Raw genomic sequence first — 144,179 nt, 5'->3', positions numbered from 1 at the left:
CGCCTGGAGGAAAAACGACACCTACTAAAAATGGAGGTTACTTTCTGTTGATGAGAACGAGAGTAAAAGAATGAAAGTAAAAGTATACACTTACACGGTATTATGGACGTCTTATACACACGTGCAGTAGCCGTGCAAATACCCATGTGCACACAACGGTTTAAGCACCGGTAATTTAAATGTGCTTCATCCACGCAAATGCACATGTGCACATGCACGGCTCACGCATGGGTTATGTACATGCGGTGCATCCACGCAAAAGCACATGTATACATAACGGCTACAGCACGGGTTATATAAATGTGTGCTTTATCCATGCAAATGCACATGTGCACATAACGGCTTAAGCACGTGTTACGTACGTGCGCTGCATCCATGCAAATGCACATGCGTATATAACGGCTTAAGCACGGGCTATATAAATATGTGCTTCATCCATGCAAATGCACATGTGTACATAACGACTTAAGCACGGGTTACGTACGTGCGCTGCATCCACACAAATGCACATGTGTATATAACGGCTACAGCACGGGTTATATAAATGTGTACTTCATCCATGCAAATGCACATGTGCACATATCGGCTTAAGCACGTGTTACGTACGTGCGCTGCATCCATGCAAATGCACATGCGTATATAACGGCTTAAGCACGGGTTATATAAGTATGTGCTTCATCCATGCAAATGCATATGTGCACATATCGGCTTAAGCACGTGTTACGTACGTGCGCTGCATCCATGCAAATGCACATGCGTATATAACGGCTTAAGCACGGGTTATATAAATATGTGCTTCATCCATGCAAATGCATATGTGCACATATCGGCTTAAGCACGTGTTACGTACGTGCGCTGCATCCATGCAAATGCACATGTGTACATAACGGCTACAGCACGGGTTATATAAATGTGTGCTTCATCCATGCAAATGCACATGTGCACATAGCGGCTTTAAGCACGGGTTCTGTACTTGTGCTTCATCCACGCAAATGCACGTGTGCACATACACGGGTTATGTATGTGTGCTTCATCCACGCAAATTCACGTGTACGGCTTATGCACGGGTTATGTATGTGTTCATCATCCACACAAATGCACATGTGCAAATGTACGGCTTATGCATGGATAGTGCACATGTGTCGTACACGTACGTGTTGTCTGGGTATGTGAAAATAGAATGCAGATAAGATACAGTTTGAAGATATAGGCTATTGATTTTGTGATTTAAGATTACGTAGAAGATTATAAATGGTGAGAAATATGATCACGATTGGAAGATTTGTTAAGAGAAGCAGGGATATGGTATACATGAAGCTGCATCAGTTCCCAAAGGAGCAGGACGCTCATACTTTTAGGGATTATTCAATGAGTATGTACGAACTAACAAAGGGGATAACAAAGCGACTTTTATTTACTTGTCGACTGATATGAAAATAAAAAAGAACGTACCTGTACTTTATATCTGCATGTGTATTGTACTTTATCTATGACTATGTGTGTCTGGGGGGGGGGGGGGGATTTAACGCATATCGCATGTCTTGTGCACATGGATACTTCTTACTATTGCACTACTTAGAAAATTTATGGTATTTCATGTAAAAGTGGTAATAGAACACAGAAGAAACGCAGATCAGGGGGGTTCTCATGTATACTATTACCAGAAGCAGTTTATGTATAACATAGATTTAAGAGATTTAGGAAGTAGTCACGGCACAGATTAACAATAAAGGATAAAAGAAGAATTTCAGGCTTGTGTATTTGTAACAGATTTTCACACGTACCAGAGCGAAAACCATAAGATGCAGCATGATTCAAACCATGGTGATTGGAACGAAGTGGTCGGTGTCAAATTTAGAAGTAAGAGAGGATAAAATAGAACAGGTGAATAGTTTTCGGCACCGAGGCAACATTATTACTGCTTGCATGAAATGTGAACGTGAAATAAAAGCAAGGATAAGAATGGCGAAAGAAGCCTTTAGAAGAAAGAAAAGAATATTTTGTAGGACTTTGCATAAAGAGTTGAGAAAAAGACTCATAAAATGCTTCGTGTGTAGTATTGTACCGTATGGGGAAGAAACACGGATATTACGCAAAAGTGATGAAAAATGAGAGGAAGCTTTCGAAATGTGGGTGTGGAGAAGAATGGAGAGAATTAACTGGGCCAAGCGGAAAAACAATGACAGGGTATTATAAATGGTGGGGGAGAAAAAAAGAAGTTTATATATCACTGAGAAGAGGAAGAGAAACTTTTGAGAAACTGGCTAAGATATTACTGAGAAGAGGAAGAGAAACTTTTGAGAAACTGGCTAAGATATTACTGAGAAGAGGAAGAGAAACTTTTGAGAAACTGGCTAAGATATTACTGAGAAGAGGAAGAGAAACTTTTGAGAAACTGGCTAAGATATTACTGAGAAGAGGAAGAGAAACTTTTGAGAAACTGGCTTACTGAGAAGAGGAAGAGAAACTTTTGAGAAACTGGCTAAGATATTACTGAGAAGAGGAAGAGAAACTTTTGAGAAACTGGCTAAGATATTACTGAGAAGAGAAAGAGAAACTTTTGAGAAACTGGCTTACTGAGAAGAGGAAGAGAAACTTTTGAGAAACTGGCTAAGATATTACTGAGAAGAGAAAGAGAAACTTTTGAGAAACTGGCTAAGATATTACTGAGAAGAGGAAGAGAAACTTTTGAGACACTGGCTAAGATATTACTGAGAAGAGGAAAAGAAACTTTTGAGAAACTGGCAAAGATATTACTGACAAGAGGAAAAGAAACTTTTGAGAAAGTGGCTAAGAAGAAAGTGTATCATGAGGGAGTGCTAGAGGGTATGGTAGCAGAAAAAAAGGGAGAGGGAGAACGACACTAAAATTAATGGACATTAAAACAGGAAAAATCTACGTGACGACAAAGGGCATTTTGAAGAGTCGTTCTGACGCGTGATTCGTGCCATACTAAAGAGTAAGACGAACAAATGTTTTCTGCAGTAGTCAGGCATTTAGTATGATCCTTATCAGACATCAAAACGACTCTGCATAAGGCCCAAAGAATTTAACTGAAGATCATGGAGCATGGAAGATTTTTAGTTGCAGCAGGTGACCATCCAATAATACCAGAATATATATGATTACAGTACCCCAAGTCTCAGTTTCATTTCGATCCTGAAGTGCTAGAAATATACCACTTCCGGTTCCAATATTATTTCCAATTGAGCAAAAACGAGAAATGGATTGGGAGAAACTTCTTTTTTTTTTTTTTTTTTTTACTTATTTTGTATTTAGCAGCCAATGAATAAGTTGTATATGCTAGCTTATCTCCCTACTAAAACTGAAAAGGGTCGAAATTACTGTAACTTCCTGTTTCAATATTGAATTTTGTATAGAACAAAGACAACATAAGAGAGCAGAAAATAGTCTTCGAGCATGTATTCACTTTGCAGTCGTAGCTGCACTACTTCCCGTTTCAATATGGAACTCCATAATTTGAAAAGTTTATCATACTTTCACAGACTGAAACAAGAACCACTTTTTCCCATGCATAATTAATCACCTATAATCTTAATGTGTGAAAGGTGACCAGAATTTTCACTTGTGAAAACGGGACGCATGCGAATCGGCTACGGAGGAGGGGGGGGGGGTATATCTGACTTCCAGATTGCATTTTGGGACTCAGCAGTGTTCTCAATTTACAAAATACACAAGTAAGAGTGATAACACACCGTTTCTAACTTTGCGTGTACCACACAACAAATAATGGTTCCCGATTGCAAGTTCTACCCAACAATTCTTTTAACTAGTTGAACATTCAGAATTCCCACTCAATTCCCACTTGAACCACGAACACTCAATTCCCATTTGAAAATTCAGAAGTTCACGGCTGAACCTTGGCAACGAGTGTTGATATGGAAGAGAGAATTTGCATTGACGATTTATATTTTGAATAATAATTACGGGACACCTAGGTCATTCTTACTTAAAAAAGGGACATTTAGGCGTCCCGTTCAAGAATCAGAAAAAAACGGGACAACGGTTGGAAAAAAGGGACTGTCCCGGCTAAAACTGGTCACCTCGAATGTGTGTGATATCAACTGTTTCTGTATGTCATTTTGAATTCACCCTCTACTTTTAAAATGTAACGGTATATACTATGAAATCAATAAACCAAGAAGGTAATAAACAAAACAAATACGTATGCAATAGATTTCTGTAAATCGTTAATGCTATAAAAGGAAACGAACAAACAAGGAAACACTGTTCAATATTTAATTATGTAGACTTCATAAAGCAACGGAAATTTATGGCCAACAGTAAAATGTCGGACAGTATGATAAGCACGCAAAGCTGCCAATAACCGTAATAAGAAGGCTCATATTAATCAATAGCGCGAACGGTAATGTATAATTTTTCAGAAAATTATTTTCCATGAATGTTGCACTATTAGAAAGAAAATCTGTTACAGCCATTTGAGTTTTGCTTTATAGGAAACGAGTTTAAACATTTTCTTCCCGAGTACTTCAAAATATGTTTTTTTTTTTATAATTGAATATATTGTTTCAGATTTTCTAAAAAGAAAGAAATTGGTTGGTAGTTGGATTGAAATTTAGCATCCCTTTCAGCATCGAGACCATATGAAACATGAACCTACAGCTTAATGTGAGACCCGAATCATCATGCTGCAAGAAGTTTCGCCATGGCATCCCACACGTACTCAATGAGACTCGAGTCCGGAAACGTGCAGACCTGTCCATTCACTGAATATCCTCTTGTTCCAAGAGCTCCCTCTACTTGCGCTGTTCGATACGCTCGCGCATCGTCATCCATAAACTTGCAATCGAAGCTGACTGTATGTCTTAAAAAGACAAATGTGAGAATGGAATACAGCTCACAATAACATTGCTCATTGAGTGCATCACGTTCAAAAAGTTGGATATTGGTATGGCCATGCACCTTTCTGCCTCTATACACAGGAATACATGGACCACCAAAACAACTATGTTCGACAATGTTCCAATCCCTTGCCAGATCACCGTGAATGCACAACTACAGCTCAGGTTGATTTTGTTCTCATCTGAGAAGAGAACATAACCCCATTTCTCGTCTGTCTAGTCCTGATGTACTTGGCAGCACTGCAAACGGTGCCGCCGATGTGCGAGTTTCAACGTAATAGCCGTCAGACAGAGAGCACCCTCATTAGTCGACGTGTCTCTGTGGGGCGTGGGATTGAGTCAGTGGCTTCCAATGACTTCTTTTTTATTTGTTTCCAATTGCAACCGCTGTTTGACGTTGATCTCTTATTGCTCTTTGCGTCAATACAGCGGTTGTTCATTGCAGTTGATTGTGATCAACCCTCACCTCTCCATTACATAGCACTGCCTATGGTTCGAAACACTACCCATGTACGTGAGACAATGCTGTGAGCACATTCAATTGTCACACTTTGTCTATCCAATTTCTGAATGATTCTTTCCTGTGTGAAGTTATCTGAATGCTGTCTCCGGGGCATGCACCTTAATAGTTCTGTGACTGACAAACACTATCTCACCCCTTTCATTAATATGTTTCAGTTGGGAAGGAGGCCCATTCGGCGCTACGGTCACGCTAACGTCACATTATGCCACGTGTGGAAGATCTGTCTCAACACGCTGCCGGGCTTTTATTCATTTCCAGCAATGCGATATTTTATGTTATTTTATCTCTCTCGTCGTTAAGTTTTGCCCACCATGTATGTATATCTACACACAACATGACTTCCTTTGTTATAATACTCACGAATGTACTTAATTACGTTTATTAGTCGACCAGTCCATTATGTGTGTCAAATAACGAGAAAATTAACTTAACTGATAAACTATGATAAAGATATGATACCTCATTCCGTAGTGGTGTGCATCCATGCAACACAAAGTTTGTGTTTTTGTTTGCGTGAAAAGAGATGTTATCTGTAATTGTTATAATGTTTGAATTGCATTGCGATCCCCAAATTATGAGTAGCCTGATACGAGTTGAGCCCTGAGGTAAACGGTCGCCTCACTCGATATAGACCAAGATAAACCCACTGATAATGCAAAAAGTTATGCTCCTCATTTACTACAAGTTCGATGAGTTACTGGATATATATATGTTCAATGCTCGAAATAGTGAATTTCGTCTCTCAACTCCCAAAACCTTCTGAGAACCTTGCAGCAGGACACTCACCATACTTCTATCTAATAGGGAAGCGAAGAATAAAATAGACGCCCACCAGATCCGAATCCACTTCCCAAAATTTTCTAAGTCAATAAATGTACATTTGTATATTTTCTTAATAAAACTTCATGATCCTTATGCAGAGTCATTTTGACGCGTGATTAGTGTCAAACTAAAGAGTTCGACTAACATATGTTTCGTGCAGTAGTCAGGCCTTTAGTATGACACTAATCATACGTCTAAACGTCTCTGCATAAGGCGGCATATGTTTAGCAAAGAAACGATTGATGTAACATGAAGATTTGAACTTACTTCAACTGTAGTATTTCTCTTCTTATAAAACCAATCTAGTTCTATCATTTTCGCCCCTGAAAATGTAGGTGGAAGTATTTTACAATTACCTATCAAATTTCCGAGTGCAGAATAATACCTGTTCAGTGCTACATAGATGTAGTGGTTTGTAGTATTAGACCCCGCTCCCCCAAACCTTGGAACACTCCTAAAAAGAATTCTGGCTGCGCGCCTGGTCTAAAATATATATGTTCTAAATATTTCAAGAAATGAAATAATTGTCGCTGCTTTAAGAGATCGTATGACGTAAATCTACATATTCGAGGTAAAAATTGTTTGAGGGTGAACTCCTACATCGCTCAACTGATTTTGATAATGTTTGGTACATAAGTAGGCTTTGGTCAAACTTCGGTTTCTCTCATATTAGTTTTTTTTTTTTTCGAAAGTCTTTGCCTAAGATGCGGTTGAGGAGTTCAAAAATTTACACCAAAATACTGTATCTCACTAGCCTGTCACGCTAGAAAAATTAAACTCGGTATACAAACTCCTCATTAAAATTAAGGAGACACATATTCCCGTGTATTTGAAAATTTTCGTTTTAACCCCTTGAATCCCAGTCCAGTAAATAGAGTACAAGCACCTCACGACTACGCTAAGCGGAGAACATTAGGCAACAAATAGCGCAAATAAATAATCTATTGTAAGTCTAGCAACACAAATATTTTACAACATGTGAATAAAAAGCCTCAAAAGACTTGCCAGGTGTGGAGAGCTTTTTTTAGCTACTATGGCTGAATGAAAATCACAATCATTTTCAAGTTTGTGACACGGATTCTCACGTACATCATTGAATTGAACGTTTACATACGTCCAATCTGCTACAGACTTAGCTTAGTCTTCGATATCAGATACATCAGGATATTCAGAGTCACTTCATTCACTCTCTTCTTCATCCGAAACATAATCTGACGAACTATAATTCTCCTCTTCCTCCATATTCTATTGCTTTTGTGATACAAAGTACACAAGAAAGCACACGTCTCACAAATAGCAGAGGTTCGTACTCTCATAACGATCGTGCTTTGCTCGTTGCTTGCAAAGGTCAAGTGCTCTAATGATGACACAGGAACACGTTAAATTCGGTCCTGCCCAACTAGAATCGTTCGCACCACAGACAATAATATACAAACCGTGAACTCCGCGCAGAACTGGAAACAAGGCGAACAGTAGCGCCTCTAACATACGACGACGGAACTAGCCAGTCGATCTGTCGTCAGCAGCGTAGAAAGTTCGAAAATAACCGTCTCTATTGACACATGGTGGGTGAAAGCGTCGTGAGCACACGTGTGCATTGTCACCGTGTACTTTTCCATTTGTTTTGTATTTGACAGCTAGTTTGTGAAAATTATTTTAACATAATATTCGATAAGGATGTACGAAAATGTCAACAAAGTAATCCAGGCACAATACAAGATAGCTTTTACAAAAGGTACAAAAAAATATGATAGTTATTTAGTACGGATAATTGCTAATCTCATCTTCTCGCACTGTACATCACGCTGACATGCGAAGCTGACTGAAAGAATACACTGGTTACGAGGACAACCTATGACATCACGTTCGAAACCCGAAGGCAGCGCGAACTTACTTATCACGAAACATCGTTCTCCACCAAACATTGATTGGCTCTTTCGCCGTGCAGACTATAAGGAGAGAGTTACTCGTCTGTTTATTCTTGACTGTGATTCGTACGTTTTCGTGGCCATTACCATGCAAGAATATTTCCCCTTCAGCCGTTGAAACCTGCTACGTACGGGCCGTACGTAGTGGTAGGGGAGAATGCAGGCTTGACTAGTACGGGCCGTACTTAGTGGTAGTCAAGCTGTTAAGAAGGACAACAGAGTTTATGAATAAAAAGAAATATAACGATGTTTAACGGCAGGCTCCTCCTGGACTGCTACACCAAATTTGATGATTTTTGATAAATGCATGGACCATGGTCTAACTTAAGTTTTTATCCCATTATGGGCATGGGGTATGAGAAGGGATAAGAGATGAGTATGGAAAGGGTGTGACATGTAAAAATAATGGAAAACGACCGATATTAGTGTCTGATCCTCTGTTTTCGAGGTCGTTCAAATAAATAGTAATACTCTCACTTGTCCGCATTGATCACTTACTTCCATAGGCGGAGAGGATAAGATGAAAGGTTGACATTTAAAAATAGTAAAAATCTGCCGACAGTAGTATCTAATACATAGTTTTCAGAGTCGTTGAGTTGTGCATCTCCCGTAGGCGAGATGAGAGTGGAGTGGGAAATCTGAGATTACGAATATTTATCAGTAATGAAAAGACAGAAATTTTATTTTAAGTATTCTAGATTTCCACTTTGAGTGCTTAGATGGAAGTAAACCAGCACTTTACTTACTGTAATATGTAAGATTGTTACCTACTGCTAATATTTCTTTCCAAAGTTAGGTAAAAGGGTAACAAAAACGTTGTAAATACTTAAAGTTTGAACTGGTAAATTATCGTATAATAAAACACAAAATTAGTGACATCTTTAAGTGGTTAAAATTAAAATAAATGCTTTCTTTTTCTAAAGATTTTCACCTATGAAATTAATGTGCAGCATGGATTTTAGTCTGTACCCGCTAGATGTCCAGGACTGTACATGGATTATAATTTCATGTAAGTATTCTTCGTACGTATATTAAGTCTTTATGAATTTGATTTGCAATTTGGTACGCACCTCCATTTCTTCTTCTTCTAAACCCCTGAAACAACGTGGAAAGGTTGCCATGTCTTGAACAAGACCTACCGGTAATTGTCTAAGGTAACAACAAAAATGAAGGAAGATCAAATCAGGTAGGAGAAAAATCCAAAACAATTAAGAGAAAAGCGTCATACAAGGGGGAGAAAACTATGCATTGTAGGAGAACATACGATTTGTAGAAAGATAAAAAAAAATTGAAAAAGAAATAGGAAAGAAATCAGGGTGGTGAGAGAATGGTATCCAAGTTGAAAGAGGCAGGGCTGTAACTTGCATACAAGAGATAGTAAAACTGTGGTCGACAGAGAGAGTAAGGCCACATTGCCACGTTAAATGAATCTTGTAGCTGTCATAGAAAAAAACCTTGCAACCCGATTTTCCTTTTTACTCTTTACATACTACAACTTATTGAAAGCATGAAAGGTTTCTCCACATATGCAGCACTGCACTCTAGTGGACAAATAGTGAACCTCCTCATTAAAAACGTGTATTTTGGCGCACTCCCCGTCCCTGTCCAAAAGAATCCGTTGTTTCGGAAGTGGCGAAACTGGTTTATCTTTTATGTCAGCGGCAAGGCGATAGCAGGTAACAAGCAAGACGTCCCAGAAAGTTGCGCATCGTTCAACTCCTTGCAAGATGGAAAAAATGTTCATGGTCCTTTCAAGACTATGTGTACATGGTGAAATATGGTAGGGTTTGAAGATATTTTTTTTATGACAGCTACAAGTTCTTCTAACGTGACAATGTGGCTTAAGGAGGACAAGCAAAATCTAAAAGGGAGTTGCCACGTTAGAAGAAATTGGATCGAAAATATTTCAACTCATATTATTTTCTGTTTAAAATTATTTTACAATTTCACCTTAAATTAAAAAATAAGTAATTTGAACTACTTCATATTTCCTTTAATGCGTGATTACAAGGAGCGTCGCGTTCACGGATAGGTGTTTTTTTTTATTAGTTGCAATATGATGATGAAATTTTAGTTGAACATACTTTGACCCGTTGGCTACAAGACTATGTCACTGAATATAGCCTTCATCTGCTGTGACGCATCTTTCCAACAGGGGCAGATCCAGGACGAATTTCTGGGGGGCGGTGGGTTGTAATAGTGCTACTTAGAGCTACTTTTAAGAGCCCCAAACTCTGGGATGAATTTTATTTATATATAAAATAAGAAAGTTTCCTCCTCTGGGGGGGGGGCGATCGCACTGGATCCGCCCCTGCTCTCCAACGATCTTTCCATGCCTTGAATACACTTCGGTAGAGTTCAAGTGGCTGACTTTTCCACCATTTACGAAGAAATTAGGGCGTTGTCAATGAATGTTTCTCCTCGCAGGTGGCCTTCAGACGATTAAACAGGAAGAAATCCGAAGGAGCCAATTCCACACTATAGAGAGGCTGAGAAGCTACTTCCTATTCCATTTTCATGATTTTCTCCTGTGTCATAATGGCTGTGTGACGTTTGGCATTGTCATGGTGGAGTTTGATGATCTTACCTTGCAGCTCCAGTCTCTTGGTCTGGAAAGCACGTCGTACGTTATCCAGTGACAAACAATAACGTTCCTTGTTAATTGTTGAGCCATATTCCAAGAAGTCTATGAAAATAACACCGCGCTGAACTCAAGAAAAAGGTGGTCAAAATTTTCCGGCTTGATCTGGAAAGTCTAAGTTTATTAAACCGCTGCAGCCAACGTTAGATACTGGAGCGGTCCAACGTGTGTCGACCGATGTCGAGTCCTAATGTCTACTGCGGTGTCCATTGTGGTTTACCTGTAAACAATAGGAAACAACAATTATTATCACATTAAAGCTAAAAGAGTAAAGTATGTTTAGCTGAAATTTCATAATCCTATCGTAAATAATAAAAATATTATACCCATTTTTCCATGACTTATTGAATGTTTTCTGTATATCTATGCACGGGAGATAGCGTTTGATTGGGGGAAGGGTAGTTATGATCCGGTTTGGGCGGTTTCTAATTACAATGTATCATTTGAGACCTTATATCCACAGCGGTTCCATCCACCGCGTCTACCACTCGCAGTGCTGCCAATGGAGACTTCAATGGAGAATCCACTGCGTAGATCGGTAACGTTGTATTTGAAGTACTGGCTCCCCATCATTGCCATAGCGTCCGAAGACACAACCGTAAGTGCAAATGCACAAGAAAATCCGCGGAGGTTCGAGCAACACCCGCTAGATAAAAGGATCCTAATAGAATACCTGATGATTCATACTAAGGATGGTTGCTCCCCCTGGATTTTCGAAGAGTATTTTATTTAATTGGCTTACTCACATACTAAAGCTCATAATATATTTATAATAAATATTATATTACTATAGTAGAAAATTGGCTTACTCACATACTAAAGCTCATAATATATTTATAATAAATATTATATTACTATAGTAGAAAAATATATTTAGTGTACTTAATAAGGATAAATATAGATAGTCGTTGTTTAATGATAGGGTGTTATGTAAAACGATAATCATGCCTGTTGTTCTGTATGGTTGCGAAACATGGTCACTTACTCAGAGGGAAGAAAGTATTTGAGACTAAGAGAGTATTTGAGGACTGAAAGTATTTGAGAACAGGATCCTGAGAAGAATATTCGGACCCAAGAGGAACGAGAATGGGGAATGGCGGAAACTTCATAACGAAGAACTACATAGTTTATACGGTTTACCCAACATTGTTAGGGTCGTCAAGTCTAGGAGGCTTAGGTGGGCAGGTCATGTAGCTAGAATGGAAGAAAGTAGAAATGCTTTCAAAGCCTTGACTGGAAGACCCATAGGAAAACGACCATTAGGAAGACCTAGGCGCAGATGGGAGGATAATATTAAGATGGATCTCGCAGAGATAGGAATACAAAGTAGAAACTGGATGCAATTAGCTAAGGATAGAAGTCAGTGGAGAGCTTTTGTGAACGCGGCACTGAACCTGCGGGTTCCATAGGCCATAGAGTTAGTTAGTTAGTTAGTTATGTAAAGGGCTGCTTTAAAGTCAACAGTTATTGGTGAGTGCGCTTTTTATAGGTGTTTTGCCCCTCCCTCGCTGATTTAAAACATTTCTTCCTGTAGTTGACATAATGCTTGCAGAAATAAATACACGCTTCACGGAAAACACAGGTATGTTGAATAAGTAGCCTACATCCAAGAAAGTGAGTACGTTCTTTCGTTTGAGAAAATGGAGCCACTTGTACGTCATTATAGATTTTGACGTCAATAGTGTAGAAATTGAACTAAATTTTTTATATTTAAAATTGTAAACCTTATGAGTAGGAGGAAAAATGCAAAATTAGCTCAGTTTCTCAGTTAACTGAAGGGATGGATCGTTCCACGGAATTCATAAATTGACAATCATAGTCTTCATCGTTCCTGTTTCTAGTCCACGATGTGAGTGTTATTTCTCGTGGCTTAGATGCGTTAAAACATATGATATAAGAAGTTGAATGGCAAGAAGTTTCCTAAGCAATCTTCATTTCCTTTTACTAGGAGGAAAAATTTTGAAGAATATTGCCTCATGTAGAGAGGATGTGAGAAATCCATTCAATGCCAGATGGGACCTAAAACTCAAAGATTTCATTTCATTTCGTTTAAAAATTAACGCATTGGACTTCATTAAAATGAAATTGTAAAAGTTGATTGCAAGTTAATTCGTGTTATTTCACATATGATCAGAACTTAATATTCTAACTTATATGTTGTAGTTTCTATGAACAAATGATCTAACTCCCTGTTTGATGTATGATTTTTAGTTCAATTTTTAAGTTCTTTTTTCTCTCTTATAGCTAACTTGAGTATCAGTTTCATAGGTTTCTGTGTATGTACAGTGTTAAAGTCTTAACGCTTACACATTTATGTTGAAATTCCCTATTCTTTTAGTAGCGTAGGTCTTCGTTGCAAGTAGAAATTACTTCTACCCCGTAATATCGCAGTAGGCCTAACTGCAAATAAGAATATGAAACGGTGCATATATATATATATATAGTGGCCCAAAAGTAAGTATACACCCTATATAAATTAAGTATAACATTCTAGTTTATGGGTTTATTTGCTTCGGCTCTTCCGAGCTTAAGATATAAGTAAAAACGCATTAAGGACAAATAATAAAGAAACTAATTCTACCTGATGGATAACAATAAGAAATGATATAAAATGCAATACTGTACTGTATACTTACTTTCGGGGCACCCTGTATATATAATGCTTATTGTCTTTTTTCTTTTTGTAATAATATAGCTCAAAGATAAAAATGTTTGCAGTAGCCTATTTTCTTTATTATAGTTTTAATTTACTCGCTTATTGATTATTTCGTGTTATTAACGAAAGATAGAACATCATCTGTCAGGCTATGTTGTTTGAATCTTATTTCTATAGGGCTTTATCCATGTACATAAATGTAATAATAAAACTCCTTGGAGGGAGGTAATATAGCAATTTAAAGAATTAGCCCTCTTGGTCTCTTTTCCATTCTGTATTATTGTCCAAAAATGTATACATAATTCAGCTTTCAATTCCGCCCACCCAGAAAATAGCCCCGCTATCCTTTGTCCACCCTATCACGCGATGCTAGAGCAGTGATGGATGTACAGAAAGAACACTATCCACAAACTAGGGAAAATCTAGTTTAAGAAAGGGAAAATCTGGTTGATTTGGTAGAAAATTTGTCTCACATCAGAAAGTCTACGAATAATGCACCAAGAGGTACTTATGATCGCGTGTTTAATTATATATATATATAAAAACCTGTTCTGCATAGTAATATACTAATAAAATACTGGTGCATGGGGTCCTTGGTTCGATCCCAGCTCGCGCTAAGTGAGCTTTGTGGTGGACAAAGACCATGTGTGTGGGTTTTCTCGGGTTCTTCCGTTTCCTCCCACTTTCTTCATTCCACAATTTCATTCATTTCTCACCATCACCGTTTCCTTTAGCCTAACCGGCATAACCATGGGACGTAAAACTTAAAGATTTCATTTCATTTTTTCTACTTTCATATGTGAAGAATCGAAACGTATAGACACACCAAGAAAAAACGGGAAAAAATATGTTTAGTTCTCTCGTGACTAAATACATGGTTAGATTACACGTCTTCGGCGACAAAATCAAAGAATTTTGTTAAAGAAGGAATATACCATAACGTATATTAATATACTGAACTTGTAATTACCTAAAATTAATTCAATAACTAATGGAAATCCACAAATATTCTAACACAACAAAATTTCATATATTCATACATTTCCTCTGTCGGGGAATTTGAAGCTTAATATATATAAAACGATAATCATTCCTGTCGTCCTGTATGATTGCGAAACATAATCGCTCATTCTGAGGGAAGAACGTAGACTGAAAGTATTTGAGATCAAGATCCTGAGACGAATATTCAGACACAAGAGACCAAGCCCGTAGCCAGTCCAAAAATTTAGGGGGGGCGGTAGAAGTTAGGAGGGGCCGACCCAATCATATTACACTTCATCACCATATTATAATTCATTTGCAAGCCTACCATGAAATTTTATGGGGGCCAGCCAAAATTTATGGGGGGCCCGGCCCCTTCTTGCCCCCCGTGGATACGGGCCTGCAAGAGACACGGGAATGGTGGAAACTTTATAACAAGGAACTACATAATTTATACCGCTTATCAAACATTGTTAGTGTTATCAAGTCTAATAGGTTCAGGTGAACAGGTCACGTAGCTAGGATCGAAGAAAGTAGGAATGTTTTCAAAGTCATAACTGAACGACCAATCGGAAAACTAGCATTGGGAAGACCTAGGCGTAGATGGAGGGACAATATTAGGATAGATCTCGCAGAAATTGAAATACAAAGTAGAAACTGGATTCTATTGGCTAAGGATAGAAGTCAATGGAGAACTTTTGTGAACGTTGCATTGAACCTCTGAGTTCCATAGGCCATAGAGTTAATTAGTTCGTAGGTTACACTAAAATAATGACTAAAAAGAAAGAGAGAAGAAAAACGAAAATACCTAAAGGAAATTGACTAAGCCAATTTTCCTACTTTTTATATTTGATAATTATTTAAGGAGAAATCGGTAACTTCCACATTTCTCACATTTTATTTATTTATTTTACAAAGAGAATTGACTGATCCAAAATTCCTATATGATATATTGACAGGTATTGGAGATATAAAAGGTAAAGAATAAGAAATAGACTGTTCCAATGAGTACTAACTCACATTTAGTAACTATGTATATTTATCTTGTAATGTTTTCCGTATTGGTGTGTTCATACATCTTCATCTCAGGTTTTTCGCTTTTATAACTTTTTTTTTTTTTTTTTTTTTACATATTTATTCCAAAATATTTTTAAATTTCTTTACTAACCCTTTCCGGATCCGGGCTTTTTGGGCTATTTTTTAGACTTTCAGTCAAGCAGCTACTGTATCGTCACTATTTATCCTAGGATCATGGTTCATACCTCCTTCTCTTCAGAATAGAGCTGGCTTTCAAATGGTACCACTTGCATGCTCATACCATATACCAGAAGCGGGGGAAAAATGTCAAAGTGAAAATTTCGGAGGGAAAAAAAATTCTCGAACTTTGGCCCCCCCTTGGACCCCCCTGTGTGAACGTAGCCATCTAAAAAAAATCTGATAAATAGTACTTGGTATACTGAATGTGTGTGCCAAAGTTCAAGTTTCTATCTTGAATAGTAAGGGCGGGAGAAATTTTATCAAAAATTCCCACAATCCCCAAATTACCACAAAACACTATGATCTCACGGAAAAAAATTCCTGGGACATCTCTAATTACCCTAGGGACATGTGTCCACCATATTCTCTTCTGAATAGAACTGCCTTTCAGGCGGTACCATTCACATGTCTCCATCATGTATCTAAGGCGGGAAATCCCAGAAAAAAGGGATTTTGTGGTCTAAATTTCCCTTTTTTCAACTTTTAGACACTCTGGACCCTCCTGTTTTAACGCAGAAATCTGAAACAAAATCTGTTAAATACTACTCGGTGGACTGAATATTTGTGCACAATTTCAATCTTCTAGGTGCAAAAATAAGCCCGGCAGAAAAAAATTCAGAAATTTCCCCATGTTACCCTATACAGAAGTATATTTTGAAAAAAAATTCACTGAGACGTCCCTAATTACCCTAGAATAATAATTCGACCGTTATTCTCTTCAGAATAGAACTGCCTTTCAGATGGTATGACTCGCGTGTCTCCATCATGTATGTGAGGCGGGAAAATGACGAAAAACGGGATTTGGGGGGTAAAAATATCCCTTTTTCAACCGTTTGCCCCTCTCGTTTCCCCCCTGTTTTAGCACTGACTTCGGAACAAAAAATCTGGTAAATACTACTCGGTGGACTGAATGTTTGTGCAAAATTTCAATCTTCTACGTGAAAAAATAAGCCCGCCAAAAAATATTGAACATAGGCTTAGTAAATGAGAAAAGAAATTTTTGATTTATGACGTCATCATCTCCTATGTCTGGACGCAGGACGGTCTGAACCCATACGTAATGTCTTCTACAAGGCCTCTGGACTTGGAAAACAAAAAAAGCCCGGACGAAAAAGCTCAAATAGAAGAGAAATAACGCAATGTACCATGAAAAACGCGTATGGTACAAATTGTACCATAGGATCCCGAAGGGGCTAAACAATAGGATTGATTTTACATATCCTTCACATTTTTGAGTAGTTTATTGTAAATTTTAGTCCTATTATAATTAACTTTATTTATACCGTAAGTTGTTGAATTAACACTGTCTATTTCAATTTAATTTTTATTCCTCGTATTATAAATATGGACATATGTTCTCTTCACTAAAATAAATTACTGTATATAGTTTATGTAAGTAGATTAAGCCCATACGTAGAAGAATTAATTATCTCAGTAAATCGAATTGTGGTATGTTGATTCCATAAACAGACTCTTAGCTGGATAATGCGTAAGACTACCATCTTATGGCTTCTTTCTGTTATATTTAGTGTTTGTTTTTATTTATTAGTAAATGAAAAAAAATGAAATGAAATCTGTAAGTTTTACGTCCCACAGTATTCCAGCAAGACTAAAGAAAGTGAGAGGAAATAGGAAAACCGTGAGAAAACCCACTCACATGGTGTCTGTCCACCACAAACTCACTTGGCACGAACTGGGATCGAACCAGGAACCCCATGCACCAGAGGTGAACGCTCTACTGCTGAGCCACAGCGACCCTTTGATTTATTAATGTATTCCCAAATAACATACATAACTTATATAATATTCCCTTGCATGTACACATTGTAGAGATCTGCATGGGCTCGGTCCTACAAAGCATATATAACTTCGGGCCGGGCTCAGGTAGTGAATTTTTAAATATAAAACCATATTTCTAGGGCCTTTTGGGGTCTAACTTCATAAATACTGTACAACGATACAGTACAACCCCTCAAATCCGAACCCCGGAAATCCAAAAACCCGGCAAATCCGAACACGTTCACAGGAGAAAAAAAATAACTACAGCTAGAAAATTAAAAAAAAAATAGATTTAATCACACAAATTTAGTTTTTTTTAAGGTTTTAACATTTTTAGACTTAATGCTTATTCTAAATCATTATCTAATTATATTCTTACAAGAAGACAGTTATAGATATGTAACAATCATTTTGGACATGAGTGTACACCCGCCAGTCAAGGTCACTGCCCTTTCGACCACTGGGCCACCCTGTCTAACCTCAGTCGTTGTTTTACCGCCAATTCAGTGACGAAATAAGTACGTAATATTATTTCCCGGGTAATCCGAACCCCCCCGAAATCCGAACAAGCTTGAGCCCCAATTAGTTCGGATTTGAGGGGTTGTACTGTATATATATATTGCACCGTTCTTTCTGGAGAACTTCTAAAGCACAACTGCAAAATTAAACCTTTAATTGCTGTAAATAAAAATATAATTTACATCTTATATTATTAAGTTTCTGTAATTCGGGCTTATTTCGGGCTCATTTGATTATTACACGAGCTCGGGCCGGGTTTGGGCTTAAATGCTAAAACTTATATGGGACTCGGGTCGGGCCTTACACTGTAAATTCACGGGCCGGGCCGGGCTCGGGCTAAAAATTCCGGCCCGTGCAGACCTCTAACTCATTGTACACGATTCTTTTTTAAAATTGTTGTTAGGACTGTCAAAGCGATGCATATAATACCTACAATTGCACTATAAGAGTTGAGAAGTTTTCTCTCTAAATTTTAATGTGTAATTCTCACGTCAGATTATGATCTATTACTAGTATCCGTAAATATGTTGTCCATTCGAAACTTTTCACCAGGGGGAGCTCTTAACGCAAAGCGCAGATCCATTTTAATTTTCTGATATGCGCATGACGTCATGATACGAACACGAGTATTCTATAACAGGAATTTTAAAAGGACGCTGTGTGTCACCTTTTCACGAGAAAATAGATGAACCGATTGAAATGAATGTTTGAACATTTTTCACTTGACTCGAGCCGGATTTATGGCATGTCATTTTTATTCAAATGTGTATCCTATCCTATCTTAATGCGGGACAAAGAGGGTTCAAATTGTATCCCCGAAATAAAGTATCTCACCAGCACTCCAAGTTAGTGAGTACACAAACTGTTAGTTAGCAGCAAGTTGATTATGTCACAGCGTTTGCGAAAATACTATGTACTGCTAAAGAGGGAAGAAGTAATTTCTATACGATTTGGCTTTCTGATTTTTGATTATAAAATGTGAGGAAAACGGTTGAACCACTTCAAACGAAACTTTGAAAATATTATAAAAGCTGTTGGTTTGGTTATCATTTTTCTTTGATTAAATTGCATACCCAAAGCGGTTGAAAGGGCTTCTAAATACTTTCCCTAAATATTAACCTTACCAAACTAAGAACTAAATTATTAATACGAAAGCTTTTAAGTACGAGCGAGGAAATTTTATTTCCACAATTCGCACTGGCTATGAGGTAGTTCGTATTGTTTGATATAGTTAGTTAGTTAGTTAGTTAGTTAGTTAGTTAGTTAGTTAGTTAGATAGATAGATAGATAGATAGATAGATAGATAGATAGATAGATAGATAGATAGATATAGATATATAATATTGTATATAGGCTTCTTTCGGAGATTTAGTGCTACTGATTATTTTAGTTTTCTGATTGATGTTCTATTGTGTAAATATATATGTGAGTAGGTCAAATTTAAGTAGAAAATGTGTGTGTTATTTTTAAGAGTACATTATTTACAAAAGTAAACATGAAAAGAATTTCTTGCTGCAGCTTTCAATTATGCTTAGTAGAAAAACTAAAAGTGCAAAGCAATTGTTCTTTTCATGTGAGAGTTTAGCGTACCCTTCAGCACCGAGACTATGAGACGTGGACCTACTGCTTAACTTGAAATCCGAACCATATGAGCTCCCACTGCGAATCGAACCCCGATCTCCCACGCCAAAGGTATGTACGCTAACCATTTAGCCACGAGGGAGCTCCGGTGCAAATATACTATTTTTTTTAACAAAAGGTGACATTTTTACAAACAAAAAATGAAATAGTTCACGTTCATGACATTAATAATGAAAATAAATGGTTGTGAAATAATTGTTGAATGAAAGTGTGGGAGGAAAAGGGAGAACCCAAGGGAAAACCACAGACACCTTGTTGTCTACCACAAGCGTACGTAGCCTAGTATCGGATCAAGAGTCCCTCGCACTAGAAGTGAGAGCTGAATTATCTAGTGCCGAAAGAATGACCACTTCAATGTTTCAAACTTCCACTGTGTGTTTCCAACGAAACAAACCAATGAAAATGTTTCCATATCCTGCTGGATACATCGCTCATTGAGGAAGAAAATATGACACATTAATGGATGGATACCATCTAGAAGAGAAGTATTTTCTTCTAATTAGGTAAAGTATCTGAGAGTTGGGCAGAGTTTCTGTGTGCCTTGAGGTGGTCTCCATGAGCGCTGATCCTGGGGCTTGCTGGAGCGCGCCCCCTCCAAAGTTTGATTGCACCTCCACAAATTGAATACTGTAGGATATTTGTTTGAATCTTCGCCTGTTTACATGATAATGATACACAGATATCTGAACTCCCCTACCCCAGGAGTTATACAGAAATTAACGCTGCTGGTGGTATCCACGTTCGATCAGAGAAATGAGCAACAAAATCAAAATGACTCGAGCCGATTTTCAATTATGTAAATGGCAGCAACTTAAATGTTTAGTAAAAATGTTCAAATAAAATGATCGCAAATATAAATGAAAATGTCCTAATGTGCATGAATCACTAATTAACTTATTATGAGAACTAGGGTGTTTGAAAAATGAAATGAAATCTTTGAGTTTTACGTTCCACGGTTATGCCGGTTAGGCTAAAGGAGACGGTGATTATGAGAAATGAATGAAATGGTGGAATGAAGAAAGTGGGAGGAAACGGGAGAACCCCGAGAAAACCCACGCACACGGTGTTTGTCCACCACAAAGTTCACTTGGCGGGAGCAGGGTTTGAACCCAGAACAACCCCAAGCACCAGAGGTGAACGCTCAACCACTGAGCCAACTAGGGTGTTTATTCAAATGAAGTACATGAATAGGAACAATAACGTTCAGAAAAATCAACTTCAACCTAGAAAAGAAAGTCTCTTCAACTAAAATAAAGCCCAAAGACAAACAGTTAACTAGTAAAAAAGATATGCAGCAATTAACATCGTTTCTTCTGTAAACGCCAAATATCGTCTGTCTGTGGCTGGGTTCTTCCCTCGGCCTGCTCCTATAGTCACGTAATATTTGGTCTAGGAATTAATTCGTGCGGGTGGACAAGAGATGGCGCAACGAACTGAGCGTCCCACAGTTCCGTGTATCCACACATGTGTTGCACATGTGTAGTTAAGTGAACATGGCGCAATTTGTGCCTGATAAAGTGTTTTTGCGGGGTGTCCTGCTGCATTACTTTAACATGCAGAAAAGTGCGACTGAAAGTCATCGTATTTTGGTGGAAGTGTATGGTGACCATGCTCTAGCTGAGCGAACGGGTCAGAAGTGGTTTGCACGGTTTAGAAGTGGTGATTTCGGCTTGGCAGACCAAGAGCGAGCTGGACAGCCAAAAAAATTTCAAGCCGAAGAATTGACAGCATTGCTCGAGCAGGATTCGTGTCAAACGCAGGAACTACTTGCAGCAGCATTAGGCGTTGATCAAACAACAGTCTCCAAACGCTTGAAAGCCATGGGAATGATTCAAAAGATGTCACATTGGGTTCCACATGAATTGAAAGACAGAGACGTTGAAAGACGAAAAACCATTTGCGAATTGCTGCTTCAACGACAGAGCAGAATGGGGTTTCTGCATCGAATTATTACGGGTGATGAGAAGTGGATCCATTACGAGAACCCTAAACGAAAAAAGGCCCTGGTGAAACCAGGTGAACCAGGTCCATCACAACCAAAACGAGATATTCACTGTGCAAAGGTTATGCTGTGCATATGGTGGGATATGAAAGGTGTGGTGTACTATGAGCTGCTGCAACCGGGTGAAACTATGAATGGAGAACGTTATCGACGACAATTAATGCGTTTGAAGCAAGCTCTGGCCAGAACACGACCAGAATGGGAGAACAGACATGATAAACTTATTGTTCAACATGATAACGCTCGCCCACATGTCGCAAAACCGGTCAAAACCTATTTAGAAAATGTCGGATGGGAAGTTTTACCCCACCCGCCGTATTCACCAGACGTTGCTCCTTCGGACTACTACTTGTTCGATTGCATGAACAACGATTTGATTGGACAGCGGTTTACTTCTTCAGAAGATATCGAAACATGGGTCTCTGACTGGATCGCTTCCAAGGATGAGGACTTCTTTCGCCACGGAATCCGTACATTGCCTGACAGATGGGCGAAAGTGGTGGCTAGCGATGGACAATATTTTTCTTAAGGTATTTATGTATTTTGTGTTTGTACTACAGTTTCAATGTGTGCGTACCAACCGCACGAATTAATTCCTAGACCAAATAACATCAGTCAAACAGCGTCTATTTTCTGATATGACCAGCCTTATTATTTTACAAACCTTGCTTACCACCATACAATTCTTAATTCCAATATTATTGAATAAAGTTACTGTAAATATTTTAAATGTGAATGGTAAAACTATTTGATTTGCGAATATTAAGAAGGATATTATTGTAAGTCTTAAGTTACTACACTAAAGTTAGGATATAGTTTGTTTATTTTATTACTTAAATTTTATTAACTATAAATTTAGTTATAATATAGCCACTTTTTTTGCTAGATTACATGTATAATTAACCTACTCTCTGAAGACATCTATTGCCAACTCCATTCGTGCAACAGTTTATGGTCTGTTATTGAAGATATCAGACATTAATGTAAGTGTGTACACAGAATAGAATGTGATAATGAAGTTTTTAGTAAAGGATGGCATAAAACCAGCTGAGACTTACAGAATAGTTCAGCCATACTTCAGTGATGAGACACTCAACCGCAGAAAGATATTTGAATTGTATAACCGCTTGAAAGGTTGCCGTAGGTTTGTTACTGAGGACCCCAATCGTAATGGATCCCAACCCACGGCAGTCACTCCTGGGAAAATTCAGCTCATTGATCAGCTTATCACTGAAAAAACGTGGCATAATCTGTCTTGAAATTCCAAAGGTATGTAATCTTTCGATAGAGACAGGAAACAGTAATTCATTACTGTTTGCTGTTCCGAAAATTGAATGCACACTTTGTTCCGAAAGAGTTTCCTGGTTTCAACAAGCATAGAAGAATTGAATTAAAATCTGCACTGAATTGAAGAACCGCTATGACAAGGAAGGCGAGTTTGGATCCTTAAAAGAATTCCTCGGATGTCAACATTTTCACAGTGACGAACTAAAGCAGGTTGTCAGGCATATTAACAAACTTTTCTATGCCGAAACCTTCCAGATAAATAATTAAATGCTACGATAATGTGTAACTGTACCGAATTTTAAGTAGAGAACAGTTTCCACTCCTTGAAACTTATCTCTCTATCTTTCTATATCCCTCACATATGTGCAGGCACAAAATTTTTATGTCTGTACCCAATAGCCGGATCAGAGTTTGGTAGCATTTTTTTTCTCGCACTGATCTAGTTTATACAAATTCGTATTGTCAAAGTAATACATTTGGTTGCTAATGTTAACCTGGGTGATAATAATAATTTCACTATATATATATATATATATATATATATATATATATATATATATATATATATATATATATATATATATTTGTATATGTGATCCCCTTTTGACGAGTTTCAGGCTACGCCACTGCCGTATATAGAAAGTGTTTCAATACTTCGGTTTAAAATAACAATACTATAGTACGGAAGGTATAACTTCGTTGGCTTCCCGCGAAAAAAGTTGTAGTGACGTTTATGGGGAGTGGCCAGCTTGGTTACTCGTGGCTCGCTGAGCGCAGTAGACGGTTGGTGGTGATTGGCTACTCTCTTACTACACCCCATATTGACGAGCTGGTCCAAGTGCGGGAAGCGATCGACGTTATACGTTCTGGAGAATTCATCGGAAAATAGAATTTTAGTTGTCTGATTGATTGTTCCACCAACGGTTAAGAACACTAGGCGTTTCAAATAAGCTTTGTTTTTGAGCAAGACTTTACATATTCTGAAGTATGTATTGTTTAGAAATGTTGGCTCTATAATCTATAAAGTAGTAAAAACTCCATATTCTTTTTCCAGTTCGTTATTCTAAAGAAGAAGTGCTACTTCAATGGTATGGCCAGAATTCACTGCTGTATAAACTGAAGCCTACTACCAAAGTTGAACTTCCCGATTATACTATGGTGTTGAAGAAATCCGATGACGCAAGTTTTGGAGCATTTTGGGGTAAGTGTTCACTATAGTGACCGCAAGGAGTCGTGAAGCTTGACCTGGATCTAGTGATTTCACCACCCAATAGAACGCGAGTGTGTATTCCGGTCGTCAACCTCTGTTCATGAAATTTTCTCAGTGTTATCTCTCGCGCTTTATGCAGAGTATTTTCTAACGGTGCTGTGTTGTCAGATTCCCGCTAAGTTTCGTTTTGTTTATTTTTTGTTGTTGTTGCTTTTGTATTTTGCTGTTTTTATTATTACCGTTTAACTCGAATAATTGTTACCGTCTGTGTTATAGTTCTTTAATTGCAGTTTTTTTTTCCTTTTTGTCATACGTTCGTCATGTCTTCCAAATTTGGCAACATTCTTGGTGTACTAATGATGTTTGACGTTTTGTCAAGTGTGCATTCGGAAGATAATTCCACGAACCTTACCGAAATCTTTCAATGTGTCACACGCGAAGTAAACCTTATGTACGATTGGAATAGAGCCCAGGCTTCATGGGTCGTTGCTGTCACTATAGTTTATTTCCAGATGTGACTATTCAGATAATTATATCATTTTTCCTTCTCTCTCTCTCTTCCAACCCAATCCGCGAGAAAAGAGCAAAATAAGTTACTAAGATGTACGTCTACTGTTCAGTACTCAGTAATATCGTACTTTAAGATTCCCCATCACACCGAAATTAAAATATCGCTAATTTTACAGTAATTATGTGATATCTTCAAATAGCTAAAAATATAATCGAAAAGTGAAACAAGAGCTCGCTAGACAATATTATTTTACATGAGATATCGTTATCACGACTCACTTACCTGCTTTCGATTTCCAGTCATTTAGAAAATCGGCATTTATTTTCGCGTTTCTGAATAGCTGCAAACGGAAAGCTACTAGGTGACTCGTGGTAACGGTATCTCATGCAAAATAATATTGGCTAGCGTGCTCTTGTTCCACATTTCGATTATCTTTTATCTATTTGAAGATATCACATAATTACTGTAAAATTAGCTGTATTTTAATTTCACAGTGATTAGGCCTTCTGAAAGGAGGTTTCGGGTTTCAACCTCCTTCCTTTAACAAGATATTATGGAAAATTAAGTATTTATCATTATTAAAATATATACACAAAAACTATGAGAGTCCAGAAATGGCATGGGCTTGGCTGCTTCTGTTCTCTTTAATGGAATTCTGTGTGAGTCACTGCACACTAATATTATTACGGTCTGGCAGATTTTCTACATTGCCCAGGACTAAAATCAGCAGAAACTGCGCAAATTTTAATGTGAAATTCCATTTAACAGGCTCATTCGGAAACCATCCAATTTGATTCATTTAAGGACAAAGTAACGTTTTCACTACCAGATCCTATTTCTAGACTGCGAAGAAATATATACAAAGTGAACTTCTCATTACTATCCATTTCATAAAGATAGGCCCCTGACTTCGCGGTGCTGCCGTGACGTCCAGTCAAAACTTATACTGCATTGTCGTACCTCGTTGGAATTGTTGGAATGTTGTCTTTTCAATACTTAAGACATACAAATTTTCTTTGTACTGTGTAGTGAGAAAAAAATAGAAATTAATGAAAAAGTGCGTATTTTTTCGTACTTTTTTGGTAAATCAATGTTTATAGGACTATATCTCGGAAATGAGATAACATGAAATAATTTCCTGTGCACGATATGTAGGTGCATCTATTACCTGTAAGTTCTGAAAATTTCATTACTCAACACGTAGTACTTTTCTTGTTATTCAGTAAAAAGTGAGACATCATTATCTCTGAATTGCTGCGGTGTATTAACAATCTGAAAAAACTTTTAGAAAGATCTTAAAATAGCTTTTTCAACCAAACTGTTTTGACTTGTTTTAAAAGATAAACAATCACAAATATGACATTATGATTATTTCTGCTTTGCGCCCTTCGCTATCGCAGTTTATACGGAGTGCTACGTTGCCACATTTTCCTGGCGCGTATAGACTCTCAGCCGGACGGGTATTTAAACTTATCACGCACACTGTCCGGCACTTTTTAGAGATATTTTTAAAATGCAATGTCTCCACAGATTTTAAACCAATTTCTTAGAAATTAACAGGATATACAGTAAATGTACCAAGTGTTCAAAATTAGAAAAGCAAACTCTTACCTTGTTTGGATTTGGATGTGATGGGCCTCGAAAATTTGTTGCTTTTTGTCAGTTTTTCACTTATTGCACGCAGTACAAACTACACTTGCACAGAAACAAGAACATGCACAAAGTTTATTATATGATACAACCTTAGTTGATATGTAATATTGAGTTTACACTTCACAGAAAATCTGTTTTCAGATCTAAGAGCTCCAAGCTACATTAGAATCTGCCTTTGAATAGGAATGACGCGTTTTTTTTTTTTTTTTTTCGGCACAGCTTCAGGTTTACTTGAAACAGAGTTACTATCTTGTTCACTCCCGGATACGCCACTGAGCACAGAATAATCAATGTCCTTACTATTAATTACTAACTCATAACCGTCTGAGTCGGAGTCATTCATCAGTTCTGCAATTTCATTATCGCTAAACATTTTGCCTCTTCTTTTAGTAACATCACCGCTCGTGAAGGAATATCCATTTTTTTTTTTCAATCAAAAAGCACAAGATATACTCACAAAAATATAAATGCCCATTCGTCCGTTTCATTGCAATGAAGCCATATGATGTGAGTGTGTGTGGAAGTTTTTGACGCCTACGAACCGAAGGGAAGTGTTTAAGATTTAATCAGTGCGACGTGATTAGACGCAAATACAGCCCTCGTCACCTACTCATTGCATTGTTTACTTTCGTTGAAAGAAAACAAAGGACTCATTCTATGTTACATTCGGCAGGGGAATTGATCGCAGAACTTGGGTGAACACATGATTGCCAACTAGTGTTGTAAATAGAAAAAAAACCGTTCGTATTTTTTCAGAAATGTACGTTTTTTTAGAAAAAAACATTGCCTCTCGTTTTTTTTCTAAATTTCGTTTTTTTTTTTCAAATAGTCATTTCTAATGTATCTTACGTCTATTTAAGTATTAAATATTTTTATGTAGGTATAATCACCATAAAATGCAACATAAATTAAACGCTAGATACTGATACGCTACAAATATTTTACAATTTACATGAATACCATACCTATTAACAATTCGGGTTTCAGCAATTTTCATCAATATGAACTAAGAAATAAAAGTAGAAATGAAATTTTCTTTTTTCGTAAAAGCAAGCTTTAATAAGTACGAAAATAATTTCAAGAACAGTATAAAATTCAAATAACTTATCTACAGGTAAAAACTAATACTAATTTGCCTAATAGTATTTTTCTAAATGTCATATATAAATAATTTGTCGACTAAATATATATGATATGCAGAGCCGGCTCTACCATATATGCAACACATGCATTTGCGTGGAGGGGCAAGTTTGGATGGTCCGGCAAAATCTGCCATAAGTATATTATTTAAATTAAATATTTCTTGTGGGAAACAGACTTCATGATGATGGTAGTTACATTTACTAAGCTGACCTATTTGAATACTACATTCATAAATTATGTTTAGGTTGCATTAGTTTAAGGCCACATGGACAATGCTAAAGCAAATGGTCGAATAAATCCGAGCACAAATTGCTTGATTGTTGCCAAATGCAAGAATTCAGTTCTCGAATAGCAGTGAATATCTGTTCCATTTAGTAAGTTGTCACAGTTTTGATATGGCAACTAGTCTTGTTTTTGTCAGAAACAAGTTCCTTATCATTGAAGATAGAAACAAGTTTTTTTTAAATGTTAACAGATATAGAAGAGAAATCAAGAAATAAAGATAAAAGAGCTAGTTGCACTGGAATTGCAAACTGATACATTGAGATTGAAGCTCGATAGTGAGTTCTATAAAAAGGATTACCATCTTTCCTCTGTAGGTGTGTTTGCTTTATCTTTCACTAAGATAATAGATTAATATTTTAAAAAAAAGACAAAACGGGATTGTATTATTAGTAAGTATTTAAGCCTTTCAGAGTGCAACTGCTCTTACCCTCACCTTTGTTGTTCATGCTGGAGTAGCATACTTAAAATCATGACTTTTAAGATTTGTTCTTTCTGGAGAAACGGGAAGCCGGCAAATTATGCCATTGTATGGGGCGACAAATTGACTAGGATCGGCCCTGATGACATGTATATAAAAGACATGAATATAGGATGACACAATTTGAAGTAATACAGGGTGTTTCAAAATTAATATTAGGGTTTTGAAACTTTGTAGTATCTATTACAATTAACTTACAATTATAAATATTATATGAAATGAAAGAGCAACTCAAAACAGTTTTGTACGCACGCATGTACTACATGCATTGTTTCTTCTGTCTGCCGTTAGAAAGAGCAAGCAGCAAAGATGTAGACTAGAGAGCACAAAGTTTTTTTGTGTTTTAATGAAGACTGAATCTGTACAGTGCAACGGTCTGTGTAAAGAATATTAAGGAGACGCTTGCAACTACGTCCTTATCGTTTGCAATTGCTACAGGTCTAAAGCCTACAGATTACAGTTTACGTGCCAATTTCGCAAGTGAAATATTGCTGCATAACAAGGAAGATTTTCTGGATCGTGTCGTCTTCAGTGATAAATCGACATTTCACCTAAGAGCTAATGTGAACACTCATAATGTTTGTATCTGGCAGTCAGCATATCCTCAGGAGATGGTACACTTGAAACGAGACTCCACTAAATTGAATGTGTTTTGTGCCATATGGCGGAAAGTTTATGGGCCTTTCTCGCCTATCGACTAGATGTGTGCCGTGTGACGAATGAATCTCACATTGAACAATTGTAGCAAAGACTGTTTGAGGTGCTCTTTTACTTGATGCATTGCTTATAAATGTACGTAAAATGTAATAAGTACTATAAAGACTTAAAACCCCAAAATTCATTTTGAAACACCCTGCATTTCTTACCAACAGTGTTGGAACTAAGATGTAAAAAAAAAAGAGAGAATTTTCCTTATAAAGTTATTGTTTACAACAACGATATTATTATTAGTCGAGACTATAACTACAACAACAACACGAGTTAGTAGTCAAAAAATTGTAATCAAATGTATACTCGGTGGCCAAGATGACCAAAGTGGCACGCACGGGTGTGTTATTTGTTTAATCCACTCCTGTGTGGACACTAATTAAGATATCGGGATATTATTCTTGCAAAATATGGTTGGACTATAGTTTATCAAACTATTTTTTTTTCTTCTGGTGTCGAATATCCTTCTCAAATTTCACCCCAGTCAAAAAGTCGAGAAGTTTCTAATTTCGAATTTCCTTTACTTCTTTTCTCCCTGTAGCTTCCTTCGTTGTAGAAAGACCTCCTTATATTTGCCAGGTAGATACCTCGGATGAATACCTAACTGTTGACATCAATTGGACGCGCATGCGCGCAGTGTTGCCAATTAAGGAAATTAAAATTTTCCTATATTCTGGGCAAAAAATTAGAAATTTTTGTTTATAAATCCGTACCTATACATCCGAGTGCAAGTCAACTTACGCCAATCGAACATTTGTCCTTACTTAACAAACGCAAGTACAGATCGTTACAATGGGGTAATCAGGGAACGCACGAAAAATTCGTATTTAGGTTCTAACCCTTGATTTTTCTACTTTTTCCCTACTTTTCTGTTTACCGTAATATATTTTTGGTAATTAGAAGTTTTGTTCCTTAAATATCGTCATAATACTTGTAGGATACATTAGTGGTTGTACCAATGTTTAATTTAAGATAGTTTTCGTCTGTCTGGTAGCAGTGTTACCAGATACAGAAAATTTTAATTCCAGATTTTAGGGGGAAATTTTGGAAAAATTATCTGTTTTGTCTCTATTATATCCCTCTTGTTGGCTATATCGGAACAAATGTACCAGTATCTGGAAGTCTCGTCTTTGCTCTACACAACGCACATAGAAAGTTTCAATAGGATAATTAGGGGAAGTACAGTTGAGGTTTACAGCAGACCTTGTTCTCTAATTGGGAAGATAACTGTGATTTTTTTTAAAGGTAGAATGAGATAGTTTTTATTGACATGCTTACTTTATTAGATATCGTCACAATACTTATAGGATATATTAGAGGGATATCAAAGCTTATTTTAAGATAGCTTGTGTGTGTGTGATAGTAGTGTTGACAGAAAATTTTAATTACAGATTTTAGGGCAAATTTTGGAAAAAAATCCCTTTTTTTATTTCTATTATTTCCTTCTTGTTGGCTACATTCGAACAAACGTACCAGTGTCTAACAGCCTCATTTTTAGCCTACACAGCGCACCATAAAAAGTTTCACTAGAATAATTAGGGGAAGTACAGTTGAGGTTTATAATAAACCATGTTCTGTAAATGGTAAGAAAATGGTGAATTTCTGAGGTAGAATGAGATTTCTTTTTAATTTCATGCTTACTTTGTTATATATCGCCATGATACTTGCAGGATTTATTCTTGGAATACTAAGGGTTATTTTCAGATAGTTTTCGTCTGTCTGATGGCAGTGTTTCCTGCCAAAACAATTAATTCACGCTTTTAGGTGAAAAATTCGGAAAATTTCCCTTTTCCCCTCTATTATTACCCTCTTACTGGCTACATTGAAACAAACGTACCACTACCTGAAAGCTTCCTCTTTGCCCTACAGAACGCACCATACAAAGTTTCAATAGGATAATTAGAGAAGCTGTAGCCCAGGCATATTTGATTTTTGCTTGTGAGGCGTAAAAAGTGTCAAAATTTCATGTGTATGACAGAATTTTTTCTTTCCCTCTTTGGATAGAAGCAAGCGACTTCAGGATTTCACTGTACCTTGTAAACACACCAAAGATTTTTTTTAGGTGACTTGAACCCATATAGCAGCAGTGGTACGAGATACAAAAAATTTTGAAATTCGGTTAGGGAATTTTTTGTAAATTTTCACCCCTACATTTCCCTCAATAATTTCCCACCCATTGGCAACATTGCAATGCAACTTACATCAAAAAATAGCCACATCCATTTTCTAGAAAACAAGGCCTTAACCACATCAATCGAATGGATAGTTTTTGAGCAATAAGTCACTAACTGGAAATGTAGGAAAACGCCAAAAATGACCTGGGGCCAACAGGAATAATCACACAATTTTGCTAGTATATAGGTACAAAGAAACAAAAGATTTGTAAGTTACGAGGGCTTTGACTCAAGTTCTGTTGATTATTTCAATAATCTGCAACGTAAATCAATAAATAATAGTTGCCAGAAAAAAAAACAGACATTTGAAAAAAAACATGAAAAAGAACGATGTTTTTTATTGAAAAAAAAAACTTCACAGAAAAAAAACCGTTTTTTTACAACACTATTGCCAACATTTCTTTTTAACCTTTAACATGTTCGTAAGCTGTAGAGTGTGTATGCTGATAAATCTTGAGGTAGAAATGGAGCCATTGTTTATAAATATTAGGGAAGATAGCAGGAGCAGCGATGAGTCAACAAAGCCATGACGAAAGTGAATGAAGTAGATTAAGAGATGAGTTTTTGGATGTGTTTCTTCAACGTTTTATTTCGATTACATTGAGATGTGTACACTCATGTCCAAAATTATTGTCGCATATCTATAACTGTCTTCTTGTAAGAATATAATTTGATAATGATTTTGCAGGGTACTTTTAATACTGATACTATATGTAGAGTCGGGAAATGTATATTTGTAATAAATTTCATAGGAAAAGAATACGAAAATTAGCATGAGTAAAACAAAATGTTCCTAAATGGATAAGAAAATTTTAGTTTCGTTTTATTGTTCTTATTTACTGATCTTTTGACATGAAATTTGCCACCTACATGTCTTTGCCGATTATACACATACTAACATTATAAGAAATACCAGGCGAATTCGTTATCAAATTATATTCCTACAATAACATATTTATAGACATGCGACAATAATTTTGGACATAAGTGTGCATGCATTAATATTTTTATTATGTTGTGAAAGGTTATAATAAATACTTTTCCTATTACATTCGTATGAAGTAGGCTTCACGCTACAAGCTTCCTGAACGCGACAACAGTGCACGACAGCGTTGCCACACTTCCATTTACTGTATGCTGTTTCTTCATATAAGCGCGGGGAATTTAAAGATTGGGTTGCAACATGGCTCACCGCTTAACGCAGAGAACATGTTGAAGTAAACATTTTTTTTTTAAAAAAATAAATACTCTATCAACTAAACCCTTTTTTGTTTATAGTTCCAAATATTTGGAACACTAGACTTCCAAATTTTCGAACAGTGTTTTGTACGTTTCTCTACCTACCATGGTAAAGGAGATCAGAGCGTCGTACATTTGTTTTAATTACACAAAAAATATCAAGTGATGAAAACTGAACTTTTCACATCTTACAGTTAATGGATGCATCTACATACTGTACACAGGAAATTATTTCACGTGATCTCTTTTCTGAGATATAGCTCTATAAACATTGATCTACCAAAAAAGTACGAAAAAATACGCACTTTTTCATTAATTTTTATTTTTTTTCTCACTACATAGTACAAAGAAAATTTTTATATCTTAAGTACTGAAAAGACAACATTCCAACAATTCCAACGAGGTATGACAATGAAATATAAGTTTTGACTGGACGTCACGGCAGCACCGCGAAGTCAGGGGTCTATCTTTATGAAATGGATAGTAGTCAGGGTGTTTCGTATCTTTGTACAAAGCAGGGGCGGATCCAGGACGGACTTCTGGGGGGGGGCGGTCTGTAGTAATACTGCTACTTTTAAGAGCTCCAAACTTTCTATGGATGGGTTTATTTATATATAAAATAAGAAAGTTACCTCCCCCGATCGCCCCCCCCCCTGGACCCGCCCCTGGTTCAGAGTGGCCTAGAACCTACCTATCAAGATTAAAGTTGTATTGTATAGAAATAAAGAAGCATAGACTCTTCGAGCTAGGACGATTGACAATACAATGGAACTGGCATTTATAGTACAAACCCGTTCAATTAGTTTGTCACCCACTCAACGATTTTATGCAATCAGCTTTCGAAACTGAACACCAACTGCATGTGAATGTCAGGGAATATCGACAAAGTTTCAGGCTTCATACATGTTTCCGGCTCGCCCAAGATCTTAGGATTCCTGTGACAAACGTGATCATTTAAGTGACCCCATTAAACGAAATCTAATGGATTTAAGTTGGATTCTTGCGAGGACCAGTCGATACCACAGCCTTGAATAATCTAATATGGTGAAATTTTGTCCGTAGTGTTTATACAGAAGTTGTGAGATCGGAGTATGCACTATGTTGCGTAAATGAACGATTTGTGAGCCCCGCATAATCTTTGAATGTTAGAAATCAACCCGTTCTTAAGGGTCTTCACTACAGCGAAATTAAACTACTGCTAATTTTAGAGTTTTTCTGCAATATCTTCAAAACAAATAAAAATATTCGAAAAACAGAAATGTAGTGAACTAGACAATACAATTTTATATGTGGTACCGTTACCACAGCTCATCTATCTGCTTTCGATTTGCAACTGTAGATAGATAGATTTAGCATTTTTTGCGGGTTCTGTAAATAGCGGCATAACAAAAGCAGATAGGTGAATTGTGGTAAAGTATCACTTGCAAAATCGTATTGTCTAGTTCACTACGTTTCTGCTTTTCGCATATTTTTATTTGTTTTGAAGATATTACAAAAGAAAATTCTTAAAGTAGCGGTAGTTTAATTTCGCTGTAGTGAAGACCCTTAAGCATTTGTCTGCACTTCTGGAATTACATATTTCCTGGTCCTACAATCTCAATCGGAACAGGATATACCGTATAGTCACATGTTATGGGCAGTGACTTAAGTTAGAGCAATTGCAACCTAAGGATTTTTTGACCCTCATATTCACCAATTCTGCCGGTTCATAAAATTATTAACCCAAAAATATGCCTTATCTGAAAACCAAATGACACAAAGTTCTTTCCTCTGGAGTTTGGTGAGCATTATCTATGTAAATTGTAGTCACTGTTAGTGTTGTAGAGAAGCAAATGAAATTTTATACGTTGCACACTGTGTGAAAGCCCTATCGTCTCAGACGCACTTTGTTAGACTTCTTACAAGGGTCTCACAAGAATTTTAGCAATGTTTTCTTTGAATTTAAATGTAGGTGGCCATCCTTACTGTCAGTGCAGGTAAGTATCCAGAATGGAACTTGTTCACAAGGTTTATTATACCCGTGATTGTCTGCATCAACTTGTACCCTAAATTTAACTTGGAATATGCGTCACATTCATTTCGAACTTCCGGTTCTCCGAATGTACTTTTCGATTATGAATATCCGCTGCACAGTGGCGCAGGCGGCAGACGTTTTAAAATCTGCTAAATGAAACAAGTGTACTCTTATCAAAATGCTTTGATGTATCAAACATATCACACATATTTCGTACCATTATATTTTGTATTCACTAACATATTTTTACTTTGTAGGTACAGCGTGCAAGAAACTGAAGGCACAAGAAAGATCTATTGAAAGTTTTTGAAAATTTATAATTTTGTTCGCAGTCAAATATCAAAGTTGAAATTTTTGCTATAATTTTGTCTTATATAGAAACGTATTATGTGAAAACAAAACACCATTTAATTCCGTGTTCCAACCAGAGATATCATACTTTCAACTTTGCAAAAGAAATTGCAAATTCCAAATTTTAAGAATTATAAAAAAATGCAGGAAGTGTGTGTGTCAGTGTCATTACTCTAACTATAGTAGTATAATATCATGAGTAATTATAATTAAATAACTTTGATATTACATCCCCTTCATTATAAGCTTCAAAAATAAAAGTAGGAACTTGTTACATTTCGATACTAATCTTAGGATAGGAAGTAACTTAATAACCCTTGAACCACAAGACCGATCTCGATCAAATTTTCAACGTAGATCAGGTTCGGGCCTGTGATGTTTTCCACCATTTCACTTTGACGATACAACGTAAGGGATGGGGAAGGGTGATATATATACAGTATATACAGGGTGTAACATAAATGCATGGCCAAAAGTGACGAGGTGACTGCGGACATCCAAATAAGTAAAAATGTTCCTTTAAACATGGGTCCGATGCTGCTTCGTTTCCGAGATACAGGGTGTTCAAATGTCGAGTCCCTTCAATGGCTCACTTTGGGAAAGTGAATGGAAATGTTCAATATTACAGGAATAATATTCAGTACTACAGGAATAATACAATCAAGTGGAATTATGCCTGTGCGAATACATTTATACTAACATAGAGAATGAAAACTAATCTACATTTAAGGTTATTGGGTTGTCAGTGTTGCCAACCTGGTACAAAGTGTTATGTTTTCAAATAGCACTAGAGGTCCACATGTTAGCATATGATTGCTGACATCATCACGTTCTTAAACATGGGTCAGATTTCGCTTCGTTTTCGAAATACAAGGCATCCAAGTGTGAAGTTAATTAACGGCTCACAATAGTATACAACGGTTCATAGATCACAACTATTACATGATTCCAAAGATAAGTAATTGAGAAAGGTATTCGATTGAGACCACAGCGTTCGTTTATACCATACAAACTTCGAAAAAAGTGCCCCATATTTAGGAACGTCCATCAATGAAAACAGGTCCAATAAATTTTTCGTCCCATATTCCACACCACACCATTGCCTTACCTGCATCTTGCATCATTGGTGCATCTATCAAATTAAGATTTTTATTAACCCAGTACCGGACATTTTGGTTGTTACTCTCACCTTTTACATCGAAATTTGCCACATCAATAAAAGTAATGTTATGAGGAAACAGTGGGTCACGAGCTATCTAGGTCAACGCCTACTCACGAAGCTCCATTGGTCTACCAGACCAATCCTCTGGCAGTTTTTGTTTCAAATGTAATTTTTAAGGGTGCCGCTTTTCCCGTTTTAATATTCTTTGAACATTTTTGACACTAACATTATGTTCACTTGATAGACGTCGCACACTCTTCGTAGGACTTTTCACCAATACGCCCAACACAGCTGTTGATGTGTCTGGATCAGTTGCATTTTGTGGTCGTCCTGATTGAGGTAAATCATTAACATTTCCCGTTGCCCTGAATTTACGGATTAGTTTTCGTACAGTACTGTCTGTCACAAGCTCGTGATTTGGACGTCGCTCCTTGAAGGCGGCTGTTATTACTGAACTGTGGCCTCCAACCAAAAGGATAATTTCGATTCTTTCCTCTCGAGTTAGCATCCTATCCTACCTACAAGAAAAAGTAAAGAGAAAGTCGCTTCCCGTCTATACAATGTTGCACACATAACAAAATTTAAGTCTAAATGGTAACATAATCTATCCTAAATCCATTCACAACTTCAAAACTGTTGCAGATTTTTTTTTTCTAAAATGCTTTACCGTAGAATTTCTCGGTGCTGGGCAGAATGTCCGGTACTGTATTAATAAAAATCTTAATTAGATAGATGCATCAAAGATGCAAGGTGCAGGTAAGGTAATGATAAGGTAAGGTGTGCAGGTAAGGTGTGGTGTGGAATATGGGACGAAAAACTTATTGGACCTGTTATCATTGATGAGACCTCGGATGCTGTACAATATGGAGATATGTTTGAAAAAACTGTTAAGTCACTTCTGTTGAACGAGGAAGGGTGATTTCATCAGTATTGGCAACAAGATGGGGCACCGCCGAATTATGGTCGTAATGTAATAGGTGGCTCAGTGAAAGTTTTCCCGGCTGTTGGATATGTCAACATGAACCAGCTGAGTGACCAGCAAGCTACCCCGACCTAACTCTGTTGGATTTCTATCTTCGGGGGACTTTAAAGCTATTGCCTACCAGTGTAAAATTAATGACAGTGGCTACTTGAAAAGGAGAATCATTACAGCCTGTGAACAAATGTCACCAACTATGCTTCGCAGAGTATACAAATACTGGGTCGTAAAGTTAAGGATATGCAGAGAACAGAACGGTGGGCATATTGAAGATGTCATGTGATCGTACTTGTCTTATGTCTGTTAGCTCTCTCTTTTCCTGGTTATTAAAGAATACGTAATGTGAGATGTTACAAAGCTTTTTTTTTTTTTTTATCTTTGTAATTCAATTCGAAACTTCGCACAGCACATTGCACAGCATTTCACACATAACATATCCTAAATCTATACACAACTTCAAAACTGTTGCAAGGTTTGAAAAAATAACCTTACCGTTGGGTTTCTTTTCGAACTAGGATGTTGTTTAATGTGTCACATGACCATGTTGCCATTTAAAATAAACAAATTGATTCCAATATGACGGCCATCAAGATGGCGCACGAAAACCTTAAACACGTCATAATGTTTCCCCCTCGCACCAGCATTGATCCCAATTGATTCCGGATCGACTACATTTACAGTTTCTTAAATATTTAGCCCGGTCCAGATTTTGTATTTCACTTAACAAAATATCATCTTTCAATTGCTTTCGATAATTTGGACACTTTCCAATATGACGAATGAGGAAGTTGTGGAATTTTAGTATGTCATTTAAATAATCTTTACCAACATCTATGTCAAATTTTAATTTATTAATAATTACTTCCTAAGTTCAATAAAATTTTAAATGTTTGACAGTAGTTTTCGGAATTTTAGAATTTAGAGATAAATATTTCTAAAAGAATGCGTTTTATGAAAAATTGTTTCTCCATAAAAAAAATATTGTATTATCTATGTTCTATAAAACGACATTATGTTTATCTCCTTATGTTCAACCTTAGCGAAGATATTGCTATTTTTACCTGGGTATTGTTCATTTGACATACCAGCGGGCATTTTCCAATATGGCGGCGAAGGTCGCTTGGGATTTCAGGGGACTTTCAGTATGTTCTTTAGAACATCATTCCCAACATATGTACCAATTTTCAGCTTGTTACTAATTTGTTCCTTACTTTTTGGTAATTTGACTGCACTACTGAATGCTTTTTATCTTTTCACTTAGATGGTTGAACTTAGGGGAGGAAAGGGGGAAAATATATAAAAATAAATGAAACTTAATAACTCTTGAACCACTGATCGATCTTGATCAAAATTTCAACATAGATGATGTTCGGGACTGGGATGGTTTGTATCATTTCACTTTGACGGTGCTACTTAGAAGAGGGGAAGGGGTAGATATTTACAAATGATCGTGAGTGACCGATATTAGTGCGGAATCCACAGTTTTCGGATTCGCTGCAATGAACAGTGACATTTCCGATGCCGTTTAAATCCAAAATCAAATGTATTGCACCCGTGCAAAGAACGAGCATTTTGCAAGTAGTATGTATTTATTTAAAAAAGAATAAATGGCCAAGTGACTCTCATTGGATCATTACACATGGATTGTCCCATCACTTTCAATATGACGAAAAGAATTATAGAAAATGACCCCTTACATCTTAAAACGGGAGTTTTTAAAAACTGTTGGGACTTATCTCCACTTATATTTAATGATAAATTTATATATTGAATCTTTCTAACTTGAAGGACTCGTGAGACGGTATTTTTCGCTTAAATTTTTAACTTCTCTACCTCCTTACAGAGTACCATTTTATCAAAGAGACACAATAAAATTCAGGTTTGAGGTAGGTAGTAATTACATTCTAAAATTCATTTCAAACTTTCCAATACTTTTCCCGCCATGCGACCACAAACAACTGACAACTTCGTTTTCAATCTGATGAAAATAATTAAAGAAAAGACATGTTTTCACCCCTTTTGAACATTTAAAAAAAAAAACTAGGACACATTTCAACTTAGTTTTAATGAGGAATTTATATACCAAGTTTCATCTTCCAAACTTGACTGGCACATGAGATACACTTTTGCGCGTAAATTTCTACCCCATCTCCTTATAATGATGTATTTTAATCAAAGTGAAGTGTCAAAAAACCAAGTTCAAGATAGGCAGTAACTAATGGGTGACCCAAAATTCACGTAACAATTAATTTTGATAGAAAATACTGGTTTATAATTAAAAATTATAAATTTTTATTGCTTCATACACAGCAAAAAATGAGGTGTTGAAATAACACAAAATGACTACCACTTTAGCGTGTTACTTGTGTGTTAATTCAGCACAAAGAGTCGTCGTCGTCGTCTGTTTATAGCTAGTCATAATGACTAGCACCCTTCTAGAGGGTTACGCCCTCTCTTAGGGAAGAGTGTTGCGTAAATGAGAGATTTAATTGATTTTGTGATGGTCTCTGAGAAGTTTTTATTATAATAATTGCTAAGGACTTAAGGATCTTTCGGAACCTGAACTGGAGCAACTGATATATCAAAGTAATATGGGTACCTGGTGAGAAGGCATACCATAGATAGATAGATTGTGAATGATGAGAATGAAGGATGAGGCGAGGCGTGCTATCACATCACAACACTAAAAGTGTTAGTCCTACAGATGAAGTCATATTCTCGCCTAGGGGCTGCTCTAGGCTTCAAAGTAGACAATGGGAATTCTGTTAGTAGCAGATGGATTCAGCGTGTAAATGATGGAAATATGAGTGGAAGATGGTCATGAACTTGATAGTCTATGAGGAGTTCCTGGTCTAAGGCGTCAGGAGATAGAGTGTAGCAGTAGAGAGTATAGAGTAACGATAGCGGTGTTGGGTAATATCGAGATGGAGAAGGATGGAGAGCTAAGTGGTGCATAGTATTCAGAAGTAAAGGGTGTTGGGTGTTATAACGAGAGCATATGTATGTGAGACGTAAAGTTTCAAGATGAAACTGAAGTGTAGGAAACTGAATTCGGTTGTACAAGTCTGCTGTGGGACTAGGCAGTTTGACTCGATATGCAATGCGGAAAGCATGTCGTTCTAACACTAATAACTTTTCATAAATAGCACAAAGATTTTTTTTTTATTTTTTTTATTTTTTTTTATTTTTTTTTTATTTACGTTTACCCGTTCAAAGGGTTGCGCCCTTTCTTCGGTAAGAGAGAGAAAAGCATAAGAGGTCAGAGGTATCATTAGAGGGTCTAGGTGCTATTTAATAATCAATTCATTCGGAACTTTATTCATATTTCATATTGCATTGGGAGGGTCATCAATTGTGTGAGGACAAGCCTCAGTTACGATGGGTGCTGGTCCAGACTGGCTGGCTGGCATACAAGTTATGATCTTGCTGGAACTGCGGTGCCTGAAATGAATAGATACAGCAAACATATAGTGGTTAGTTGAATACATGAAGAGCTATGAGAGCATGATTTTTAACAGCTAAGTATATGACAATCATTAGATCTGTAATGATGGATGATATGAGGGTGAAGTGCTACGACGCCACAACACATGGGTGATGTTAGTTAGACAAATGCTGTTATCTTCTGTTCCTGGGGCGACGCAGGAACTGATGGAGACAAAGGCAGCCCTGTTAGTGGATGGTTTTACTGTGCATGAGATGGATAGATGAGTGGTGAAACTGTGCCAGGATGATAAATGTCATAAACTTCTGGATCAATGTTGTCTTGGCCGATGTTGAGATGATAAAGAGTCATCAGATGCTGAAGAGGTGTGGGATAATATACAGCGGGAGTGTCATGGTCTCGGTCATTGCGGAGAATGCTCAGGAATATGGGATGAGCAGCTTCAATGCGTTTCTGAACGTAGTTTGAGCGGAGGGCCTCAAGATGTGATAATAGTGGAGGAAAATTGATGCGTTCATAAAGAAGGCGTGTCGGATGCGGAAGGCTAAACGAAACGCATGGCGTTCAAGAATGGCTAACTTAAGATAATATTTAGAGGGAGCTGATATCCAGGCTGTGTGACCATAGGTTAGAATTGGGCGCATGAAAACCTTGTATGTATTGAGAAGGAGAGAAGAGTTTAGACCCCACGTGGTACCTGTTAGGCGCTTTAGTAAATTGAGTCGGTTTTTGGCTTTCTCGATGACAGTAAGAAGATGAGGCATCCAAGTGAGCTTGGAGTCAAATACAACGCCAAGATATTTAAGAGTACTATGGATTGTAACCGGGCTGTTATCAACATGAAGACGTAGCAGTTGGGGATTTCGATTGACCCGTGATCGTCGTCCAGATGGTAAGAAAACGATCGCTTGCGTTTTCGTAGCATTGATTGCCAAGCGCCAGATGTCGCACCAATCGACAAAAGCATCAATGGCCAGTTGAAGGCTATATTGAATAGAAGTAATTGTCCGACCGATAGCCAGAAATGCTGTATCGTCAGCAAATTGGAAAAGTTGTACGTTAGGAGTAGTGGGCAAGTCGGATACGTACAGCAAATATAATAGGGGTGAAAGAGAAGATCCCTGTGGTACGCCAGAATTCAAAAAGATTGGAAAGGACAGAGCATCATTGATGGAGATGTAGGCAAGTCGGGCTGTAAGGAAGGAATGTATAACTCTGATGTAAGAGCGGGGAAGTTGAAAAGAGTATAACTTGTATATAAGACCCTGGTGCCAAACTTTATCGAACGTCTTTTCTAGATCGAAGGTAACCAGGCTAGATGGATTGCCTCGATTGAATTGGTTATATATAGAAGTACTGAGACGTAACAGGGGATCTAGAATGCTAAAGTTAGGTCGAAACCCAGCTTGGTGCAACGGAAGTAACTCGTGATTCTGCAAATGGTCATGGAGGCGGCGAACTAATATGCGTTCCAAAATTTTGCTTAGGGTAGATGTTAATTGTATCGGCCGATAAGACGTGAGGTCAGATGGAGGCTTATTAGGCTTTGGAAAAAGTAAGACTTTTGAGTACTTCCAAGTTATGGGGAAAAAACCAGTTCGAAGTGTGAATGTATAAATGATACTTAGTATGGTGAAGACAACAGGAGGGGCGTTCTTAATCAGTGTATAGGTAATAGCGTCAAAGCCTGGAGCGGAATTTCGTTTGTTGAGGAGTGTGGCCTGGATATCAGCAGGTTGAATCGGTACTGCAAGTGGATGATCTAACTCCAGGGCGTGATTGAGATTAGGTTGTAAATGTGGTAAGTTTGGGTCAGATCGACTATCGACAGCTTCGTTTAGATGTAATGGAGTATGCCAACCAGGTAGAGGAGTGAAGATATGTTGAAAGTGTTGGGCAAATGTGTTAGCTTTGTCTTGATCAGAAGATAGTGCTTGTTGATTAACAACTAATGGGTAGGGCGTCCGTTGAAATTTTCCGATGAGCTGATTGAACTGTCGCCAATATTTGGTAGGATGTGAGTTTTCGTTGAGTTTGTTACACGTTCTGGTCCAGAGAAGGCGTTTGTATGCAACGATATAATTGTGAGTGATGCGCAGATACTGTCTATGGAGGCGAAGTGCTTCTAAGTTACGACTGCGTGTGTATTCTCTGTAAGCACGCCGAGCTGCAGTAATGAGAGGTAGGTATCGTGGAGGAAGTTTAGGTTTATGCGGAGTAATATAGGTAGTTGGAATATGCTGTTCGGCTGCTGTTTGTAAAGTCTGAGTGAGTCGGGTAACGGCGTTGTCAAGGTCATCTTGTGACGTTAAGTCACAGTTATCTGAGAGTGAGTGTGTAATGGTCTCATGATAGGCTGGCCAGTTAGCCTGATGATATAGATACACTTTCTTCTTGGATATAGTATTGTGTGGAGAAGTATTGGTAGTTATTGATAGCTTGATGGGAACATGATCGCTCCCCAAAGAATCTAAAACGTCAATAGTGATGTGAGAGTTGATCGATGTGGAATAAATTACGATATCTGGTGTGGAGTTGCTAGAGGGGCGAGTTGGCTGTGGTAGAACATGAAAGGTGCCGGTGGTATGAAGACTGATAAAATCCAAAAATCGCTGTTTCTCATATTGAGGCCTACTATGAAAATTGATGTCTGCCATGATAATGAATTTACGGTAGGTATCGGAGAGGTGTTGAAAGAATTGGTAAGGTATATCGTGTCTCGGCCTGACATAGATGGTTGTGAAGGCTATTGTATGACCCTTGAGATATAATAATACAACATTATATTCTGGCAGCTGCAATGTGTGTGGTAAGGTAATAGTGCGATGTGGTATGCGATATTTTAAACCAATGGCTGTTCCACCGTGCAGACGTGCGCCGCTGGGTCCATCGTGTCTGTGGAGAGTATATTTGGGAACAAAGCAGGTAATGTAAGGAGCTAGAAAGGTTTCATTAAGTGCAAAAGCGGCGATATTCTCCTCCAAAAGAAGTTGCTGAAACAGCACTTGATGTGTGAGGAGAGACCGTATGTTAAGAAATAACAGGTTGTATGCCATAATGTATAGAACAAGAAGAATGGTAGTACTATAGAGATGACAAGCCATGTTCAAACAGTTGTTTCAGTAGGTTGTATTTGGAAATGGACATTAGATCCGCTGTATGTGGCGTGTAGTTATAGCACAAAGACATCGTTTTCCGAGCATATCAAAAATAACTAGTCACTACCTGGGAGAATTTGCATTGGTATTTATCGTTTAATATGAGCAAAGCTTTGCGAAATATCTTTGGCACTTCTGCCAAGTAACGAATAATGTTCTATGTTTTCAGTAATCGGTCACAATAATATTATTGTAAACATGTGTATCATCTGACAACAGTACACAGATAGATGTGCTTCCATCTGTTTTCTTTATCTGTTATTCTTGTGTCTTAGCGTATATGAACATAAGATGGCAGAACTATTGCCTATGTTATTGTTGTCAGACGATTCACAGGTTTACAACAATATTATTGTGACCGATTACTGAAAACAGAGAACATTATTCGTTACTTGGCAGAAGTGCCAAAGATATTTCGCAAAGCTTTGGTCATATTAAACGATAAATACCGATGCAAATTCTCTCAGGTAGTAGCTAGTTACTTTTGATATGCTCGGAAGGCGATGTCTTTGTGCTGTCGCTGATCTTGTTATTCCTAATAACACCACAATATTTCAGTTTGCTGACGACACTGCTTTTTTCACATCTGGCCGCACCGTACAATCACTTAATAAAACCATGCAAGTAGCCATTGATTCATTTGTGCGATGGTGTCATGTTTGGAGGTTAAATATTAACTCTTCCAAAACACAAACCATAGTTTTCTTACCACGTCGACGCCGTTCACGAGTGCATCGAAACCCGAATCTACTTCGCCTTCAGGTTGATCTTACGCCTATTCCAGTTTCAAGTACTATTACGTATCTCGGTGTCATTTTTGACACTCATCTTACCTGGACTCCACACCTCACCAAACTCATAGGTCAAGCGCAAAATCGACTTAATCTTCTCAAAAGATTAGTGGGCACAACCTGGGGATTAAGGGCACGTACCGTTCTCAATACCTATAAAACCTTCATGCGGAGTACATTAACCTACGGACATACAGCCTGGGCATCTGCGCCATTAAAATTCTATCAAAAACTTGCTATACTAGAACGCCATGCTATACGCCTAGCATACCGCATAAGCCTACCGCATCCAACACGTTTACTTTATGAGATGATCGATTTTCCGCCATTATTAACGCATCTTGAACAACTTCGTATACGTTACATCAGCAAACGTATGGCACAGCCCCATCCTATGATACTTGATATACTCCGCTACGACCGTGACAACGATGCACCAACAACTTTCATTGACACCCCTCTCCAACACTTCATGACATTATATCATTTATAGTTAGATGATGACATCTTGGACCCCGAAATCTATACAATCTACCGACCGCACGGACTTTCATCTCACATCTATCCATCATATGCACAGTAATACCTATTAACAAGGGCCTCCTTCGTCTTCATCAGTTCCTGAATCGCCCCAGGAACAGAAGATAACTTCATTCGTCTGAACTAACATAACCTTGTGATGTGACGTCCAAAGCACTGCTTTTCATCCATTCATTACAGTTGTTCATTTTATTACTGCAGCCCTGAACTTTCTTTTCCTCTCATAGTTTGTGTTTATGTAATAATAACTGCCAATATTCTCTTCTAACCATTAACCTATTAGTGTTTGTGTTATATATATATATATTTTTTCTCTCCTGGAATCATTTCAATCCATGTATGTTTCATATTAATGTGATGAATAAAGAAATAATAAACCTGGCAACCCTTAGACCACCTGCATTTCCATAGAGACACTTGATCTACAGTACAACACTTACCCGAAGAAAGGGCACAACCCTTTAAACGGGACGACGAACAAAAAAAAAATCTTTGTGCTGAATTAACATACAAGTAACACGCTAAAGTGGTAGTCATTTTGTGTTGTTTCAACATCTCACTTTGTACAGTGTAAAGTATACCGTATAGGTACGGTTATGTATGGAATAGCATATCGGGTAAATGGCCTCCACGGCTTCACTAGCACATTCGCACTCTATATATGTGGCTGAATATCGTTGATTCAGCGCTCAATTTAATCCTTCAAGGCGTGAATAGTCGTGGGCTTGTTGGCATAAATCTTACACTTCAAACCCCCGCTTCCCCCCAAAAAAAAAGTCTAACGGCGTTAAATTGCATGCTCTGGGCTGCCAATTGTGATCACCAAAACGCGTTGTTCTTTCGTGTAGAGCTCCATTTTTAATAACTCTGAACTGTCAGCTGTTATGCACTCTTTTCTTCCTTTTCTTTCTTTCTTTCTTTTTTTTTTCATTGGCAACACCTTACAGCACGAATAGCGCAAATCCCGCGTGAATTTTGGGACATCCTTTACATACAACAATTCATTTCAAATTGTTCAGTTATTTTCGATATAATTCAATTCCATATAACTACACTTCATATATATCAGATTTTAATTGAATATTTAATTTTCCACTTGCAAAAAATTGTGGCATTGCTCTTGGTTAAAACTCAAAATACGTATCTTTATTATTTTAGATGTTAATTTCTTATTAATAAAACATATTATGTAATCTTACATTTTAGGTAAATATTTACATAAATCTTCGGTTCTCCGTTTTAATTATAACAGGAAATTCATCCGCTATCACGTTGCGAATGGTGCTATATCGCTCTTTAGGAAGCCATTTCTTCAAAGCCTACTTTCCGAGCACCATCTTTGTTATGATGTCGTGGGGTAGCTTCATTGTCCAACCAGAAGTCGTCCCTGGAAGAATGGTTCTCTTGGTCACCAACTTACTAACTTTAGTAACGAGTTTTGAGTCTGCCAGGTAAGAAACATTATAAACATGAACATAAATTATAAACATACATTTATGTTTATAAACACTATAAACATAAATTTATAAGGATTCTATTTGAAGAAATTATTATAGCTAGTTCAAATACATTTGCTCTTATATAAAACTAGCCTTTGGCTAGCTGGGGGCTTCACCCCCAGACCCCCGAGTTTGCTCGGCCTTTGCAACAACAGTGAATTTCGTGAACTTGCTCTTCATATTTCCTGAATCTGCTTATCTAGGGGCTTCGTCCCCCACGCACTGTCTTTGCTCGGCCTACGGCCAGGCACCTCTTGAACCCGCAATTCTATCGTTTCTTTTCTTGTTTCAACTATCCAAAAGATAAGATTTTGTATCCAAAGAAAACGTCCATTTAAATAAGATGGGAATTTCTTCATCCTCCTTTAGACCCCTAAAAATTAAAAATATTCACTTTTGGCAATTTTCCAGTCGATTAGTCTTGGAAGGGTAGAATGATGCCAAATTTTATCATCCTAATCTTGCCGGAAGTACCTAAACATTTTGGGGTCTAAAAGATGTCCCATATAAATAACATGGGAAAGATTTTTCAGTTCCCCATAAAACCACTCCACGATTGGAATTTTTATTTCTGATTATTTATTTAGGTAAGGCTAACGAAAACATACAAGCATACCGAACTTCAAGTTTTTATTCCAATTCTAAGTACCTAAAACATGAGATTATAGGTCCAAATAAAGGCCCATTCAAATAACATGGGGTAATTCTTCATCCCCTCTTTAGACCCCCTAAAAATTAAAATATTCACTTTTGGCAATTTTTCTGTGGGTTTGTCCCGAAAAGTTACAATCATGTCAAACTTAATCATTGAAGCCTTACATGAAGTGCTCAATAATTTGGGGTTGTAAAAGGAGTCCCATATAAATAACATGGGAAAGATTTTTCAGTTCCCTATAAAACCACTTTAAATTTGGATTTTTTTAATTTTTACTGATTTACTTAGGTAGTGCTAACGAAAATGTACAAGCATTCCGAATTTTAAGTTTTCATTCCAATTCTAAGTACCTAAAACATGAGATTATAGGTAAAAAAAAAAAAGCCCATTTAAATAACATGGGGAAATTCTTTATCGCCTCTTTAGACTAGTGGTGGGCACAAAAACCGTTTTTTTCGGTTTTTCACCGAAACCGGTTTCGGTTTTCTCCAAAACCGGTTCGGTTTTTCACCAGATCCGGTTTCGGTTTTCTTCAAAACCGATTACTTTTTTTTTTCAAAATTTGTTCTATTTTTGACCAGAATGGTGTTTCGTTGTTCTTCGGAAACCGAATCCATTTCCACAGAAATAGTTTTATTTGTTTTCGAAAAGTTTTCACCGAAACCACTTTCGGTGAAAACCGAACCGGTTTCGGAGAAAACCAAATTGTTTCTATAAAAACCGGTTTTTCGGGTTTCGGTTTTTATAGAAACCAGTTTTCGGTTTTTATAAAAACCGGTTTTGCCCATCCCTACTTTAGAGCCCCTAAAAATTAAAAATATTCACTTTTGGCAATTTTCCTGTCGGTTAGTTCCGAAAAGCTACAATCATGCCAAATGTAATCATTGTAGCCCTACAGTAAGTGCTCAATAATTTATGTCAGTTCATGTAGTTTTATATATAGTTAGGATAGGATTAGGAGAACACAGATCCAAAACGAATTACCCAAAAATGAGGAACACCTCCACAATGCTCAACGAACTTTTGCTATTGAAAAGACTTCATATACTCATACGTTAAAGGTGAAATCAGGAAATAAGTTTCCCTAATGCAGTGGTTTTCAACCTGATACCTATCACGACCCCCACTATATCACTTTCTCTTGTCAGCGACCCCCTTATAATTTCTGGTTTGTAATAAGCTTGTCTGGGATTTTTAACACATTGATCGCCAGTGTATATTTTGTAAATTTTACTGTCAGCGCCAAGTTGACGTGTATCAGAAATGATATACGAAGCGCGGGCGGAATACACTTAAAGAAAAGTATTCAACTGACATCAGAATTCTTGCTGCAATATGATTTTCCGGCGCCCTGACTACAGGTAAGATGTGTTAAATAAACCAGCATGTGCATCAGATCATATACACGTGGTGATTCAAAGAACGTTCGTTGTGTATCAGAAATGATACACGAAACGTAGGCGGAAGACGCCGTGTGTATCGCCTGTGATACACATGGCGATCATTAATATACCTATTGCGAAGCTCTCACGATATACCATCTATTTCTATAATTGTAGAATCCATTTCTCGTATATAGTGGATACAGTAGCTTCTTTAAAAGCGTATGGATTCAGACCAAACTTTGTCAGTTCATTCATATTAGAAATGTCGAATCCGATTCGTCATACTGTTTCGAACTGGAGGACGTTTGAAAATTTTAAAACTTCATAACTCGCTTAATTTTGGGTCATGTGATAAAAAAGTAAAGTGATTTCTAATTGTTTTTTTTTTTTTAAACTTGACAGTTGTTAATAAGGTTCTTGAGAATTTTAATTTTCGAGAGGCCGCCATTTTGAGCTACCTCATATTGTTATGAATTTGATGCATTGTTGTGTATTTGTTTAGTATCAGCAAAAACTTAAAACTGATTTTTAAACAACTCAGCACCTGTTGAAAATGTTTAGTAGGCATACTTTTGTTGTTCTTAACAATATTATAAAAATGAAAATATGTTTATCAGAACAAAATTCAAAATAATATTTAAAAGTATTATTCGGTATTAGATTCTAATTATATTTATCTTTTCCACTTATCTTCGCGACCCCTAGGTTGAGAATCCATGCCCTAATGTATATTTTTGTACGATTTGTTCTCGATGACCTGATATTAAATAAAAATCAACATAACGCTGTAGTAAGTTTATTACTTCCTGTAATTTCAACGTCTACCTTCAAATCTTTGTTGTTGAGCTATAGCAATGATATTGTGAATATATGTTACATTTTTACATTTTAACGTTTAACAGAAAATTTTTTTCAAAGATTAGATATAGGTCATTGAGCTCAACAAAATGAAACGGATGATTATAAATCCTTATGCGTAGTTTTCAAGAAATCGATAAAAAAATATTTTGTAATAAACGTAAAAATTAGTGCTGTACACGAATCATACCGCATACTAAGATGAAATTGATACTGAAACAGACACTAATCAAGCTTTTCATTATGTCATGAGCAAGACGAAATTTTTGTAGTATGGTTACTAAGATATAGCCCTAAATTATGATAAATGTTTGAACCAAAACGACAGTATATAGTATGGTTAATGAAATATAGCCCTAATTTATAATAAATTTTTGAACCAAAATCATAATATATAGTATGGTTAATGAGATGTAGCTCAAATTATGATAATGTATGAGTCAAAACGATAGTGTATAGTATGATTAATGAGATAGAGCCCTAAATTATGATAAATGTTTGAACTAAAACGATAGTATATACATAGTTAGTGATATATAGCCCTAATTTATGATAAATTTTTAAACTAAAACGACAATATATAGTATGGTTAATGAGATATAGCCCTAAATTATATTTTTTAATCAAAACGACAGCATATTTAGGATGGTTAATGAGATGTAACCCTAATTTATGATAAAGTTTTGACCTAAGACGATAGTATATAGCATGGTTAATGATATATAGCCCTAAATTATAATAAATTTTTGAACCAAGATGACAGTATATAGTATGGTTAATGAGATAATTATAGCCCTAAATTAAATTCCAATTGGGAGTCTGGGGTAGAATGTTGTATAAATGATGCCAAAATGTTATCTTGTCAACTTACAGTATATTTTAAGCTACGTTAGCCGAACTTAGTTTTCAACTTCATTTTTGGCTGCCTTTAAAGTATGCAGAGCCTACCAAGTATCATACTAGGTGATACTTAGCCATTTTAGTTTTTAAGTTGATCATCCACTTTGTTGGCAACTGTACACGGTATATACTAGAGTCTGTACACTCCATACCAGTCTTGCATAATATACTAGTCATTTTTTCATATGTATGTTTTTTTTTTTTTATCTCACGTGACAGAGCTGAGTCTCCAACCGCCAGGGGAATTAATCCCTTGGAAGTATGGAACATTGTGTGCATCATATTTGTGGCTGCAGCACTTTGTGAATACATCATCGTCCTTTTTGGTCTCCGCTATGAGAAAGTGTGGAAAAACCTTTGGGAAGAGAGAAAGAAGCAGAAATATGTAGCAGATGAATATGAGTGTAATACAGAACAAAAGGATAAGAACACCAAGCAGACTCCAAAATATGGAAGACCCGAGCGGCTGTTCTCTACAAGAGGTTTCGCCATCTCTAACAACAAAGATCTTATAATACGCAGCGCAAGTTCTCCAACAATGAAAGAGGTAAGTATAGACAATTTTCTTTTATTTTAGAAAGCGGCAATGCCGTATACGAAAACAGATAATGCGCCATTTTCAACTGATCGATGTATGGTGACAGATAGTGGCATACCCACGAACATATCTATTGAAAGCGAATAATTGCAGTACATCGCACTAATTAATGATCATGTAGAACTATATAGCATCACTGGCACAAATCCCTCGGGGTTGAGGGGGACATGTCCACCAATTTTGGAACTAGGGAACTGTTTCTCCCCAATAATCCGATTCGAAATGTGTTTCTTGGGGAAAGAAATGTCATGGTTTGTGTCCGACTGCTACAAAGAAAGTGGGATGAAATTGTCCTTTGGTTTCTTTTATTTTCATTACTTCATTTACATCGCCTGACATATAATAAACAACAGGTTCACCTCAGAATCAGATTCATCTACCGTAATATGAGTCTCATCTCTCCCTCTCCCCCAATAAACATCAATTATGTTCGCCTCCCAATGTTGAAGACAACTTTGCTCCCTTGATCCTCTACAGCATTGTTTTTCAACTTCATAAGTATTTTGAACATCGCTTTCCAAAAAAAAAAAAAAAAAAAAAAGCGATTATGGGAACGGTCTTACCCTCCTCCTCCCCAAATGTTGAAGACCCGCTGTATAACATCACTCGTATACTGATTGGTCTCGGAAGGTCAGAAGTACGACATGTTAGGCATAGAGCTTCTGGAAAGTAAGCAGTTTTCTTAAACGTGAATGACAATACTTGTTTTCTTTGTGATAAATTACAAAAAAGCATTGTTAACACTGGAGATCACACATCAAACATACTAGACGTATATATAATCCCGTTTTTATTTCACTGTATTAGGGGGATGGACTTACGTTAAATTAGCCCCTTCCCCTGGCTACACCACTGACGTCGGATCATGGCTTTAAGCTTCACCAGCGTTCATTTACTCTTCCCGCTGAAAGATGAGAGCGTCTAGTATAGTGCAATTTTGTCCATTGAGTTTCTTTCAGTTTAATTGTATCTTAAGGAAGAACTTACACCATGAGAGAGGTTCAAGTTGACAAATTTCGGAGGATGGGGATGTTCTACTCCCCGAAATCACTCTAGCTAAGTTTAGCAAAAAACTGAATTGAAAAATTTGCTTATGTTCAAGAGATATCGTGTGGAGTAACGGCTGGATGTACTAATATTGCAATATTATAAAACCCGCTATCGTGATAAGAATAAAATTACAATCTGATAAGGCCCAATAACGTAATCTGATAAGACCAACTAGCGTAATCCTAATAACGCTACAATCTGATAAGTTCCGCTAGTGATATCTTAATAATATTGTTATCTTATAAGAATCACTAGCATGATCATAATACATACAATCTGATAAGGCCTATACAATTTTATAAAGACCTCTAGCGTGATCCTAATAACATTACAGTGTGATAAGGTCCGCTAGCATAATCCTAATAATTACAATCTTATATGGTCTACTAACGTGATTCGAACAACATTACAATCTAGTAAAGCCCACTAGCGTGGTCCTAATAACATTACAATTTCATATGGCCCGCTAGCGTGATGCTAGTAACATTACAATTTTGTAAGGCCCACTAGTGTGATTCGAATAACATTATAATCTTATAAAGCCCACTAGCGTGATCCTAATAACATTACAATTTCATATGGCCCGCTAGCGTAATGCTAGTAACATTACAGTTTTATAAGGCCCACTAGTGTGATTCTAATAGCATCATAATCTTATAAAGCCCACTAGCGTGATCCTAATATCATTATAATTCCATATGGCTCGCTAGCGTGATGCTAATAACATTACAATTTTATAAGGCCCACAAGTGTGAATCTAATATCATTATAATCTTGTAAAACCCACTAGCGTGATCCTAATAACATTACAATTTTATAAGGCCCGCTAGCGTGATTCTAATAACGTTACAACCTGATAAGGCCTCTACTGTGATCCTAATAACATTATTATCTTATAAGGCCCACTAGCGTAATCTTAATAACGTTACAATCTGATAAGGCCCACTACTGTGATTCGAATAAAATTACAATCTTATTAGGCATGCTAGCGTGATCCCATTAAAAGTGAATACTTATGAAAGAATGTATAGAAAAAATGCAGCCAGAAACAAGAGAACCCCAAGGGAATCGTCGTATACAATGTTGTATCCACCACCAAATCACATGAGATCGAACCAGACACCCCTTGCGCCAGAGGTGAGAACTGAGCCATCATCCTCCTCAGAAACGTAGAAATCAAACGTATAAAAAGGGTTATGTATAGAAATAATTCATTTTGAATAAATTATCTCAGTATATCAAGCAGAATGTTTGTTTGTTTGTTTGTATGTTTGTTTCGTACACAAACTAGCACCTTTGTCTTGGCACGCAACCGTATGGAAAAGGCCGTAGATTACTTAAAATTTGTAATGTACGCCTTGTAAGTGGAGAGGGTGGTTCAAAACGTATGCCAAAAATTTAGTACCTTCGAAACAGTTCAAGTTAGAGAGGTGAAAATCGGTATATGAACTTGTCGTTAAGAGTAATTAGACAATTGTTCCAGTGGTTTCGAAAATTTCGTTTTGCTACGCAATTTTTTTTTATTAAAATATGTCTCCTAAGAACCAAGAGGGTTCAAAGTTCACACCAAAAATAGAATTTCAGCATTAGAGTAGGACGAAGTCCTTCTCTTTTTGTTCTACGAATACAATTTTCCAAAGCCATTATCCTTTTCGTTGATATACAAAACTCAACTATTTGCATGTCGTGTTCGTTCACGAAAACAATTGATGCACTAATAAATAAATAAATAAATAAAGGTTATGAATAATCAATAAAGGTTAACCGCTTGCTCCAAATTTGGAACCATTATATACCTAGTTATATTTTGATAGAAATAAATATCCCAAGAAGACGGAGATTACATTTTTCACAAAGTATAATAACTGCACCGTTGAAGGTAAACCTCGTTATTTTATCATTGCATTTCGATTCAAATACGCATCCTAAGAAGGGAAAACAGGTTCATATATATCTTTCAAATATTCTTCCATAAATCTATTTCTTCCCGTACGAAGAACGGTCATAATAGCTAATTGTAAATAGATACCAATACAATGTTGGGTCATCTTATACATTCCAGATCTGTTAGTGTCCCAAGCATTAAAGGCTAAGTCACACATACGATGCCGTTCTCATATCGTTTTGTATTAAGTTTCTTTTCAGACTGTGCCATTAAAAATTCATTGAGTTGTATTTCTGAATTCTCACCTGGCGTACCATGCCCCTACAATCGCCCTTTAAAAAAAATAAATAAAACACCATGGGTAGTGCTTCGACGGCCACGATCCTTTGACATGCTTCAGAGTACTCCATGCAACAGGAAGTTCAGCAGAACATATATATATATATATATATATATATATATATATATATATATATATATATATATATATTCTTGCAATCCACCTTTGGAAGTGGTTTAGAAAACAGTACGGGGACAGCATGGAAATGGTATGTGTGAATAATCGCAGGCTGACATGGATGGATCATTGCGGGGTCCTATGTGTGAATTATCCTATAGCAGTTGTCGCCAAACTTATGGAATTTCTGAGCTACCGTATTGGTTTTAAATTCTAATGTGAGCTACCAACCAAAAGAACTACCAACATTTAAAAAAAAAAAAATCTTACATATGTTCATTGCCTGTAAACTTAGGTAATCAAGGTTATTCAACTGAAGCGTTAACACGTTCTACCGAAAATGTCCTCGCGAAACTACCAGTAGCTCGCGATCGACAGTTTAGATATCACTGGCCTATGGGGTACCGTGCTTATGCCGTTCCCCTACCATGCTCTATCTGTGCCACGGCCGTGACCATTCACATATACCATGCCGTGTGGTACCGCTCCTGCTGCTTTCTACACCATTACCCAAAATGGGTTGCAAGAAGGAAGACACTGGTAAATTTCGTGTGGCTTCGAGAGCTCCGAAGAAAGTCGAAGAATCGCGGCCGACGAGCCACGACCGGTCTGGTTTCTCTTCAAGGCGGCCTGTCGGGGCACGGCATGATAACAGCACAGGCATGGCACGTCATATCTGACTTTAAAAAATGAAATGAAATGAAATGAAATCTTTCAGTTTAACGTCTGAATTAAGAAAAGACAACCCAATGAATTTTCAATATCAAAATCTGAGAAAAAAAACTTAGTGAACCATTGCATAGCATGGAAACGGTAAACTGTGTAAATTAGCCTTGAATCATTGTGGACGGGCTATATATTTCGTCTTCTGCACCATTGAATCCGTAAATTCCCTTAAAGTATAGAGGTAGCTAATTATTTTCGAAAGAAGCTGCAAATGCTTTATATGGTCTTTATCGTAATTCATGCAGACAAGAGTAGGGAGAATATAAATGCTTAGTTGTTGTATTTATTGATTTTCTCGATTCTTATATACCAGTATTAACCGGACACTTCATGTAATAGTATAAATCATTACGCCCGTTGCATGCTTTAGCATAACACAAAAGAATCTTGACGACATATGGATATGATAAACTGCTTTCACACACACACAAAAAAATCCATTATCTTGCTTTGTAGGCCTATGCATCGTACTTCAGAAAAAAAAAAAAAGGTGTCGTATATGTTATTAAATATTAACTTATCACTTCATGCCATGAATATGCCTAATGGTGCTTTTCGACAGTGTTACAAACTATCTACCAATAGTAATAAGTTTTCCATTCTGCAGAGAGAAAAAGTAGTAGTGTCACAGAATCAAACACGTGAAGAAGTTTTGTTTGCTTTCTACTAAATCAAAAATTTAATAACAAGCTTAATTTTACAAAGTCTTGGCTTAAATATAGAATTTTACTTGAACTTAAATTAAGAATACTTTAAGATGAGAATCTGACAAGATTCAAAATTTTTAAGTCTTTATATTTGTCGTGTACAAAGTAATTTAATTCCATTTTAGTATTCTACTAGCATCAATTACCAGCTTTGCTGGATTAAAATAAGATAATTTAGTAATATGTTTCGTTAGTCACTTTTTATTATTACTAAAGCGCTCTCTGGTGTTGGTCATTTTCGATCATTTTTATCCCTTCCCGGGCAGTTCCGGGTCAAAATTTGGAATTAAATGGTATTGGAAGTGTCACTGCTCATCCCAGCGATCCCGAAAAATATGGATTTGGCGCTAATATTGGTAATTTTCGATCATATATATATATATATATATATCCCCTCCCCAACTTGCGGGGCTGAATTTGGATTTAAACGGCATTAAAAGTTACACTATTCATCTCAGCGACCTCGAAAACTAGGGATTCAACACTAATATCGGTCATTTTCGATCATTTTTTATATATCTCTCCTCTCCCCCTCTCGTAAATTGCACCGTTAAAGAGAAATGATAAAAACCATTCTAGGGTCGAACCTCATCTATGTTAAAACTTTGATAGAGATCGGTAGGGTAGTTCAAGAGATATGAAATCACAAACAGTCACTTTCATTTTTATATATGTATATACACAGATAGACAGATTCCATGGTCAGATTAGAATGTCGTATCCTGAGCATTATACTAACCCGCTTCTCTAAGTATTGCGGGTAGTCTGTCAAGTAAGGATAATATTCATAATTAGTCCCATAGGAATACATGCGGAGCCGATTTTTTTTTTCATATCTTGGTATGAACTGCATGGACTGCCTCTTAAGATTTTCATCTTCCGGACGGATTCCCGGACAAATAAAGTAATTATTTAAACTCTAGTAAAGAGATCGAACGGAACCACGCGAAACACACAAATTACTATATATGGAATACGGATAGCGATTATTGCACGCAAATGTATTCAATATGGGTTGACTTCATTAAATATATAAAAAAAAATTAAATACAATCAATTTTTTCTGTTTAACATCCTATGATAATTCCCTTTAGGCTAAGGGAGACGCCTTATTAAGGAAGTGAATGATGATGGAAGGAATGCTGGAATGAGAATGTAGAAGGAAAAAGAGTATCCCGCAAGGCACGATGTTGTCAAACACTTACTTGGCCTGGAATCGAACCTAGGACCCCACGCACTCTCTACTAGTGGCACAAATTTCCAGAGGATGAGAGGGACATATCCCCCAATCTTGGAACTGTCGGGACAGTCTCCCCCAATAATCCGATTACAATTTTTTTTTTGGGGGGGGGAGAAATGTGATGATTTGTGTCCGACTGCCACTTCATCTACATCACCTGATATATAATATATAACAGGTTCACCTCAGAAATCAAATTCATTTACCGTAATATAAGTCTTACTAGTAATATGAATCTACCGTAATATGAGTCCTACCCCGCCCAGAATAAGTCTAAAATCTCCCCGTTTCCTAATATTGAAGACAACTATGCTCTCCTGATCCTCCACAGCATTATTTTTCAACTTCATAATAGTTTGAACATCGCTTTAAAAAAAAAAATTAAAAGAAAAGATTATGAGAACCGTCTTACACGTTCCCCACCAATGATGAAGACAGATTTGCACCGCTGCTCCCTACCACTGAGTCACCATGCTCCTTTCCCCCACCCCCCTCTCCGCCGACTCCATTAAAGAACTCGGTTGAAATAATAGGTCAAGCTACCTCCTGCCAAAAAAACAGAATTCAAAACTTTTACTTTCGTTCAAGAGTTGTCGTGCGGAGTAAGAAACAGACGTCATCATTTTCTACCTCCACTCAAATTATCCTCTCATGTTCTAAAGGTTTGATGGTAAGTCTTTATTATTAAAAAAAAATGTCTCCTTACTTTGGTCAACATTGCTAAATACGTTTGAAATTCACAAATAAAATCTTAATGTTTATGAATTTTGTTCAATATAAAGTGCAGGAAATCGTGCTAAAATAAATTAAAATGAAATTAAAAGCTTTTAGCCTGTGCAGTTTGTAAGTAATTTTATTGCTTCACGGGAATCACTGGTGTATTAGATCTACAAAAAAAAAAAAAAAAGAAAAAGAAAGAAAGAAAGAAAGAAACTAACAAAAAAAAAATGGGGCGTTAGTGCCGAAGCCTGAGCACCGATAGTCGGAGCCTATGGTTCCAGTATGGCCTAGTGGTGGGCACAAAAACCGGTTTCTCGGTTTGCGCTTTTTAGCAATATTTTCAAAAAACTGGTTTCGGTTTTCTACAAAAACCGGGTCGGTTTTCATCGAATCCTGTTTCGGATTTCTTCAAAACCGGTTCGTGTTTTTTCCTAAATTTGTTCTATTTCTGACCAGAATAGTATTTCGTTGTTCTCCGGAAACCGATTCTGTTTCTATAGAAATAGTTTTATGTTTTTTCCAAAAAATTTTAACCGAAACCAGTTTTGGTGAAAACCGAAACCTGTTTTGGAGAAAACCGAAATCGGTTTCAGTTAAAAACCGAACCGGTTTTGGAGAAAACCGAAATGTCTGATTTTCGGATTTCCGGTTTTTATTAATAAAACGGTTTTGTCCATCCTTAGTATGACCATGCAGCACTGCACTCTAGTGGATAAATAGTGAAGAATCCGTAGTATCGGAAGCGGTGAAACTGTTTTTTTTTTCCTGTACGGTACGTCAGTGGGAGGGACCCTAAAAGTTGCACATGGTTCGACTCCTTGCAAGCTGAAAAAATTGTTGTCTGTCCCTTTCAAGATTATGTTTACATGGAGAAATATTACAGGGTTATAAGATTTTTTTTTTTTTTAATGACAGCTACAAACTCTTGCAGCATGGTAACCTAGTTTAAAAGCATCGTTACGGATCAACCAGCAAATCAGACTTTTGCCCTCCCTCCTGACCTACTGACTATACTGCACGCACCTTTGATGCACGGGTACGCGGATTAAATTTCCCAGTACAAGTGCGTTGACCTGTGCACTCATTGCGGTTGTTTGTATTACATCTTAAACTGTACGTCTGTGTCTCATATAACATTAATAATAAAAAGGAGTGTTAAACTTTAATAACCAAAGAAATCAAACTCTTTCAAAAATCTACACAAAGCTTCTTACTTCAACTTTATTTGTGATTACATTTAAATTATAAAACCTTGTCTCTAATATGACAGAATTATTCTAGAAAGTACTTTCCGAAACGTGAACATTGCTTCTAATTGCGATATGATCATAAAAGAATCAATATTATACACTATATATGATGCGCAAGTTACAAAGCGCCTATATATAAGTGGGGAGAATTGAAGGAGGGGAATCATTAAAGAGATATCAATAACAAGAGAAAATAAACAAATTTTGTGCACGCTAGAATACATTCGTAGTATTTCTACTACAAATCGATTTGTACGCGTCAATAACCTTGAAGTTATCATAGTAAAATAAGTCTTCTTTATCATTAGGTCAAGGGCGCATTGGTACATATTCTGGTGTGCATACACACACACACACACACACACACACATATATATATATATATATATATATATATATATATATATATATAGGTTTATTTCTGGCTGTACGCAACGGTATGGCGTACCGGCACCTTTTTAAGACGAACGGAATATATTATGTTCTGCCTTAAAATTGAGTTCTCCAGAAACTTCGAAAATACCAACTTGTAAATATAGAGTCTTATTCAAAATCAGAGTTTTTATTGTTTTCCTTTTCCCTTTCTAGTGAAAGATTTTCGAATCTTTGTTCCTTCTTGAGATCAATTAATTGTCTCTTTCTCGCTCGCGCCTGTCTCTTTTCATTCCTTTTTCGCACAGTAATATAAAGGGTTTGGGTACAAAACCTCGCGGCGACAACCTCGCGGACCAAAACCTCGTCAGGCTAAAACCTCGCCTCCCAAAACCTCGCGGCCCAAAATCTCGCCGGACCGAAACCTCGCCTGGCCAAAACCTCGCCGCCCAAAACCTCGCGGGACAAAATCTCGCCTGGCCAAAACCCCGCCTGGCCGAAACCTCGCCGCCCAAAACGTCGCGGGCCAAAATCTCGCCTGGCCAAAACCTCGCCACCCAAAACCTCGCGGGCCAAAATCTTGCCGGGCCAAAACCTCGTCTTCCAAAACCTCGCGCCCAAAAATATCGCCATACCCAAAATCTCGCCTGACCAAAATGTAAATGTTCCAACAGATGATAAGGATGGCGGTATAAAAGACGCTGTTTCACAAGAAGTATCACGGGTATTTGACCAAGTCCCGCGACACTATATGAAAATTTTATTTCTGTATTTCTGTATTCAATGTGAAGGTAGGGCAACAGGATGTTTTTAAACTGGTTATAGGGAAAGAAAATCTGCATAAGGAATGTAATAACAACTAACGGGGTTGGTTCCGTGAACTTTGGAACATCCAAAAACTTAAAATTTTAACAAAAATCTAATAATATTTACGAAAGTATGAAATAATATATGAGTTTTTACGACGTCCCTTGATTATGTCCTGTAGGTTAAAGGAGACGTAGATGACCAGGATGAAGGAAATGATCGAATAAAGAAAGTGGGAGTAAACGGGAATAATCCGAGAAAGCCCACGCACACGATGTGTTGTATATTATTATTATTATTATTATTATTATTATTATTATTATTATTATTATTATTATTATTATTATTTGTAATGTTAAATGGTATATTAAGAAACTCATTGGGTAAATTTTAAAGAAAAGTTTCATTCGCGGCAATGTTTTGGGTGGCGAGGTTTTGGCCCGGCGAGATTTTGTGCCGGCGAGGTTTTGGCTCGGCGAGATTTTGTCCCGCGAGGTTTTGGGCGGCGAGGTTTTGGTCACGCGAGGTTTTGGCCCGGCGAGATTTTGTCCCGCGAGGTTTTGGGCGGCGAGGTTTTGGCCACGCGAGGTTTTGGCCCGGCGAGATTTTGTCCCGCGAGGTTTTGGCCGGCGAGATTTTGGGCGGCGATGTTTCGGCCGCGAGATTTTGTCCGTGTCCCAATATAAAGCATAAAGGCTCTGGGCCGACCAGACTTTTTTTTTCTGAAAAGACTGATCTCCCACAACGAAATAATTCCAACAATTTTGTCTGCCACTGAAGTTCGACTAAACTGAAAACCAGTACAAAAATTATGTTGCGACTCCACCTCTATATTTTCTCTGCAGAGGAGCTTCTGCTCACCTCCTATTTTAATACAGCCAATTAATTGTTTTTATTCATTATTGGAGGAACAGGATTATGTGAAAACATCCCCTAGATTCTTTTTGCAAAGTTTATCCATGAATTTAGTAGAGGGTTGTAGAACATTTTAATCATTATGTACCTGACGTCAAGCGTACCGGTACCTTTATTTTTGAAATAAAGCGCTGTGTGTATATATATACAGGGTGTCTCACCTAACTTTGCGACCTGAAATACTTCCGAAATGACAAAAAAAAATGTGACAAATCTAGTTACGCAAGAATGTACCCATGCGAGGGGACTATAAAATTCTGCAAACACCAAGTGCCCCCAGGGCTCCCATAATAGGGCCCCAAGGGCCAACGTGAAATTTTGCAATTGGAAACCCACTACTTTTATTGCAGATTTTGATTCTGGGATCAAAAATAAGCAACTTTTAGTTGAGGCAATTTTCGTTATTTTAATAAATGGCGCTGTAATCCCAAAAGAAAAAGAATATCATCGTACGTACGTCCCATAACTTTGCGACCTCAAATATTTCCGAAATAACAAACAATGTGAGAAATATAATTACGTAAGAATGTACATATGTCAGTTTACTTGAAGCGCTTTTTCGTTATTATATTAGATGGAGCTGTAATAAGAGAAAAAAATTAACATCATCGTACGCATGTACGTCACCTAAGGCTGATGATAAACTAAATACCTCGAGAAATATGCTTGCAATTTAAGTACGTGTCCAATCATTTTAAAAGATTTATTTAAGTAACATAAAGTGAAGTTGCCTTCATCACCTCAAAATTCCAAATAGAAACCCTCTACATGAATGCAGATTCGGATACTGCGACCGAAAATACGCAACTTTTAGTTTAAGTGTTTTTTCGTTGTCCTCCTAAATAACACATAAATCGCAATAATAATAATAATAATAATAATAATAATAATATCATTGTAAGTCACCTGAGGTTATAAATGAAAAGCTGGTTCAAGAACTTGATATACTGTGTGATGTTGGTACTAAGACTTGGAAACAAAAAAAGTTAGAACACCTTTGTAATAATATTTTCAAAAAACTGATTTTTAAATCTGGACACTATGAAAGTTGATTAGATCTACGTTGGGACAAGAAGTTTCAATTAATAATCGGACATAGTGTCAAAAGAGAATTAAGTTTTTTTTTTTTTTTTTTTGTTACGTTTATGTAGATAGTATATAATGACGATTTGATCTGAATATAGACCATGTGATTTCACCTGAGAGGTGAAAGTGGAAGTGAACACTTAAGGTAGATCGGTGGATCTATTAAAGTTTAAAAGGACATTATCATTTTGTTGTCATGGTTACGTAGCTGTGCATAATTACGATTTGATTGGAAATTGCATGAAATTCCATCTGGGAAGTGAAGGTTTATATGAACATGTAAAGTTGATTGGTAGATCTAAGAGAGCAAATGTGCTCTTATAAGTTTAGTGAAACAAATAACATTTGACAGAAGACACGTGCCATCTCTATGTCATGTTCTGTAAATACTTATGGTTGATTGTAAATTACGGTCCAGCAACGCAGAAGCCATTACATATTGTTAGCAGTAAGCATTATTATTATAGAGAACCTCTGAACACTCAAGCTGTATTTCAACTGTTTTGTCTTACAGTTCTCAAAATAAAGTTCTAACGCTCTCGATGATAAGAGAATGGGGCAATCACCAAAGGTCATATGCTGAAGTAAGGGTAATAGTTAACAAAAGATATTCGCATTCCACACAATCCAATTTCGAGATCTAGTGTCGAGTGCATCGTAAGACGCGTCGAGGAAACGGTAACTATGAAGGATTGTAACATTCCTGGTCGAACGAAATCGGCGACAAACAGCTTGATGTTGCAGTCATTTATTGAAAGTACTCAACTTAGCATTCATAAAGTTGCTGAACAACATGACATAAGTCACATGTCTGAGAAAAGAATGTTGAAGAAATTGAAGTTCCACCCATACAAAATTCATCTGATACATCAGTTGAATGAAGATGTCTTTGATCGCCGTGTAGAATTTTGTGAAAATATGATGAATGAAATATATCAATGATGATCCTACTTTTCTTACTAGCACTGTTCTCTGATGAAGGCACGTTCCATCTGACCGGTTACATTAATAGACATAATTGCAGGTTTTGATTTGACAGCAATCTCATTGGTTCTTTAAACACACTCTACATCCTGAAAAGTTGAATATCTGGGCGGCAGTGCTAAATATAATCTCTTTCCAGCCTTAGAAAAAAGTAGATGTAAACAAACCCACCTGACTACCAGTGGATCGATGATCAGTGATTGGTTGTTGGTCTCACTGCACTAATATCCTACCGCAATATAATCCCTAGTATAATAATAATTTCAAATGAAAATATCTGAATTGATCCTGTATTTTGTGATAATAAACGCAATATATACAATATTTAACAACAGATGTAGCTTTATTTCAACCTCACCCGTCCTTGGACATATAGTATTTACTACGCATGCGTATGCGTTCGCGCGCCGACCCCAGTCATTTGAAATTGTAGAATGCAGAGTGTTCACTGGCGGAAACTTGTTACACTAATTCACCTTTCTGTCGTGTTATAAAACACAAAAGAGAACAACAGGAACAGAGGTAATCTCGTTTATATAATGATTTAAGAAAATATGTATTTCGAACATAACAGTAGTCCGGGTCAGTGCGTTAATACCAACCAACAGAGCCTTACACTCTGGAATTTATGCGACGGCAATAAACTAGCAGAAGATCTTGCTGTTCACGTCTCTCGCTGCCGAAGCATGTCTGAGCCGCGGAGCAATACATTTCGCTTTGTTTACATCTACTTTGTTCTAAGGCTGGAAAGACTTTACAATAATTGGGCCCTTTTTTATTAATAACAATTTGACTCCTAAACTGTGTGAGGAGATGCTTCGAAATGAAGTATTTCCAGCAATGAGAGACACTGCAGAAGACAATTTTGCCCACTGATTATTTCAGCAAAATGTGCAGGACCGCACAACAGTTTAAATATGCGACAATTTCTTAACACGTTATTTTCTAAATAACGGATTGGCAAAAGAGGTGAGATTGGGTGGTCCGCTCGTTCTCTGTTCCCCTGATTTATCGCCACTAGACTACTTTTTCTGGTTTTACCTAAAACGCCGAGTATATCAAATAATGCCAACCACTTTGTATATTCTTCGTCAAAGGGTTATTCATGATTTTCCTCTTATTGAACTGGACGTCATCAGGAATGCAGTATTTGTATTTTACCATCGAATTGCTCTCTGTCAGACCAAGAAAGGTGCTCAGTTTGAGCACATGCTATAAAGCATCAGTTACACTTTGTTCATCTGACAATTTTAGATAACTAAGTCGTGAGAAGCAAGGGAACTCATGATAATCAAGTTCTTCGAAGAAAAAAAAAGTGGGAAGACACTACTTGGCTGGTAAAGCTGATGTGTAGTTACACATGCCATAACTAGGGTAACAGTAAATCTACATAGCAGGAAACAAAGACAGGACAACGTTTTTTTATTCTCTACTTTCACGTAAAATGGAATCTTTAACGAAGTTACGGTTATCTTAAATTCAAGTGTATCAGTCATTCCTCCTTAACAATATAACTGAACTTTGAGAAGGCATTTAAGAAGCAGATGAATCTCCTGACTCTGGGATGTGAAAAAGAGTGTGACAAGAATTAAACTATCAGATTGATGTATGTTGAATTACAAGCGGCACTCATCTTCAGCAACTTTGACAAGAAACGTAACACGCATGTGTTTATAATTTTAAAAAATAATTTTGAGTTTTCTCTCATCTAACATAAGCTGGATGTCATTGTGACTAAACAAACGTGAGTTATTAACCCTTGAAATCGGGAAGATAATTTAAAATAGCCCTATATATCAATTAAGTAATTGTCTAGGTTTTGTAAATTTGTTCTCCTGTCAAATCGTTGTCAATTGTGCTTTTACGCACTAGTGTGAAATAATGATTTTACTTAGTCTGCCCGTGTCACGTGATATTTAACGAACATTTTGCTCTACTTAACCTTTACAGTTCTAGGGAAGATGTCTCTTGTTGCAAAACAGAAAAACTTTCCATATTGTAATGGTCTACCACGGTCGCATTGAAATGAAGACTTTGGGGCATAAACCCGTCAAGTCCAAAAAGTGAAAGGGTAAAGTGGATAGCTTCACAAGGGTTTTTAGTTATCCGCTTTTCTTCAAACTTGGCACACATATACGAGTACTAGACCACAAATAAATCGACACGATTTTTTTTGTTTCTTTCGGAAAATAGGTTAAGGGGGCAAAGGGCCCCTTTTCAAAAAGGGCCCCCATAATTAAAAGGACCACATTAAAGAAACGAAACTCTGCCGATGCAAAGATGACTTCAAAGTAGGAAATACAAATTTTGTCGTTTTTGCGAAAAAAAAGGGTTGCAGGGGCAATGGCCCCCTCCGAAATGACCAAGGACTTCGCACAATCCTTACGGAAATTGGATTTCGGTGGAATTGCTTGAAACCGTGGTAGATGTTGTGTTCCTAAGAAAAAATCTCAACGGTCACAACCACCAATCACTGACCGTTTGGCCACTACAGGGGCACTTTTTTGAAAACAGCTGAAGATAACGGCATTCTGGATTTCGGTAAAAATGACTAGAACTGTGATATGTTGTCGATATTGTAATTCTGAGAAAAAGTCTTAATGAGCATAACCACCAATCACTGATCATTTGGCCACTACAAGGACACTTTTTTGAAAACAACAGAAGATAGTGATATTCTGGATTTCGATGAAAATGACTGAAACTGTGATATGTTGTAGACGTTGTGATCCTGAGAAAAAGTCTCAATAGGCACAACCACCAATTGCTGACCATTTGGCCACTACAAGGTCGCTTTTATGGAAACAGAAGTTAACGGTATTCTGGATTTCGGTGAAATTGCTTGACACCGTGATATGTTGAAGATATTGTGACTCTGAGATAAAGTCTTAAAGGGCACAACTAAAACTCACTGATCATTTGGCCACTACGAGACCACTTTTCTGAAAGCAACCGAAAACAGTGATGTTCTGGATTTCGGTAAAAATGGCTGAAACTGTGATATGTTGTAGATATTGTAATCCTGAAAAAAGTATAAACAGGTGTAGCCACCAACCACCTACTCTTTGGCCACTACAGAACCACTTTCTTATAAAAAAAAAGAAAAGAAAAGAAAAGAAAAAGAAAAAGAAAAAAAAGAAGGTGACGGTATTCTGGATTTCGATGGAATTACTTGAAACCGTGATATGTTGTAAACTTAGATATATTGTGATCCTGAGAAAAAGTCTCAATTGACGCAACCACCAATCACTGACCATTTGGCAACTACGGGGCCACATTATTTAAAGCAGCAGAAGGTAAGAATAATCTGGAATTTTGGTAGTATTGCATGAAACCTGAAAAGTCATATCCTACAACCCGGAAAACGAATGAGGAGAGTAGTGGCCAACATCATTTAAGCATAGAAAAAAAATTCATATGTTCATCTTACGGTACAAAGGAAATCCTTGGAAAGCTCTGGAGAATTTTTCTCAGGATCACGACATCTACAACATATCAGTTTCATTCATTTACATCGAAATCAAAAATACCATTATACCCGGCTGTTTTAAAAAATCTGGATCTCTAGTGGCTAAACGGTTGTGTCCAGTAAGACTTTTTCTAATGCCGAGAAGATCTTCAACATATCTCAATTTTACTCAATCTTACCGAAATCCAGAACATTGGTATACTGACCAGTTTTCAGGAAAGTAACCCTGTAGTGACCAAACGATTAATGATTTGTGGTTGTGTCTATTGAGATTTTTTCTTAGAATAAGAGTATCTACAACATATCACAGTCTCTATCATTTTAACCGAAATCCAGAATATCACTACCTTCTGCCGTTTTCAAAAAAAGTGGCCCTGTAGTGGCCAAATGATCAGTGATTGGTAGTTGTGTCCATTAAGACTTTTTTTTCAGGATTATAATATCTACAACATCACGGTTTCAAGCAATTCCATCGAAATCCGGTTTCCGTAAAGATTGTGCGGAGTCCTTTGTCATTTCGAAGGGGGGCATTGCCCCTGCAATCCTTTTCTCGTAAAAACGACAAAACCCGTATTTCCTACTTTGAAGTCATTTTTGCATCGGCAGAGTTTCGTTTCTTTAATATGGCTCTCTAAATCAAGGGGGCGGGGCTTTTTTTGAAAAGGGGCCCTTTCCCCCTTAACCTATTTTCCGAAAGAAACAAAAAAAAAAAGCGTCGATTTATTTTCGGTCTAGTATATATGTACCAAGCTTGAAGAAAATCAGATGAGGAGAAACCCTTCTGAAGCTATATTCCCTTTACATTTTCACTTTTTGGACTTGACGTGTGTTTGCCCCAAAGTCTCCAAATGTAAATGAAAGCAACGTTGTTTCATGCTAAGCTTTTTAAAAATATTGTTCACGTATTTCGTGATTTTTAATTGCACGTGTATTTCTCGAGATATTTAGTTGCTATCAATCCCAGGTAGCGTATGACGATATTGCTTTTTTGTGATTACAGTGCCATCTAGGCGGATAACGGAAAGTACTTCAAGTAAAATTTGCGTATTTTCGATCGCAAAATTCGGATCTGGAACAAAAATAGCGAATTTCCATTTACAACTTTCAAATTGGCCACTGGAGCCTGTGATGGGATCCCTGGGACACTTATTGTTTACAGAATTTTATAGGCCCCTGACATGTGTACATTCTTACGTAACTAGATTTTTCACATTTTTTGTTATTTCGGAAATATTTGAGGTCGCAAAGTTAGGGATGTCCGCACGAAGATATTCAACTTATGCGATTACAGCGCCATCTATTAGAATAACGAAAAAGTGCTTCAAGTAAAAATTGCTTAGTTTTGATTGCAGAATCAGAATCTGCAATAAAAATAGGGAGTTTCAATTTGAAATTTTTAAGTTGGCCATTTGGGCCCTATGATGGGGCCACTGGAGCACTTGTTTACAGAATTTTATAGGCGCCTGGCATGGATACATTCTTGCATAACTAGATTTGTCACATTTTTGTCATTTCGGGAATATTTCAGGTCACACAGATTGATGGGACACCCTATATACATATATATACAATTTTTTCACTTTTTTCGTCAAAATAACAGAAGAATAACGTGTACACTGAGAAATATAGGGTACCTACAAATTTAAGAAATAACGCAAGAACTATTTTTAACTGTAATAATGCACAATGTGTGTGTCCATATGGATGCCATCTATATTCCTCTCCCCCAATGTTTCTCTGATTCAATCCAACATGTGAGTGCCAATCCAGAATTCGTAAAAATATTCCCTCATCCACCTCGGTTGTGTTGCCCAAGTGTCAGTTGCTTCTTGCCAGAAGTTGTGAGATTTACTGTACGCTAATCAGAATGTTGCAAATTTCCTACATTTTTATTTTTTAAAATTATATATTTTACCAAGTATATTTTGTCTCATCTCAAAATTCGAGACTTCTCTACTCTAATTTCGATACAAGTCGAGACAGGATATAACCTGATGGGTAGACACGGGGCGTCGGAACCGCGAGGGGGGTGGACAAGGAGAGCAGCTGCCCCTGAAATTTTCATGGAGGGCAAAATACTCGTTTTGTCCCTCCACTTTGAGACTGTAATAACATCAGAACTATATATGATTACGTAAACTAAATGTTGTTTCTTGATTTTAATGTAAAATCTTTCTCCATTCCAGATTCATTTTTCTCTTTGAGACATGCGAACGGGCACTTTTTCTCACCCCACATTAGACAGAAAGATTTAGGAAAAAGAATTGAAAATTCTCTTTCTTTTCATTGGTGTACATTCTCAAAACACTGTAAATTCTTTAAGAATTGTTGTTTAAGTAATCGTAAGTCTGCAATATGAAACTAGTCGTTGAGCGAGATTTTAAAGTTAAAAAAAATAATAGTTCAAAGCGTAACAGGACCTTTAAATATATTTTCTATAAATTTAAATTATTTTTACAAACAATATGCAGAGTGCAGTAAGTTTTATAGTGAGGAAAAATATATCCCTTGTGAGTACTAACGAATGACAGTATTTAAGACGTTCTTGCTTGGAGAGAGGACACGTTCACAAACATCAGCAAGGACACTTCCCACAGGGATGTATGCGGGGGTGGGTCCTGGGGATCCGGACCTCCTCGAAATCCCGACTATTCTGTATATTGAACTAAAAGAAACAAGAGGGTGTGAATCAGAAATTGCCATTGCATACATATATACAGTACAGATGGTTTTAAAAGAATACCGTAACATTTAGGAATTGTATATACAATATAGTATGCTTGTTCGTAGTTGAGTTAGTGCAGTAACTGCGTTGGTGTATACTGTTTGTTTTGGTGTTCCTCTTTCATGAATTTTGTTTTCTCCATGTTTCTGTGCCTTTTTTTATGCAAATACGGTATAATGTTTTGAAGCACAGACTGTCCTATATCTAACAATCAATTTATTTTCTTCATATTACCCCAGGGACAAAATTGGATCTGAGAAGGTAGGGGACGGTAAGTAGCGGTATGACGTCATGCCGTCCCTTGCCTATCTTTTCCCATTATAATTTTTTTAAGGAACTGGGGGGACGCCGTACATATTTTTGGAGGTGGGGAGACAGCGTCCGCTCGCGTTCCCCCACTTTTACGCCCTGAAAAGATACAGTAGTAGTAGTCCCCCCGTTATGCCCGAATGACTCATCCTCACTCTCTTTCATGACCAGGGTCAAAGGTCAATGACCTTGGCCCGGGGTCAATGACCGAGGGGTATCTAGGACCACCCCCTCTAATTTTTGGCAGGGGTACCATGGCCTAACCCCTAAATTTTGGCAGGGGTACATAGGACCACCCCACTTAAATTTTGGAAATTGCCAAATCTAAAAATTTGGTATGGTAGCCTAGGACCATAGTATGTACCTCTATCAGTATTGGGTGTCTATGTCGTTCCCTTTCATGGGTAAAAAATTGCCAAAAATTCAAATTTCGGGGGTTTTTGACCTAATTTATCCCCTTTGATGAGGTATTATTACCTTATATAGTTATATGGACGTATACAGGGGTCCATTACCTTTCATAACATATGGGTATATTAATGCACCCCTTGAAAAATTTGGGAGGGGTACCTTGGCCCACCTCTTAAATTTTGGAAATTGACCAATTTAAACATTGGGTATTATAGTACAGGACCCTAATATCTATTATGATAAATTTGGGCGGTCCACCTCGTTTCCTTCTAGGGGTACAAAATTGCCAAAATATAAACGTAAGCAATACGTTATACCACGTGTTTGGTTTTTGGCTCAATTTACCCCCTTTGATGAGGTGTTATTATCCTATATAGTTATATGGGCGTATACAGGGTCCATTCCCTTTCATAATATATGAGTATATTAATGCACCCCTTGAAAAATTTGGGAGGGGTACCTTGGCCCACCCCTTAAATTTTGGAAATTGACCAAATTAAACATTGGGTATTATAGTACAGGACCCTAATATGTATCATGATAAATTTGGGCGGTCCACCTCGTTTCCTTCTAGGGGTACAAAATTGCCAAAATATAAACGTAAGCAATACGTTATACCACGTGTTTGGTTTTTGGTCGATTTTATCCCCTTTGATGAGATGTTATTATCCTATATAGTTATATGGGCGTATACAGGGGTTCATTACCTTTCATAACATATGGGTATATTAATGCACCCCTTGAAAAATTTGGGAGGAGTACCTTGGCCCACCCCTTAAATTTTGGAAATTGACCAATTTAAACATTGGGTATTATAGTACAGGACCCTAATATGTATCATGATAAATTTGGGCGGTCCACCTCGTTTCCTTCTAGGGGTACAAAATTGCCAAAATATAAACGTAAGCAAAACGTTATACCACGTGTTTTGGTTTTGTTCGATTTTATCCCCTTTGATGAGGTGTTATTATCCTATATAGTTATATGGTCATGTATAGGGGTCTATTCCCTATCATAAGATATGGGTACATGTGTGCACCCCGGGAGGAGTACCTTGGCCCACCCCTTAAATTTTAGAAATTGCTCATTTTATATATTTGGTATTATAGTACTGGACCCTAACATGTATTATGATAAATTTGGGTAGTTCACCTCGTTCCTTTTAGGGGTACGAAATTGCCAAATTTTAGTACAACCACGTGTTTGTTTTGGCTCAATTTATCCCCCTTGGATGAGGTCCTATTACCTTATATGATTATATGGTTATGTATATTGGTCCATTCCCTATTATAAGACATGGGTATATTGATGCACCCCGGGAGGGGTACCTTGGCCCACCTCTTTATTTTGGAAATTGCCCAATTTAAACATTTGGTATAATAGTATAAGACCCTAATATATATTACTATAAATTTGGGTGGTCCATCTCGTTCCCTTTCATGGGTACGAAATTGCCAAATTTTAGTACAACCACGTGTTTCGTTTTGACCTAATTTATTCCCTTGAATGATGTCCTATTACTTAATATGATTATATGGTCTTGTATAGGGTCCATTTTCTATCATAAGACATAGGTACATTGATGCACCCCGGGAGGTGTACCATAGCCAATCCCTTAAATTTTGGAAATTTTTTCAATTTAAGCATTCGCTATCATAGTACATGACCTCAATATGTATCATGATAAATTTGGGTGGTCCACCTTGTTCCCTTTCATGCCTAAAAAATGCCAAAATATAAACATAATCAATGTTGTATCACGTGTTTGGTTTTTGGCCCAATTTATCCCGTTTGATGCGGTCTTATTTCCGTATATGTTTATATGGTCATGTATATAGGTTCATTTCATATCATAAGACATGAGTACATTGATGCACCCTTTAAAATTTGGGAGGGGTATCTTGACTCATCCACTCAGTTTTAGAAATTGTTTAATATAAGCATTTGGTATCATAGTACAGGTCTTCAATATGTACCACTACAAATTTGGATGGTCCACATCGTTCCCTTTTCATAGGTAAAGAACTACCAAAAATCAAATTTCGGAGATTATTGACACCTATTTAGCACGTTATATGGTTTATTACCTTTATATGTTTATGTTCCCTTTTAAATTTGGGAATTATCAAATAACAAAATTCGGTAAACGTTTTCTAGGACCCGTTGGTATTCCTCTTATGGCCAAATATTCAAAATTTAAATGTTATTGACCGGCTTTATTATTGAATAAGTACAGGATTTATTACTTTTTTCATAAGACACAGGTGTATTTGTGTACCAATCTTAAATTTTGGGAGGGGGTACATTTCTTATTGTCATATCAATAATTGGTAATTGTTCTTTGGGTAAATCATTGTGATCACGTGATCAGTTATTGACCTATGATGGGATTAGGAGTCCAGGACATTGGTACATTGAAATTTTGTAGGATAATTTGAGAATGCGTCATTGGTATTGATTATTACAGCCAAATATAAACGTAAGCAAGACGTTGTACCACGTGATTGACCTTGATGAGGTAGTGTACAGGGATACATAGCTAACCTTATTGAAACTTATGACTCATAGTCTTAAGGGAATACATGCTACAACACTGGCAAAGTTATTGTTGATGCAATTTGATTGGCTGATCACTATCTTTCCTGCAATCTGATTGGCTGATCACTATCTTTCGTGCAATCTGATTGGTTGATGAGTTTTAAATCTTTACTGTATTCAGTTTTTAAGTTTTGTTTTACATTTAAAAATCTTGTTTTCGTTCAACATTTTACACTCATTGATAAATATGATCAAAACCGTTTATTTGTTAATCGAATAGTTAAAAACCGGATAAAGTTTGACGGTTAACCGTGAAACGTAAAAATTTTTTAGTTTGAAATTTTTTTTTGCTTGAAACATTTTGTTTGAAAATTCTTGCTTTCAAATTTTTTGTTTGAATTTTTTGTTTCAGAATTTTGTTTGAAATTTTATTGACAACTTTTGTTTCAAAATTTTTTGTTTAAAATTTTTTTGTTTGAAATTTTTTTCGTTTCAAAATTTTAAAATTTTTGTTTGAAATTTTTCGTTTCCAAATTTTTTGTTTGAAATTTTTTGTTTCAAAATTTTGTTTGAAATTTTTTTGTTTCAAGATTTTGTTTGAAATTTTTTCGTTTGAAATTTTTTTGTTTGAATTTTTTTTCGTTTCAAAATTTTGTTTCAAAGATTTTTGTTTGAAATTTTTTGTTTCAAAGTTTGAGTTGACATTTTTAAAAGTTTGTGCACTCATTAGTAAAGAACCGGAACTGTTTAGAACAAAAACCTCTGGCAACATTGTGGTGCACGTCAGAACATGATAATGCAACGTCATCAGTTTTGCATCATATATAAGTATCGTTCGCGTTAGTATTCATGATAACGTCATCATGGCTACTTGTCTGCAGTTTCTAAACACACGTGATGTGATGAAATCATTTACCAAGATTACTGATTTACAACAGAATGTACCTTATAGAATCTTAGCTAGCCAAATGATCCCTACAAAGTTTGGATTAAGAATCGTAGTGAAACTTGAAAATGATAAGAATATAATTTTACCAGCAAGATATTTACCCATGGAAGCATCAAAACAAGAAGAACTGCTGCGTTTCTTAAATACTCGATCTGTATCTTTATGCTATAAAAGACTCTTGGGTCGAAGTCATCAACTTGAATTTAGTACACAGCCGGATTCGTCAGCCATTGTGATGAAATCATGAATTAGCACGTCAGACATAGTTGTATGAATGTGGTTGGTCGGCATGACGTCAGCAACTGTGATTGCTGCGTTTCTTAAATACTGGATCTGTATCTTTATGTTACAAAGGATTCTTGGGTCGAAGTCATCAACTTGAATTTAGTACACAGCCGGATTCGTCAGCCATTGTGATGAAATCATGAATTAGCACGTCAGACATAGTTGTATGAATGTGGTTGGTCGGCATGACGTCAGCAACTGTGATGAAATCATGAATTCAAACGTCAGCACATTCCTTTCCAATGACGTCAGCAATAACTATAAATCAACCAATACCGTGAAATCATTTGAGCAAGTGCTTTTCAGGAGGAAAGATGTGTACTTCTAACGATAAAGAATTCATCTTCGCAAGCTATTATCCAATAAATATATTTCAAACAAAACATGTGATGATTGGTATCAGTGCTAGAACATTTGAACCAGTGATTCGATTGGGTAAAGCAGAACAATTTGGTGTACAACTGACCTGTGAAGAATGGCAAATATTATGTTCACGAATCGACCAAATGAACGATTATTTTCATGATGAGCTAAATGTGACCATAGTCAAATCATTAGGCTCAAATCATGAAGTGGTGCTGCGTACAGTCCTCGAAGAGAAGATGGTGCTGTTACGTAAAAAGAGTACATTTCATGTCCCTCGCAATATGGTGTATCTAACACAAAAGGAATGGAACAAATTTATCAGCGTATTTCAGTGTGTTAAACATGCAGTGGAAGTGTGCAACAAAACTAGTATATTCCTGAAAAAGTACTATTTTGAAAAATGTGTTATGCATATTGTACAACATGTATCTAGATATTGTGATGGTTGTCAACATCGTTCGTGGGTGCATACCTGTATTGATAAACAGTTTATTTGTGATCAAATGGACATTGAGTTTCCACCAATTGATATTGCATTAGACCTTACAAGACTTCAATTGGAATTAAAATTATATGCTAAAGACAAACTAGTGCAAGAAGTTCAAAATACATTGTATCGACAATATCCAGAACCACTATCTGGTATGGATGTATGTGGAGTGTAATAAAATGATCCATTTCAATGAATTGTGTTTTTTCATTTCAAGTACAACCCCAGGTTCTGACGTGTACTATTGCACCACAATGTTGTCAAAGGTTTTTGTTCTAAACAGTTCCAGTTCTTTACTAATAAGTGCACAAACTTTTAAAAATGTCAAACCAAACTTTGAAACAAAAAAATTAGAACAAAAATCTTTGAAACAAAATTTTGAAACGAAAAAAATTCAAACAAAAAATTTCAAACGAAAAAATTCAAACAAAATTTTGAAGCGAAAAAAAATTTCAAACAAAATTTTGAAACAAAAAAATTTCAAACAAAAAATTTGGAAACGAAAAATTTCAAACAAAAATTTTAAACAAAATTTTCGAACAAAAATTTTCAAACAAAAAAATTTCAAACAAAAAAATTTCAAACGAAAAAATTTTCAAACAAAAATTTCAAACGAAAAAATCTCAAACAAAATTTTGAAACAAAAGTTGTCAAAAAAATTTCAAACAAAATTCTGAAACAAAAAATTCAAACAAAAAATTTGAAAGCAAGAATTTTCAAACAAAATGTTTCAAGCAAAAAAAAATTTCAAACTAAAAAATTTTTACGTTTCACGGTTAACCGTCAAACTTTATCCGGTTTTTAACTATTCGATTAACAAATAAACGGTTTTGATCATATTTATCAATGAGTGTAAAATGTTGAACGAAAACAAGATTTTTAAATGTAAAACAAAACTTAAAAACTGAATACAGTAAAGATTTAAAACTCATCAACCAATCAGATTGCACGAAAGATAGTGATCAGCCAATCAGATTGCAGGAAAGATAGTGATCAGCCAATCAAATTGCATCAACAATAACTTTGCCAGTGTTGTAGCATGTATTCCCTTAAGACTATGAGTCATAAGTTTCAATAAGGTTAGCTATGTATCCCTGTACACTACCTCATCAAGGTCAATCACGTGGTACAACGTCTTGCTTACGTTTATATTTGGCTGTAATAATCAATACCAATGACGCATTCTCAAATTATCCTACAAAATTTCAATGTACCAATGTCCTGGACTCCTAATCCCATCATAGGTCAATAACTGATCACGTGATCACAATGATTTACCCAAAGAACAATTACCAATTATTGATATGACAATAAGAAATGTACCCCCTCCCAAAATTTAAGATTGGTACACAAATACACCTGTGTCTTATGAAAAAAGTAATAAATCCTGTACTTATTCAATAATAAAGCCGGTCAATAACATTTAAATTTTGAATATTTGGCCATAAGAGGAATACCAACGGGTCCTAGAAAACGTTTACCGAATTTTGTTATTTGATAATTCCCAAATTTAAAAGGGAACATAAACATATAAAGGTAATAAACCATATAACGTGCTAAATAGGTGTCAATAATCTCCGAAATTTGATTTTTGGTAGTTCTTTACCTATGAAAAGGGAACGATGTGGACCATCCAAATTTGTAGTGGTACATATTGAAGACCTGTACTATGATACCAAATGCTTATATTAAACAATTTCTAAAACTGAGTGGATGAGTCAAGATACCCCTCCCAAATTTTAAAGGGTGCATCAATGTACTCATGTCTTATGATATGAAATGAACCTATATACATGACCATATAAACATATACGGAAATAAGACCGCATCAAACGGGATAAATTGGGCCAAAAACCAAACACGTGATACAACATTGATTATGTTTATATTTTGGCATTTTTTAGGCATGAAAGGGAACAAGGTGGACCACCCAAATTTATCATGATACATATTGAGGTCATGTACTATGATAGCGAATGCTTAAATTGAAAAAATTTCCAAAATTTAAGGGATTGGCTATGGTACACCTCCCGGGGTGCATCAATGTACCTATGTCTTATGATAGAAAATGGACCCTATACAAGACCATATAATCATATTAAGTAATAGGACATCATTCAAGGGAATAAATTAGGTCAAAACGAAACACGTGGTTGTACTAAAATTTGGCAATTTCGTACCCATGAAAGGGAACGAGATGGACCACCCAAATTTATAGTAATATATATTAGGGTCTTATACTATTATACCAAATGTTTAAATTGGGCAATTTCCAAAATAAAGAGGTGGGCCAAGGTACCCCTCCCGGGGTGCATCAATATACCCATGTCTTATAATAGGGAATGGACCAATATACATAACCATATAATCATATAAGGTAATAGGACCTCATCCAAGGGGGATAAATTGTGCCAAAACAAACACGTGGTTGTACTAAAATTTGGCAATTTCGTACCCCTAAAAGGAACGAGGTGAACTACCCAAATTTATCATAATACATGTTAGGGTCCAGTACTATAATACCAAATATATAAAATGAGCAATTTCTAAAATTTAAGGGGTGGGCCAAGGTACTCCTCCCGGGGTGCACACATGTACCCATATCTTATGATAGGGAATAGACCCCTATACATGACCATATAACTATATAGGATAATAACACCTCATCAAAGGGGATAAAATCGAACAAAACCAAAACACGTGGTATAACGTTTTGCTTACGTTTATATTTTGGCAATTTTGTACCCCTAGAAGGAAACGAGGTGGACCGCCCAAATTTATCATGATACATATTAGGGTCCTGTACTATAATACCCAATGTTTAAATTGGTCAATTTCCAAAATTTAAGGGGTGGGCCAAGGTACTCCTCCCAAATTTTTCAAGGGGTGCATTAATATACCCATATGTTATGAAAGGTAATGAACCCCTGTATACGCCCATATAACTATATAGGATAATAACATCTCATCAAAGGGGATAAAATCGACCAAAAACCAAACACGTGGTATAACGTATTGCTTACGTTTATATTTTGGCAATTTTGTACCCCTAGAAGGAAACGAGGTGGACCGCCCAAATTTATCATGATACATATTAGGGTCCTGTACTATAATACCCAATGTTTAATTTGGTCAATTTCCAAAATTTAAGGGGTGGGCCAAGGTACCCCTCCCAAATTTTTCAAGGGGTGCATTAATATACTCATATATTATGAAAGGGAATGGACCCTGTATACGCCCATATAACTATATAGGATAATAACACCTCATCAAAGGGGGTAAATTGAGCCAAAAACCAAACACGTGGTATAACGTATTGCTTACGTTTATATTTTGGCAATTTTGTACCCCTAGAAGGAAACGAGGTGGACCGCCCAAATTTATCATAATAGATATTAGGGTCCTGTACTATAATACCCAATGTTTAAATTGGTCAATTTCCAAAATTTAAGAGGTGGGCCAAGGTACCCCTCCCAAATTTTTCAAGGGGTGCATTAATATACCCATATGTTATGAAAGGTAATGAACCCCTGTATACGTCCATATAACTATATAAGGTAATAATACCTCATCAAAGGGGATAAATTAGGTCAAAAACCCCCGAAATTTGAATTTTTGGCAATTTTTTACCCATGAAAGGGAACGACATAGACACCCAATACTGATAGAGGTACATACTATGGTCCTAGGCTACCATACCAAATTTTTAGATTTGGCAATTTCCAAAATTTAAGTGGGGTGGTCCTATGTACCCCTGCCAAAATTTAGGGGTTGGGCCATGGTACCCCTGCCAAAAATTAGAGGGGGTGGTCCTAGGTACCCCTCGGTCATTGACCCCGGGCCAAGGTCATTGACCTTTGACCCTGGTCATGAAAGAGAGCGAGGATGAGTCATTCGGGCATAACGGGGGGACTACTACTGATACACTAAATGAACAACATTTTTTTAAAACAAATGTGACAGCTCTTTTAAATTTTAAAACAGGGTAGAAACGTTTTCTTTATGTTTAATTACTTGGATTTAAAATCAAAATATAGGTATTTCTCTAAATAGTTTTCTGTTTGCTGTGAACCCAATGATTTGTGATTATAGAATATTGTAAGCATTATTATTATTAGTTTATCAGCCCGAGCAGCCGTGCTGCAGTGGTAGCGTTATGTCTCCGCATTCGGGAGGTCCGAGGCTAGTCATCGTGACAGGTTATTTCACGGTTTCCCTCAGGCAAATGCTGGGATGGTACGTTCCTTACGGGCCGTGACTTCCTCCCTTAATTACTTCTTTCTTTCCTTCTTCTGTTCCTTTTCCGTGTTGTGTGCTCACCAAGGGACGTCATCCCTTAATCACGTGAAGGGCTAACTTGCTGAAGGGCCCATAAAAATTCAAATCCTATCCAATCCACAATGTCAATAGTTTAATTACCAGTTGGCGAACCTTAACAACGATTTTTCAGCGCACAATTATTATTTACTGACTTGAATTTTTTTCACGTGATATTTTGTATTTGAATTCTTTTATCTTTGTCTTTGGATTTGTATTGCTTTACCAGCACAACAGAAAGCAAAATGAACACTGCTTAAGTTCTCGGAAGGAGCACTCAGTTTACGCATTAACGATCGCTTGAATCCCCTAACTACTCTAATCACATCACGTTCACTTAGGCCATGTAGGAGAGAGCGCTGAAACCTGTAAATCCGTCTGACATTGAAAATAAAAGAGTTAACTTTGCGTTACTAAATCGTTTGCTGTTTATGTAAGGATGCAAGGAAATACATATGTTACGCATGTGTTCCTTACTTTATTTCTTATTTTATTCCTCACTTTATGTCTAACCGAAAAAGAACCCTCCTTGACACATGGTTAACATCATCAGCAAGGAAAGTATCGAAAAATACAAGTCTTCGTGGTGTTTATGAAAAAAAAAACTTCATGAAAAAACAGTGCCAGCATTAGTACAGAAAGTTCACAACAAAATACATCTCAGAATTCTCTGCAATGTACCTGACTTGAAGTACCGGATTCTACGAGCACCTCCAAGCCTCAAATTGAGCAAAGCGTCAGGAAAATTGGCGCCAAATTCCCCCAACACTGCCATACAGGACTTGCCTAAAGAACTTGACGAAAGATCTTGTGTAACCGATCAATCGAAAAGTTCGAAATTCCTGTTTTACAAAATAAAACTCAGCCGACTAAGAATTTTAATTTTTCACGAAACTGCACGCCGATCTTGTCGCGAGGAATGGTTTCATTCATTCCCTGGTTACATTATGATAGTCAGAAATTATGTTTTGTGTTTTGATTGTTTAAGGCATATAATTTGACCGGTAAAATGATGATGCAAGGAGCTGAATTGACTTTTCTCGCCATAGGGTTCAACAAGTGGAAAAAGACCACAGACAAGTTCAGAGCACATTAGAAAAGTGGACTCCATTGTCCGAACAATGTCCGTATGGGCATTTCCAACACAGTTAAAAATATGTATATAAAATGGTAAAAATTGTAGTTACAAACAGGCATTTTTTGTAAGTAGTACAATTTTTACTATTTTATGTTTTTAACTGTGCATGGTTGAAAATGTTTGCACCATACCAAAATCCAGCACAAAACTGGCACTAAATTTATTCATCTTAAAGATGTAAACCAAGATGCTTCTTGTAGATGGAAATTTTACCCTCACGAAACTGTTTATACCTGCATTATATTATTATTATTATTATTATTATTATTATTATTATTATTATTATTATTATTATTATTGTGCAACCATGTTACATAACGAACATATATTCGTATTATCTTAGCTATGTCACATTAACGCGTCTATTTTGAAGACAGTAGTTCAGTTTGCCCCCCCCCCCAAGCTGAAAAATACTTCCTACGCCACTGTGGCTAGATATTAATCTTTTGCGAATCATGTGTATCCTGTTATTCACTCTATATTTGTATGGGTGACTGTAGGATCATAAAGTATAAAGTAATAAAGTATCTACTGTAATTAAGCCTGTAATCTGAGCTTGCTCCTAGTTTCAAGCTGCGTATATTAAATCCTTGCAAGTTATCGTAGATAGCATCAGTCATATGTAGTTACGCGCACTTTAGTGAGACTGTAATTATTTAAAATTTAAAATTAACGGTATTGCGTACGTTCACCATCGTTAATTCTAGCAGATTGATTTATGCGGGGTATTATTTTCGTTTTCATTGAAATGAGCTCCTTCTTCCTGTTCGCCATCTTGTACTGGGCCACCTACTTAAGCAAGAGAGGTTACCTTCTTGCTCAAATAGAAGAGACTGAAGGATTGGACAACTGATACGGCTAGGAAAAAAACCAAAGTGATGGGTTGATGGACACGGCATAGAAACCAAAACCATGGCATGGGTCTGGCATGGTGATGCTGAAAGCTAGCCAATCAAATTAGGCGGTTGATTTAAAAGGAAGGTTGAACAGAATCGTACGGTGATTTCTAGAGAGTTTTCTTGTGAGCTAGCTCAGATTTTGGAAATACTAATGCTGATTTAGTTGGTAACACAGTGCACCAAAATCACGCTCACTTGCAAAACTTGTCTTGAAAAATGAAATGAAAAGTTAATTGAATCATTTGAAGGAATAGGTACGTCCTATTGACAAAATTCACTGTATCTTTCAAAGAGAGAGAGATCCATCACTTCCGCACAGAATATGTTAATATGTGCAGTACTGAGAAGTTCAAGAAATGATATCCTCATCTCAGTATTTCGTGATTTTACCATGCGATTGTTTCTCTCTCTCTCTGTCCCTGAGTTTTTCCCTAACCCCCATGACTTTCAGGGAGACACAGGCAAGAATTAAAGAACAATCTTTCAGAATTGTATATTGACAACTTCTATCAACTTTAAGAGTTACTGTCAATGCAATTCTAGGAAAGAAAAGTAATATACTCGAGAAACATTGTTTTTCAAATTAAGTTTACTATTTCTTCTAACTTTCTCTATCTCATTTTATCTATCCCGTCCTCTCGAGTGCAGTACCAGGCAAATAGATCTACAAAGGGATAGCTAAGATTATAGTTGTTCTTCAAGTAGGTTTATTAGGAACGAAGACGTGTAAGAAATTGTTGTACATATGTATATTTACTTTGTGTATACAGTATGTTTGTCTAAGATGCATCCAAGCACTGACTTTCACTTCTGCCGAATTCGATTCCCAGTGGGATAGCACTGAATGTATTACAATGGTATGTCCAAGTTTCATGCAATCTCGGGGCTGCAAATGTGTATGAACTTTCTCTTCTTATGGGTTTACAACATTGAACGAGAGTTTCTTTAAAGTAAGCGTAACTCACAAGAATGCGAACCTGAGTTCACTTTAGTTTCTTTCTAAATTATGTGTTTGAGTGTAAAATTAGCTGACATAATGTGAATTGAGTTTGGCTCCTACCCCAATTATGTGTTTTAACGTTAACTTAATATAGGAAGTTCCCATGTCTCATTTCCAGATTGAGTTCAGTTAAGCACAGTCCAAGAACAGATGTATCGTTTATGTATGAGCTTAAAGCTCTTTTTCCATGTAGTTTTAGACAGCATAATTATTCTGTATAGCATAAATGAGCTGAGAAATGAATTTGTCTACATATTCGGGGAAAAGAACTTGAAGATACAACTATCTGGTAAAATTATTTTTCTGTTAATTGGCAAGTTAGGTAAGATTATCAGGTTTCTATTATTTAACTTTCGTAGGTTCTAGTGTTTAACATAAATGTTATTTTTGTGACTTTGACATTGACCACACGACTAAATTTGTTCATATAAGCAAGCAAGCCAAAATTATACCAGCTATAAAATGGTCACTTGGAGAGGGTTGGCCAGATTACTATAAGATAAGGAGTGACCAATTCTAGAAAAGGTTAATCCTATAAAATAAAATCAGTTACTTTTGTCGTCTGATTAACTTTAATAATTATATCGAACTTCATGAAAGAATATGGTTTTTCTTGTACTTTTTGTGTTTGAGAATGTTAATTTATAAGAATATCTTTATAAAGTAAGACTATTAAATACAGCATGTCCATAAAAATACTGTGGTACTTTAAAGTGGTATAACATTGGTTTGGATAATCGTATTTAAATGAAATTGGTCACATTTATAAGAAAAGGTCAAATATTATTGTACATGTCAACGATGGACATTGTTTTGGAATATTACAGCACGCAGAGTCTGATGCAGGTTCAGTGTGCTTTTAGACGATAGTTTCAACATCAGGCTCCTACTCACAAGTCAATTTTGAAGTTGTACCTTGATTGTGTTGATCGTTGCTGCATATGTCATCAAAGGAAAGGCCATTCAGGGAACAAGTGGCCGCCGAGATCGCCTGACTTGTAGATCTGTGACTTTTATTTATGGGGTTACGTAAAGGATTGTGTCTATGTACCATCATTGCCTCAAAACTTGCAAGAAGTGCAGATTCGTATCAGTGCTGCCATCCAGTCCATTTCATCAGATATGTTGTAGCGTGTGTGGCGTGAATGGGAATATTCTCTTGATGTCTGTATCGCCACTCGTGGTACACACATTCAGTATCTATGAGGAGGTATAACAAAAAAAATATTTAAGATTTTCTTTCAAATGTGACCAATTTCTTTTAAATACGATTACCCAAAGCGACTTACTACCACTTTAAAATATGATAATATTTTTATGAACACGCTATATATTAGTAAAATAGAATGTGATAGTAACAAAAAAAAAATGATTCTTCCTGTATATAATCAATATTGTAAGTGTACATTATTTATATCATACTAAACATTAACTTTAAAGTTATAGGTATTTTATCAAATATAAAGGAAAGAAGGAATGTTTGGTAGGTATATAAAATTCAAGTAGTTAGAACAGTTCGTAATAAAGCTGAATTCTGAAAACAAGTTTTAGGACTAATTTCGTAGAATTGTGAAAAATAAAAAATATATACCATTTGTGCCTTCAACACTCTAAAGATTTTTTCCAGTAAAACTATAGGAAAATACTGGGATATGCCTTAATAATATCATCGCAGTGTTGGGTAAGTTACTTGTAAAAATGTAACGCGTTACAAGTTACTTTACTTTGTCTTAAAATGTAACGCGTTAGTAACGCGTTACTTGCCCCAAAAAAGTAACTGTTACTTTACTTCGAAAGTAACGCGTTACTTTTAAGTCCGAAACTTTAAAAATGTGAAAAAAATGACTTCAATTTTCCGTACTACTATTACTACCGCTATTATTATTTTATTATGATTATTATTATTGCACGTTCTGAATCGCTTTATGTAAATGGAAATTTTACCCTCACGAAACTGTTTATACCTGCATTATATTATTATTATTATTATTATTATTATTATTATTATTATTATTATTATTATTATTATTATTATTATTGTGCAACCATGTTACATAACGAACATATATTCGTATTATCTTAGCTATGTCACATTAACGCGTCTATTTTGAAGACAGTAGTTCAGTTTGCCCCCCCCCCCAAGCTGAAAAATACTTCCTACGCCACTGTGGCTAGATATTAATCTTTTGCGAATCATGTGTATCCTGTTATTCACTCTATATTTGTATGGGTGACTGTAGGATCATAAAGTATAAAGTAATAAAGTATCTACTGTAATTAAGCCTGTAATCTGAGCTTGCTCCTAGTTTCAAGCTGCGTATATTAAATCCTTGCAAGTTATCGTAGATAGCATCAGTCATATGTAGTTACGCGCACTTTAGTGAGACTGTAATTATTTAAAATTTAAAATTAACGGTATTGCGTACGTTCACCATCGTTAATTCTAGCAGATTGATTTATGCGGGGTATTATTTTCGTTTTCATTGAAATGAGCTCCTCCAGTTTTAATGTTTTAATTTCCCCTATTTCTTCTTCAAAGCTATTTAAATATTTTTTATTTCTTATATTATTAAATTTTATCATACGAGTAATTTTAATACTCAATAGTAAATTTAATTTAATTGATATTAAATTTATATAAGAAATGAGAACATAAGTTTATATATAGATTGATAGTTATGTTTAATTTTCATACATTCTTCACAGTTGTTGATGTAACTTTTGATTTGCGTCCTAAGTGATTTCCAATAAAAGGATTTACTAATTAGTGAATATACTTTCGAATATCAGAAGTGTCCAAAATCGTCATGATATTCTTTCAGATTTCAAGGTACTAGTACCAATGGAATACAAATCTTCTTTCTGTTTTTATATTTGAAGTCCTTAATTAATAATGCTTCATTAAACACTTGATACATTGTATCTCAATTGCGAGGACAATCACAATCCGTAGAACAAGATGTAAAATGTTGTACGATTTTAGCATACCACTCATATTTCCTTTGTTGCTCTTTCAATTACTCAATGGATATTTTGGCTATCTCATCCTGTAGAATTTTGAAGGCATTTATGGATAATATTTGATGATTATCATCTGGAAACAGTCTCGATAATTTATCCAATGGAACGTTATTGACTTCTTTAATGTGCTGTACTTCGAAATCGTAGGATTGAAGTTCTAAAGACCATCTTAATAAAAGACTATTATATCCTTGTACTTTTTATGATGACATAAAGAATTATGATCAGATAGAAGTAGAGATGTGAGGCGGAAAATTTTCCGCTATATTTTTCCGGAAAATTTTCCGTTCTAAAAAAATATCAGTCCTCAAGTAACAATTCCTCAGCAATCATGAAATTGATTGAATTAATGTATAGAAATGTTAAAAACTGAAAGATCGTTTAAAGAATCTGAAAATTTTCATGGCTCAGACAATTTTCAGTACTATGTAGGAACATTTTTTCATGAATCGAAATATTTTCTGCCTTATATGGAAAAATTGAAGATTTTTTTATGAGTCGGAAAGTTTTCATCATTTCGAAGCAAGAAGTAAAACGACTGTTTTCTGAATCGGAAAGTTTTATTGCTGTGTAGAAACAAGTGAGAGGAATTTTCATAGATCGGAAAATTTTCATCACGATGTAGAAATAAGTGGAAAACACTTTTCATAGGCCTGCCAATTTTGGATATTATGTATAGGGATGTTAGGTGGAAAATTTTCCACTATATTTAACTGCACATAGAGCTACAAAATTGAATTTCCGTAGAGGAAAGTTAGTCAGCAACAAATTATAATTTTCCAATTAGCTTTCGGGAACCGGAAAATTTTGTATTTCAAGTTGGGAAATAAAATTTTACACAGTGTTTCTCTCTATATATAGAAGAACATTTTTCACCTCACATCACGGTTAAACAACGATGTAGGAATAAGTGGACTATTCTTTTACGAATCGGAAAATTTTCCGGAAAATTTTAATCACTGTACAGGACAGACAATTTTTCGATTCATGGAAAATTGTTCCACTTGTTCCTACATAGTACTGACAATTATCTAAACCATGAAAAGTTTCAGATTCTTTAAACGATTTTTCACTTTCTAACATTTCTATATATGAATTCAATCAATTTTATGAATACTGACGAATTGTTACTTGATCATTGATATTTTTTAAGAGCGGAAAAATTTCCGGAAAAATATAGAAGAAAATTCTCCACATCACATCACGGCTAAACAACGATGTAGGAATAAGTGGACTATTCTTTTACGAATCGGAAAATTTTCCGTTTCAAAATTTCCCGGAAAATTTTCATCACTGTAGAGGACACAATTTTTCGATTAATGAAAAATTGTTCCACTTGTTCCTACATAATACTGAAAATTGTCTAAGCCATGAAAGTTTTCAGATTTTTTAAACGATCTTTCACTTTTTAACATTTCTATATATGAGTTCAATCAATTTTATGAATACTGACGAATTGTTACTTAACCACTGATATTTGATAAGAACGGAAAAATTTCCGGAAAAATATAGAAGAAAATTTTCCAACTCACATCTCAACTAAACAACGATGTAGGAATAAGTGGAATATATTTTTATGAATCCGAAAATTTTCATCACTGTACAGGACAGAAAACTTTTCGATTAATGAAAAATTGTTCCACTAGTTCCTACATCGTACTGAAAATTGTCTAAGCCATCAAAAATTTTCAGATTCTTTAAACGATCTTTCACTTTTTAACATTTCTATATATGAATTTAATCAATTTTATGAATACTGACGAATTGTTACTTAATCACTGATATTTGTTAAGAACGGAAAATTTTCCGGAAAAATATAGAATAAAATTTTCCATCTCACATCTCAACTAGACAACGATATAGGAATAAGTGGAATATATTTTTATGAATCGGAAAATTTTCCGGAAAATTTTCATCACTACAGGACAGACAACTTTTCGATTAATGAAAAATTGTTCCACTAGTTCCTACATCGTACTGAAAATTGTCTGAGCTATGAAAATTTTCAGATTCTTTCAACGATCTTTCACTTTTTAACGTTTCTATATATGAATTCAATCAATTTTATGAATACTGACGAATTGTTACTTAATCACTGATATTTGTTAAGAACGGAAAATTTTCGGAAAAATATAGAAGAAAATTTTCCACCTCACATCTCGATTAAACAACGATGTAGGAATAAGTAGAGTATGCTTTTATGAATCGGAAAATTTTCCGGGAAAATTTTCATCACTGGATAGAAGTACGAAATGACAGCCACTAATGTATGGAGCGAACTTTTGTAGGGCAAAACGTACAGCAAGTAGTTCGATTTCTGTGGTCGAATATCCCTTTTTCGGCGGTTTTCAATGTTCGACCCACACAGTGAATAACAGCTGGTTCATCTATGGTTGGATTAGGTTGCCATAATATGCTAGAAATTCCAGATAAAGAACCATCACACTGCACATAGAAAGGACGATCATATCTAGGATGATTTATACGAATATTTTCCATAATAATATTTTTAATTTGTTAAAACTGTGTTCTTGTAAAGTATCCAATTGCCATGGGATTCCCTTTTTAGTTATAGAGAATAAAGGTTGAGCAATCTCTGCAAATCGAGGTATTGATTTTCTAAACCAGTTAAACAATCCCAGAACTTGGCGTGTTTCTTTTAAGTTAGTAGGAACAGGTAAATCTCTTATAGCTTGTATCTTGGATTCACTAAAACACATTCCTCAAGCGTCTATAGAATAGCCTAAGAATTCAATGGATTCCCTGAAAAATTTGGATTTTTCGATGTTTACGGTTAAACTTGCTTTTTTCAACAACTACACACCGGCATTCAAGTTTTTTAAATAATCTTTAGGACTTTTCCGCATAATTAAAATATCATCGACATAGAAAATCACATTTGTATGAAGATCTTGTCCTATCACTTTATTTAAACATGATAGTAAGACAGCACTACCATTAATTAGACCAAAAACCACTCGCTTATATCCATATAGTTGCCCTTCAAACTAAAAAGCTGTATATGGTCTTGAACTTTTTTCCTAACAAGATCTGATTATATGCCATTACGAGATCCAGGATTCCAAATATGGTATTTCCTTGTAATGAACTAAGGATTTCTTACACTGGTGGATATCTCACTTGCAATTTTATATGTTTATTTAACTTTCTCAAATCCAACACTATCCTCAGACGTTTGCCATCCTTTTTAGGTACCATATGTAGCGAGTTTAAATGAACACTTTGCGAAGAACTTATTATTCTGTCTTGCAACATTTCTGAAATTTGTTTTCTTACATTTTCCCTAAATCTGTAAGGTATAATGTATGGCTTTGTTACTGTTGGGCTTTCTGTATCAATTTCAATATCGTACACGTAATCTTTACAACATCCTGGTCTCTGTGAAAATACCTTTCTATGTTTGCAGAGAATATCCCCGAATTGTACTACAAAATTTTTATCAGTATTCTTTACGTTTATAATTTCATCCACACATCTATGAAATGAATGATCAATGCCGTCTGTAATAGGCTTTACACTTCCATGATCCATAATAATCTTTTCATTATTATTGCACTCATTTACATAAAGGCCATTATTTATAAAAGGTTGACACTGGCAAGCAATGTTATCACTAATAGGAATTAAATTTTGAACAAAAATGAAATGAAATCTTTGAGTTTTACGTCCCACGGTTATGCCGGTTAGACTAAAGGAGACGGTGATGATGAGTAATGAATGAAATGGTGGAATGAAGAAAGTGGGAGGAAACGGGAGAACCCCGAGAAAACCCACGCACACGGTGTTTGTCCACCACAAAGTTCACTTGGCGGGGGCAAATTTTGAACAATTTTGTCGTGAAGGGTATGTATTGAGAATGTTTTATTTTCAAAATCTAAAACTGCACGTAATTGCTTGTAAAAATCTAGACCTATCAGTACATTTCCGTTTAATTCATTAATAACCAGAATGGAAAATGAGGTTTCATAATCCTGTATTGCAATTACAACTTGTATTTTTCCCATAACCCTTTTCTTATGTTTATCTGTGTAATCAACCAGAATTAAATTATCTATTTTTTGCAATCTAGGGTTAGAATAGTCTTTTGTAAGTTTACGCCAAAAGGAATATGAAAGCAAAGATACGCTAGTTCCTGTATCAATCAAAGCTTGAAGGGGAATATCGTTAATTTTCACATGTATTCTGGCAGTACTAAATGTTTTCAAGAACACAAAGTCATTATCGGGTGTACATACATCTTCTATCTCATCATCAAACATCAAATGACAATTATTATTGGTAATATATTGATATTTACTACTAAGATCCACAGTCTTGAGATTAGTTTCATTTACAGAAAAACATTTTTGTGAATTCGTTGCTGACGTGGCTTAAACCCGTCCCATGTCAGCCACATCTAGTTTAAATTGCTATTACCAAAACTCCGTTAAATTGCAATCTTGAGTAACGTTCTGCATATTAGTTATTCCTCCAGATCTTTGATTTCTATTTGGATAACCTCTGCCACCTATGAAAGTGTTACGAAATCTATTTCGAGAAAAAGCAGGTGTGCGGTTTGCCTGATTTCTTAACGCTGTATAATTACTATTCCTGTATCCTCTGAAATTAGATTCAGTTCTATTACCGGTAAAATTAGGTTCAGTCCTATTCTCGTTAAATGGAGTCTATTATTACTTCTCACATTAAGATCACCTTTTTCCCTGACACTGATATTACGAACAGGTACATAACTAACTTGATTACGATTAGTATTGACTTGATTCCGATTACTATTAGCCTGCAACATAGATTGACCTTCAAAATTTTGCACTATCATAATAATGTGATTGAAATTAACGCATTGTGCAGAAATCAATATTTATTGCAACTTAAAAGGTAACAAGATTCGGATTGATGCTATTATTCTTGATTCCTAGTGGTATGGATTAATTAACTTCAATTCATTATATACGGATATCACAAAATCGGTGAGACTCTTATCCAACTTTGGGTTATAATGTCTATTTCGAACTAAGGCGTCTCTATTGGCCAACATGAAATCGTTTTCTAAATTTATTTATTTATTTATTTATTTATTGAACAAATTCCCAGATACAGCATAATTGGGCCATTTTACACAGGGAAATGTCAACAAGTGGGAAAAAAGAAAAATAATTAAAAAATAAACAACACTAACATCAATAGTATTAACAAAGAGTGCACAAGTAATATTATTTAGCCAGCACACGTTTTATTGCTCTTTCAAACACCGGGTAGCTCGAAAAAATGTCTACCTCACTTGTTAGATTATTATAATAGTTGGGTACTCGGTGAAAAAGAGGCCTCTGTATAATTGTCAACCTAGGGCGTGCAAGATGAAATAGGTGGGTATTCCAGGTTTTGCGGGAAGGGACATGTAAGGATAGTTGTTGAATTAGGGTTTCTGATCTTAGGTTCCCATTTACAATCTTATGAAGAAACTTCAAATCAGAGTTATTTCTGCGTACTTCCGGCGTCTGGATATTAAAATATCGCAAAATTTCCTCCATAGGTAATATTCGAAGTGCGGGAACACGAAAACGTACTATTGCAATAAAGAAATTGAGAACAGACTCAAGTCTAGAGAGATGTGTAGTTGCGGCCATGGCCCATATGAGAGAGCAGTATTCGATCTTTTAGAGTGCTATTAGAGTTTTATAGAATGTTGTTAATGATGTACGTAGTTCAGTGAATCGGTAAAGAAGCCCCAGCATACGCATTGATTTCTTAACTATTGAGGAGATGTGGTCAGAGAACGAGAGTTTCGAATCAAAGATGACACCAAGATCATTATGACTGGCAGAATGTGTTATAGGGGAATCGTTAATATGGTATTTGGAGGGAACAGGAGACTTTTTCAGAGTAATTGTAATGCCGTCACTTTTCTTACTGTTAAGTTTCAATTGCCACATTTCACAGCAGTCTACAAGATAATTTATGTCTTCCTGTAGGGCAATTGTGTCATGGAAACATGATATTTCTCTATATAACTTGCAATCGTCAGCAAAAAGCAAAAGGCCACTAGGATTAACTGGTAGGTGAAAGTAGAGATCGTCCATATACAGGACAAATAGCAGGGGCCCTAGTACGCTTCCCTGAGGCACCCCCGAGATCACAGGTTCGGGGTTAGAAGTCGCCCCTGAAATAACAACTTTCTGTTTACGGCCCTTTAGGAAGCTGGTGATTAAAGAGAGAAATTTACCATGTACATTAAACCTATTGGAAAGGTTGTGGAGAAGAAGAATGTGACTGACAGAATCAAAGGCCTTTGAGAGATCAAAATAAATGACATCTAATTGAGTATTGTTATTTATACATTGAACTGCACAGGAAAGAAGAGTACTTAAGTTTGTGAGACTTGAGCTTTTCGGTAGAAAGCCATGATGAGAGGAGTGAATGTAAGGCGACGTGAATTTGAGAAGCCTGTCTTTGATTATTTTTTCGCAGATAATAGATATTGCAGAAAGAAGAGATATTGGCCTATAGGAGGATACTTGATCTTTAAGTCCTGATTTATAAAATGGGGTCACATGAGCTAGTTTCCAGCTGGTGGGATAATATCCTTCTCTGAAGCATCTATTAAATAGGATGGATAAAGGAATTGAAATAGTTGAAGAAAGTAAGGCATTTTTAAAATCTAAATAATTACGTAAATTTCTTCTGATTGTTTTGAACCATACGGAACACGGTGTTAATAAAACTTGCGGTAATATTTTAAGGAATTTAGTTTTGTCTATATCGTATAGGTCACATTCCTCTTCGAATTTCTCCAAGAATACACTGGCAGGTATGTCTTCTGACCTTCCGCTAAATTTCGTTAATGATTGTATTTCACTAAAAAGAGGATTATTATTATTATGAGGTTGTTTCTAAGGATTAGATCTTACGTGTCTGTGTTTTCGGTGATGTACTAAACTAGATTTTCTCTTCTCTTTTCCCATACTACAGACACTTTCATCATTTTCCGAAGAGTTTTCTGGTACATCACTTTCTTCTAGTGGTAATCTGGGTTCATTAGATATAAGGTCCCTGTTGAGGATTGAATCAGGATTACATTTATGGTGACGATCTTTTTCTTTATAGTGTCTATTTCCTCATGTAATGCTTTGATTTGATTACTATGCTCACTAATCTTTGTTTCTACCACATCCACTGAACTTTGAACTATAGAAAATCTGCAGATTTGGCATAGCACATATAGCATTTGTTCCATCATACAGTCTGTTCGTTCTAATTTAGTGTTGATTTGCTGTGTTATCTGCTCTAATTTATTATCCATTCGCTGAGTCATAGCCTGTGTAATTTGTTCAAAATTATTATCTATTTGCTGAAAACTAGTATCCATTTGCTGAAACTTTTGTTCAATTTTAGTATCAATTTGCTGAATTTTTTGTTCAAATTTATTATCTATTTGCTGACACAAAGATTGACCTAACTGTTTTATAAGGTCAGCTACATTTGTTGATGAGTTTGTACCTGGTAGTTCTACATCACCACCTTCCTCATTCATATTTTCACTCCCCAGAAACACTCATTTTAATGTTTCTATAAATTCTTTTCTTACTTCTGACAAGTAAACCTTACGTTTGGGTGAATTGAGTTGCTGACTGAGACACATATGAGAAAGTAGTACTAAATGTGGTCAGTATTTCAGTGAAGTTGTAGGTGCGAAGCTCCAGGGGTTTAGGAGATACAGCTACCAGAACATCACTTGGAAGTACAGAATAGTCTTCATACAGTTGGAGGTAAAAGCTCTGTAAGACCTCTTGTAACGACAAAAGGTGAATAACAAATATATGGGTACATATTAGGACTAGGGGGAAGTCATATAGTAAGGGTATACCTGACGGCGACCATCTTGAAATCCGCCATTTTGAATTAATGTTAAGTATTTAAAATAGGAATAGGGTGATGTGATACATGATTTAAGGCTCAAATTTAATCAGAAGAACAATGGTGACGTTAATTTTGATTTACTCGCAATTGGTAAAAAGTTACAGGAAAATTAAATATTGTTGCAGCATATGTATTAGTCCTTTACCCCACCTTGTAAAGTCATGCACTCTTTTCTGAACTACATATTAATTGTACTAATTGAGGACTTTTCTGGAAGAAAGACCCAAGTTCAATTATGACTCAATTCAACTTTGGTAATTTTTCCTTAAATTAGCAACTTGTTTATGCGATAACAATGCTGGTTAATGATAAAGCAAAAATGGTTATACTGTTGGATTTATGGTAAAATTTGCTATTAATAAGGTGCCAATTTTATGCGATTTGTTTAAAACTTTTGTCTGATTCAAAATGACGGATTTGAACATGGCCGCCATCAAGGCAACTCATACCATAGACCTAATATTTATCCAACTGGTTTTTATTTAATTATTATCATTAACACAAAATTTACGAAGTGGGGTAAAGGACTAATACATATGCTGCAACAATATTTAATTTCCCTTTAACTTTTTATCAATTGCGCGTAAATCAAAATTAACGTCACCATTGTTCTTCTGATTAAATTTGCGCCTTAAATCATGTATCACGTGGCCCTATTCCTATTTTAAAAACTTAACCTTAATTCAAAATGGCGAATTTCAAGATGGCTGCCGACAGGTATACCCTTACTATATGACTTCCCCCTAGTCCTAATATGTACCCATATATTTGTTATTCACCTTTTGTCGTTACAAGAGGTCTTACAGAGCTTTTACCTCCAACTGTATGAAGACTATTCTGTACTTCCATGTGATGTTCTGGTAGCTGTATCTCCTAAACCCCTGGAGCTTCGCACCTACAACTTCACTCAAATACTGACCACATTTAGTACTACTTTCTCATATGTGTCTCAGTCAGCAACTCAATTCACCCAAACGTAAGGTTTACTTGTGAGTAAAGTATACTCCGTGTTGAACGCTATGATGAGACTTTTTTACTTAACTTCAGACTAATCTCACAATACTCCTGGTCGGTAAACCATCATCTGTATATAACGATAAATGAAAGACGTTTATATTTTATATTTCGTTATATATGCCCACAGGCTGAATTGCAATATAAGTCAACACGGAACCTAGATAGCCCCCTCCCCCTATCACAGCACAAAAAAAGTTGAAATAGACCATTCGAAAGCAAATCGTTTGTACCGTTTGTACCGAAAAAAGTTTTGTTTGTACCCTGATAGTTTTCGAGAAAGAGGGGATGACATTTGGGGCTATCTTGTACGCAAGATAGGCCCAGTAATGTGTACTTTCTCCAAGCCCATTAATAAGTATTATGTGTTTATTCATGTGAATTTATGTGTATTTAGAATTCTTGTTGTGCATATCCAAATAAAAAAAAAAGAATTTTTCGGAAATAACTCAACGTTAGAATTGAATGGGCGAGTGGGAAAACAGTGTGAGTCCAAAATTAGCCATTTTGAAGTAAAGGCAAAACTAACTAAAGATGTAGAACTACAAGTTGTAATGAAGAGCAGTGCAATTTGCAAGACCTCGCACCTTATAACAGAATGCTATAATGTCAACTGTACATTTGTGGCATTAACAAACGAAAGTTCTTTTTTCAAATATCTCAAAATGCGTTTTGTGGACTAGTAGTGTTTTTCCACTCACCGATTCAATTAAATTTTCTCTATTTCTACCCTTTTCCGTAAGTAAATACGTATTATTCAGCAATGGCCTACTTGCTTTCGTCTATTGTCTATGAAAGCAGCAAGCTTCTCGAGCCGTTAATGTGACAGATATAAACAGTTAATTTCTTCAGTTGGTGTAAAGCTGAAACGTGGAAGGGCGCAGTTTACGTGAGCAAACATTTCATTTTTTATTTTTCTTTGCTGAAAATTATTTCTGTAAATCCAGTTTCTTTCTGAATTTGTACACACTTTGTTATTCTTTTTACGGTATTTATTTACGGAAAAGGGCACAAATAGAGAAAATTTAATTGAATCGGTGAGTGGAAAAACACTACTAGTCCACAAAATGCATTTTGAGATATATGAAGAAAGAACTATCGTTTGTTAATAAGACAAATGTACAGTTGACATTATAGCATTCTGTTATAAGGTGCGAGGTCTTGCAAATTGCACTGCTCTTCATTACAACTTGTAGTTCTACATCTTTAGTTAGTTTTGCCTTTACTTCAAAATGGCTAATTTTGGACTCACACTGTTTTCCCACTCGCCCATTCAATTCTAACGTTGAGTTATTTCCGAAAAATTCTTTTTTTTTATTTGGATATGCACAACAAGAATTCTAAATACACATAAATTCACATGAATAAACACATAATACTTATTAGTGGGCATAGAAAAAGTACACATTACGGGGCCTATCTTGTGTACAGCCAGCGACAGTAGAAAATGGAGGTTGGATACATAAGAAATGATAGCTTTTTTCCAGTAGCAGAATAGTTTCACTCGATGTCTGATAGTTGGACAACCAACATGACAGCAAATACGTGCCCGAAAACATAACATGCCAGGATATTCCTCCATTTGGAGGAAAAAGTATTACTATCTGAGAGCATCACTTAGAGAAACAACCACGAGATAAATCTGCAGAAATTCCATTCACATTAAGTTCAAAGAGATAGGAATTAATGCAAAGAAAACGAAAACAATAATACGCTTCATGCAGAAACCGAAAAAGTACGGATAGCTAAACAAAGTGAGAAAAGAAGGAAAGAGGGAAAGGAAAGAGCAAAAGATATGGGAATAAATTAAATTTTAACACTTAAGGATAAACAGTTTCCGTCTTTCCCGCTGCCCCCATCTTGGGTTTTCTTCCTTCATAGGATAAATCTCTTTCAGTATCAAACGTGAACATCATTTAGTGTTGAATTCCTTGAAAAAAAAATAACTCAGTTTAGGCCGAGACTCGAAGCCCAGACCCTTAGAATGACAGTCTCACGCGGCACCCATTTACCTACAAAGGCTCTATCTACTATGTTTATAAATCTGCTATTACCCGCGCTGTTATCAAATGAGCCATTGTCGGTGAGCCACCCAAGTTCCATTTGAAGTTTAAATTTTATTTACCTCACTTAGCCATCTATGTGTAGCAGTCCCCTTGCTTTCATAAAAAGCATTTGTTCTGTAGATTAAAATCAAGAATGAATTAATCTGTACCCTTGTGAGCTTACTGGTGCACCAACATATCTATCTATCTATCTATATATCTATATATATATATCTATCTATCTATCTATCTATCTATATATCTATCTATATATCTATCTATCTATCTATCTATCTATCTATATATATATATATATATATATATATATATATATATATATATATATATATATACAGGGTGGGCCATTTTAATCAATCCACGGAAATATCTGAAAAATGATAAAACAGAAGAAATGTTTGAAGTACACGTTATATATTGCTAAGGGGGAAAACCAATTCCGTCAAAAGTACCCCTCTCCGCCGCCCGTAAATGGGGGTAACGGAGGGTAACTCTGAAATGTCAAATGGGAACATGGGTCGAGTAATACCTCGTTCGAAAGGTCTTGGAAAACTATGAAGCACCAGTTTCAAAATGGCCGCCATGATATAGTTCGGAAACTCCATTGCCCGCAGTATGAAAACCATGGAAGGTAAATGAAAAATTGAAATGAAATCCTTGAGTTTTACGTCGCACGGTTATGCCGGTTAGGCTAAAGGAGACGGTGATTATGAGAAATGAATGAAATGGTGGAATGAAGAAAGTGGGAGGAAACGGGAGAACCCCGAGCACGGTGTTTGTCCACCACTAAGTTCACTTCACACTAAGCTGAGATCGAACTAAGGACGCCATGCATTAGAGGTGAACGCTCTACCACTGAGCCACCGCGGCCCGACCAAGGATAGATGCAGTTACGAAGAAGAGACCTTATCAAATTATAAAACAGCTTTCCCAGGGGAGAGAAAAGTTTTAAAATTTCCTTCTTGCGCTTCAACCTATGATTGAAGTAAGGAAGATTATTATTATTATTATTATTATTATTATTATTATTATTATTATTATTATTATTATTATTATTATTATTATTATTATTATTATTATTATATTATTATTATTATTATTATTATTATTTTATCGAGAATGTACTTCTGGGTTTCCTCCTAAAAAAATACACACACTATTTCCAACTATAGTTAACCTACTTTTTACAAATTTGTCTAATTCAATATTGGTTTTAATAGTACAGTAGTAGTTTTCAAGCTATATATATGAGTTCTTTGATTAACTGAATAGTGCACGCCCCTTCTGGCTCACTCGCCACTATTTAACATTAAATTTCAGATGCCTCGATATATTTGCGTAAGTTTATTATTTTTAAAATAAACATTACGTAAAAGGTCTATTCAAATTGATATCAAGTTTTTCTGACATTTGTATATTACGCATACCTTTCTTCATTTGCATTACTCACATTACCCCAGAGAACGAACAAAGTTTAGAGTTCTCGTTTGCACTTCTCGTACAATAATAAGCAAATATACGAGGAACAAATTTACCATTATTGACGATGCGGAGGGGAGGAGATTTTCTGGACTAGGAAGGAATGTGTGCGGGTACAGAGCAGAGATCTGCACGGGTCGGAATTTTCAGCCTGGGCCCGGCCAGTGAATTTACAATGTGAGGCCCGACCCGAGTCCGAAATATGTCTTAGCATTTAGGCCCGAGCCCGGACTGAGCTCCGTGATAATCAAATGAGCCCGAAATAAGCCCGAATCACAGAAACTTAATTATTAATGCAAGATTGTATTTTTATTTACAGCAATTCGAGGTTTGATTTTGCAGTTGTGTTTTAAAAGTCCTTCAAAAAGAACGGTGCAATTTGTGTTTTACATTATATTTACAAAGTTAGGCCCGAAAAAGTCCAAGAAATATGGTTGCATATTTAAAAATTCACAGCCCGAACCCAGGGGCGTCATTTAGGGGGGCAGGGAGGGGCATTTGCCCCCCTGAGTTTGAGATTTATATAGATTTTATCAATAGAATAGTAGTAAGTCAGTGAAAAACGCGAAATTTTACATATATCAAGGGGTCTTGCCCCCAAGCCAAATCTGAAATGACGCTACTGCCCGAACCCCTCCCGGGCCCGAAGTGATACATGCTTTGTAGGCCCGAGCACGTGCAGTCCTCTAGTGCAGAGGCGTTTCAAGTGGTGGGCGACTGCCCACGGCCTTGCATCTTTAGGGACCTCGCAAAGACCAACGAGCCTAAATCGATTTGGCTCTTACTTTTGTCGATGCAACAATAGAAACAAGTATGAATTCGGACTTACTTACAGAAAAACAATACATAAGGCTTCAAACTAACTTTTCATCTATTCGTATATATTAGATCGCTAGCATACGCGACAGGCGGCGAGTTTATTTTAAGATTGCAATAATGAATGTGTATAAGTCTTTATCGTTGGGATGAATTGTTTTCGATAAATTTTATTATAATTAGCAATTTTTAAAAAAGGGGCAGAAAAAGGGGGCAGGAAGGACTAGTAAACCTTACTCGCCTTGCTGTGCAGATGGTATGGTCAAAATCAATACTGGATAGTGAAAGTGTAAGTGTAAAGGCTAATATGGAACAGAGGAACAAAAGAGAACTTCTTCAGAAGGGAATTGGGAGGGGAGGGGAGGAGAGTACAATGCTGTGACACTTGAAATGCGTCTTGATCTGTATACTTCAAGAAACTTTTCTTATTAGATTACGCAATTTCTAGTTTCTTACTCCGATTACTCAAAGTATTCAAATGTTCTCGGAGGGAGTGACCGCCCCTCCCTTTAATCCGTCCGTGGTGTCATTCAGTTTTGCTTTTTGCTACTAATTCAAAATGCTTTCCGAAACAAGTTGTCTTCTTGTGACTGCAGGGGGTGGAAGAAACAAACAAACCGTGAAAGGAAGAAAGAAGTGGTTTTCGGCTCTTCCAGTCCAGACCATTCTAACCACTGAGAAGTGAGAATCACATTAAAAGCAGCTAGAACAGATGGTCAGCCCTCTCCCCTCTGCAGCATACTTTTTATTCTCTGTTGCCAAACTTACTGAAAAATATATTGCAATTAATCTAACGCATGTAACGTAAATTGGAAACCGTGGTTGGATTTATATGGGTCTAGTGTATTTGTATTAAACATTTCAAGTCATTACCTGCAATACTTTGTTAGAAATTACCATATTAAAATTTACATGTTTTTAAATGGGAACTTAGAAACATAAGCGAAGAGGTAGAAGATCCCCTTAATAGGTGAATAGAAGGGATCCGAATCCATGACGTCAAGACCCCATTCCTTGAGCTTCGTGGCCTGGGCCAGACTTTTGACATTACTACTGCACTCAGGGGCAGTGGTTAGGGATGGGCACGAGCGAGTTCGAGCGAGTTTTTTTTTTTTTGAAACTTGATTCGACTCGAAACAGACATCTTTTAGCTCGACTCGAGAACTCGACTCGACTCAGGGGACCCGGACCTTTCCAACGCTACCACTCGCGTCCAGCAACTCCATGTCTAACATGGTCGTCCTGACGTAGGAGAATCGACTCCATACTTTTTTCATAATTATTCTCCAAATGGATTTGTATACAAGGTAGTTTGGCAAGTTTAGCAGCAGGTCTAAAATAAGCCTCTTGAGAGTGACTCTTATTTGTTAAAGAATACATAACGATCGCTTTTGGCTGTCTAAGCGGCTTGGTAAAAAAAAAAAAAAAAAAAAAAAAAAAAAAAAAAAAAAAAAAAAAAAAAAAACAGCGTAGCGTAACAACAAAAAGGTGTTTCTCTTATATGTTAAAAATAAAAGCACATAAAGTAAAGTCAAATCTTGGTAAGGTGAGTGTCGGGGGACGCCGAATTCTACTTTGCCCCGGGCAACGAAATTTCTAGCTACGGCTCTGACCTCCAACACATCGGCCTTTCAGAGTCTCATCCCTTACCTACAACAACGTAGTTTGTTTAACCTGTTATACAAAACGTTTGGAAAGAACCTGTGAGTCTGACTTATTGATAGCTATGCAATATATTGACAGAGTGCTAGTCTTCAGTTTAGCGACGAAGTTGCCCTTAGGCGAATATCATGTTGCTCTCTACTTTTGTCTGTGCCTTGTAAATTGTAACATTGTGTTTAAAGGCAAACAGAAACAAGGTCAGCTGTTTAGTTGTTGTAGAACATCTTGATAAGACGTTTGTGTCTTTTACACAAATACTTTTTGCCAGATTGCTGTTTAAAGCCTTTTTGCATTATACACTATAAAACAACATATCCAGATTCAGAGAAATACACAGAAAGTTTAAAGAAGGGTGAAAAATATCTTTATTATTCAGATGCTTTATTATTATTATTATTATTATTATTATTATTATTATTATTATTATTATTATTATTATTATTATTATTATTATTATTATTATTTTCTTGAGTACAGAGATACAAAGAACAAGAGCTCCGTCACCAATAACATGGAAGCGAAAATGACTTCGAATTGGATAGAATAGATCAATGTATTTAATTTCGGGGAGAGGCTATAGGGCAGACACGAATCCAGGGAGCGATCGGGGCAATCGTCCCCCTCCCACGGAAGAGGAAGCTTTCTTATTTTATATGTAAATAAAACCCATCCCAAAATTTGGAGCTCTTAAAAATAGCTAAGTAGTAGTATTACAATCCACCCCCACCCCCAGAAGTCCGTTCTGGATCCGCCCCTGCTACAGGGGTACTTTAGGGTTCACTGCTTTTCCTTGCAACCCACGCTCATTGCTGGATAAGTATTATATTTTATTATATTATTTGTCAAATTGAGCGAAATAGTTTTACCACAGCGGCAAATTCAACAATTAGGTTTAGGAAAAACAACTCATTGGTTCAAACACACACAGAAAGACAAAGTCCATTTGTTCGGGATGTTTTTTGAGGTTCGCGGCGTCTCCCAAGAAGAAATCTTGCTAAAACATATGTTGTTTTTAACAAGGAACGTAAATGGGTATCAGGTATATCAGTACTTCAAATGAAAAGCAAAAAGAAAAGAGAGACAAAGATGAGTGTAATTTCCTATACTGTATTTTTGGCATTGAAGAATACCGTTACTGTTTCACTGATCTACTGTACGCACTTCTGCGTTTTACTAACCAAGTCACAATCATGCTATATATACCATATAGCGGCTAGGTCCAATCTGATGCCAATGCGCCTTTTCTTCAAGGAACATTTTATTATTATTATTATTACACGCTCAGAAACAAGGATAATCACCCAAAACCTGAGAAGATCTGAAGAATGACCCAGTAACAATAAACTGACAAAGAGAAGGAAAGACAAAAGTGGAAAACTATTGTAATCCAAAGTCGAGGCATTCTTTCTTGCAATAACCGACCCTTCAAGTCGGGGGAAGTTTCTTGAAATAATAGTAATATATTTTTAACTTGCTCCTTATTTTAGCTTACGTAGTAATTTAAGACACAAAGATGTATCGCAATTTGCAATACATTTTTCAATTTGCAGTGCAAACATGTAAATGCAATGTTGCATTTCCATGTTTGCACTGCATTGCATTCCCATTTGCACTGCAAACTGCGATGCGATACTCCATTTAAAAAATGCAAGGAGATTCCTGACCAGTTGTTCTTTCAGAAAAAAATGTTCAGGGTGGGGGAAGGGGCACCGCTGGTACTATTCTATTTATTATTGTATTATAGACGTAATATTTTGGTCTCCTCCGGGGGGCACTCTCAGACCTCCGGGAGGGGGGCAGTGACCCAAAAACATATCTGGAAGAAATACTGTTCCTGACACCAAGATAAGACAAAAGGTAATAACAAACCTGGGCGCACAAATGCTTAATTTCGGAGTTATAGGCTGCCAAAAATATGAAGAAATGAACTTTAAAGGTCCATAGCTCCAAAACTAGGCGACCTACCGTAATAGGGTCAAGACCTTATTTAGGAACTAGTACGTGAGCTATGCAAATATCCATGTTTCAGAATTCTGCCATACTTCTGCAACAATTTTTACACAGGTATTTGGTGAGTACTTCAAATTATATGCACATAGCCAAAATTCCTCTCTAAAAATTGTCGCATGTGTACTTTAGATTCTGAAACATTGTATATTTGGATAGCGCACATATTAGTTTCTAAGTGAAGTCTTAACCCGACTACGATAGGTAGGGATGCGCACGAGAGAAGATTTGAGGCTTTCTCGTCTCGAAAATGTGCTGTCTCGACTCGAAAAATGTATTCTTTTTTATTGCAAGAGCTGTGTCTCGACTCGAAATTTGTCAGGAAAATTCTGTCTCGACTCGTCTCGTGCGCATCCCTAACGATAGATCCCATAGTTTTACAGCTATGAACCCTTAAAGCCCCGGATCTAGGATATGATAAAGGGAGCGACTAAATCACAGTTTGCCGCTTTATTCAGTGTAAAGCAGGATTGAAGCTTATTTTATCCAGTGTATACCTGAGTGTCAAGAGGGCTGTAGCTCCCCCTGGATCCGCACCTGTATAATAATAATAATAATAATATACATACATACATATATATATATATATATATATATATATATATATATATATATATATATATATATATATATATATATATATATATATATATATAACTGTTCCTGAGTAATTAGTTTCTTCAAAACTATTTTTAAAAATATGTGAAGAGTTTTGAGACATTCGAGTCGAATCAAGATTTTTACGAGCAATCTCGATTCGACTCGAATTTTACAAATTGTGTCTCGACTCGTGCGCATCCCTACTTCTCTGTTCGGTTCGATATTGAATAAGCTGTGAGCCAAGCCGCACAAGTCGTTGACAACCGTAGACCCAGGCAGAACAGTTTTAAACATATCTGCCTGGCACGCTATAACTTTTAACAAATTTTGGCCCAAGCACGAACACTTGCTCCTCTGGAAGTCAAACCCAGAACCTCGTGAACGATGTCCTTGTTTCCTAGATTTCACGACTACCGAAATCGGCAGTCAACTAGTTTTTAGTATTCAGACGCAAACCGCCTATCTTTCAAGCTTAATTACAGAATTTAATAATAATAATAATAATAATAATAATAATAATAATAATAATAATAATAATAATAATAATAATAATAATAATAATAATAATAATAATAATAATAATAAGTTGTAGTGGAAGTAGCAACATTGATAATAATTATATTGTTTATGCAGAATAAGTGAAAAACGAACTTGAAACTACACACAAGATTTGGCTCGACTTGGCTCAACTCGACTCGAAACTCGATCCAAATTCGAGTCGAGTTGGAAGAAATTTTTCGAGTCGAGTTTTCGAGTCGAGCTAAAAGATGTCTGTTTCGAGTCGAATCAAGTTTCAAAAAAAACTCTCTCGAACTCGCTCGTGCCCATCCCTAACCAAGTGTGATTATATACCAGCCGATACCCGCGCTATCAAACGTCTTAAATCAGCCATTGTCGCGAGTTACCCCACTTACACTTGAAGTTTGAATTTTATTTACGGCCTTTAGCTATCTACGGCAACAGGCCCCATGTTTTCATTAAAAGCATTTGTTCTGTAGATTAAAATCAAGAATAACTTAATCTATACTCTTACTTACTGTTGTCAATATATATATATATATATATATATATATATATATATATATATATATATATATATATATATATATATATACAGAGAGAGAGAGAGAGAGAGAGAATTGTAGGTATATAAAAATTGGATTAATGGGGGTTAAAAGAGTGATTTCGTAACTGCGAAATGGGTGATCGCATCACTACTGACATCTGGTAGCGGTGTTACGTAATACACCCATTAGAAATAACGCTTCGAAACGACAAATTGCATGTTGTGCCGTGAATAAGTCGGTAAGGGGTCTGCTTATTGAGTAGGCAACTCGAGTTCGAGTCTTGAGTACACCAATACTTTTTCCTTCAAAATACATTTCTATATTTTTTATATATGTTATTAATAATTGCTTTCCTGCATTTTTTGTAAATTATCTTAAATTAGTGAAGGTTCAGTAAAATCAAGAAGGTTAAAATACATATATATGATTGTTTTATCCGTATGTACAGTCCAGAGATGGAGCGGGTCGGGGGGCCGCGGGTCAACAGAACGTGACCCACTGCAACCCCCCACTCTGACTTAATAACGTATTACGACCCACAGACTCATTCTGCTGAGTGCATTGTAGACAGCTTCTGAACACTGGTGAATTTGTCTTCTTTCAAGGCATCCTTTTTCTTTTCATTTGTTTCTATTGACAAAAGAACTTCAGGCAATTTTAGATATTGATATTTGCAACTGTAATAATAGCAATAGGACTTATTTGAGACGCAGCCTGTGATTTCTTACAGGAGCTAACTACTGGGAAAAATGTTTCAATCATGTGTAATATATGAATTATTATATAAAAAATTGAATGTAACTATGTGTGCATGATCATCATATCCAAATTGCAAAGTCAAATGAAATGATTTTTTGTATATACTTAGGCCTCAATCTCAACTAGAAAGTTATCATAAATTCGGTATCGATTTCATTATATTACATATTCTAAGAGGGTCCGAATTTTTGCGAAAAATTTAGTATCTCACAAGCCGTTCAAGTTGGAGAGCTGATATTTAGTATATTAATTCTTTATCTAATATAAATAAAATAAGGAGTTTGTTTGTGTGTTTGTCTGTCTGTCTGTCCGTGTGCGGCCTGGGAACCAGACGAGTGGACCGAGAGTTACCAAATTTTGGTCAGGGGTACCTAGCCCAGGCCCCAGATCAAGACGAAGTCGTTTTCTTAAATTTCGAACCAGGGGGGTCTCAGGGGGCTTTTACCGGAACCGGCTTGGGAACCAGACAAATTGACCGAGAGTTACCAAATTTTAGTCACAAATACCTTGGTTCACGCTCCAGATCAGAGTTAAACGTTTTTCTCAAAATTCGAAACAGGGGGTCTCAGGGGGGCGTTTATCGGGACTGGTGTCTGGTGATTCACGTGTAGAGAATTCATTTATGTCTTTTAATACTAATTTAGATAAAGTAAGTGTAGACATTGCTTCAGACAGCTTTAGTAATTTATATAAACAAATCCCTATTTGTGATGGACAAGATGATTATGTATTATTTCAATTTCTATTGTCAGTTTATAAAATAGCTAGTTTAAAAACCTTCCCTGAAGAAAGCATTCTCACGGCACCTATAGGAAAAGTCATAGCCCATTCAGCCCTGACCCACACAATTGTGCACGTAGAATGAATGACCAAACTTTCCATCTTTCGTAATTATTAAAATAAAACAATACTGTTTTTGTGGAAAACTGAATTTGTGATTTATAACGTAGCCTGAGTGGAAGATAAAATATTTCCACAAAAACTAACGCTATGGGACAAGTACTGGTAAAGTACATAAACAATTGGTTTTAAATAACTAAAGAAATATATATATATATATATATATATATATATATATATATATATGTGTGTGTGTGTGTGTGTGTGTGTGTGTGTTGTTTGTGTGTGTAATAAATAAGCTGAAACAGAAGCATTAATACTATCAACTGAGTAAATCGCTCAATAGGCTATTTGAATTATGCAATGAAATAATACATAAAGTTCGTCGGATATAATATGTAAATTTCATTAAGGAAACAGGACATAAAATTTGACTTAAATAATTTTATAAACAATTTGATCACTCCAAAATAGATCCTACAACAAATATAAAAAAATTAATAATTGTGTATTCATTGATTATCAGCACAAATATATTCAATATTCTATTAAAGTTATTTTATTTGATAAACTTCAATAATCTTCAATCAACTTAATAGGATAACTTTGAGATAAAAGAGTATTCAATTAGGAAAGTTAACATTTACCAATATTTTTCGCATATCAATACAACATCTTTCATAGCGAATATTACACTTTATACAATACATATATGGTTTTGTTCCAAAACAAGCTAATAAGGAACCTTCGAAACAACTTTAAACATAATTCATTTATACTCAATACTCACAAGAATTTGACTAATACATACACTATAGCCGTATTCACAAAATTCATGAAAAGCAGAATAGCATTTGCCACTAATAAACTTCAACATATTTTTGGATCAATCACAGAATATAGAATAAATCTTGAGATATTGGAAGAAATTGCTATATAACTCTACTATCCATATAGCAATAACTTGAGCGTTGTTATCACAAAATTTCATACAAAACTTAACTTCCCGTAATAACAATTCGGAATGAAATTGTTACAGAAAACATTTCGTCGATATTTGATAAATAATACTCATGAATTTGTATACATTTCCATGTTTTCACTTCTGACTATGTATAACTTGTAGAAAACTAAAATGAAGACCCAGGGTCAGATACTGAACCTTGAGAATTTGACTGTCCACTTCTCTATCGTAGTCGTAATTATGAACATACGGACGGCTACGGACAAATCACAGCCTAGCGCACGAGTTCCAATTCTATCCACTATCACATGAGTAGTGCTATTTATACTTTAAATTGACTGCCGATTTCCTCACCTTTTTAACTTCAATGAAATCGTTACACACATCCAGCAGTATATTTACAAACAAATGCAACGTATATTTTTTCCTAATTATGAATGTAAAAGTACAATAGTCATCTGTCAAAACAAAAATTAATAATTTAATTATCTATACCCAAGTAATAATAATATTCTAACTACAAAATAAAAAGACCCAAAACTAAAAATTCCCAAAATAAACTACCTAAATACAAACAAGAAGTCCCAAATCTAAACGTCAAAACGTAATCTATAGTCTTAAAAGTCCAAGTACTAAATACATTCATAAACAAACATATAAATAACTAGAATCCTGAAATAACTATAGAAATCAAATTTTCCATAGATGTGTATAAATAAATGTACAAAAATTCACAAAAGTAAATCCCCACGTTAAGCGGGTTTTCATATCCAGGCTCCTAACTATGAAAACATTTACGATCACTCCAACCCCAATCATTTCACAGATTCAACCTGTTGTATATAAGTTACTAGGACGTAAAATTGAATGTAGTTTATACGAAAAAGATTTTTATGCATTGCAACACCTGTAACGCCCAAATATTCACCACAAACTTATAGTCGTATCGAAATAAACAAAAAAAAAATGTGGAGCAGAAAGTAATTTACACAAAAGTCTAAAGAAGCTCAGTGAAAACGTACGAACTGGTGGAGCGGTTTGGGTGAATAGTCTATCAATCATAAGTGTATGTGTTCAAACCCTGTAGGTATTATTCAATTTTTTTTTCTTTCTTAAAAGTGTGTTCATATTTTCATCAGAGGACTGAGAACATTTCTTTGATTAAATCTTTGGCAACTACTTTTCTCTCAAATTCGATTAGAAAGGAACATTATATGAATTACAGATCTAAAATCCAAAGCTGAAAACAAAATATTAAGTATGTTCAATATTTCATTATTATCCTTTGATTTGCACTGATAAAACATTATTAGTCCACTTTGAGCATAATCGAAAATATGGCCACGAAGGGGGAAATTTATGTCGACAAGGTCTCAAATTCTCGAACAGGTAATGCCCTGAAATCATCACTGTTTGAAAGGTTTCCTTAACAAATACCTAGGTAGAATCAGGGGCGGATCCAGGAGGGATCGGGGCGTTCGCCCCCCCAGAAGAGGAAACTTTATATATAAGGTTTCTATTTATATATAAGGTTATATATAAAGGATAACTTTATAACTTTATATAAATACACAGGAAGCTACATAACTTTATAGTTACTTCTTGTTAGTTAGTACGAATAATTACGACTACGATTTTGTTAACATAGTCTGAGTGGGGGGAATAAAATATTCCAACAAAAACTAACGCTATGGGACATGTACTGGCAAAGTACATACATAATTGGTATTAAAGAACTAAAGAAGTATATATATATATATATATATATATATATATATATATATATATATATATATATATATATATATATATACCAGCTGAATATACCCGTTCTTCGCATGGGGCCATTACTTGGAAGTCAACGCTTGTGGAAGTATTACTATTCATTTCGGTGACCGCGAAAACTTTGGATGTGACACTAATATCGATCATTTTGGATTACTTTAAAATGTCTCGGTATCCCCCCTCTCCGCTGACTCCCGGCCGCATACAATTGTAGCTGAATTTGCAAGTCATCGCTAATGAAAGTCTCACCATTGATCTCACCGACTGCGAAAATTATGGAATTGACGCTAATATCGGTCATTCTGGATTATTTTTACATGCCTGAGTATTCCCCCTCTGACTTCCGGCCCGCATACATAAATAGCTGAATTTGCAAATCATCGTTAATGGAAGTGTCACCATTGATCTCAGCGGCCGCGAAAACTATGGATTTGACTCTAATATCGGTCATTTTGGATTATTTTTACATGTCTCGGCATTTCGTGTCCTCTCCCTCCCCGCTGACTCCCGGCCCGCATACAATGGTAGTTGAATTTGCAAATCATCGCTAATGAAAGTGTCAGCATTGATCTCACCGACTGCGAAAATTATGAACCTGACGCTAAAATCGGTCATTTTGGATTATTTTTACATTTCTCAGTATTCCCCGCTGACTCCCGGCTTGCATACAATTGTAGCTGAATTTGCAAATCTTCGCTAATGGAAGTGTCACCATTGATCTCAATGACCGCGAAAACTATGGATAGGACACTAATATCGGTCATTTTAGATTACTTTTAAATTTTTCGGTATCCCCCCCAACCCGCTGACTTCCGGCTCGAATAAGGTGAATTTGGAAGTTAATGTGATCAGTTTCACCATTGATTTCAGCGACCGCGAGAACTATTAATTCGACACTAATATCGGAAATTTTCTACTACTTTTACATGTCCCGATAAACGCCCCCCTGAGACCCCCTGGTTCGAATTTTGAGAAAAACGTTTAACTCTGATCTGGAGCGTGAACCAAGGTATTTGTGACTAAAATTTGGTAACTCTCGGTCTATTTGTCTGGTTCCCAAGCCGGTTCCAGTAAAAGCCCCCTGAGACCCCCTGGTTCGAAATTTAAAAAAGCGACTTCGTCTTGATCTGGGGCCTGAGCTAGGATCCCTGACCAAATTTTGGTAACTCTCGGTCCACTCGTCTGGTTCCCAGGCCGCACACGGACAGACAGACAGACAAACACACAAACAAACTCCTTATTTTATTTATATTAGATAAAAAATTAATATACTGAATATCAGCTCTCCAACTTGAACGGCTTGTGAGATACTAAATTTTTCGCAAAAATTCGGACCCTCTTAGAATATGTAATATAATGAAATCGATACCGAATTTATGATAACTTCCTAGTTGAGATTGAGGCCTAAGTATATTCCAAAAATCATTTCATTTGACTTTGCAATTTGGATATGATGATCATGCACACATAGTTACATTCAATTTTTTATATAATAATTCATATATTACACATGATTGAAACATTTTTCCCAGTAGTTAGCTCCTGTAAGAAATCACAGGCTGCGTCTCAAATAAGTCCTATTGCTATTATTACAGTTGCAAATATCAATATCTAAAATTGCCTGAAGTTCTTTTGTCAATAGAAACAAATGAAAAGAAAAAGGATGCCTTGAAAGTAGACAAATTCACCAGTGTTCAGAAGCTGTCTACAATGCACTCAGCAGAATGAGTCTGTGGGTCGTAATACATTGTTAAGTCAGAGTGGGGGGTTGCAGTGGGTCACGTTCTGTTGACCCGCGGCCCCCCGACCCGCTCCATCTCTGGACTGTACATACGGATAAAACAATCATATATATGTATTTTAACCTTCTTGATTTTACTGAACCTTCACTAATTTAAGATAATTTACAAAAAATGCAGGAAAGCAATTATTAATAACATATATAAAAAACATAGAAATGTATTTTAAAGGTATTGGTGTACTCAAGACTCGAACTCGAGTTGCCTACTCAATAAGCAGACCCCTTACCGACTTATCCACGGCACAACATGCAATTTGTCGTTTCGAAGCGTTATTTCTAATGGGTGTATTACGTAACACCGCTACCAGATGTCAGTAGTGATGCGATCACCCATTTCGCAGTTACGAAATCACTCTTTTAACCTCCATTAATCCGATTTTTATATACCTACAATTCTCTCTCTCTCTATATATATATATATATATATATATTGACAACAGTAAGTAAGAGTATAGATTAAGTTATTCTTGATTTTAATCTACAGAACAAATGCTTTTAATGAAAACATGGGGCCTGTTGCCGTAGATAGCTAAAGGCCGTAAATAAAATTCAAACTTCAAGTGTAAGTTGGGTAACTCCCGACAATGGCTGGTTTAAGACGTTTGATAGCGCCGGTAATGGCTGGTTTATAAACACATTTGCTATAGCGTGTGTAGGTAAGTGGTTACAGCGTCTGACTGTTATGCTAAGGGTCCGGGGTTCGAGTCTCGGCCTGGACGGAGTTACATTTTTTCAAAGATTTAAACACTATAAATGATGTTCGCATTTGATGCTGAATGAGATTTATCCTATGAAGGGAGAAAAACCAGGACGGATACAGGGGGCAGGAGGAAAGACTGACACTGTTTATCCTTAAATGTTAAAATTTAATTTATTCCCATGTCTTTTTCTCTTTCCTTTCCCTCTTTCCTTCTTTTCTCATTTTGTTTAGCTTTCCATACTTTTTCGGTCTCTGCATGATGCGTATTATTCTTTTCGTTTCCTTTGCATTAATTCCTATCTCTTTGATCTTAAAGTGAATGGATTTTCTGCAGATTTATCTCGTGGTTGTTTCTCTAAGTGATGCTCTCAGATAGTAATACTTTTTCCTCCAAATGGAGGAATATCCTGGCATGTTATGTTTTCGGGCACGTGTTTGCTGTCATGTTGGTTGTCCAACTATCAGACATCGAGTGAAACTATTCTGCTACTGGAGAAAGCTATCATTTCTTATGTATCCAACCTCCAGTTTGTACTGTCGCTGACTGTACAAGATAGACCTCCAAATGCCATCCCCTCTTTCTCGAAAACTATCAGGGTACAAACAAAACTTTTTCGGTACAAACGGTACGAACGATTTGCTTTCGAATGGTGTATTTCATTTTTTGTGCTGTGATACGGGGGGCTATTTTGGCGCCAAGATAGCCCCCCAATATCTGCCCCTCTTTCTAGAAAACTATCAGGGTACAAACAAAACTTTTTTCGGTACAAACGATTTGTTTTCGAATGGTGTATTTCAATTTTTTGTGCTGTGATACGGGGGGCTATTTTGGCGCCAAGATAGCCCCCCAATATCTGCCCCTCTTTCTAGAAAACTATCAGGGTACAAACAAAACTTTTTCGGTACAAACGATTTGTTTTCGAATGGTGTATTTCAATTTTTTGTGCTGTGATATGGGGGGCTATCTTGGCGCCAAGATAGCCCTCCCAAATGTCCTCCCCTGTTTCACGAAAACTATTAGGGTACAAAAGAAACTTTTTTCGGTACAAATGATTTGCTTTCGAATGGTGTATTTCAATTTTTTGTGCTGTGATACGGGGGGACTATCTTGGCGCCAAGATAGTCCCCCCCAGTTGACCTCTTAAGTAACCCTATAAGGAAAATGGTACAAACGAAAATATTTTCTGTACAAACGGTACAAACGTAGTACAAACGAATGACCTAGTCATTATTTCAATTTTCTAAAGGGGTGGGCTATCTTGCCAGACGTGATTTATTCATATAGTGAAAAATTTGATATAATATGTTGTCAATTTCGACGGAAATTCCCTTTATCCCATTCCAAACCATTTCAAAAAAATCCCACGAAATGGGATATTACCCAAGGGTTAGCATCACTGGGATATAACTACAGTTGAAAAAGAAAACACATGTAATATTCCACTTCATTAAAAAAATACTTTTCTACAGATGTTAATTGCCTAGAATATATCTAACCACAGAATTGTATATATAACTAACGCTGTTAATTAATGACTTAATATAAAGTTGAAAAAATTTGTGTATTACATATCTGTGCTGGCATCTTTGTCTCCAAGCCCATAGATTTACATTTTAAAAAATGATCGCGTTTTTCTTCTGAGTGAACGAATTTTTAATCGGTTTTATTTTGCTGTTTCTTCTTCAAAATTTGCAGTACAAAAACATAACTTAATGTATAAAAATTAATTTTACATATGGAGACATCTATAATGTTAATAATTATAAATAAAATTTACTGTTAGTTTAACTAATACCAAATTTAAAATTTATAGAAATTCATTGCCGTAAAGTAAGGAACATTTATAAGATTAAAAAAAAAAAAAAACAGCTAAACCAAACCAAACAAATGCCCGTTCATTTTACAAAGAAGAAACTAGAAAAATGCAGAAATAAAGTGAAAGGAAAGAACCTTTTTCTACAGAAATAAAAGGACTGAAAACTTAAGATGGTACAGGTTCTTAGTGTCTAATATACATTGACCTGCCACTGAATTAGGCACACCTACCAAATACCGTACGGCCTCTCTCTCTCTCTGTCTTAAGAACTGTAGCTTCTGGATGTCGTCTCACAAACCATGCGTCCGCCACAGCGGTCCACAGCTGGACTATGTTCATTGCTGAGAGCTATTTGCTCCGTACAGTCCTTTCCACATCCCACAAATATCCCACAGGACTCAAATCTGGGCGGAGGCCTGCACTAACTGAAGATTGGCAGAATGTTCCTCGAACCACTGAACTGTGCCTAAACGGACATGTGGGCTGGACAATTGTCTTGCTGGAAAGTGCCCGTCCCATTGGCAAGATCCATGGTCATACACAAGTGTACATGGTTGCCCAGGATGTTTATATACAGGTCAGGGATCTTCTTACGCGGGTTAATGGTCCCAATGATGCCCAACTGAAGGCTCCTCGGGACAGAATACACCCCCAACACCTTGCACTGTACCAACTCGACATGCGGGATCCATGGTGTCATATTATTGTCGTCAGTTTCGCTTTCTCCCATCGGTGTAATGGAACTGGAACTACTACTCATCACTCCAGGCCAGCGCCCTAACTTAGATTTTTTCTGGGGGTGCAAGCATTAATACGCGTATTTGGGTCCCCTAGAAAAAGTTGTTTTTCTAATTATTGGCCCCCTCTTTCCATCTTTCTCTTACTCTTTTTATGGGCCTCCCGGAGCCTATGAACCCTCCCGCACGGCAAGGTCTGCGGAGCCATTTGTTGCCCCTGGGCCCGTTCCATATATGACAAATTAATTAAGGGGAGAATATTGACAAATCTCAAAGACATGCGCATAAATATTATTTCTAGGGCCCCTAATAGTAGACTTTTTTTTACTGAAATGGGCCCAGACTCATTTTTATTTTAGTTACCTTTTGTGTGCTGTTTTGCTTATGTATTGTAGTGAACCTGTTTGATGCTTTCATTTATAATTTCATGTTCGTATCGTATATGGAGTAAGAAAATTTTGTCTTAAAATGGGTCCCCCTCGAACGGCGTGAAGTCCACAAGTTACGGCCATGCTCCAGGCTATCCCTTTCCGCTGTTCCGTGGTCCAATACCTGCGTCTTCGAGTGCATGGAAGGTATTCAGTCCGATGGTGGCCAGTAAGCAGGGTACTCGGGTTGGTCTGTGGTGCTTGGAGCTAAGACGATACAGGAAACGTTGAACTGTCCGGGAACTAACACCTCAAATGGTATCTTCATTCAGTTGAGATGTGATTTGCAACAGGATCTAGCCCCTATTGGTTCTTACTCGATACGGCTCAACCTGCACATTCCACGTTTATTGAGGGTTCACTGACCTTTGCATTGTGAGCGGTTCCTGGATTTCCCCAATCTCAACATCCTTGCAACTGTGGTACACGGAAACCCCAGTTGATTCACACAAGATCTGAAATTGAGTGCCCCATTTGCCCAACACCAGTATGCTGTCCTCGTTCGAATACGTCTAAGTCCCATGCTTTACCCATTTCGATTGTCACGAGGACTGTCCCTTGCAGCCACAGGTCCAGCCTATTTATGAAAATGAAATGAAATCTTTCTGTTTTACGTCCCACAGTTATGCCGGTGATGATGAGAAATGAATGAAATGGTGGAATGAAGAAAGTGGAAGGAAACGGGAGAACTCCGAGAAAACCCACGAACACGGTGTTTGTCTACCATAGGGTCCACACGGCGAGAGCTGGGATCGAACCAGGGACCCCAAGCACCGGAGGTGAACGCTCTACCGCCCTGCCTGTTTTACCGAGTACTACCCGAGTTCTAGGGGCAACCTATATGAGTGCTTGGAAATACAAGAACTTCAGTCAGGTGACTAACTCGGTGGCTTGTCAGTATGTATATATATGTAGGTGGTCCTTATTTTTCGATTTACGGCTTGTTTTAAGTCTCACCGCCTAAAATGATTATCAAGGTAACATCACATCACATCAGTCCAAGGTACCCATGAGAAAAAATAGCTCAATTGAATAGCTAACAATAAATTGAACCGAGCGAAGTAGCTCAAGTGGTGGAGCGTTGGCTTCGCATTCGGGAGGTCGCGGGTTCGATTCCCGCTGCCGACCATCCTGATTGGGGTTTTCCAGGGTTTCCGTCAATCCTACCAGGCAAATGCAGGTCGATACCTTCCCAAATCCTTTCCATTCTTGTTCTTATGGTTATATATCCAGTATAAAATACCCTCAGAGCTGTATTGGGTAATTGTTAAATAAATAAGTAAATAAATGGTGCCCCAAGCGACCTCAAGTTTTGAATCTACTTATAATATAAGCTGCAATATGGGACAACGGTATCTTGTGAGTGTGCAAAAATAATTGTAAGTTTATAAATACTTATTATGAAGGTAATAATCATGTAAAGTTCGAAATAACGTCGAACGTGTGTTTGTGGTGAAAAGCACCCCAAATCGTGTCCTATTAAAAATTTTGACGTGAACCTAAGATGGCCGCAATGATGATGCTGTACAATAATCGATGCAGTTTTACCTTTATCATCCTCATTCAAGATATGGTGTCACCACCTCTCTTCTAAGCTTACAAGGTACTTTTGCATCATATTGAAGATGTATTACAAATGCATTAAAAACTGAGCTCGCTTGGAACATCTTTTAATATTATTTAATTGAGCTATTTTTCTCATGGATTAGTTTGTATTATATGAAGCCATTCTAGACCAAAAAATCTAGAAAAAATCTAGGGTGGGACTAAAAAATCTTGTGAAGTCGAAATATTAGGACTAGCCTAATATCTATATACAGGGTATTAATGAACTATACCGACAAACCGTAAGAAATTATTCCTCACATCAAAATAAGAGAGGGGGCCGTGGTGGCTCAGTGGTAGAGCGTTCACCTCTGGTGCTTGGGGTCCCGGGTTGAATCCCAACCCCCGCCAAGTGAACCTTTTGGTGGACAAACACCGTGCTTGTGGGTATTCTCGGTGTTCTTCCGTTTCCTCCCACTTTCTTCATTCCACCATTTCATTCATTACTTATCATCACCGTCTCCTTTAGCCTAACCAGCATAACCGTGGGACGTAAAACTCAAAGATTTCATTTTATTTTCAAAATAAGAGAAAAAAAAATTATATCGACCTGTGTGGAAAAGCACATAGTTCCAGAGCCAGTACCGTGCCATGAGGAGAGCGAGCGGAACGACGGCCCCGGGCACCGAAGTAAGGGGTCGCAAAATTCGGGAGGAAAATAAAGAAAAGAGAGTTAAAATTATGTAAGGGGGCGCCGCTGTATACTCTCACCCTGGGCGCTGATTTTCCACGGCACGGCACTGTTCAGAGCTGAGGCTGTCCAAAATCGCAGAAAAGCTAAATTTCAACACACGCTTTCTCGAATTTGTAAAACCGTGTAATAGTGGTCCATATCCACGTAAAGAAAATAATACATACATACTAACTAACTAACTCTATGGTCTATGGAACCCGAGGGTTCAATGCTGCGTTCACAAAAGCTCTCTATTGACTACTGACCTTAGTCAACTGGATCCAGTTTCTACTTTGTATTACTATTTCTGTAAGATCCATATTAATATTGTCCTCCCATCTGCATATAGGTCTTTCTAATGGGCATTTTCCAATCGGATTTCCAGTCGAAACTTTGAAACTGTTCCTACTTTCTTTTATTCTGGCTATAAGACCTGCCCACCTGATGCTCCTGCAATTGGTTACCCTAACAACGTTTGGTAAATGGTATAAATTATGTAGTTTCTCGTTATGAAGTTTCCGCCATTCTTCATTCCCGTTCCTCTTGGGTCCGAATATTCGTCTCAGGACTTTATTCTCAAATACTTTTAGTCTGATTCCTTTCTTAAAATAAGTGATCATGTTTCGCAACCATACAGCATAACAGGCATAATTATCGTTATATATATATATTTTATGCTTCAAATTCCTCATCAGTATTCGCGACGACAAAAGATTTTGAACTTAATAATAACACGAATTCCCTGCTTTCAGTCGACATTTATTTTTTTCGTGAATATGATTTGGTCTGTTAATATTGATTCCAGGTATTTAAAAGTGTCTACTTTATAGGAAGTATTATTTTGGATTATCGAAAGTCATACATACGCTATCCAAAAATGCATATTTCATCAATGTGCAATGGGTGTGCAGGGGATTCATACAGGGTATAAATTCTAGACATTATCTCAACAAAATTCACAGATGCACTCTTACTACTTTAAGGAAAGTTCCAAGTAGGAAAAGGGCAAGCCTTGACAACCGTGGACACGGAATACTTCATCCTTATAAATGAAAAAATCATGAAAAGTACCTTGACAAAACACATCAGAGCGCGTGTTATTCCGAACACGAAAAAAACCCATGGAACTGGCTGTTCCTAATACTTCCAACTTCCCACCGAGGCCTTCCGTGTCCACTTTTGTCCAGGCAGGCACGTAGCCCCAGGATTTCGCAATAGATTGGGGTCCGTGACGAAATACCGTGGTTATCATACCAGAGGATATATCATTCTAAACTATTTGATTGGCGCCATATATTTGTTCGTTTAGCCAGGATTTCGTAGTGGGGGGTGACATGAAATACTGTGGTTACACACCAGGGGATCGATCAGTCTAAACTATTTTACTGGCAACATACCCATATTAGTTTGTTAGGACAATAAAATGAGGCTATGTTAGTAAGTATTTTAATAAAAAACTATGAAGAAATCTTCAGTAACAGAATATTTAAAAATATTGAAAAATATATAGTTTTTCGAGGTTATTCGAACTCGGTCCTACTTGTCTTCTTTCTTCTTTTTCTTATCTTCGTTTAATGCCGTCAAGGATAGCAACGAGATCTCTTTCGTGAGTAAAGAGATCTTATAAAATGGATTAGTGTTGCCGCTAAATTCAAAATGACTCATACATGGTGATTCTGGGCCTTTCTTAAGTTCTACCTGAGAGTCTATCTGATCAAACCGGTTTATCGATCGTAATTTGTAGTCCATAGGATTAGCATGGAGATAGATGGAATCCAGATGCTCCGTTACAACAATATCAATTTTCAACTTGACCCCTTGGTTTCCTCTACACAAAGCTGCTCATAAGACAGAGTAACTAAATGCTTTGTTTCATCCTTCTTTAATATTTTTTATTTCTGGATCCGAAGGGGGGTGAGGAACCCCCGGACCTCCCTTGGCATGTTCCTCCAAGTGCATGTTCCAGGCTTACCCTCTTCTTACTTTGAACCCACCTTGAAATCAGAGCATATCTGAAAATTCTCTTGAGACCATGTGTGGAAATTATACCCTGTAGAGAATCCCCTGCACACTCATTACACATTGATGAAATATGTATTTTTGAATTGCGTATCTATGACTTCCTCTACGCTGGTACAGAACATCACTCCACAGTTTCTCGAATTCGAAATGGTGCTTATTGAAATTTAGCTTTTCCACAATTTTGGATAGCCTTAGCTCTGAAACTACGCACTTTTCCCTACGGGTCAATATGAACTGTTTGTCCTATTTTGATGTAAGGAATCACATCTTAGGTTTCTTGGTATAGTTTATTAACCCCCGTATATTGTAATGTACTGTGTGCTTGTGTTTACAAACATTATACACGTGTTCCTATTTATAAACAACAATATGCACCTTACGATAGAGTACTAAGCCTTATGTTGGAGTACTACAAGTTGTAGACGAAAAAGACTACAGCGACATCACGGATCATATGACGATGAAGGAACAGCAGCGCCACCCTCTCCTGCAGCGCTTATGTAACGGAGAGGATCCCATGAACAGCCATCAGTTTCGACTGGTTAAATACCGTTCTGGGCTTCCAGTGGAGCCTAGGAAGTACCTACCTTAACCCAAAGCCTTAGCTTGCATGGAGTTAACTGTTCCTCCTCCTCTTGGCTTGCAGTGGAAACTTGTGGGAGATTTTACCTCTCTTTCTGCATGAAGTGAAGCCTTGTCAGGAACTTAATCCCTCTCTGCTTGCAGTGTAGCAGAGAGTATCCTAGACCCCCTCACGTAGTTCACTACTGAGTAATCTTCCCAAGACCGTCTGGTCGAAGGGACACTATACCTACCTTATATTAAAGAATTTGCATTACTATTCTATACTTGTAGAACACTGTACACTTGTAACAAAACCCGATAGTGGAAAATGATTCCGGACTGTAATTTGCTCCACCAAAGATCTACCTACCCCTATATAGGGAGAACGTTACAATATATTTATATGTATATAAGTACTTTTGTTGTAAAACTGGTAGTAATGCAATTCATCCACTAATCACTGTACCGTTTCCTTTTATTTACAGGAAGATAGAAAAGAAGACGAAGAAAGTTCTGATGCAGAGAAAGAAAAACATCAGAAGTGTTGTTCTTTTATGCGGACGCCTTTGGACAATTTGGTAGACGTAAGCAAAACAGGAAAATTGGACATAATTTCTATGGTGTTGTTTCCTGTTGCCTTCTTCCTGTTCGCCATCTTGTATTGGGCCACCTACTTAAGCAAGAGAGGTTACCTTCTTGCTCAAATAGAAGAGACTGAAGGATTGGACAACTGATACGGCTATGAAAAAAAAAAACAAAGTGATGGGTTGATGGACACGGCATAGAAACCAAAACCATGGCATGGACCTGTCATGGTGATGCTGAAAGCCAGCCAATCAAATTAGGTGGTTGATTTAAAAGGAAGGGTTGAACAGAAACGTACGGTGATTTCTAGGGAGTTTTCTTGTGAGCTAGCTCAGATTTTGGAAATACTAATGCTAATTTATTTGGTAACACAGTACACCAATATCACGCTTACTTGCAAAAATTGTCTTGAAATGAAATGAAAAGTTAATCGAATCATTTCAAGGAATAGGTACCTCCTATTGACGAAATTCACTGTATTTTTCAAAGAGAGAGATCCATCACTTCCGCACAGAATATGTTAATATGTGCAGCACTGAGAAGTTCAAAGAAATGATATCCTCATCGGTATTTCGTGATTTTACCATAGGATTCTCTCTCTCTCTCTCTCTCTCTGTCCCTGGGATTTTCTCTAACCCCCATGACTTTCAGGGAGAACATGCAAGAACTATGCAATAATCTTTCACAGTTGTATAATGACAACTTCTATCAACTTTAAGAGTTACTGTCAATACAATTCTAGAAAAGAAAAGTGATATACTCAAGAAACATTGTTTTTCAAATTAAGTTTTCTATTTCTTCTAATTTTCCCTATCTCATTTTATCTATCCCGTCCTATCGAGTGAAGTACCAGGCAACTAGATCTACAAAGGGATAGCTAAGATTATAGTTGTTCTTCAAGTAGGTTTATTAGGAACGAAGACGTGTACGAAATTGTTGTACATATGTATGTTTACTTTGTGTATACAGCATGTTTGTCTAAGATGCAACCAAGCACTGACTTTCACTTCTGCCGAATTCGATTCCCAGTGGGAAAGCACTGAATGTATTACAATGGTATGTCCAAGTTTCATGCAATCTCGGGGCTGCAAATGTGTATGAAAAGTTTCTCTTCTTATGAGTTTACAACATTGAACGAGAGTTTCTTTAAAGTAAGCGTAACTCACAAGAATGCGAACCTTAGTTCACCTTAGTTTCTTTCTAAATTATGTGTTTGAGTGTAAAATTAGCTGACATAATGTGAATTGAGTTTGGCTCCTACCCCAATTATGGGTTTTAACGTTAACTTAATGTAGGAAGTTCCCATGTCTCATTTCCAAATTGAGTTGAGCTAAGCACAATTCAAGAACCGGTGTATCGTTCCATGTAGTTTTAGACAGCATAATTATTCTGTATAGCATAAAGGAGCTGAAAAATGAATTTGTCTACATATTTGGGGAAAAGAACTTGAAGATACAACTATACTGGTAAAATTACTTTTCTGTTAGTTGGCAAGTTAGGTAAGATTATCAGGTTTCTATTATTTAACTTTCGTAGGTTCTAGTGTTTACCATAAATGTTATTTTTGTAACTTCGGCATTGACCACCCGACTAAATTTGTTCATATATGCAAGCAAGCCAAAATTATACCAGCTATAAAATGGTCACTTGGAGAGAGTTGACTAGATTACTATAAAAATAGGAGTGACCAATTCTAGAAAAGGTTAATCCTAAATAAAATAAAATCAGTTACGTTTGTCGTCTGATTAACTTTAATGTTTATATCGAACGTGATAAAAGAATATGGTTCCTTGTACTTTTCGTGTTTGGGAATGTTAATTTATGAGAAAATCTTTATAAAGTAAGACTATTAAATACAGCATGTCCATTAAAATACTATCATGGTTTGGATAATCGTATTTAAATGAAATTGGTCACATTTATAAGAAAAGCTCAAATATTTTTGTGCATGTCAACGATGGACATTGTTTTGGAATATTACAGCACGCAGAGTCTGGTGCAGGTTCAGTGTGCTTTTAGACGATGGTTTCAACATCAGACTCCTACACACAAGTCAATTTTGAAGTTGTACCTTGATTTTGTTGATCGTTGCTGCATATGTCATTACAGGAAAGGCCATTCGGGAAACAAGTGGCCGCCGAGATCGCCTGACTTGTAGATCTGTGACTTTTATTTATGGGGTTACGTAAAGGATTGTGTGTATGTGCCATCATTGCCTCAAAACGTGCAAGAAATGCAGATTCGTATCAGTGCTGCCATCCAGTCCCTTGCATCAGATATGTTGGAGCATGTGTGGCGTGAATGGGAATATCGTCTTGATGTCTGTATCGCCATTTGTGGTGTCCACATTTAGTATCCATGAGAAGGTATAGCAAAAAAAAAAAAAAAATCTTTCAAATGTGACCAATTTCTTTTAAATACGATTATCCAAAGTAACTTAATACCACTTTAAAATATGATAGTGTTTTTATGGACACGCTATATATATTAGTAAAATAGAATGTGATAGTAACAAAAAATGATTCTTCCTGTATATAATCAATATTGTAAGTGCACATTATTTATATCATACTTAATATGAACTTTGAAGTTATAGGTATTTTGCCAAATATAAAGAAAAGAAAGAATGTTTGGTAGATATATAAAATTCAAATAGTTAGAACGGTTTGTAATAAAGCTGAATTCTATTTGAAAATAATTTTTAGGGCTAATTTCGTAGAATTGTGAAAAATAAAAATATACACCATTTGTGCCTTCAAAACTCTTAAAGATTTTTCCTGTAAAACTATAAGAAAATACTGGGAAATACCTTTACAATATCATCGTTATTAAAACAGAATACGGAAAACGTAAGTAAGAGAGTTCATGTTTAAATAATAATGGGCTACAATTGCTGTAGCAATCAATTACTGTATTTTCTCTTATCCAACATATATGCCCTGTTTTATTCTTGAGAGTGATTTAATAAGAGTTATGTCAAAGGAGAATTTTGTCAGTGATTCATTGTAAAAAAAAAAAAAAGTAGTGAAGAAACTTGGAAGAATTACTTTTTTCTCAGATTGGGAATTTTATTGATTTGTGACTATGCAGAGCCGTAGCAAGGCAAAATGGCGTTTTCAGGTAACAGAAAGAAAATTGCTCTTTACTAGATCCTATTCTGTACTAACTGATAACTGTACTAACAATCAGCTAATCACAATTGAGGCCACAGACTGACGCTGATTGGATGTCACCATTGACCAATCAAACTCCGCCCTCTTCCTGCCATCACCTCTATATAATAAAGGCTTCTGTTTTGAACAGTGTTGTAAGTTCTGTAAACATTGGACAACGTGGAATTTTCCTGGCTGATTGTATGAAGAGAAATATTTAATCATTACATATGTTTTTAATATCTCAGAATTGGTTTGAGATATCAAATTTCTATAAATGTCATTATGGTCTTCATGTTTACTATACAAGACTTCTGAGATTGAATGTCACGCCTAATTAAGCACTGTTCTGTTTTGAAATAAATCATTTTGAAGAACGCAAAATTTTTAATCTCATGTAGCATTGTTCCTACTACTTAGAAATACGTCCGATTATTGTCGTAGTATTCAACGCTAAGCCAGTTTACATATACGTTGACGCGTGTGTAGGGATGGTATCGAGACGAGACGAGACGAGACTTTGTACAGTCTCGGTCTCGTCTCGGTTTAAAAATAGCTGTCTCGGTCTCGGTCTCGTCTCGAGTCAAAAATCGCCGTCTCGGTCTCGTCTCGGTCAACAAATGCTTGTCTCGATCTCGGTCTCGGTCTCGAGGGCCAAATCTCGGTCTCGTCTCGGTCTCGTCTCGAAAGTCTCGAAATAAATAGGTGAAATTAAAATTGTAAAAGTATTATTATTGTAAAGTCTGTCGTTTTTGCTTCTTATTTTTGGCCTTATTCTTGACTTAGAATTATAGTATGCTGTACTTCTTCAGAGCTAATTTGCTAGTGCGCCTTCCATGCGTGTATTCTAGTTTCAATCATCAGTGGGCATATCTGGGATAAAATTCTAATAGTAACCCATATTTCACTTGCTTCAAAATACTTTCTTATATGGCCTCAGTACTGCCTATACAATTAAACTCTATTAAATTAACTTCAGTACTATACAGTAGTTTATTTCCTTCCTTAGAATAAGAATTGTTCAATACATTCTAACGGATAACGCAACACATAGCAGCATGAAGGTATTTAATCGTACCGAAATTGAAATTTTACAATTTCTCATTTATTATCCAATACATTCTGTTTTGACTGTCATTTTAAAAACAGAATATAACGTTCATTATCTTAACAAATAGGGTAAATTATTACTACAATACATTTTGTTTAAAATTGATCAAATGCTTTATTACCGTTTCACATCTACGTGTTTAATTGACACCTTATAACACGAACTTCGTGAACTTTGTGGTGGGAGCTACGACACTCATCTTTGCTATGTATGTCCTCGGGCTGCATCACGAAACAAGTTAGATTCAAAATCAGATGTTTCGCATAGTTCGCGTCTAAATTTAAGTACATTCTGTTTCTTATACAAGTTCCTAAAGTTGTAATGCATTACATACGCATACGTATATCCACTGCCGTACCATAGATTAAGCTTATTCCTGAGCTCTTAGCGGTGCATGTGATCTTTATTCGAGAAAACCAATCGTGCGTTCATTACGTTGAAATTTTAAATTGATTGAAAATTACTTGCAAAACATGACATACGTATTATATAAGTATATAGGTAATTCGAGCTAGCTGTATCTACTTTCTCTCTCTCGCCAAAACAAGTTCATAAGTTCTTACCTAGTAAATTTATACAGTATATATATATATATATATATATATATATATATATATATATATATATATATGAAGATTAGTGGTAGACTATGTTAAGTCACTTTTTGGTCAAATTGAGTTAGAATACGTTTTTTAATTGACTATGTTCTTTCTAGTGGTGTAATAATGTAAGTCTAAAGCCATCTTACTACTTTGTTACTACTTAGTATAGTTTGAAAAACAGTATTATAGATCTTAGTTAAGGAACCGGTTTTTCGCTTCTCCTGTAAAATTACGAAATTATGACTTGGTTTAGTTTACCTCTGATATCTCGATATAAAATCATCACCATCATCATAATCAAGCATTATCAATCCACTGCTGGATGAAGTCTTCCCAAGTTTTCTCTACAACTATCTATCTTGGGTAATTCTTTTCCAGGTTACTCCCCAGTGGTTCCTGATTTTGTTACGTGGTATCCAATCTAAAATTGTTTTCGTCTATCGATCATAATTTCGTCTTGCAATATGTCCATCACATTTTTCGGTCTATTTTAAACATTATTTCATTAGTACCAGTCATTAGTTGCCAAATAATTCATTTCTATATATTTGGGCTACAAATAGTTAATATCCTTTACTTTTGGAGCACAGACACGCTACTTTTTGATCTTCGGATCTGGCAACACTGACTCAATTATTTAAATCAACACAATGTAAGAACCCCTATTTGCTGTAATGGCTAGTACGCTTGATTTTGGTTCGCATGGTTCCGAGTTCGATTCCCGGTGGCGGTAATGTTCAACGACCGAAGTTTGTCGGATTCCACTATGATTAGTAACTCCACGTCTCCTTTAGCCGCCTTAGCACAATCGTGAGACGTTAAACTAAAACAAAACAAACCAAAAATCAATACAATGTGTATTACTAACTGTAAGTCTTTGAATAATTGCATATAGCTATATGGTATGGATCGAGTTTGAGGTAGTCGATGGTCAAACTATAACAAATGAAATGCAGTTAGAGTGTAATTAAAATTTTAATAAAGCAATGTTTTAATCTAAAAAAATACACCAGGCTTAATGCTTAGGGAGAACAACCAGTGCTACTGAAAAGTTATCAATTGCATTTAATTTCAAATACAATTTGCTTTTACATGTATTGCTGGAACGAAAACTTTGACATTAACATTATAAGTAGCCCAAAGACTATGAAAAACATCGTGTTTTGAAAACATTCTTGCACCATAAAACAAATTACGAGTAGTTTTAAAACATTTTGCACTTTAGCTACGTTATTTGCACTATATTTATGATAATATTTAGCAATTTATTTAAGTTCGCAACACTGCTTAAAATAATGTAACTGAGACTTGTTGTAATTAAAACTACTGAACACTAATGTTATAATGTTCCTGCCATTTGAGTTATTAGAGATCTCCAAAATGTTGATGCTAGTGATATGTATTGTCCTTTGTTACACTGAATAATATATGTGCTTTTGTGGTTTAATTTAATATCTAAATTAGAAATATGTAGAGCTCTTTCGTGGCTAAGCAGTTAGCCTATGGCGTGAGAGACCCGGGTTAGATTCCAAGCGGGAGCTCATGTGGTTTAGATTCAACGTTAATCAGTAGGTTCAGTCTCATATAACCTCGCTGCTGAAAGAGGCGTTAAACTCAATTAAAAAATGAAATGAAATTTTTGAGTTTTACGTCCCACGGTTATGCCGGTTAGGCTAAAGGAGACTGTGATGATGAGAGATGAATGAAATGGTGGAATGAAGAAAGTGGGAGGAAACGGGAGAACCCCGAGAAAACCCACGCACTAAACTAAATTAACTGAACAGAAATATGTAGTGTCAAACGTAGTGCAATTTGAGAATTTACAACTTTATGTTGCGTTGGCAACATTGCTTGTTTATCTACTGGTATTGCAGAGTATCTAGAAGAATTTCCCCTTCCATATTTCACACAGCATGTTAAAAAAAATCAGCATTTTTAATATATATGACTATTATATATAACTTGATGAAATACCCATTTTTCGCATGGGACCAGTATTTGGAAGTCAAGGCTGTGGGAGTATCACTATCTCAGCAACCGCGAAAACTATGTATTTGACACTAATATCGGTCATTTTGTATTATTTTTACATGAATCGGTACCCCCTCCCCAGCAGGTGAACCCCAGCCCACATGCACTGGTAATTGAATTTGAAAGTAATCGCTAATGGAAGTGACACCATTGATCTCAGCGACCGGAAAAACTATACATTTGACACTAATATCGGCCATTTTGGGCTACTTTTACACGTCTCAGTATCCCTCCTGTGAACTCAGGCCCGCATGCACTGGTAATTGAATTTGAAAGTAATCGCTAATGGAAGTGACACCATTGATCTCAGCGACCGGAAAAACTATACATTTGACACTAATATCGGCCATTTTGGGCTACTTTTACACGTCTCAGTATCCCTCCTGTGAACTCAGGCCCGCAGCTGAATAGGGTGAATTTGGAGGTTAATGCGATCGGAGTTTCACCATTGATCTCAGAAAACGCGAGAACTATTTGACACTAATATCGGTCATTTTCTATTATTTTTACGTCTCGGTACTCCCCTACCCCGCAAGTGAACCACGGCCCGCATGCACTGGTAGCTAGCTGATTTTGAAAGTCATCGCTAATGGAAGTATCATCATTGATCTCAGCGACTGCGAAAACTATGTATTCGACACTAATATCGGTCATTTTCTACTACTTTTACATGTCCCGGTAAACGCCCCTCCTGATTCAAAATAATAATAGGCTAATAAAAAAAAACGCTTCTTCTTGGTCTGAGGCCTGGGGTGACATGATACTTGTCACCCAAATTTCGTAACTCTTGGACTCTCGTCTAGTCCCCAGGCCGCACACAGGCAATCAGAAAGACAGGCACGCAGACACACAGACAAAGAAACTCTTTCTTTTACTTATATTAGATATGATATACGGCGAGGATCCAAGGGGAGTGTTAAAGGGGTTATACCTCCCCTTGATGCTCAGCTATACCCTGTATAAAATGGGCTTCAATCCTACTTCTTTCTTTACACTGGATAAAATGTCAAACTATGGTTTAGCCCCTCCCTCGATCATATCCTGGATACGCTGGAATATATATATATATATATATATATATATATATATATATATATATATATATATATATATATATATATATGTATTGAGAGAGAGACAAAGATGACTATAAAATCAGCAGTGGATTTTGTTTCGGGAGAGGCTTGAGAACGAGTAGGAAATATTTGTGTTGTACGTGTGCAATGCGAAAAAATGATCAAAAATCTATTTCGGGAGGGGCTTCAGTCCGATAGCCGTCCCCTAAATACGCCACTGAGCATTAGTCAACTGTTCCCATATTACCTATGTAAAAGGGAAAGTCGTCGTTGCCATAGAAACTACCGTTTCCATAACAACGAATCCTGTCACTGCTTGTCAGTCTAAAACTGTTTGAAGAAAAGAATAAGTCGTAAGTGGGAACCCTTCACCCCTGGTGGGGATGTTCATGAAGCTATCAGCTTATGTCTAATTACGTTGGAATATATTAGCCGTTTCTTAATTTTGAACATACTAGATTCGATCGAAACGAGAAAACTTTTTATCGGACTTCTAAAGAGAATGAAATAAAATAACTAAATACATGACCGTGTTTATTACACCTAGGATTCCCAGTCACGACCCCCTTTTTCAGTTTTATTAAAAAATAGAAGAAGAAGATGAAGAAAGGAAAAGGAAAATAGAAAAGGAAAGAGGTAAAGTAAGAAGGTGATAAAGAGGAAACTGTTACTGAATATTTTGAAAAATATGGTAAAGAAAAGTGAATAATTATCGAATTCCAATAGCTATTGGGTTAATATTTGGTATTAAGGTGATCAAGGGTAGACATATGTTAACCCATACATCCCCGATCTAGATCCATTTAACCCTAACTACCAAATTATCCCGATCTAGATCTGAGATAGATGAGAAAGTTTAATTCTACAGTTTATTCAATATTTCCACTAATATCCAATATTTGAAAAATAAACGACGAAGTTGATGGCATGTTAGAATCGACCACAAAGAAAAAAAAAAATCAGAGTATTACATATTCGTAGAAGATTTTGACTCTCACAGTTCTCCCATGCTGATCATTCGTTCAGGCTACTTCAGTCCTTTTTACTTCCTTCATAGAGCCAACTTAAGTTAGTATTAACATTCAATGAGTTTAATTGATAACTACCATTAATTATAATAAATCACACATATATGTCAAAATAATGGATGCACTTAATACTAAACCTACATTTCACTCACACACACATTCATACAGGACAATGTATACTTCGGGTTGTATTTAGTTAAATTAAACTAACCTAACTACATTACTATATACATTTATTACATTTCAATAAAAGAAAAATTAGTTGGACATAACAGGGAAAAAATTTAATACATGGAAAGAATGTTTCATTAACATGCATAGAAATTCGCTAATTTTATCAAGACCAAATAACACATTTCTCTTCCTATATATATATTAAAAGTTGAATTACATAAAAGAGAATTTGACAAAAAAAAAATGAAAGACAAAAATAAAAAAAATTCAAAGATCAATACATTTAGGATTCAATGTAATGAATATATATATATATCGTTGCGGAAAAAGAAAGAAAAAATAAATATAATTGGTTAATCATCCTTAAAAAAAAAAAAAACACTTTAGTAACATTTTATTAGGTCTCTGTCCCAAGAGGAGACATTTCGACGATTTTATGAGTCTTTGTTCTCACATCGATAATAGCTCCTTTTTCCAACTCTCTTTTCGCACTGTGGTTTGTGTCCATGAGAGTGTTTAATTGTTTTTGTTTTAGCTATAGACAAATAGTCGCTTCATATTACATATATATTTATATTTCTCATTTCGTCACTCGACGCACTCAATATAAAATTTCAAAGTTTATCAAGGTTAAAAAAAATTTTGAATCCAGTCACAGATATTGAGAACATATTTCCATATTCCGGTATTCACATTAAGTTATCAACTAAATTTCTCTTCATTAAATTTAAGACCAGTAATTTTCTTTATAGTATAGATCTTGTAGTCAAAAGATTCTAGTCACTGAATAGTTAAATTTCTGATCGTAGGGGAAGGATTTGTTTCAGAGTCTACTGATAGAAGATTCGTTGGTGGGGCACACTGTTTCGTAGGTTATTAATTTCACTTTGATCTTGCGAATAAATTTGGATGAGGATTAGGGTTATTTTACTTATCTTACGACCTGCTACTCGTTTTACTTACATGCGGTATTTAACATTATATTCAACTTTAATAGTTACAGACATCAGTAACCACTCAACAAAATGTAATTTATTACAATATACGCGGTAACACTATATGTCACAAATAGTTGGTAACGGTCGGGTGTCAAAAACCTATGGCAACCTAAACAAAACCAGGGTAAATACCGAGCCCATTACATACATACTCGTATATATATATATTCATATTATTCAATACAATAAATTTCACTTTAATATCCATCGTAGTATTTTGTCGACGTTTAAATTCTACATAACCGTTCATATTCGACAAGTATTCATATTTTATAAATGTTTATATTTTATTGGCTCAAAGACAAAACAAAACCCTGACTATCAAAATTCACTTTTTTCTCTCATAAGGTTGCAACATTGTACTTTCTATGTATAAACCCGATAATCAATAATCATTTTCAATTTACTAAAGATCCGCATATATATATATAAAAAATAGTTGGTGTTATTTAGTGACATAAGAGGTGGAAATGTAACAAATTGAGCAGGCACGTAACTTTTAAAACTATGTAAGCACATATATAGATGTATAAAAAAAAAATCAATGTTATTGGAAACTAGTGGGCCCAGACTACTAATACATACACACTATATGACCAATCAATAGAAATAAAAACCAGAAATCAGTTGTCAATGGATATAATTTGTATGATCCATGAATAACGAATGTTTCTAGGAATCCGAAAGCATAGTGTACCTTCCCATCAATTTCTCCAGTGGTGGATTGAATATCGCGAAAATGGTCCCGAGATGTGCTGCAATACCTCCACGAATTGCATCCCTCGATGTCTCAGTTAGTACACACGATCGAAATAAGTGATATGGAATATTGTACATTTTCATGAGTTTCAGAAATCGGGGGGGGGGAAGGTTGAAAAAGTAAAAAAAAAAATCTCGAAGTAATGAAGACAGAGAGAGATAGAGAAGAAGGAAGACGAAGAATAGTGGCGCCAAAGACTTAAGTGAGAAGTAACTAACGCTACAAAGACGAAAGTCGAATTTCTATCTCGACAAATCCATAGCCAAAATATTCTTAACATGCCAAAAGGGTGGTCTACTCAAATACGTAGACTCAAGGAACGCCCTGCTGCCAAGGATGCAAGTTCTGTGTCCATCAGATCCCAATCCCACAAGAATTTGGTTGTAAGATTGAAATCCGATCCCCGTATCCGGCCCAAACCAGCAGGTTCCCGGAAATCGTCCGGAAGGTTAGAGAAGGCGCTAATTTAGAATTTCAAGAAAAAAAAAATCATCCGACCTCTTGGAAACTAGAAGATTCCAGAATAGTAATGAAATTAGAGTAATAGCTAAGGTATCCCTAATTAGTAATTCGCCAAAATTAAAAAAAATTAAATAAATAAACTGAATTTTGGATCGGTGATTTCAATTACCGAAACATCACCGATGGCTACCCAGCGCAGACATGCCACCGTCTGGGACGTCGTTAATTTCCCTCATCTAATTAAACTAAGAAAAGACATGAAAATACTTCAGGGGACTAGGGGTCGACGTCCGGGTACGCTACATTTAGTAGCAGTTAATTTAATCGGATAGTCCGAACTGAGTTATATGAACACTGCACAATAAATAAATAAGGTAAGCAACAAAAACAAAAAAAAAATCTCGGAGAGGCTATGAATGCTAAAGATACAAATGACCGAAACCTGTACTTTTCGATGATCACAGGATATAGCAGTTGGTTTTCTTAATTATCATTTCTGTCATCCTTTAGAAGTAATTCCCACATGATACTACTCTATCTATTGAAAGGCTTAAGATCTGGGGCTGTTATTATGAGGTACATAAATGCAAAGTAACACACAATTCCCAACTATAATTTACATTCAAGTAGCAAACTCGGTTGGATGAATGCACTGGTGTGGAAGTCAAAACGCGAGAGATTTTTTTTTTCGTAAACATATTCATATTTTCACTATATAAAATTCACTAGGCCTATCCATTTAAATATAGGGGTCGTCATCTCGTTCATATTATATATCATATTATTAACATATCATTACGTTCATTCATTATCTACTAATTTTCGCACGAAGTAATATTTTATAAACACCCTATTTAGTACATTTTACACGCAGGCCATACACATATCTACATTACGCAGTAATAAATATATATATATATATATATAACTATCACAATCTATCACGCTCAAACCACCACACGATCACATTCATCGAACCACGTACTCTTTATTTCGAAGCACCCAAATTGTATTTACCTTGCAGGTTTAAAAAAAAAATCATACATGTATTTACGGAAAGTTAAATTGTCAATGATTAATCTATTTCTGATTTGTTGATAAAACTGAAGCAACAATGGAATTTTCGACAGCCACGGGAAAAAAGAATTTAATACTACATTTTTAAACAAACAGTAACAGCATATGGGCTTTACTTCTATTAAGAAAATAGGTGTTCTTTATTTCAGCGGATTATTCATTAACTACTGGACCTAGCAAGCTGAAATTTTCAGTACAGTAAGATCTCATGCTATTTTATACGAAGGTATACTCATCTGACCCGAAATCCATGTCCAATGAAAGTAATTTTTGAATAAATGACTAAAATCCAACAACCTAGATCACTAAGTTATGCGATGTCGTATTGTCAACAAACAATTGAGTACCGAAACCGGACGCTGTGGCGCTGTAGTGGAGGCATAATTTACCGTGTACTGAAATGTATACTTGTACTCATTAATCAGAAATTTAATATTTACTCTGGTTTATTTCTGTTAGGAAAATGGTACTAAATTAACACATATTTATACACTGTCCAAATCGAAAATTCACACACTCACACAAAACTACTAACTACATACACCACTGCTAATACTATACATAAAACAACTAACTAAACCAAACATGCACCATTTAGTTACATGCATGTTGACAAAATAAATACTCCCTTCTGATATATACCGTCGGCTCTATTAAATTTAGAGGGGGCAAAATGAGAAAGGTAAACACTAGGTCCAATTGACCTGACCAATTGTTTACATAATGACTACCAAAAGTTGATGCCCGGGGGGCACCTTAACGAAGTTTATGGAGGGTCCCTTCCCCTGAAAGGGGAAAAGGCCCTAAAACGAACAATAACTAACCCATTCCCCCGCTAGAACCGGTTCAATTCAGAAAAGGGGATAGGAGCCCTTTTGAACTAACTTAAGCTGCCATTATGATTATTTACAGTACTATCAAACCTACTACATACATGCAATTACGAAATAAATAATAATAAATCACATTTACTTAATACACGACCAACATGCACTAATCAGGTCGTAATTTCCCTAATCCCTAATTGAATTTGGAATAACAAGAAAAAAAAAAAGTAAAGTCACTCTTTCACTTTTGCTGTTATAGCTGGGCAGCAAACATGGCTTCCTGCAAACCGAAATCCTGAATCAGATATTTTCCCCTGGTTTTGCAGTTCTTTCAACAAAAATATGGGTTTCCTGGCTCCCGATTAATCACACGACGTTTACGATGACATTTAGTCTAAATTTTACCTGTTTTACACTCGAAATCCACGTCTTTACCAGCCAGTATAGCGTAGTTGATTTCCACGGCTGTGCTCGTAGAGTCGTTCTTGATTATTCCCATAACATTGCGCCGAAAAAGCCAGAGGTAGGAGAATTCCTCCAATCAGAAAGAAAACTTTAGCCGCGGAAATTACAAAGCGAATGGAAACTTGGTAAATCCAGATATAACCGGATCTGAAAGTGACTAAGGACTACTGAGAGGGGGTGAGGGAAAAGGTTAGGTACCTGACTAAATTCTACATTGGTCTGAAATTAAGAAAATTTATATCCAATGACAGAACTATGTTTCGGTATGACGTCAGAATGGTAAACCTTGAAACTTTTCAACTTATATATCAGAAAATGGGATTTACACTTAATCAAAATATAAATAAATATATTATACAGTGGGAAATATGGTTATTAATGAAACCTTTCGATTCATTATATTTAATTCGAAGTAAAGGGAGTAAATAAATTGTGTAGCTAAACCGAAATTGAATAAAAAAAAAATTACTAGGTACAGGGTGCGTAAAAAAAAATTGCCATTACTTTCAACTGTAATGGTACATTACAGTTTTCCCCGGCCCATTAACAAAATTTTGTTAGAATAACAAAATTTTGCTAATTGGGAATACTAACTACTGATGCTTGTTAAATTAACACACTCATTCATCTCATTCAAACATTACCAGTCACACTAGGACAGTATATTATATCTACTTGGGGTATTGCGCGAGTAATTCATTACGTTTATCTTCTGTACAATTGAAAATCTTTAAATTTCGAAAATTGTGAGTTCCGATACTTTTTTTTTTTTCAGTAGTGTTCATATAGCAATAGAGCGGACAGGAGTTCTAACTGTGACATCAACAGAGACAATTCGTAAGGCTTCAGCCGTCGACTAGTATATCTGATGACATTAGGATGCAGTTTCCCGACGATCACTTCCATTTAATATTGTTCTAGGCTCACCGTTACCACGCACTTGCGAATGGATTGAATTCTGGGGTCGATTTACATTATTGTTACTATTATTGTTATTATTATTGCCCTGACTATTACCGTTCTCCCTTCTTCCGTACGTCCTGTTAAAATTCCTCCTGGTGTTATCGCCCCTATCCGGGTTCGATGCCATGTTGGTACGGTCATAGGGACGATAACTCCGGCGATTGTTGAACATGGGCCGATTCCTAAATAGTCGCCGGCCATTATTGTTGTTTTCTGAGCCATACCCACTAGGATAACGAGATCCAGCTTGGGTATAACTCAGGAAATCCGTCTGGCAACTTGCCGTTACCTTCGTCTTCGTCGGTTTTAGAATCTTTGCCTGTCGGGCGAAGTATCGTTTTGGTGGACCACCAACTTCCTTACCGCACAAGGCAGCTAAACGTGAGGTGACTTCTCGCACCGTTTGGCACAAGTGGGACGCTATGGCCCGGGACTCATCAGGTGGAAGAGCGTTAACTATAATATCTACCAGTTCGGCCTGAGAGGGATGTTCAGCTATCTGATAATATAGTTCGATAATTTTCCAAGCATAGTCCAAGAGGGATCCATACTTGGAGCGATCATACCGGAGTGATTGTAAGTTTCTTTTTTGGAGTCGTTCGATGTGCTCATTACAATATTCTTCTTTGAAAAGAATCAAAAAATCACCGAACATCCGGATTTGGTATTTAACCGAGGCAAACCATGCGCCCGAAGCGGCGATCAAACATTTTTCAACTATCTGCAGGCGTTCCCCATCAGTAAGTTTATACATGTCTAAATATTGCTGCAGTCTCCGCAGGAAAACTCGAGGTAACCCGTTAGTAATGTTCCCATCGAAAGTGGGAAAACGTTCAATATCCCGGAGGGAAACTTTAGAGCTCATACTATACGGGGCAGGAAAAGAATCCAGTGGAATCAACGCGTTATCCTGAGCAGTTGGGGTTGTCACCGGATTTGCCACCGACGGAGTGGTCACTGAACTGAACGCTCCCATATGACCAAGAGAGGTTTTATAATTAGTATTGACCATGTAAGGTTCGAATTTAGGACCCACCACTGCAGTAACTGACGGTCCGGCACACCTCCTTTCCCCTCCTGGCAGCACGCTGTAAGATTGTACCATTCCAAAGGTAGAGTGAGCATTTACGCTAGTGACTGTTGTAGTCACAACACTCGACTGCATCGGTACATCGAAATTACTCAACCATGATTTCGAGGTTGGCTGATGCGGGGGACAATACATGGTTGTGTCCCGTGCATCAGGCAACACTTGACTCTTTCCCGGGAGGACGTTACTCGTTTCTGGGAAATTTTTCCCTATAGAATCGCTATCAGGAAAAGGATAGGAGATGTCAGACTTGACGATTTCCAGTTTAGTAATCTTCCCCTTAATACTGTCTACCTCAGTTTGAATTCGACTAATTCTTTGATCAACCGACTCTAGTTTAGTTTCTATTGATAGGTCGGATATTACAACATTCAATTTACTTATTTCAGCCTGCTGCTGTTCAACCTTTCGTTCGATGTCACCAAATCTTTTGTTTGTACCCTCAAACCTTACATCTATTTCGTTTAGTTTCTCATTTGTTTCGTCTCTGAGCTGCTCGGTAGACTGTTGGGCCTGGTATCTAACCTGCTCCAGTTCAGTAGACGTTTGTTCTTTCAATTTACTAATCGAAGAAGCAAAGTCTAAACAAATCTGGTCAAATTTGTTGTTTAATACCTCGAATCGAGCGTCGGTCTCTCGTTTCGAGGTATCAAACTTCTCATTTATCTCACGCCTTAAGTTTTCACTATTCTGATCTATTTTCTGATTTATCTCACGCCTTAAGTTTTCACTATTCTGATCTATTTTCTGATTTATCTCACGCCTCATTTCTGTATTATTTTGTTCCATGTTAGAAAATTTTTCATGCATCATTTCCATCATCTGGCGAATTAATGCAGACGTGTCAGACCCTCCAGATGACATTCCTTCCTTCGGGTTTGCCGTCTGATCCCGAGAATCACTGTGATTTTCATTTTTTTCCTCATCGTCGAGGTCAGATATCTCCGCTGGAGATATTTGGCCTCGGTCCTTTTCACAATCCTCACAATATTTTTCTATTTCGCCGGTTTGCACCTTTTCTGCATTTTCCGCAGTGTCATCTAAATTGGAACAAGCAAAGTGGATCCATTTTAGTCCACAACCGGTGCATCTAATTAATCTTCGCGGGGCGCGAGATCTTTTCTCTCTTTCATCTAATGTGCATTGAGTGCACGTGACTTCACACTCACCCTGTGACACCACAACCTTTTTTGTTGCCATAGCTTTGAGACACTTTACACTTTACAAAAGACAGGATATATATCAAAAATACACATATACTATAAAATACTTATTCACTATCCAGACAAGTATTATTCATGACTTAAAGGACTCCCATTCTCTTTCCTTCCTTGAAACCCTTCTGGCGTTTAATTCTAATTTTAGAAAAATTTGGACACTCCTTCTCTTTCTCCCCCTTAGAAAAGGAAACAAAAATGACAAAGTAGCCAACGACTCTACTTATTTCATTTGACTATAAAATTTCTCTTATTAATTTCAATGTTATAATCAATTCAACATGCCTTCAACCTCACTCTTTGACATTCTTAACAAAAATTTCAAATCTATCGGTCGCCATTTAAACTGAGATCCGTTGCCATGGAAACAAACGTTGCCATAACAACCATTCTTATCGCGGTTCACCAACTCAAACTGATTGGCATGATAACTGGTATTATTCAATAAGCATTTTCAGATCCGTTACCACAGTAAACATGGTTACCATAGCAACAGTCTTGTCACGTGTCGCCAATTTAAAACTGTAAAAGGGAAAGTCGTCGTTGCCATAGAAACTACCGTTTCCATAACAACGAATCCTGTCACTGCTTGTCAGTCTAAAACTGTTTGAAGAAAAGAATAAGTCGTAAGTGGGAACCCTTCACCCCTGGTGGGGATGTTCATGAAGCTATCAGCTTATGTCTAATTACGTTGGAATATATTAGCCGTTTCTTAATTTTGAACATACTAGATTCGATCGAAACGAGAAAACTTTTTATCGGACTTCTAAAGAGAATGAAATAAAATAACTAAATACATGACCGTGTTTATTACACCTAGGATTCCCAGTCACGACCCCCTTTTTCAGTTTTATTAAAAAATAGAAGAAGAAGATGAAGAAAGGAAAAGGAAAATAGAAAAGGAAAGAGGTAAAGTAAGAAGGTGATAAAGAGGAAACTGTTACTGAATATTTTGAAAAATATGGTAAAGAAAAGTGAATAATTATCGAATTCCAATAGCTATTGGGTTAATATTTGGTATTAAGGTGATCAAGGGTAGACATATGTTAACCCATACATCCCCGATCTAGATCCATTTAACCCTAACTACCAAATTATCCCGATCTAGATCTGAGATAGATGAGAAAGTTTAATTCTACAGTTTATTCAATATTTCCACTAATATCCAATATTTGAAAAATAAACGACGAAGTTGATGGCATGTTAGAATCGACCACAAAGAAAAAAAAAATCAGAGTATTACATATTCGTAGAAGATTTTGACTCTCACAGTTCTCCCATGCTGATCATTCGTTCAGGCTACTTCAGTCCTTTTTACTTCCTTCATAGAGCCAACTTAAGTTAGTATTAACATTCAATGAGTTTAATTGATAACTACCATTAATTATAATAAATCACACATATATGTCAAAATAATGGATGCACTTAATACTAAACCTACATTTCACTCACACACACATTCATACAGGACAATGTATACTTCGGGTTGTATTTAGTTAAATTAAACTAACCTAACTACATTACTATATACATTTATTACATTTCAATAAAAGAAAAATTAGTTGGACATAACAGGGAAAAAATTTAATACATGGAAAGAATGTTTCATTAACATGCATAGAAATTCGCTAATTTTATCAAGACCAAATAACACATTTCTCTTCCTATATATATATTAAAAGTTGAATTACATAAAAGAGAATTTGACAAAAAAAAATGAAAGACAAAAATAAAAAAAAATTCAAAGATCAATACATTTAGGATTCAATGTAATGCATATATATATATATCGTTGCGGAAAAAGAAAGAAAAAATAAATATAATTGGTTAATCATCCTTAAAAAAAAAAAACACTTTAGTAACATTTTATTAGGTCTCTGTCCCAAGAGGAGACATTTCGACGATTTTATGAGTCTTTGTTCTCACATCGATAATAGCTCCTTTTTCCAACTCTCTTTTCGCACTGTGGTTTGTGTCCATGAGAGTGTTTAATTGTTTTTGTTTTAGCTATAGACAAATAGTCGCTTCATATTACATATATATTTATATTTCTCATTTCGTCACTCGACGCACTCAATATAAAATTTCAAAGTTTATCAAGGTTAAAAAAAATTTTGAATCCAGTCACAGATATTGAGAACATATTTCCATATTCCGGTATTCACATTAAGTTATCAACTAAATTTCTCTTCATTAAATTTAAGACCAGTAATTTTCTTTATAGTATAGATCTTGTAGTCAAAAGATTCTAGTCACTGAATAGTTAAATTTCTGATCGTAGGGGAAGGATTTGTTTCAGAGTCTACTGATAGAAGATTCGTTGGTGGGGCACACTGTTTCGTAGGTTATTAATTTCACTTTGATCTTGCGAATAAATTTGGATGAGGATTAGGGTTATTTTACTTATCTTACGACCTGCTACTCGTTTTACTTACATGCGGTATTTAACATTATATTCAACTTTAATAGTTACAGACATCAGTAACCACTCAACAAAATGTAATTTATTACAATATACGCGGTAACACTATATGTCACAAATAGTTGGTAACGGTCGGGTGTCAAAAACCTATGGCAACCTAAACAAAACCAGGGTAAATACCGAGCCCATTACATACATACTCGTATATATATATATTCATATTATTCAATACAATAAATTTCACTTTAATATCCATCGTAGTATTTTGTCGACGTTTAAATTCTACATAACCGTTCATATTCGACAAGTATTCATATTTTATAAATGTTTATATTTTATTGGCTCAAAGACAAAACAAAACCCTGACTATCAAAATTCACTTTTTTCTCTCATAAGGTTGCAACATTGTACTTTCTATGTATAAACCCGATAATCAATAATCATTTTCAATTTACTAAAGATCCGCATATATATATATAAAAAATAGTTGGTGTTATTTAGTGACATAAGAGGTGGAAATGTAACAAATTGAGCAGGCACGTAACTTTTAAAACTATGTAAGCACATATATAGATGTATAAAAAAAAAATCAATGTTATTGGAAACTAGTGGGCCCAGACTACTAATACATACACACTATATGACCAATCAATAGAAATAAAAACCAGAAATCAGTTGTCAATGGATATAATTTGTATGATCCATGAATAACGAATGTTTCTAGGAATCCGAAAGCATAGTGTACCTTCCCATCAATTTCTCCAGTGGTGGATTGAATATCGCGAAAATGGTCCCGAGATGTGCTGCAATACCTCCACGAATTGCATCCCTCGATGTCTCAGTTAGTACACACGATCGAAATAAGTGATATGGAATATTGTACATTTTCATGAGTTTCAGAAATCGGGGGGGGGGAAGGTTGAAAAAGTAAAAAAAAAAATCTCGAAGTAATGAAGACAGAGAGAGATAGAGAAGAAGGAAGACGAAGAATAGTGGCGCCAAAGACTTAAGTGAGAAGTAACTAACGCTACAAAGACGAAAGTCGAATTTCTATCTCGACAAATCCATAGCCAAAATATTCTTAACATGCCAAAAGGGTGGTCTACTCAAATACGTAGACTCAAGGAACGCCCTGCTGCCAAGGATGCAAGTTCTGTGTCCATCAGATCCCAATCCCACAAGAATTTGGTTGTAAGATTGAAATCCGATCCCCGTATCCGGCCCAAACCAGCAGGTTCCCGGAAATCGTCCGGAAGGTTAGAGAAGGCGCTAATTTAGAATTTCAAGAAAAAAAAAATCATCCGACCTCTTGGAAACTAGAAGATTCCAGAATAGTAATGAAATTAGAGTAATAGCTAAGGTATCCCTAATTAGTAATTCGCCAAAATTAAAAAAAATTAAATAAATAAACTGAATTTTGGATCGGTGATTTCAATTACCGAAACATCACCGATGGCTACCCAGCGCAGACATGCCACCGTCTGGGACGTCGTTAATTTCCCTCATCTAATTAAACTAAGAAAAGACATGAAAATACTTCAGGGGACTAGGGGTCGACGTCCGGGTACGCTACATTTAGTAGCAGTTAATTTAATCGGATAGTCCGAACTGAGTTATATGAACACTGCACAATAAATAAATAAGGTAAGCAACAAAAACAAAAAAAAAATCTCGGAGAGGCTATGAATGCTAAAGATACAAATGACCGAAACCTGTACTTTTCGATGATCACAGGATATAGCAGTTGGTTTTCTTAATTATCATTTCTGTCATCCTTTAGAAGTAATTCCCACATGATACTACTCTATCTATTGAAAGGCTTAAGATCTGGGGCTGTTATTATGAGGTACATAAATGCAAAGTAACACACAATTCCCAACTATAATTTACATTCAAGTAGCAAACTCGGTTGGATGAATGCACTGGTGTGGAAGTCAAAACGCGAGAGATTTTTTTTTTTTCGTAAACATATTCATATTTTCACTATATAAAATTCACTAGGCCTATCCATTTAAATATAGGGGTCGTCATCTCGTTCATATTATATATCATATTATTAACATATCATTACGTTCATTCATTATCTACTAATTTTCGCACGAAGTAATATTTTATAAACACCCTATTTAGTACATTTTACACGCAGGCCATACACATATCTACATTACGCAGTAATAAATATATATATATATATATATATATATAACTATCACAATCTATCACGCTCAAACCACCACACGATCACATTCATCGAACCACGTACTCTTTATTTCGAAGCACCCAAATTGTATTTACCTTGCAGGTTTAAAAAAAAAATCATACATGTATTTACGGAAAGTTAAATTGTCAATGATTAATCTATTTCTGATTTGTTGATAAAACTGAAGCAACAATGGAATTTTCGACAGCCACGGGAAAAAAGAATTTAATACTACATTTTTAAACAAACAGTAACAGCATATGGGCTTTACTTCTATTAAGAAAATAGGTGTTCTTTATTTCAGCGGATTATTCATTAACTACTGGACCTAGCAAGCTGAAATTTTCAGTACAGTAAGATCTCATGCTATTTTATACGAAGGTATACTCATCTGACCCGAAATCCATGTCCAATGAAAGTAATTTTTGAATAAATGACTAAAATCCAACAACCTAGATCACTAAGTTATGCGATGTCGTATTGTCAACAAACAATTGAGTACCGAAACCGGACGCTGTGGCGCTGTAGTGGAGGCATAATTTACCGTGTACTGAAATGTATACTTGTACTCATTAATCAGAAATTTAATATTTACTCTGGTTTATTTCTGTTAGGAAAATGGTACTAAATTAACACATATTTATACACTGTCCAAATCGAAAATTCACACACTCACACAAAACTACTAACTACATACACCACTGCTAATACTATACATAAAACAACTAACTAAACCAAACATGCACCATTTAGTTACATGCATGTTGACAAAATAAATACTCCCTTCTGATATATACCGTCGGCTCTATTAAATTTAGAGGGGGCAAAATGAGAAAGGTAAACACTAGGTCCAATTGACCTGACCAATTGTTTACATAATGACTACCAAAAGTTGATGCCCGGGGGGCACCTTAACGAAGTTTATGGAGGGTCCCTTCCCCTGAAAGGGGAAAAGGCCCTAAAACGAACAATAACTAACCCATTCCCCCGCTAGAACCGGTTCAATTCAGAAAAGGGGATAGGAGCCCTTTTGAACTAACTTAAGCTGCCATTATGATTATTTACAGTACTATCAAACCTACTACATACATGCAATTACGAAATAAATAATAATAAATCACATTTACTTAATACACGACCAACATGCACTAATCAGGTCGTAATTTCCCTAATCCCTAATTGAATTTGGAATAACAAGAAAAAAAAAGTAAAGTCACTCTTTCACTTTTGCTGTTATAGCTGGGCAGCAAACATGGCTTCCTGCAAACCGAAATCCTGAATCAGATATTTTCCCCTGGTTTTGCAGTTCTTTCAACAAAAATATGGGTTTCCTGGCTCCCGATTAATCACACGACGTTTACGATGACATTTAGTCTAAATTTTACCTGTTTTACACTCGAAATCCACGTCTTTACCAGCCAGTATAGCGTAGTTGATTTCCACGGCTGTGCTCGTAGAGTCGTTCTTGATTATTCCCATAACATTGCGCCGAAAAAGCCAGAGGTAGGAGAATTCCTCCAATCAGAAAGAAAACTTTAGCCGCGGAAATTACAAAGCGAATGGAAACTTGGTAAATCCAGATATAACCGGATCTGAAAGTGACTAAGGACTACTGAGAGGGGGTGAGGGAAAAGGTTAGGTACCTGACTAAATTCTACATTGGTCTGAAATTAAGAAAATTTATATCCAATGACAGAACTATGTTTCGGTATGACGTCAGAATGGTAAACCTTGAAACTTTTCAACTTATATATCAGAAAATGGGATTTACACTTAATCAAAATATAAATAAATATATTATACAGTGGGAAATATGGTTATTAATGAAACCTTTCGATTCATTATATTTAATTCGAAGTAAAGGGAGTAAATAAATTGTGTAGCTAAACCGAAATTGAATAAAAAAAAATTACTAGGTACAGGGTGCGTAAAAAAAAAATTGCCATTACTTTCAACTGTAATGGTACATTACACCTAATACAGCAACGAAAGAAATTTTGAGTAAAGCTCAATCTTAATAGTTGTCTATATCAATATTCGAGACGAGACCGAGACTTTCGAGACTGACCTAAGTCTCGTCTCGGTCTCGTCTCGATTTATAGAGCTCCATCTCGGTCTCGGTCTCGTCTCGGTAAATAAAAGGCCGTCTCGGTCTCGTCTCGGTCTATAAAAGGCCGTCTCGGTCTCGTTCTCGTCTCGATAATTCGAGACGAGACCGAGACGAGACCGAGACTAGTCTCGGTCTCGGTACCATCCCTACGCGTGTGTGTGTCGCCTGCGCTATTACTGTTATAGAGGCCTCTACAGTTCGCATATTTGCGATACTGCACTACAGTTTGTAGCTGCATATTAAAAGGAAGTACTGTAAGATTTCATTTAATACTGAGTGTCCGAAAAGGAATGTATCCTTCTCAAAAAATATTCTCGGTCTCTCTAATGTGTTATTAGAATACTTTATATATCAAAAGCAAGGTAATATATCAAAGTTTTTTTTTTTACCTATCTTACAAAGATTTAATATAAGCACCCTTCGTGATACGGTAGATATCTAGTCGATAGTCCGTTTCCTACCATACTCGAATCAACATGTCTCTTGTAACTGCAGCAAAGACTTCTGTGATCCGCTCTCGTAGCCCCGTCAGGCCTCGAGGTAATGGTAGGACAAGAAAGTAGTATTTGACAAAGACCCCCCCCCAAAAAAAAAATCGCAGAGTATCGTGTCTGGAGATTTCGGAGTTAATTTCAACAACCTTCATCATCCAATGCACTTACCCAACACTGTGGAAGATGTTCATTCAGATACCCACTCACCTTATTATGATAGCTGGGTAGAGTCACTATCCTCGGAAGAGAGAATTCTATCTATTTTAAGCACACAAAAAATCTGAAAATTCTGGTTTTTTTTTTTTTTTTTTGGTAAATAATCCTGCAAAGAAGTAAGTTAATATCGTACTTAAAAACTAACTAAACAAATAAATAAAAATACAATTCTTTTAGATTATATCTTAAAAATCCTTCTTATGAATTATCCTGTGAAAAAAAATGCAGCCTTACCCTGCTGGATTGGGTGACTTTTTGTACATTTTACGGAGCCATTTTTCTCGTAGGTTGTCTTCAACTGGAAACATAGAAACTTTAGGACCGTTTCCGTAATTCCTTTACAATTCGGGACACAACAAGTAAAATGCACTTTTGCCTTCAAATTATGAACACTTAAAACACTTAAATAAAACACAAATAAACACTTAAAATAAGAATTCACTTAACGACACCGCATACACTTTCAAAAGACGCGCTCACTGTTTAACTAACCACGCAAGTGTCATTCACCCTCGCAGGAATCTGTCGTCTTTGTTTGTACCTACTCGTTGTGACGTCACGGCTGAACCTAAATGTAGCCCAATGGCCTTGTGATTGAGAAGGTCGTAGTAGAGTTCCATCTTCTTGGAAAACGAAATCTCAGAAGTTCTGTTCAAGTTCTGGTATTGACCATATCTGGAGCATGTCAAGATATGAATGTCTCTTTACAGTTCTTTCTGAAAAAAAAGGCCCATAAAGTTTCATTCAACTTCGGAGAGTCTGACATGCCCAATTGTGAGGTGCCGGTAGCCAGTGCTGAAGCAACTGTCACCTAAGAACACCAACACAAAATAAAAAACAAAATTATATGAAGGAGTGTGGCTGGGAATATTTAAATTAACTGAAATATTTGCATAGAATGCAAATAACCAAACTATGTGAAAAAGATTTCTTCCCTCTTGGAGATAAGGTACTCTCCTTTAAGGGCCGCCACTCCCCTATGAAATCGGTAGAGCAATATTATTTAATTT

The 144,179-nt window shown here is 36.3% G+C and overlaps 1 protein-coding gene across 1 annotated transcript; it reads left to right on the top strand.

Moving 5' to 3' along the window:
* Positions 1–48,249: 48,249 nt before the first annotated feature.
* LOC145681712 (uncharacterized) lies at positions 48,250–118,998 on the top strand. Its single transcript, XM_081753326.1, has 3 exons — positions 48,250–48,275; positions 50,277–50,604; positions 118,595–118,998. The coding sequence occupies exons 1-3, from the start codon at positions 48,250–48,252 to the stop codon at positions 118,841–118,843; spliced, it is 603 nt and encodes a 200-aa protein (XP_081609452.1). The 3' UTR covers positions 118,844–118,998.
* Positions 118,999–144,179: the final 25,181 nt, after the last annotated feature.

The sequence above is a fragment of the Thermobia domestica genome, chromosome 3, assembly GCF_964235325.1.
Source record: "Thermobia domestica chromosome 3, izTheDome1.hap1.1, whole genome shotgun sequence".
Lineage (NCBI taxonomy): Eukaryota > Metazoa > Arthropoda > Insecta > Zygentoma > Lepismatidae > Thermobia > Thermobia domestica.
Note: the sequence above shows the minus strand (reverse complement) of the source record. Positions and strands in the feature narration are given on the sequence as shown.

Bases quoted from the DNA above. Each gene is read 5' to 3' on its own strand.
- LOC145681712 (XM_081753326.1), top strand. From the start codon at position 48,250: ATGATTTTCCGGCGCCCTGACTACAG. The intron at 48,276-50,276 runs GTAAGATGTGTT...CTCACGTGACAG, and splicing joins TTCCGGCGCCCTGACTACAG to AGCTGAGTCTCCAACCGCCA. The intron at 50,605-118,594 runs GTAAGTATAGAC...TTTTATTTACAG, and splicing joins GTTCTCCAACAATGAAAGAG to GAAGATAGAAAAGAAGACGA.